This window comes from Dermacentor variabilis, chromosome 1 (genome assembly GCF_050947875.1).
Source record: "Dermacentor variabilis isolate Ectoservices chromosome 1, ASM5094787v1, whole genome shotgun sequence".
Taxonomy (NCBI): domain Eukaryota; kingdom Metazoa; phylum Arthropoda; class Arachnida; order Ixodida; family Ixodidae; genus Dermacentor; species Dermacentor variabilis.
In genome coordinates this window covers 277,197,197-277,341,375 of record NC_134568.1, presented here as the reverse complement: position 1 = coordinate 277,341,375, position 144,179 = coordinate 277,197,197, and the positions used below count along the sequence as shown (strand labels likewise).

Here is a 144,179-nt window from a genome sequence, read left to right as displayed (position 1 = left end):
AATACCGTTCCGGAAACCTCGCAGCGCTTCTTTCGTCCGCCTGAAGGACCCGCATATCCTTAGTGCCATTCAAATCGCCCGTTCCTAGCGAGGAGTGAGGACGTTGCATACGCCGTCGCCACCCTTTACTGCCGTCGGTAAGTAAAACGGCTCCCGACAGACGCCGCTATGGTTTTCTGCTCAAAACGCAAACGCGCGGTCATGGAGAAACCGAACCAAGACAGAGCATTGGATTCGCCGCTGCAGCGCTGCTCTTGGTCAAGTGGCGTGGACTGTTCGGGAATCCCGCGACGTCACAGAGATGCGGCATTCTCTGTTACTTGCAGTTCGTGATAGTTTCGCGAGCCAGAAAGACCAGCGCAGCACCGCGCGATAACGAAACTGCTGAAACGCGCAAGCGCGGGCGGCGTAGAGTGGAAAAACGAAACCTTTCGACCGCGGGCGTCGTTGTCAAGGGTTCATTTTTTTTTTTTCTGTAAAGTTAGAGAACTGGGAAAGCACACTTTTCTTTCATCTCATAATGCAGTAGAATAATCTTTTTTTTTTTTTATTACGAGTGGTTGAATACTATAGTAACAGAATTATAATGCCTTCGTCATCGGTCTATAGTACTTAAATATCTCGGGGAAGTTTCTAACCGCGTTCTGCATTTACACCACTTTCTCGATTACTAAAGCTCTGCTCGCGATAATATTGACGCCTTTGACGGGCTCGAACACTAATCTACCACTTTAGCTTTACTTAATACCTGCCTTTAGGGTCCCTTTAGTGTTGACACTTGAGTAAGCAGAGTGCACCGTTGTTATTTACTCTGTTTAGGTGAGCAACAGTCGCCCTGGTGATAAACCAGTAAGGTGTCGCCAATGCGTTCATTTTCACTGCTGCAGGCAACAGCAAGATAATGGCTTGCAACGCGCCGTCGATACAACTGTTTTGCCCAGGGGTTCGTGACCCCATAACCACAAGACCGCCCACCTTAATACCTTGTTTTTCGATAAAGTCTTTACTCATTCGCTGCTTAGCAAGACCGGTGTTTACATAAGATGTTCTCATTTGTGTGATGTCAGTGACTTCTCATGCAAAAGCGACCGTTCGAATTTTCGCCACCCGACAATTAAAGAAGGAGGTTTTGATAACATATACTTGTCGCAGTATCGTGAATTTAATGTTTAACGTCCGACAGAAAGGCTGCAAAACCAAAGGAACAAGTTATTAGCTATGATATATCAGTTCATCAGCTACAGTCAGCACTTGGATATTAAATTTACTATAGCAAATGCGTTTCGCAGGAAGCAGATAACGGTTATTTCAACTAGTCATGCTACGCAGGGATGACAGTACACAATATTTCCGTAAACGATTGCGTTCACTGGAGGATCTGACTTCCAAAAGAACAAGATTACTTCATAATTCAGCCGTTAAGAAGTGGTTTCTTGAGACCTCTCACAGCTACGCGAATCGAACGGTTTTTATAAAGACAGCATGCTCTCGGGTGTCCGCATTGGTCTCGAATGATGCGCCGATGTATTTATTTATTTGTTTATTCATTTATATATATTATTTCATATATACGTGAACCTCGGTTAGGGGTGGACATACCATCGAACATCCTACCGATTCTTGAGCGCAAGCATTTAGCGCAAGGTCGCACATCCGTAGGCGCGATGGACGACTCCTCAGCACCAGTGCCGTAACAACGCAAAAAAAAAAAAAAAGAATGACGACAGAGCGCCGCAGCAGGCCAGCAGCGCGGGCCCACGACGACGGCTCCATTTGGCGCCACCACCCGCGCGTGCCTGACAAGTGGCCGGGAAGGGGAGACGAAGCGGCGGGCGAGAAGCACGCACTGTGCGGGCGTTTAATGCGCGCTCCTTACGCGCGGCCAATGGTGCGAGGCGGAACTGTTTATTTTCCGGAGCCACGCTCGAAATGCACGCTCCTCTTTTCTTTTGTTGTGCTCGAGTGCGTACTTCGCGCTCAGAGATTGCCGTTCAGATCACGCCCTCCCCCCCCTCACCCCACCCCCACGCGGGCCGACAGGGGGCCCACGAAATCCACGACTGTAAACGCCGTGCGATATCTCCCGACTCTCCGCCGGCGCTGGAAGTCAACTCTTCGGAAAGATCGCGCGTCATACCCCAGACTGCTGTTGTTGCTGCTGCTGCTGCTGTCACTATACCGACGCACTTTGGTCCGCGCAGCGTTTTGTTGTTTGCTCAGACCGCCGCACGTGCAACAACGCTACTCCCAGAGAGGGAAGACGAGCTGAAATGTTTTTTCAGCGTGGAGAGTCGTGGAGAACGTCTCCGGCGTAAGCTTCGCTATTTGGCTGCGGTGCTCGCGTGTGTATGACGACTGTTCCCGAGTGAGAGGCCTGCGTGCTCCTCTCCAGCTCCCGCTCGGAACTTTTGTTGTGAAGGGATCGCGGTAAAGTCAACTGTAATACCAGTTCCCTGAAGCTCCGCAGTTATACTACATGCTAGATTTTGGACTTCTTTTCTCAAGATTAGAAGTATTGTTGAATGAAATAAAAGCTAGCAAAATACAAGTCATGCAACATTGCCGTCTGCAGATTACAAAATGAAGTTTCGCAGTAATAGGTCAACGCAATAAAAATTCGAGGACAGCTAAGCACTACTTATGAGTTGTGAATGCGAAATCATCCGTGTCCAATTGAATGCCGCCGAACGCTCCTTCCAGTCATGAACTCCTCGCGGGCAAGCGAGCGCGTTGAGACGCTTGGTGCGTCTTAATTTGGCCTTGCCGAGACGCAGTTAGAACGCAGGCCAGAGGTTGCGCAGACAAGGAAAGCGCGGATAAAACAGGTTTCCGAGCGCGAGAGCGAAAGTGAGGTGGCGTTGCGGCAATACCCTCTCCCGTGGCAGCAGGTGTTCCATTTCGTCCGCTCTGCTCTGTCGAGGCACGAGTCAGCAAGCGCGAGCCAGCATCACGAGCGCGCGAGGCGGGCTCGTGACTTGGCGTCGCAGCCAGTGGGAAGTTTCGCTGCTACAGACGCTGCCGGCTTTTTCGCTTAATGAACCATTTGATGCTTTCGCATCAATATTGTATAAATTCTTCTGCACGGCATAGCTTTGCTTGTGTGCGCAAACTTGGAAGTGCACTCATGACATCGGAAGATATCTTTCGGGAAAAAATCGCCTGAGCCATCACGTCCCACTTCGAGATAAAATACCACGATTTTTTTTTTTTTTCAGCAGAAACGAAGGTGGTCGAAAACGCACCTCGTACACTTGAGATAGAATTACCCATATATCACCAGACGCGTCCAGATACTACGTGTGCAAGATAAGCGACTGGAAAGAATGATTTGTCGCTATCTGAAAAGCCACGCTATAGAAAATTTCTGCAGTAATTTTTTTATTCATTGTATTGATTCCAACGCACGCGGTGCTATAGCCGATCTAGAAAGAGAAAAAAAAAGATAACGCAGATCGCACGCTATGTGAGAATCAATGGCATGCTAAGCATTGTTCATATCTTTCAAGCTCTGCTGATATTTTTCTCTAACCCTACACTGTAGAATAACGTTCATTCATAATCTAATAACGACACGACGCGTTGTTCTTGAGTCAGTGTTGATATCCGTTGACAGCGAATTTCCTGTCTTTGTCCCAACTAAGCTTCGTCGTTTCGTGCGGCTGCACCTCGCAGTCCAGCGCAGGCATCACAGCGAGACACGCGGCTGGGCGGGAACCTCGTCGTAAACATGTTTCTCGATTTTGTCGTGTATCACGAATACTGTTACACGTACAACGTGCAACGGCGGGCTTGTCCTTCTTGCCGCCGACAGTGGCCGATGCTAAAGGCGGTTCAGTGTCGGATACGTCTCGAAGCGTTAGCTGCCACTACAGAAGGATGGGGTAAAACAAGCGCTCTCTGTGACGCGACGCATGGGCCGAGAATCTTAAAGCGCTAGTCTTGTACGAGGGAAATACGGGTAAGGCTGTTACTCTCTCGAGCTACGCACGCCGTCTCTGGCCTAATTGGTACAGAGCATCGAGCGAGCTGCTGCGCCCTGGCGTACGCTATAGTTGAAACCCCACTCTCGGACACGTATATCTTTATTGTGCGATAGAGACTACCCGTGTGAACGCCAGGAATTCAAAGAAAACCCAGGAAGTGATCCCATAAATGCTTCGCATTAAAAGCCGCACTTGGACTCGGGGAATGGCTCGAGCATATTGCTGCCACGTGCAACGCTTCCCAAGTCGGTGGCGCCGATCGCGTTCGCCACTGAAACGGCCTCTATCCGCGCGTGCCTGTTCGTGGAGGGCGGGGTCGCCCGTGACGATGGCCTGCAGCTGGCCGCGCCGAGATCGACGCCAGGAACCCAGCGAGGCTGTCCCGACGCCGGCCACGGCGTGTGGCCGCGTCAAGTGCTCGCGGGTGGCGGGTCATCTGGAACGTCTCGCGGCCAAAGGTATAACGCGCGCCGGGCCCCGATAGCGCGGCCGCGTGCGCCCGCCTGGCCGCGGGACTGATGGGCACCAGGGCCCGTCCGAGCCGCGCCGCGTGGGGCTGCGGTGCGGGGCGACGCGCGACTCGGTCGTGATTTGCGGCGTGTTCGCCTCGCGCTGTACGATCATGCTCCTGTCGCGTACGCGTCGTGTAGTCCCCGACTCGCCCATTCGTCGCCTGCCGGGCGCGGTGGTGCGCTTTGCGCGGAGTCGGCGGGACGACGGCCGCCATCGCGTGGGACCGAGCGACGGCCTCGGCTTGCTGGCCATTGACCTCCTTGGACCGGACGTCGACGACACGTGTCGATAGCCGTGCACTCGCGCATCGTGCTGCCGTGACGTGCTTACGTATACAGAAGCACAGAAGCATCACGGTGTATGCGTCGGTACTGAATCGCAGTCAGTTGCGCGCAAAGTAACTACGTTGGGGGCGTATCCAATGGATACTCTTTGATCGCAGTAACAAGCTCTGTTCTTTAACTCTGCAACTCTTACATTCGGTGAAAAACGCCAACGCGCAAGATTTTCGGAGGGGGCTATGAAACGTAGTTATTTTTCGGCTACACCGTCTACAGGATCCCACAAGAAAAATTAAAGAAAGCATGAGATTAATTGCCTATAAGCCGCTAACAGCGGAGCATTTGGTTGCAGAATAACTGACATTGGGAGAAGCAATCTTTTAAACAACGAACTTAAATATACTGAGCCCTTTCCAGCCGTTTCGTCACGTGCGATTCGTGATGAATTCATTGTTCGAGGGGATTTAAATGTAACTTTTGGCTAAATGACCAAATTAACTGACGAAAGTTGTCGCGCATGAAGCAGCATGGTCATTGCCAACTACCGCAATAACTATCTCTTACCTGAAATTAGCGTATTAGCTCTGCTCCGTGCCTCTAAGTCTATGTGTTCATAATTTCGTGCGACTGTCGCTCTTTATTAGTTCCCCACGTAGATGGTTCAGCGATTCGGCGCCCGACAATATTTGTAGCTATGTAAAAATTCGATTTTTAAGCGAAGTAGCGTAAAATTTTCGAACTTTTATAATAAACGCCTTATAATGGTGTGGTAAAATTGCTATACCTATAACGGATATCTTTGAAAATATTAAACTATTATTTTTTAATATTTTTTTCAGCCCCGAAGGAACATTTGTTTCTGTAGGCAAACAGCTCCAAATTTTTCTGGCCGTTTTATATGCTATGGGCTTTGTTCTGAAATCAAAGAATAATTGTAGCTTTAAGCCTTGTACAGTAAAGAAAGTTTACATACCAAAGACCCAACTTCTAAGTCGGTTTCTTAGGCAAAGCTGTTAATAAAAAACGAAGTTATGGTGGCAACATATTTTATTTGTTTCAGTAGGTGTTACAAGCATTCAGAAACAATTCACTAAAATGTCTATACAGAATGTACAGCGGTGTGACACAAAATTTTCCTTTTGTCAGCAAAAGTGCTGTTTTAAGAAAACGTGATTTAAAGTTTTAATTTCCGACAAGTTGGCCTAGAACGCTCCTGGTACGTAGCCTTCATGATAATTTTCTTCGGATTAGCTTTTAATACCCTCTCTTTCACTCGCCTGGGTCTTCCTTCTTTTCTTACTTCTGACAGAGACCTAAAGACCTGCCTATCTTATCCTATCATAGTCCATCCTGCTCTGCGCAGCACCGCAAAACACACCTGGTGTAACACCAGGCGTCTCAAAAATGTTGTCTTTGGCATTGTTGCCATCACTGTGGCAATTTGTTACATCATAAACAGTCGCTTTTGCTATGGATGCTACAGGAAACTGGCGTTTTGCGGCCGCTACACCAAATCAAGTGTTCGCGCGAGAACTGTCGCGACTACTGTGACATCTTTGGGGCGTATACTTAACTATTGAGAACGAATGGCCTACAGGCATTGTATTTCTAAACAATTATACAAGTAAAGACACTTACACATTTTAAATCAAGAATAACAAAGCAAACGCCACAGGGCGTTGCCCAAAACTGCGTAGCGACCAATCGAAGCCACGGGGAGAGCCGTGTTTGGCGCCATCTTTAAATACCTTCCAGTGCACATCTGAGGATGCCACTCGGTGCAAACATTTGCCGTGGATTCTCGCATATTTTGGCGCTAAAATGCAAAAATATCCTTTTTAGTCGATTTTACGATCCATTCCCCCTTAAAGTGGCGGTTTGAGTACTTTAAAAGCTCGTTTTTTTTTGTTACGTACAATATTTTTTTAATAGCTAGTTTGCTTTATTTACTACTCTTATCCCGACGCTTATTCTCTATTAAACGTAACGAAAAACTGGACTTAGCACTATAGGCCTATTCAAGAGCAAGAAGTTAAATTTATAGTTTTCTGCTCTTGAATATACGAGCCACCGTGCCGTAATTCACAAAAGAGAGAAGAAAAATGAAAGGAAAGCGGAGTAAGGGGCGCAGTAAACAAAGGAGGCCGAGGAAGTTTAGCGTTGTTTAATTTTTCCTCGCCTGTAACCCTCTTTGTCCTGATTAAAGGAACAGGTCTCTCGCTTTTCTCTTGGCCTCGTAAGCTGCTACACGAAGTCGTGCTCCTGAGTTCGTATTAACAAGTATAAGATTGGAGTTTATTTTCTTTTCAGCGAAAACAGGGCCCCAAGCTTGGCAATGCTACAATCCTACCGGTATCTCAGACACCGGAGTTTCAGGGACGGGGTCACAGAGATGGGGGAAATAAATCAATAAGAAAGCCCCCCAGTGACAAACAGTTTTGATAAACGAACGGCACTGTGAATCCAAAGCCGAATCTCAGCCACACTGCGCCACATTCGAGCTGTGTGCACTTCCACTTGTCGTACCTCGGGGCTATAAACGAGATCATCTAAATCTCTGCATGCTTAACTTTCTGTCTCTATCTCTCTCTCTTATCGTGTGAAAGAGCTTTCAGAGCACAACTTGGGCGCATCCAAACATTCCCTTGAGAAACTGTGTGGAAGACGCCGTGCTCTGGAAGGTGGGCCAGTGTATTTATTTATTGTTTGGTATATGTAGATATTCTAAAGGGGACGCTAAAGAGAAATTGTAACTTATGCGGCATTGGCAAATTAGACTTCTAAAATTTTTATATAGCTCACGTGGGGCTTCGAGCTAATGCGAAAAACGAAAGATTGGCGGCGATGCCACAGTGAAAGCTTTCGCCGTGACATCAAAAATTTGGCAGCGTCTAACCGACACTAGCTATTTGTTCAAGAATAAAAAAAAACATTTTCCTAACGCACATGGACTAGTGAACATAGCCTGGCGACCTATCGGAGTTTCATACGGGAATCAGAGCCGAATGTGAGAAAATACTGCGAAATCTACGACGCCATAATGACGTATGACGTATTCGGTGTCGTGGCTTGGGCCGTAAATACGGAAGTTTGAAGGGTTTGCCTTCATTTTCTTCGATTATGAGTCACCATTTTCAGCGGAGAAAGTATACTGAGAGTGTTACTATATATAGTAACATATCACTATGCAGACATCACAGATAGCACGCGATTGCACCCCTTCATCGGTATTAGTTGAAGAAGCGGATATTGCTTACACAGGCGGATAACGATGGGCAAACGGTTAATTAACTGAACCTACTAATTACATCTGTGATTCATTATATTAGGACACATGCCGCAATTGCAGAATTTGACATGGAGTGACAAGATCGCGTCTACCTATCAGAAATCCAGAGAAAAAAAAGCCATCGACTTCGATGTGTGGGTTCCTAAATTGTGCAGTAAAATGTGTTGGTCGTTCAACACATGCTTCCCCAAAAAAACCTTCCTTAAGCCATTTGCTGAACAGAATTACGTCGAACACCCATGTATACAGTGTTATGCGGTTTATTTCGGGGACGAATAGTTATAAAGAGGGTCTGTAGATCCAGGAATCTTCTTGATATAAATGTGAGGCCATTTATTTCTGCAATCGCAGGATGTGGCCCAAACTTTACTGAAATTAGACGGGCAAACTTTTGTTAATTACATAATTGTGGAGTGTGGTTTTTCGCTTAAGTGACGTTAGCCTCATCATGTCATCTATACAGCTGAAGAGGCACAATAGCGCTATCTGCCACATGTGATTTCTTTTATCTGTATTGCCTTCAAAATATAAGCCAAGCCCCGTATATTGATTACCGAACGCTAGCATTTGATGCTATAGGAGCATAGCCACCGCGCTTTATGTTTACGCGTGTAGGTTTTCCTCCTTGCTACTTTTTCTCCCTTTTATCGTGCTCTGTGTAGTGCGTTATTCATCGGTAATCAGACCCTGAGCTGGCTTAGCATTAAACAAGTCTACCTTTCTACAGTGCTGCGATTTAATGAACACCAGAATATCCATGCCTCAGAAGCGCTTTTTTGTTGTTGTTGTTGTTGTTGTTGCTGCTGCTGCAGGTTTTTCTCATTACTATCGCTTTTCACTCTGTCCCGCCTGCTGCCGTTTGGTTTGCCCTGGCCATTAGGACTAGTCAAGTGACTGTTTCAGGTGACTTTTATCCAGATGCCATGGAATACTGTACCTTTGTGTTGGAAAATAAGGTTGTGACGTTGCGACGCATGTGATGGAGGCTAATGAATGCTGGACGACAGACGATTTTTCCCCTTTCAATACCGCAATCAACCTTCACACACTTTCCCGTCATGCATTTGTGAACAACTTGTGACAAGATATACCTTCTGCGCATTGATTGATTGATTGATTGATTGATTGATTGATTGATTGATTGATTGATTGATTGATTGATTGATTGATTGACTTCTGAAGCAACACGCAGTTATTTACATGAACGACATTGTAGTCGAAGGACACGGGATTAATTTTGTCCACAATTATTCTTCCTTTTGTGCACCTCTAACATCTGGAGTTCCACAAGGGTCTTTCCTTGCGCCTCTGCCCTTTCTTATCGTTATTAAAGACTTAGCAGACAGTGTTCAGTTTTCCTCTAATAAATTATTGGCTGACAATTGTGTAATCACAAAAGTACTAACCCTAATGACTTTCGTAAACTACAAAGTAACCTGGACAAAATTTCTTCGTGGTGTAATAAGTGGCGCATGAATCTCAGTATTAACAAATGCAAATATATGCATGTATCTCGTCATGTAAACACCAACACTAATGCGCTTTCTTATCATGAATGGTAACAGACTAGATTCTGTTGTCTCCTATAAGTATCTTGGGCTTTATATCACCAATAACCTTACATAGAACGTACACATCGACGACATAATTAACAATACCGATCGTGCTCTAACAATACCAATAGTAACTTTAAAAATGCACCGAGTACATAAACTAACCGTCTACAAGACGTTCTAAACTAGAGTATATATGCTTCGGCAATCGGGGACCCTTCTCAAGTTACTCTGATTTAAGTTATTGAAAGTGTTCGAAATTTGGCTGCACATCATCAACTCTCCAATGAATTCCTGAACCTAGTTCTTACGTTTAATTTCTACCAATTAGTAACGACACCTACTCGTGGCCCTAATATTCTCGATTTAGTCCTCGTGGCCCTATATATAACGTAAAACTATTCCAATATGTTTTTCTTCCAATCTCCTGACGTCAAATTTTCGTAACCGCCGACACAAGCATCGGGCGGTCATCCGCAGGGTTGTCTGAACAAACCAATCGAACGCTCTCCTCGTTCATAGGAGGTTACTTTTGTTTGCTTGAAAAACAAATAACATTGCCTACACTGAGCGGCTTGTCTTATCTAATTGGCTGACAAGAGGCGAGGAGCACACTCAACTGGAGAGGGATTCGATGGGACTGAGCCACTGCAGTGAAAGTCGATAACCGGATGAAGACGGTGGTACCGGCGTCTGCGATTGGCCCGCTTTCCCTTACTTAGCTTGCGGTGGCTGCGAAAATCGCGGCGGCATGCAACGGAAGCTTAAGAATGACGCTAAAACGGATCCTCATCTAAGAATAGTTGGCATAATGAGATCGTAAACGTGCCGAAAGTGCTCGAAAACGTTACACGGCCACGCGAAAAGTTTTACTATACGCAAATAAGCCCATGCTCGCCGGCAGGTGCGAGTAGCTAGTGCCTGAGCGATCGGTGGCAGCCATCTTTTATTCCTTTCGGAACGGAGCAGCCTGCGGCTATTCAGAAGAAAATTCAGTTTTGTTCGGCATATTAATGCATCTTTAACGCGTACACGTCACTTTGACGCGGTGAGTTTTTGCGGTTTTGTGGCGCCGCGTGACAGGCACGTGAAGTGGGTGCAGCCCTAAAGCTTTTGACCAATAGCCGAGGGCTAATGGCGAAAAGGCGTCGAATTAGAAATAACTATTTTTCTTTTGTTCGGTGAAATCATGCATAATCAGTGCGTACATGTCATAACAGATGGGGAGCTATCGCGGTTTTCGTGACATCGCGTGACAGACAGGTGAAGTGGGGAGGGTCCAAAAAAGTTTTTGACCAATCGCGGAGGGCTGATTGCAGAATCGGAATCGAAAAGTTTGCAATAGTTTTACATTGTAGCGCCCCTAGCTTCACATTCCGAACACGGTGAATCAGTCCAATCTATCACTGGTCTTAGCAATCACAACTTGCTTCTCTTTGATCTGTGCATTGAAATTCCCGTTCGTCCCCCCCCCCCCCTACCGTCAGCAAAATTCACCCGAGACTACGAAAAAACTTCCCAGGAACGAAGAACTTTCAAAATATTCAGAACACTTTATTGAATCTGCTTTATGTCGGACAGTTGAACAGAACTGGTTGTTGTTTAAAAATAAAATATTGAGCCTTGTTGAAGCACATGTTGAAGCACAAGCTATCTGCATTTTTACATCGTGTCATTTCGCCCCTTGTCGGACAACGTGCCGCTCACATCCGCAACTCCTATGACTTTCTAAAACAGTTCTAACCACCAGTCGGGGCAGCTGCCATGGATCTTAGAAGGTTGACGAAGCCAGACTTGTTGTTATTGTGCGACGAGTTGGGAGTTGAGGCGAACGAAAAGATGAGCAAGCCAGTTATCCAAAAGGCATGCAATTCAAGATAGTGGCAATGATGATGAAAGTATGAAGATTGCTTGGGAGGTGATACAAGAAACACGGGAGCGTGAGCGTCGGGAACGTGAGAGTGAGCGTGAGCGAGAACGGGAAAAGCACGAGGAAGAGATGGCGGAGCTACAGATTGAACTTCTGAAATCTCGTCCAGCGGCGGGCAGTGAAGGGGGACAATCGTAGCAGATCAAGCGAGGTCGAGCCATGTTGGATGGACCAGTGGATGAAATCGTACAAGGTTGGAGAGAACATTGCCTTATTCTTGGTTCATTTCGAGAGAACTTGTGAAAAGTGTAATTTCGCTCAGGACACCTGGTCACAGCGGTTGGTGACTTTGTTGCCTTGTGAGGCAGTGAACGTAGTCGCAAGATTAACGGCGAATGATGCGGAAGACTACGGGAGAGTAAAGGCAGCGCTGTTGAGGAGGTACCGAATTTCCCCGGAAGCATTTAGGCAGCGATTCAGAAAAGTGAGCAAACAGAGCGACGAGGGCTAATCGGAGTTTGCGTACGGTTTGAAAGAAACCTTGTTGAGTGGCTTAAGGGTGCCGAAGTCTACGAAAGTAGAGGCAAAATTATAGAGTGTATTTGTCTCGAACAATTCTACCACAGCATTCCACAGTCAGTAAGGTTTTGGGTGCAGGACAGAGATGCCGTAGACACGGTATACAAGGCGGCTCGGCTGGCTGATGAGTACGGGATGAGTACGTGAGTAGAACCTCGGACAACGGAGGAAGAAGAAAACAGTGTGACAGCAGAAGTGCCAATTAAAATGATCCCCGTAGAAAACTCGGCAAGTCAAAGCAAATGCGGCAAGTCGCACACGACGCGCCGTACTACAGATCGCACGGAAAATCGCGCCATGTGTCTCGCGCTTTAGACGTGGCCAATCACTTAGCGACTCAGATATTGCGGCCGGCGATGGCGAGGACGAACCTCAACAAAACCCTCGCATCGGCCACAATCAATGGTAAGACACAACAAATCGGCGTTGAACGTTGTAGCAGCGCAGTCAAGCTGATAGTGTGGGAAATATCCCGATGAACACGACAAAAACTGCAGTTGCAGCGACACGGAACGCGTCCCACTACGAGTACAACAGCTAGAACAAGCAACAACAGAGGAGAAGAGCACATGTAAGCCGCATGGCAGCCAACGAAAATTCGTGACGTAGCCGCATGACGTAGCGTTTTCTTGGCTATTTACAATCCCAGTTGATGTCAATGTCGCTAGATGCTCTGTTTTGTGGTTGGCTGGGCGCAAGTACTTTAAAATTGATTTTAAATAAGTTCTAAGCGATATTCGCCGCTGATATATTATAGACGATGTGTGTGTGACCAACTAAATCGATCTCACAAGTTATCTCGACTTCAAATTTTTGTGTCAGTGCTCCTTTAAGTTTCGGGCTTAAGAACACACCGTTTATCTTTTCCAAGCTGATGGATATTGTTTTGAAAGACCTACAAGATTACGCGATCCCCAACTTAGATGATGTCGCCATCTTTTCTAACAGCTGGAATGATCACATGGAGCACTTAAGGAAGGTGCTGGCACGTCTACGAGACGCGGGTTTCACGGTAAAGGCCGAAAAGTGTAACTTCGGGTGTTCGCAAATTACCTACCTAGGGCATCTGGTAGGACAAGGAAGGCGGCGGCCCACCGAACAAAAGATAGGGCTTATCAATAACTTTTCTGAACCGCGAACTAAGACGGATGTCAGAGCCTTTCTGGGGCTCGTGGGATATTACCAGCGGTATATTCCAAATTTCTCACAGGTAGCAAGCCCCCTGACAGCCACCCTCCGAAACGGAGAGCCCGAAAAAGTTCGATGGAATGAGACCAAAGAAAGCGCATTTCAGCACCTGAAAGAGGTTCTGAGGTCAGGACCAGTGTTTCGGACCCCCGATTATTCTAAGCAATTTGTCGTTCAGTGCAACGCCAGTGACAGAGGGTTGGGAGTCGTCCTCAGCCAGATGGGCGAAGACGCGGAGGAACATCCGGTACTGTAGCTAGCCGAAAATTAATGTGCAGAGAGGAGGCGTACAGCGCTTCCGAAAAAGAATGCGCCTGCTTAGTTTGGGCGGCCCAGAAATTATATTTTTATCTGTAGGGAGAGAAATTCACTTTCGAGACCGACCACTGTCCTCTGACCTAACTCAGACACATGTCCTCTAAGAACGGACGCTTACTCAGATGGAGTCTAATTTTCCAGGAATATAACTTCACCGTCCTTTACAAAAGGCGCAAGTTAAATGGGAACGTGGATGGTTTGAGCCGGTTTTTTCGGTAAACCGACTTATTACCTTCCTTCCTTTGACTAACGAGGTAGCAAGTGTTATTATGGGCTGGAAGTCATACTTGTAGTTTTAAAACATTGTTTGTGTATAGTTATAAAAGTTGTTTTCATTAATTGTTTAACTTCCTCCCGTTTCTTTTGCAACAAAAACATCACTATGGCCTTGTCGGCATTCGGGGAGATATGGAAAGCTGTGTAGAAAGGTGGTTGGAACTGCTTTATCAAAATTGTGAAGAGGAAAAAAAAAACAGGGTTGATTTTGACATAGTAATAGCCTGTCGAGTCAGGGGTGAAGAGCCTGCGCTTGCACGTAGTGTAGCGCTATATTGTTTCATTTGTTTTACGTACGTTCTCCAGGGCCCGGGACCCAGAAATTCGTCACACGAGGCTCGTCACCAGTACACTACATGTTCCACCAGCGTCCCTCATGGCCAGCGAATTGAGTTCACCGGCCATTCCGAACTACCGGGGCGAGGAGGAGATGTTTGATACGGACCCTTTTCCTGGCATCACTTAAGTTCCCCGACCACATCCAATCGCCATCGCATTCCAGTTATGGGGTGCCAGGGCACGTCTACCACGTTACCGGACCCGTCAGACAGGTTGGCGACCCCCACATCGTGCGCCGCACGTCGAGCTATTGTCCCCCCCCTCACCCCCTGCTTCACTCTTCCCGAAAGTGCAACGAGAGGCTGGGACGGTTCTAGGTAGCTGATCTTGGTCCCGAGCAAAGCTGTTATGCGGCTCTGGAAGGTCGTTCGAGAACAACCGGTCTCCTCCAGCTGAGCGCTTCCAAGCGAGGAGGCGGTGCCGGAGGCAAGTCAACCCTCAGACAATGGAGCCATTGGAGCGTCCCCATTGGCCGAATGTGACGGCACTTGCACGGGCGCCTACCATTGGAGGAAAATGACAACACCTGAGATGGCTCGACGATTGACCGAAAATGACGTGACCGTGAGAAACCGGAGGGGTTAAAAGCGAGAGACAGGGAGAAGAGTTCTTTTTTTTTTCCTCTTGCCACGGGCCGCAGCGTCCGATTTGCTGCCGACTGCGGATGACTTTATTTTCACAAATTTCACACAGTACGATCTAAAGGCACGTTCACACCGAAGGCGGAGCGGACAAGCGGACAAGCGGATCCGGCCAAGCGGCCGCGGATTTTCCGCTTTGCGGAAAATACGCGGCCGCTTGGCCGGATCGCGCCCGGACCGATTTTTTCCGCGCGGATAAGTTGGCCGCTTTGGCCGCAGCCAATCAGAACCCGACACTGCGGAAGCGCTGGTGAATGAATGTAAACGAATGTCTTTCTCTGGGCTTTTCGCTTCTGTTATTCAAAAGCGTCAAAACGGCAAGTTGGGCCACTTGGTTGGGATTCATAGTAAGGTTTGTTACAGCGCAACACAAGACAAGGACAAAAGAAGGTATAAAACGACGACACGGCGCCGTGTCGTCGCTTTATACCTTCTTTTTTCCTTGTCTTGTGTTGCGCTGTAACAAATCTTGAAAATCGACAAGACAAGTGACGAGTAAAATGCCAACGATCTCGTCTTCTTCGTCTGAGCTTATTTTGCAGAAGTAGATAGCGGACGGGAGCGCGCCGACCCACGAAGAAAAAATATCGAAAGTGCGCGCACAAACCCAAAGTGCCGCGAGATGGCGCCACATCCTTGAAATTGCTAAAGAAAAATCGAGATGCCCCTCCTTCCCGGCGGCGCGGATAGCCAGACAACGCGGCCGGTCTGAACAGGCGTGGGCACTCGCCGCCTCGCCGCTTTGAAAATCCGCTTGTCCGCTTAGACGCTCCGCTTTCGGTGTGAACGTGCCTACAAGGCACGTTCACACCGAAGGCGGAGCGGACAAGCGGATCCGGCCAAGCGGCCGCGGATTTTCCGCTTTGCGGAAAATACGCGGCCGCTTGACCGGATCGCGCCCGGACCGATTTTTTCCGCGCGGTCAAGTTGGCCGCTTTGGCCGCAGCCAATCAGAACCCGACACTGCGGAAGCGCTGGTGAAGGAATGTAAACGAATGTCTTTCTCTGGGCTTTTCGCTTCTGTTATTCAAAAGCGTCAAAACGGCAAGTTGGGCCAGTTGGTTGGGATTCATAGTAAGGTTTGTTACAGCACAACACAAGACAAGGACAAAAGAAGGTATAAAACGACGACATGGCGCCGTGTCGTCGCTTTATACCTTCTTTTGTCCTTGTTTTGTGTTGCGCTGTAACAAATCTTGAAAATCGACTAGACAAGTGACGAGTAAAATGCCAACGATCTCGTCTTATTCGTCTGAGCTTATTTTGCAGAAGTAGATAGCGGACGGGAGCGCGCCGACCCACGAAGAAAAAAATATCGAAAGTGCACGCACAAACCCAAAGTGCCTCGAGATGGCGCCACGTCCTTGAAATTGCTAAAGAAATTGCGAGATGCCCCGCCTTCCCGGCGGCACGGATAGCCAGACAACGCGGCCGGTCTGAACAGGCGCGGGCGCCGCCTCGCCGCTTTGAAAATCCGCTTGTCCGCTTAGACGCTCCGTTTTCGGTGTGAATGTGAGAGAAAATCTGAGGGCCTTTGCTCCTTGAATATGTGAGTCTGCCTAGGCACAACGGAGGAAGTTTCTTAACGCGTCTTGTATGCGTTTGTCCCCTAGGCATGCCGGTATTGCGGAGTGCGGTCCAGTTTGTTTACGCTCCGTCGCTGGCTGCCCACGCGGTGCGGCAGTGGGCACGGACGCCCCATTTGGTGATCGCTGTGTCTGAAGGGGGAAGGTTCCGACTGGTGCTGTATAAGTCGCGGGTCGATTTTTTAGTCGCGACGATAGATTGTATTTTTTTACAAGAACTGCTCCCGGATGGCACATGTAACAGGCAAACGGAGGCCTCAGGAGAGCACCTGAGGTTATATTAAAGCAGGCGGCGCAGAATCTCCGAGGCACCCAAGCGGTTCAAAGCTGGAAGCAGGGCAGCCTGTTTGTTGGGGCTGTGGAGGCCGAAGCGTGCCAGGGGGTGTTCGCATAAAAAATTGGCTGTCCGCTATCGCGGACAGCCGATCTTATACTTCCCTGGCACGCGCAGGCCTCTGCGAGCCCCGACCCACGGACCAGTCCGGGTTCTAGCTTTGATGTCCCCGTTGCCGCTTTGGTGTCCTGGAGGCGCCGCCAATAATGTGAAATAATGACACGTTCTTTTCATTAGTTAAAACATGATTGAATAAACATAATTGCGTCGAGCCGACAACTTGCGATCCTAAGTTCAGCACTAGCGCGTCCCGCGACTTCTGCTGGTACGCCTAGGGACAAACTCATACAACGCGCGCTAAGAAACTCCTCCGTAGTGCCTAGGCAGAGTCGTATATTCAAGGAGCAAAAGTCCCCACATTTCCTCTCTCGCACCCGCTCTTACTCGCGCATGCGCGCAAACGTCCGTCGTCTCCGCAAGTGCCACGCTCCGCTGTACCTGATAGCAATTGTAAATAGGCCGCCGGATCGCCCAAGCTAGAGAGGCGAAAGGCTTGCCGCGCGCCCTTTCCTCCTCGCCCGATGAAAAGGTCTATACACACGCTCTGAACCACGCCCCGACGTGGTGTGCCAGACAGCAGCAGCAGCAGCAGCGGGTAAGTCGAAGGAACAGGCAAAGAAAGATTCGCTTTAAAATGGAGGGAGGCCGGGCTCTAAAGCTATCTTAATTAACTGTGCCTTAATTAAGTGTGCCCTAATTAACACCAAAGGTGCTAGATTTGACTCTCGACCTTCACGATGTCAATTGAAATCCAACTTGGAGATGTGGCCAGTTCGCCCATATCTCCAAGTGTGTTCTACTCCAACCAAAGGTCGCGCGCTCGACCCCCACCGGATGGTCGTGGTTTCGAGTGCCTATAATTAACTATATTCTAATTAATTGTGCCTTAATTCACTTTGCCTTAACACCGCAGATCGTACGTTGGACTCTCACCAGAGGTCGGGTGTTCAACTCCCACCAAACGCCGTGGGTTTCAGTGCCTTAATTTACCTTATTTAATTAAATTCATCTTAATTATCACCGACGGTCGTGGGTTCAAATGCATTTCATTAACTTTGTCATAATGAACTGTACCTTAATTCACTTTGCCGTAATTAACATCAAAGGTCGTGGGTTCGACTCCCACCAATAGTCGAGGGTCCGACCCACAATTCTGGTGCCATTGAATTTTGGTGCCCTAACCTCGGACGGTCAGACCTTCGTCCCATGAGCCGTCTAAGGCTCTCACCTTAAAAAGTGATCTCTCTCTCCAGATATCAATAATGTAAATTTATTTTGACCGAAGCTGTCTTTTTCTCGAACGTGTGATTTCCGTTAGGTATATATGTATCTGGCCTTGCACAACACAGTTTAATCCCTGCATCAACCTTGGGATCGACCAAGGTGGTAATGAAACGGATAGTAAAGTTTCTTCGTCACAGCACGATAAATCAACAGATTACATTGATTTGGGCACAGTTCATACAGAACCAGTGGTGTGCCAACTATTTCTCGGTACTTTCGAAGTATACTTAGAAGAAATATAATCACCGTGCCCCACATAGTTTTCCGAGGATACCGGCGAAAAACAACTAAATGCCATGTATGACGCATAAAAACTAAGAGAAACTGCCAACTGTCGGCGTATTGAGCCTATGCGATGGCAGCTGGAAACCTTACAGACTGACACCACTAAATACTGCCAATCGAACTGTAAAATTGGAAGGCCGTTTTGACGATGCTAAGAACCAGTACAGACGCAATAATTCGCTGTTCTTTTCTATCCCAGATACTTACCCAAAAGAATCTTTCGCGAGTTCCGAAGAAATAGTCATTCGCCATTGCTCTGAGTACCTGAACTTCACATTAGATCCCCATTTAATTGAACGCGCACATAGACTGGGCAGACACACCTAAGGTCGAAGCCGTCCAATTATTGTTAAATTCAATTCCTTCAAAACTAAAGAAGCGATTTAACTAATGGTCGTAAAAATGCGCGGAGGCATCTTATCGCGTTTGCAAAAAACAAATCTATGCCTTATTCACTTCATTACAAAACATTGCACATCAACTCCAACCGATATGTCTTTGATGAGTCATCTCAAAGTGTCCAAGAAATAGCATAGCTATCACGCCGTCAAAAACTGCCTCACTGTGCTACACTTGCCGCGCGTCCAATTCCGTCATTTTCAGTTATCTACACTAACATACGAAGCATCCTTGCAAAACGTGATACTATATCAAATCTCGTCTCATCATCCGAAGGCAACGTGCTCATACTAACCGAAACATGGCTCTCAGATGACCTTCCTGATACTGAAATATTAGAGGACCTGCCTAACTTTGAACTAATCCGCAAAGATCGGCAAGGACGCAGAGGAGGAGGCGTCCTTATAGCTATAAAAAAAAAAAGAAATATCGTTTTCCACCATTGACATGAGCTCTGACTTAGAAATTTTATGGATCCTCTGTCGTGCCAAACCTGAACTACTACTTCTAGGTGTATGCTACCGCCCCCCCCCCCCCACCCCGGCAGTTCTGCAGATTTTCCCAGAATACTTAATAACATCCTAAGCCAACTAGTAAAAAAATACCCTAACGCGCACGTCCTGCTATTCGGGGATTTCAATTATCCGAACATTGATTGGTCTAACCCTCAAACAACTACCGGTCGCACTGAATCCAAAGAGTTCGTTAATGTTTGTCTGAATTATAACCTTTCTCAATTGGTAACTGAACCAACGCGTGTCGCACATAATGCCAACATTCTAGACCTAGTAATGTCTTCAAATCCTGAAACACTATCGTCTATTACTTACTGTAACGAAATAAGTGACCACAAAGTAATTCATGCTACATTCACCTTATTCCCGACCCCGCGCCATACTCATAAAAAAACAATCCGCCTTTACGATAAAGGCGGAATCGGGCAATAAAAGTTTGCCTTTGAACTACCGCCCCATTTCCATCAATTCGGTGCCCTGTAAGATCATGGAACATGTTATATACACCCATATTATTAACTTCCTTGATACTAACAATTTCTTTGACCAATCCCAGCACGGATTCCGCAAGGGACTAACTTGCGAAACACAACTGGCTATTTTTCTTCACGATCTACACTCAAATCTAGATATTAACATACAGACGCAATTTTCCTTGACTTTGCAAAAGCATTCGACAAAGTAGCTCACCAACGACTGCTCCTAAAGCTTTCACGATTAAACCTACATCCTGCAGTTTTAACATGGATAGAACAATTCCTCACTAATCGCATGCAGTCGGTGTACGTCAATAACAATACTTCTGAGTCCCTACCCGTAACGTCAGGCGACCCTCAGGGCTCGGTACTAGGCCCCCTCCTATTTTTAATATAAATTAATGATGTACCATTACACGTGTCGTGCAAAATCTGCATGTACGCTGATGACTGTCATTTACCGCTCAGTTACTAACGATAATGACCAAATCGCCTTTCAGGAGGACTTAAACAATATTCAAAATTGGTGTCAACGTTGATTAATGGTCCTAAGCCCTACTAAATGTAAAGCAATGTCGTTCTCCCGCCGTTCTAACCCATTGGTATTTCAATACGAAATCGCTAACGAACAAATTCAGTGTGTAAACAATTATAAGTACGTGGGTATTACCGTCTCAAATGATCTGGACTGGCGTGTGCATTTGACTAACGTTATCTCTTCAGCTAACAGATCACTTGGGTTCCTACGATGTCACTTGAAAAACGCACCTCAGCATGTGAAACTATTAGCTTATAAGACGCTAATACGACCCAAACTAGAATACGCTCAGCCATTTGGAGCCCTCGCCAGACTTTCTTCATTACCGCCCTTGCGTGGGTAAGAGCGCGTGCGATAGAAGAAATGTGGGGACTTTTGCTCCTTGAATATACGACTCTGCCTAGGCACTACGGAGGAGTTTTTAGCGCGTGTTGTATGCGTTTGTCCCTAGGCATGTCGGCAGAAGTCCCGGGGCGCGGTTGCGCTGAACTTAGCGTCGCAAGTTGGCGGTTCGACGTAATTATATTTATTCAACTGGAGTTTTTTTACTAATTGAAACAACGTGTCATTATTTCGCATTATTGGCGGCGCCTTCAGGACACCAAAGCGGCAACGGGGACACCAAAGCTAGAACTCGGACTGGTCCGTGGGTTAAGGCTCACCGAGGCCTGCGCGTGCCAGGGGCGTATAAGATCGGCTGTCCGCTATCGCGGATAGCCATTTTTTTATGCGAACACCCCCTGGCACGCTTCGGCCTCTGCGGCCCCAACCCACGGGCCGCCCTGCTTCCAGCTTTGATCCCCCCGCTACCCCTTGGGTGCCCCGGAGATCCTGCACCGCCTGCTTTATTATAACCTCAGGTGATCTCCTAAAGCCTCCGTTTGCCGGTTACATGTGCCCTCCTGGAGCAGTGCTTGTAAAAAATCCAATCTATCGTCGCGACGAAAAAAGTGACCCGCGACTTATAAAACTCCAGTCAGAACCTTGCCCCTTCAGATACAGCGATTACCAAATGGGGCGTCCGTGCCCACTGCCTCACTGCGCGGGCAGCCAGCGGCGGAGCGAAAACAAACTCGACCGCACTCCGCAATGCTGGCATGTCTAGGGGACAAACGCATACAGCACGTGCTAAGAAACCTCCTCCGTAGTGCCTAGGCAGAGTCACATATTAAAGCGAAAGCTTTATATATACTGGCCGCGAACTTGCGATTTCGCCGTGGCGGTGCTCCGAGGAGACGCATGACGTCACAACAAACGCCTCGCCGCGGATATTCCTCTCTCACTCTCTCGTTCCCTAGTCACTACTGCGCATGCGCCACTAGTAGCACCGAGCCACAGGTGTTCCGCCGCTGCGCAGCGCCGCGCCTTTCCGGCGCCGCCGTTTGATATGACGTCACACCGCGTTCCTCGTCGTTGCGATCGCCTCCGCTCGCTTCGCCAGCTGCGTCGTATGCCTGATAACATGTCGAAAGATTGAAAAGGAGAGCTCGACTGCGCCGCAACCATAGTTGAGGCGGCAGTATGGACGGCGACAATTCTGATAAGCAGGAGGAGGCCTGGAATCGACATCGGAACGAGATGAAGAGGAAACGAATCGCCCAGAAAACAGGCGAATAGCGCGCCGAACGGCTGGCTATACGCCGCAACATAGTTAGACAACCAGACTAACCTGGACTTGCAATCAAGATTAACCAAGGCTAACAATGCTATGCCTTAGCTTTCGCTAGGTATATCCTGGCATAGCCGAGCTAAGCCACTGCTAATTTTTTCAAGGAGCAAAGGCCCCCAGATTTGCTCTCTCGTACCCGCTCATACTCGCGCCTGCGCAGAAACGTCGAGCGCCGCGAAAAATGACCCGCCCCGCTGTACCAACTAGCAGTTAGCGTAAAAGGCGTTACGGTGGCGAGGCGTATTCTCAGAGCGGTTACGCCGCGCGGATGTTTGTCTTTGCGTCTCGGCCACATTAGCTTAGGTTAGCGTAAAATGCGTTATGATGGCGAGGCGTATTCTCACAGCGGTTACACCGTGAATATTATTGTCTTTTCGTCTCGGCCAAGTTTGGTTAGGTTAACGTGAGGTTACGTTAGATTATCGTAAGAGACGTTAAGGTAGCACGACGTATTCTCGAAGCGGTTACAGGGGCGTCGAGCGTCACCGGTGGCCTTTCAGCCACTGCGTTCTACTGCGGTTGCTAAGGCGCTCTGACTTGTCACCGGTGGCCTTTCAGCCACTGCGTTCTACCGCGGTTGCTAAGGCGCTCTGACTTCTAGCTAGATTTCCAATATTGGCCTCGAGCTCCACCACTGGAAAAGCTGGCGCCACCGTCGGCGTGACGTGCTAGGAGGGATCACGTGGACATAGCGGCCGCGTCGGCTGCTTCGGGCGCGCCGAAGCGAGCTGAAAACGAGAGTTTAAATTCCCTCGTACGCTGCGGTTCTCATTTAATGGCGAGATTTGCCCGCTTCGAGTGTCTCCTTTACAACGCTTGAAAGCACTACAATAGGTAGTGGCTGCCTTTGAAGGCGCACAACATGGTAGGCTACTGCTCGGTGCCGCAATGCCGAACGCACGCAACGGAGCACGGTGTCAGCCTTATTCACACGTAGCCGCAGGACAAGAAGCTGTGTGAAGCTTGGCTCGCGAAACATAAAACCGGCAAACAGTCATCGGCTACAACTCGGGTATGCAGCAAGCACAGACGCGAGGAAGATTTCTGCTACGGCGCCCCGTCTGCGATGTCCTGAAAACGCGCACTGCTCGAGTCCGCTGCCCGACTAATGTCATGACAGTTTGGTCTATGAACTTGTCGATGCTATAGATACTGGCAAGTTCAGTGGAGTGGAAAGGCAGCGGTAAGAAGCACATTTAAAAAAAGCATGGCATATGGTCATGTTTGTGTTATGAATTAATGCACTGGATTACAAAAAAGGAGCAGCGGGGAATTGCACGCTGAGAACACCGATGAACATACAGTGCGACGCAACTCGAGAAATAGTATTGAAAGGTCAAAGAATTTAGTAGAAAAAAAAAGATTGAATCGTCGCGACGGCACATCACAGTCCCCGCAGGCGTCGAAGTCTCTACAATGAAATTATTTTTGAACAGCTCTGATAGCGCCCACGCAACAATGGTTGCTTGTATACTGTCAAATGCTCATATTCTGCGGCCTAAAGCTCATGGCACGGTGCGAAAACGCGCGCGCGGAGAAAGCGAAACAGTGCGCGGACAAGCATGCAGACGCGCAGTCGGTCGCTGCGAATCTGCGCGATCGCTTCATTGAGGCTTCATTCTATTACGCTCCATTTAGTTATACAAACACTATAAGAACATATTTCAGATAGTTTGCTCTCAGCGTTTACCTACCTTTCACGCAAGAAGCCGGTTCGGGAGACTCCATCGCGGCGACCGCGCGCAGTGGCGTTCACTGTACGTATTCGGTAAAGAGATAGCGTCTGTAAACGATTGTGTGCTTTCAGTTTGCCCAAGATTATTATTTAGACAGTAAGAAACTTCTGTCGTTTCGAAAGTACTTACAGAAATGTCCGGGAGGGCTCGCGCGTGGTGTTTTCAGTGAGCGCTGACAGCAAAACCTATGAGGAGCGCGCCACGTGATCCCTCATACTACGCCAGCGAGGCGCTTCCGATAGATGGCGACTCCGTAACTCCTCGCCGCCAATATGCTGCCCGGCCTCTACTACGGTCCCTACTGCTCCCACGGAAACGTCTGTGATGCTTTCAGGGTACATCGCCGTAGAGAGAGAGAGAGAGAGAGAGAGATGAAGAGGAAAGGCAGGGAGGTTAACCAGATATCAGTCTCCGGTTTGCTACCCTTCACTGGGGATGGGAGATAGGGGTTAGAAAGATGACAGAGAGGAAAACGCCAAAACAAAACACGTACACATGGAGACACACACACAAAAGGCGTTCCAGTTAAAGACGATCGCGAAGGCCGGTAGATCGCAGTAAGCGCAATAGCCCTTGCACGGCCTTCTTCCGTGACGTTAGGTCACTTTTGTGGTGTAGAATTCTTTTTTCCGATAGCGGTTGGTCGTCCAGTTGGTCAAGTTCGTGGCGAAGGCATTCCCTCTGTGGACTGTACTGCGGGCAAGCGCACAAAATATGTTCAATTGATTCTTCATGGCCGCAGTGGTCACAGGTTGCGGTGTCGGTCATCCCTATGCGGAATGCATAGGCTTTGGTAAAGGCAACGCCCAACCAGAGTCGATACAAGAGCGTGGCGTCTCCACGGTGTAAGATTCGTCGGACGATCTCGCCGCTGCCACCATTTGTTAGAGTTGTCGAACGATCTACGAGCTGTAGGCCGATCTCACCGCTGCCATTCAGATGTAAGATTTGGCAGTCGTAGCTGTAGGAAGGAGCTTGACTCTTCGTCGGGACTTAGGAGAGCAGGATTTATTTACATGTTATTTACAGTTGAACATGAGATACATCGACAGTCTAGCGTGACTCCCAAATGGAGCCCGCAAGACGAGCATACAGCAAACAGCTTACGAGCACACAGCTCACGAGTACATTTCGAGCACGACGACGAGCACACACTAGCAGCCGACAATCGCTGCTTATATGCACTCCGCTCGACGTCATAGTTCGACGTCATTGCAGATGACCCGCCCTTTTGGAGGAGGCGGGCTCTCGACTTGGAGGAGGATTAGGGCTCACACACACGCACACACACACACACACACATGTTCACGGTTCGAAATCGACACCACACGAATTTCGTAGAACTCGGAGCCGTTCCGGGTAGCGCGCCCGGGTAGCACATTGTCTTGCGTCTTGGTCGGCGCGTGGGAAGGAGCCTTCGTCGGCTTTCCCGCGGCAACTCCCCCACCCGTAGCAGATCAGGTCCGCGCTGTCGTGTTGCGCACAAAGCCTGCTTCGTCGAACTCCTTCAGTCACAACGGCGACGAGGCTAGAGCGTAACGGTGGCGGTTTCAGCAGAAAGCCTGCTTCGTCAAACGCATCCTAGCTGAAGCGACGGAGAGTGGAGGATGCGCGAATTGTTCCCGACACAAAGTCGACTTAGTCACGCCGTGGCTAGAGGTTGGCGGCGGCGTTCGAAGATGAGGTTGCCACCGCTGGCGTAAATGGCTGGCAAACTTGCACTGCAGCTGGCCGTTCTTAACAACGGCGAAGCTGTGATGGCACTCGGATACTTAATGTCGGATCAAGGGAGTACAGTCGAGTATTTCTTAAATGTGGCTCATTCCATTGCGACGTGGTGCACTGCCGAGCAAGCAGGCGGAGCTTCCATGCTGCGTCAGTTCTAGAAAGTGGAATTGGTACGTGGTGCTCTTCAATATGGGCTGAGCGGGCAGCTTGATCGGCCCGTTCATTGCCGATAATCCCGCAGTGACTTGGAAGCCATTGGAAGGTTATTTCATGGCCTGCATCACTTATACCGCCGTAAGGCGCAAGAAAGCTATGATCCGCCAGGACTGACTTAGTACGAGCGCCGCAGGTGCGAGAGTGTCTGTCCGACACAGCGGGGCGGCAGTGCCCGCTGCCTCACCTATTTTACCACGCTGGCAGCCAGCGTCCGAGCGTAAACCACTCCGCAATGCCGGCACGCCTAGGGACAAACGCATACAACACACGCTAAGAAACCCAAAGCCCCCACATTTTCTCTCTTGCGCCCGCTCTTAGTCGCGCCTGCGCAAAAACGTCGGGCCGGCTCGTCGGATATCTGAGGGCGAGATGCGTAAATCCACGGCGAACACAAGCCATCAGCAGCCAAGGAAGAAATGTACGAAAACAGCGCTGCGTACGCTCACATACGTCTACCGGGCCTGCAGCACAGATTCAGTCTCCCAAGTTTATGCTGCCATCTGTCGCAGTTACATAGAAACAAGTGAGGCGGCCGACTTCATAATACTGGACTGTGCTCGTCTCTTTCCACGTTCAAACGAGGGGCACCACGCTACCGCAGGCCCTTAGATTCTCAACAAATGAGGGGTACTTCGATGCCTCTGGCGTGAAAATCACGAAAGCTCGGGGTGAAGGGCAACGGTGAACTGAGGCGCGCCACTACTTGAACGTGGTTCTAACATTCTAGCATCTATACCAGCGTGTGATCTGTTATCCATGTTTTTGAGTTACTGCTTTTTTTTTTTTATATACCGGTTAGGCTATAGGGCTATAGCATCCGTAGCATCCGTTTCATATGGAGCATCCACACATCATCATCATCGTCATGCGTGTGCAAGAACTAGAGTGCAAGAACGCAGCGATTCCTTGGGCGCTGATTTAGTTCATTCGTTGAACCTGAATGCACTCTTATATAGTGGTAGCTGTAGTAACACCAGTAGTGCCTCGCATTTTAGTTCTTTAAGCAAACATGTCTGCTATTCTTCATTTTCGAAATACGCTTCCGAGCAATAACGTAGCCAGAAAATGCTTTCGGGAGTGCGGGGTGCGTATCCTTCCGACGCGTATCCGGAAGCAGCGACCAAACCGAACGCCAAACCAGCACCCGACACTTCGACGTACGACCAGGCCACGTACTAGCCCAGAAATTTCGCGGTAGGCACGTGTCCGGTGTGCCCCCCGCCACCTCTTCCAAGCCCCAGTAGACAACGATGGAAGCTTTAAATTTGTGTACTGTACTAGGAATTCGGCTATTAAAATGTCAATCTGTAAAATCATTTCGAAGCACCAGTAAGAAGTATTCAAGACAGCAAACAAGTGTGCGATCCCTTCAGTCGCTTTAGCAATAACGCCTACAAAAATCGGGTCGTACAACGCCAGCCACCTTGCGCCTATGTGGGCAGAGGGCAGCGCCCAAACCGGGGGCCAGGGGGAGTCCAGGCGTCCAGCCACCCAGACTATCAAGCTATCTGACCGCGCCGCTCGGAGCACGCCGACTGACGCGTATCCGGAAGCAGCGACCAAACGGAACGCCAAACCAGCACCCGACACTTCGGCTACGCCGACTTTGCCCGCAGCAAGTCATGTGACCAGATAGCAGAAAAATACAAAGGAAAAGAAGCGTAGGGTAGGAAAGGAAAACTCAAGAGAGAGAGAGAGAGAGTATGACGCATGCGCAGAGGCAGTTTCAGGCAGACGGCTGCATAACCTCAATCCTCCTGTTTGTTACCGCGCGACGGAGCGGTTTTGTTTTTATATTACAGTTTCCGATCGCCCTACATAACCTGATTACATGAAAGCCAAAATTTGGAATACTGTGTCACGATATCGAGAAGACGACGACATCAGGGAAGGAACTGCGCGTCGCTCGCGTGGATTGGAGGTGAGGGTTTCTGGGATCTTGACCCATAATGGCGTCCAACCTCGTAGCAATAACTATATTGATATTGCTTATTTTTGCTTGAATGAGGCCGCGTAGTCCTGCTACGTTGCACTCAGCAACAAACACTCCCCGAACTTATGAGTGTTTGTTGTAATTGCTGTCCATGCTGTCTCGCTTCGTTTGTCATGAGAGTCCGTACAGGTCACATACAAGAAGTGGTAAGGTTTGCGTCTGCTCGAGTTGACCTGTGTTGTTATGTGTGTGACTTCGCTGTTCTTGACGTTCATCTAAGAATTCGCAGGCAGGATTTATGCAGTAACTTCGTTGTGAACGAACAGTTTTGCCTCGTGATGCGTGCTGTTACCTCCTTGTCTCAAAATAGGAATCGTGGCTGTGACGGGTCTGCCTTCTCTTTTCTGCTTGGTCGCTTGTGCATTTAGCTATCTGTTCTTCTGTTTCTTTTTTCTGCGTGTTTTTGGTGCGTTCCGCTATTTATGGTGGCTCTCCGAGCTCCTTTGGTTTAGTTGCCGCTGAACAATTGCATATACGAACCGTGAGCGGAGAAAAACAGCAAAACAGAAGCCGTGTTCGATATGCCCCTTTTACTCGATCTTCCGTCACGTTTTTTAATCTCGCGGTGTTGCTATCTGGGATAAGTGCTGAGTGTAGAAGCGTCTAGCGCGAAGATTGTCGCCGAAGAGTTTTTTCGATCACGTTCCATCTCACTTGTAAGCCGAGTCAAGAGAAGTGTGGTGACGCGTCGTGTTGCTCTGTTTTTACTCGGCTGTTGTCTTGGCGCACGTATGTACGTACAGGAAATGCAGCGATCGAACGTGTTTCTTATTACGTCTGTCGCCTTCGAGCTTCCCGTGGATGTTCGCCGTCCTGTTCTGTGCGCATATATCGTATCGCAGGGTTCTTGAACGGCGATGGCATGTTAAACAATCGGGGATAAGTCACTCTGCAACGAGGTCGAAAGTACGTGTACGGGACGGGGCTTTCTTTTAATGGTTCGTGTTATGTCAGAATATCAGGAGGGCAACAACCGTCCGCAATAAAGCGATACGGGGTGAAGAGCCCCGCAGCTGCACAGGCTGCACTGCTTGCTTCGGATGCTTTGGAGCGGCCTGGCACTGTTTACAGTCAAGAAACGTCAAGTTGAGGGCGTTGTTAACAAGCTCGTAAACGTCTCTTACGAGCGAGCTATCATTGCTTTTTATCTGAATTTTTTCTGGACTACTTCGAGTCTTTTAGCCTTAATGAAATACGACATTGCAGTATATTAAATGTAGCAAATACGTTACACCAGCGCCTGGTTGTACCAGGAGGTGCTTGTTGTACAGTTGCACTCGGATGAAAACTGCATGGCTGTTGACTTTTATGAAAGCAACCAAACAACTGTCAAAATCAAAATACCTTTCTTTTGCACTTTGCTGTTGCCCTAATGATAAGTATTATACATTCAGCTATGAATAATTACTTTAGCATGTTATGGCTATGTCTTCCAGGAAAGGTTGCATGGAAAAGAAAAGCAAATCATTAGCATTTACTCGCATTTTAGTGGTTAATTTGTTTCCTGTGGTATTGATCTTGATTTGGCTCCACGAGGACATAAAATGAAGTCGAACCAATGCTTTTGTTTGCTTTCTAGAATAATCTCGGACAGCATGTAAACTCTGGTCACACGGAGCACTTTCAATCGCGATCGAGCCCGATCGCGATCGAATTTCTCGATAGCGATTGGCTCACATTCGTAGCTTGCACAGAAACCACTAATGATAGGAGGTCCCCCTGGCATTTTCTCACTCTGGGACCTCCTGATGCTGTATATAATGTGTGAGCCCGTTTCTTGTACATGCAATAACAAACAATAAACTAAACTGTGACGCCGGTATTGAACATCTTGCTGTCATGTTATTTTCTTTGTTTAAATGACATTCGTTATTTAAATACATGCAGGCTACTCTCGCTTCATTGTAATGTGTATTCAGGCACAAAATTTATCAGGTTATGAGTCTATATGTCGAGCCTTGGAGTTAGTGTAAAATTTTTTTTCACTTATTCTTCAGCTTGTCAACTTAGCTTGCTGTTCTGTCTGTGAAGTTTGTTGAGAACAGGCCTATTTCAGGTTTGCACAGCTACTAGACAAGTTTAGGTTTTTCTTTGCATGCTTGGTCTAAACTTATGTCCTCAGTTTATGCGACAGCACTCTCGTGCAGCCACGGTTTCATAATGTTCAAGGGAAGAAAATATAGGAAATTAAGTGCACTTTGAAAAATTTATCTTGCAGCTAACGAATAACTTAGTGTGTTGAGAACTTCGGAAAGCATATGTGGAAATGCTGCGTGGTTTTACTTGTTGCATGCTCTCTTTCTCGTTTTTTTTTCCCCTTGTGTGTTGGTAGTAGCAACTGCCGATTTGCTTCCGGATAGTGTCATTGGCCGCATAAGGGACAACCGTGTAGTGTGGTGTGGCTTGTGTGGCAGTCTATTTTGTTTTCGTTGTTTGTCTTTTACCCATCATTGTAATCTTGTTTCTGGTGCCACATCATGTGCTTTGAGGAAGCCTCTTCTGATAAGGCTGGGGGCTATCTGTGGAGTCCTGTTTCTTTTATCCTTACCACTAAAGTGATGGAGACTGAGTGGTGATGGCTGGGATGCCACTGCTCATACTTGTGGTGCTTGAGTGGGCACAGCTGGGATCTTGTCAGTTGACCCAAGGCTTTTGGGTATTCTTGTTGGAGTTTGTCTGTCGCATTCTTTAGGACTTATTTGTTAGGAATTGCGCAGAAAGCTTGTGACCATGTGGATGAGCAACATTCTTGTGTGCAAGTATCAGCTGTAGAGCAAGGCATTAATTAAATTTTGATTGATGTGGTGAGATTCAATTGCCTGAACATACTCTTTCTTCTGTTGACTTGGGATTCATATTGAACTATTTCCAGTACCTTTGTGCATGAAGTTACATATATGTGCAAATTTAATATTTTATTTCATGCCGGTATACTTATGAATCAAAGCTACTTTACATATGGCATCAGTAACCAGTACTATGAGCACTTATTGTTTTTGCTATGAGAAGTGTTGTGTTAATACAACGATGAAACATGATCCTAGTTATGTATTGCTAGCTAAACACACAACTGTGAACAAGCATTGCTTCACAGTGGCTTTATGAGTGCACATGCTTTGTTTACACAAAATGGAACCTTCGATTGTTGAAACACTTCAGAAGATTTTTACAAATTTGTTAGTTTTAACCTGCCTTTGCCCAATTTTGTGGAATTGGAAATACTCATCCTAATAATTTTGGGGGGTTAGTTGCTAAATTTGGCACTGCTTCCATTTTACATGCACTTGCAGTTTTTCTTTTTCTACATATAATTCTACAGCTTTCTTTCTTCAGTTTCTAGTCAAGCTTTATGCTTCTCATGTTCTAGCTATTCAAAAGCCAGCACTGACCCACGTTTTAAGTGCCTCACTTTTACAACTTGTGTAGCGCTCAGTCAGCTGTGTAAACTCTCGTCTCATGGATGTGCCAAGACAGCTGTCCAATCTGAAAGTGCTTTGGCAATGTTAGCACAGGATGCCTCTTTCCCTCTCCTAGCCAGATAGGCTCCATCCTGTGGTATCTTACTCTTTGCCAAACTTTTGGTGAGCAAAGTACAAGTGAGGCCTGAGCATGCATGAGAGCGACCAGCTTCTAGTGCTGCCAGGAGTTCATTGTCACGGCAATGTCTTTGGTCTAGTGTTTATGTTTTCTGGTGGACCAGATAACGGTCGCTAGTAAATACGCCTGAGGTAGCCGCACTCGCCACTTCTGTTGCCAGGCGCACTGTTGGGTGATGCAGCCACAGATCGGAAGCTTGTTTACAGGCATGAGACCTCTTTGAGCAGCTTGACAGTCAGCCTGCTTATCTGTGCCTTTCTAGTGCATATTGTCCAGGAGAATAATTAGGGAAGTGAACCATTTATCAGCCTTGCTATACTGCCTGAATGTCTTTTGGCAGAGTTAATAGAGCAGTGTGACACTGCTGTAGCCAACATTGTATGCAGAAATAATTTAGGCAACTGTACGAATCTCCCAGTATAGTTTTTGCGGCGATTGTAAAAAAAAAAGATGATTGGCTATATTACAAGCCTCTCCATCATTCCTGACACTGCGAAGTGCAGTCCAGGAAATCTTTTTTTTATTTTTTTAAATACTGACCTGTAGGTATTCTCACTTGTAGATATCCCACTATTTGTGTAATGTGGCTTCAACATGGTTATGATAGAAGGGATAAATTTTGTTTGCAGAACTGTTTAATTAAGGTGTCATTAACTAGGTCATAGTAACCTTTACTCGCTTGGTGTATAGCCACTGTAATTTAGAAGTGCATACTCATTAGATGGAAGGAGTTTTACCAATGTGATTTGCTGTCTGGATTCGATAACTCATACTTGTAAACTTGCTTTTTGACATGCTATATGAAACATGCTCAAGACCACTCCAATTTAATTCACTGAGCATCTATTTTCTGAATGTGAATGTTGAGGCATATGTCAACACATTCAGGATGGCCTTAATATTTGTCATGTGTTCATCATGTTCAAGTACATTGTGCTGGTTTCCCCAGTCCGATACCTTTATTTTGTGAGTGCGCTCTTTAGAAATAATGTGGTGGTTGTTCACTGAATTTTTTTGCCTTTCTTCCTCTCGCCCCCCAACCCAACCCCCACCCCCTTTCTTTATTTCTCAGCAGTTTGAACCTCTCCAAATGTTGACATGGGCAAAATCACCAACCGCCCCCAGGCTGATACTAGTAACTTGCCATCTGGCTACATCTCAAAGGGTGAGCTTGTACTTCTTTATTTGCCAGTCATCTCAAGCCGCTTATTTCATTTGAGTAGCAATATAGGGCTGGGCATTTGGTGCAAACCATTTAAGCCCGAATAGCGGCTGTAGTAAACACTTGTTGCACAGAATTGTAGTGAGCAGTCAAGCAATGAGACAGGAATGAGAACTGTTAGAACTTGTGATAACTGCAGTGCATGCATAAGTCATTTATTTATTTATTTATTTATTTATTTATTTATTTATTTATACAAATTCCTACAGCACCCTCATGAGCATTATTTCAGGGGGTAAACAATGAAACAAGCACATCAAATACATAGCTACTACAATATACACAGCATCCTCTTGGCATATTATACAACAGTAATACCATATGATAATAAAACAAAGAAAAAGATCAATTCAGTAATTATCAGAGCAGCAAATATGTGATTGTGATAAAAAAAATAAATAATGAATATTGTTTTGCATGAAAACTTATGTATGCTACCAAGTCTTTTCTTGACCATTTAGGCTAAGTAGGTTGCACTTTTTATGCAACTACTGTGATTTTAGGTGCAATGGTAACATTCTATTTTGCATGCGTCTTGCTATTCTATTTTGTTTGCACAGCACATGAGCCAAATTTATATCTCGCAGTTTTTAAATGCTAAAACTAAAGCAGGTAACAGTTCTATCCAGATTCTTTTCCTTTTTATGCTTTGTCAGCAGTGCGATTGGTGCACAGCCCACTTTTTCACCAGGATCCTCATTAAATGACTGGATGAATGCCTGCAGTATTAAATTGCCACCATCACATGAGCAAATTTGCATTGAGCTCTGACCTGGTAAAAAATCTGAACACATGACTCAGCTTTCTTTGTGAACTGTGCACCTGCTGTATTGTCACAGTGGAGCAATGGCTGTAATGAGGCACAGCGTTTTGCTAAGGGAGCAAAATGGTGGCACCACACTGGCATGCTGTTGTGTTAACTCATGTGCTAGCTGTAGCAAATGACAGTAAGCGAGGGCGGCATTTATGCTGTAAACAAAGCTCTCTTTATGAACTTTTTTGCATAAAATAAGCAATTCATTGCCGAAAGAAAAAGTGTTGGCATCACACTTAAGCAGGAGCAGGATTGGTGATGTCTGGTTACTAGAAGGAAACACAAATCGATACACATATACAGAGATGGACAGACAAGACAAGCAAGTTTTTACAATGCTGTATTCAAATGCTTGTCCGGTCTGTCTTTCTCTATGTATGTGGGTCAATTTGCACCCCTCTTCTAATGGCCGTGTTTAACCAAGTAGCCCAACAAAAAATACTCCTACGATGTCTAGTTGCTTACAATTTGATCTTTCATTTAAACGATGAGGGATGGGTCTTGGTGTTGAGATTTGCTGTAAGCTGATTAGCTGCAGTGTTATTTTTCCTATTACATATGTTGAATTTTGATGACACCAAACTAGAATGCGTGAATGTAAACAAAAAAGTATTTTAATGCATGGTTTGCATCCACGTTCTAAGTATAAGAACTTTTGAACTTTTAGATGGAACTGAAGAACATGGGTGAAAAACATGGATGGAAAAAAAGTTGATTGTTTGGAGAACTGCTCTGAAGCTTAGAAGTTGACGAAGAAAACTAAGCTTGGAATTTATAATGTTACGTCACCAGCTGCAGCTGTCACATAGTTTATTCAACTAGAGATTACCACAGCTCAGTTACAGCAGATGGATATCTGCAAACATTTGTGATTACAAATCTTCAATAATAGCATGTGAGTGTTGTACTTACTCATTGTCACCTGCTACATCTACCCTTTACGGTGTACCATCATACAGCTTATTCTGCTATCATGTACGGGGGACACTTAGCTTGCATGTGGATGAAGTGCTGACCAGTTTGTGTTCCGATAGGAAAAAACTGAAGCTACGAAAGTCTGCTCTTCCCAATTGCTTGATATGCAATCCTGTAGACATGAAGCTTTTAGAATCCTATAGCATTCAGAATCTTCATTCTCTTCCAAGAGGCATGCAAAACAGTTTCTTTTACCCAGTTTTATTTGTTTGATTGTTTTCAGCTCTTAAGGTCCCTGCAATGTCAACACGGTGGGAAATATTGATTGTGAATGCGAAAGTCATGATTGCACATGAGAAAATGCATTGTTAGTGGAGACAGCGAGCAACATGTTGCACACAATGTAATGTCGCACTGGCCATTAGTGATCTGCCACGTTGCAACCTCTAGGTGCTGTACAGTCCCGATACATTCTCAGGATTCCTTACAGCAAGGGCCAAACTTGCCGGGTAGCATTAGGTAAAAAAAAATTAAAGTTAATGTAGAAGGCCTTGTCTTGCCTTCGGGCTGCGTTAGTAAAATCTTGTTGCCACCGACTAAAAGAAAGCTTTGCTAATCAGGTAACAAGACTAGCTTCGGTGGGATTCCCGGAACACATTATAGTCAGAGCGGCCGAAAAGGGAATAAAAATAGTAAAGAGTGTACAGCCCACAGATTCAAGGAACAGGCTTAGCACGAACAAAAAACGCCTTGCAGTTGTACCTTACGTGTACATTATTTTCCCCATGGGCTAAAGAATGCTGCCAGCCGGTATGCCGTTTAACTGGTTTTCAGCGCTCCTAACAAGGTGCAAAAACTGTGCCAAGCTATTTCCAATAAATTAGACAATAGGGTAAAAAAATGCAGCTGCGGTCTAAAAGACGATCAAAAATTCACAAAATGCAGAATAGGTGTTGTGTACCGGCTTCCATTGACCTGTGGCAACATGTACATAGGACAAACCGGTCGGTGCATAAACACCCGTCTAAAAGAACATGAACGTTCTCTTGGTAAAGAAAATCATTCGCACTTGTCGAACCACTGCAACCTATGTCATTGTGATCCGGTATTTTTTAACACTGACATTTTGTTTTCACATAAAAATAAACTAACACGTGAAATCACAGAAGCATTTCATATCAAAAAGTGCGCTAAAAGATGCATAAGCCAACCGTCGGTTGTAATCACTGAAAATGAATTCGCTTTTTTAAATACTGGTTGAACCTTCTTAATCTGTTTTTAATCTGTTTCTGTTTTACTGACCACTCTTGTTGCACATGCTCAGCGCTGATAGCTGGGGTATATATGTTCTATATCTTTCCGAAAATAAAATAGTTGTGAATAAGCGCTCGTGTGTCCCCCTTCACTGTGTCCTTGTCAATTGTGCACACAAAAATATTTTACTATGAATTCGTACCAACTAGCCCAACTATCAGTTCTGCTGTAGAAGGCTGTTTTCTTGGTCATTATGCTTGTTATTTCTTGCTCTGATGTGCTTTTAATCGCTGTTTTGAATTGTTATACATTCTGGAGGTAGTTCATAATTTTTCAAATGTGGTCTTGTGTGTGTGTGTGTGTGCGCAGGGTCTCTGGTGCAAATAGGACTAGCATCATCAGGTGTAAAGGAAGAGCACTATGGCCAGGTGTCCGAGCAGCCAGTGAATTACGATCCAGTATCGTCTTATCGAGATTTGCCATATTCGGAACTGAGTGAGCTTGCAAGTGCATTGTGTGAGCAGTCCCACAGGATGGAGTCTAATCTCAGTACACTGGACTGCACTTTGGACACAACCAACCAGCATGAGGATTCTGTGTCTTCTACTGTACGAGACATTGCTCAGGTTTGTGATACCTACCTGGAAAGCTTGTAATTACAGCTAGCAATCTGGATTTTGGGTTTGTTTGTATTAGACTATGTGTTGTATGTGCTAACAGACAGAGTGAAGTGTGTGTGTGTGCCTTCTTTGCTGTCCTCATCCTTTAATGCTTGTTTGTAAGCTGATAGCTTAGGTAAAGTAACTTGCATGCTGTGTTTTCGTCTTGTCATAGTACATTTCTCAAAGTGTGTTTGCAGTCTGGTGTAACACCTGGTAGCAGTGGCCCTTGTGGCACTAAACAACACACATTCATTCATCCATTCACATGGTAACATAATTCAAGCACACGTAGTGAAGTGCTGCATGAACACAGATAGCCTAACCAGCCTAGTGTGCAGCATATGGTCTTTTGCGATTGCACCTAGAGACTTTCACAAGGTTCTTTCTATTGCCAGGGACAGGAATTGACACGACACAACGAAGTGGTGGGAAATACCGCGCCATTTGCCCCAATGTGCATTCTATCATCAAGGCTACTTACTATGTGACACTACAAATAGGGATTGTAGGGAAAATTGCCCCAATGCTATGCCAAAATGCAGCATGTTAAATATGAGGAGCTGGTGCCAACCATGGGTAACACAAGTTCCTGCCCAGTAATTTGTCTAGCCTTAAGTCTCCTCATAATGAAGTGGCAGCATATGTAAATATACATACCTGGCGCCAGGATACTGTGATAAGCGAGGCGATGTCTCCTGGGAGAGGCACAGGCATTGCACTGCGCTCGTGTTGACCCCTGCTACTACTCCAAACTGGAGCAGATGGGGCGTGCAAATAAAAGTAAATAAAAAATGTTACATGTAGAATTTGCCCCATATGGCAAATCGGTTCTGCAGAATCCAGCAAGGTGGATGAGGTTGCACGAAAAAAGTTGCCATCCCCCCGACTGTAGCACAAAGCTAGAAGGAAACCCACATGGATATCTCGAAAAGAAAACTTCACAGTTGAAGAAAAATTCGTACTGGGTACGGGATTGAACATGGGACCAAATCCTGGCAATCTGACCTGTTTTACTCCCATGAAAAATGATACACCATAATGCAGAATCATACCTGCATTATATCTCTGCCTTATTTCAGTGCCACATGCTATGTACCATTGGCTTCCATTACTCTGAGATAGCCGTTGTTCTGAGCATACAGTTTGGACACTGCCTATTGAGGCATCATTACTTATCATCACCGCCTACAGCACCTGTACCTAGCAAATGTGAGAACCTCACGATCAGTGCAAGCAATTCGCCCAAAGTCGCTATAGCTCTTGCTAGTCAGCTCTCGCCCAGGAATGTATTTTGATATAAACAAAGCACCATAGCTATGAAGCTTTGTTTTTTTACAATTGCTTATCTTTCATGGCACACCTGAACGCTTTTTTCAATTAGTTGCCTGATCGCTAGGCTTATTTTTAAGGACCCAGCTAATGACGCGCGTGCACCATGGGAAGTTGATGGGCACTGCGTTTGTTTTTTTACTTATTTACTGAGGGTAGCTGGTTTTAACTTCGTTGCCAGCTTAAGCTTTTGGTGTAAGAAGTCAGTGGCTACCACCCACGGTGATAGCTGCAGGGTGTCTACCAGCAGGGAAAACCGGACTGGAAAAACCGGGAATTCTCAGGGATTTTGAGTAGTCTGGAAAAACTCAGAGAAAACTCAGGGAATTTGTGCCTCTATCAGCGAAAATTAGCTGTAATTTTATTGAAAGGGTAGAAAGTCGAGGTAATGCTGGCTCGAGTAACAGACAGGAATTGTAATGAATCGTCTTTGACGCCCTCTCGTCGGCTGGAGGAGTTGCCAGTGTACAATCAACGACCGACTTTCTGGATTCCCGATAACTTGGACGGCTTCGCGGCACCACCACGTACCACATAGAGTCAATGTATCAGAACGTCTGAAATTTCAGACGTAAGAACTCTTCGCCGTTCGATTTTCCGGAGGTTTTGCCGTGACCGCAGGTCCGAAACAACATTAATGAAAGGCACCACAGCTGCCAGTTTGATTACCTTGCAGCCTCGAACCGGCGCTCTCGCGCGCAGATCCGCTGGCAGCCGTAGCTACCACGGCGGCTATGCTAGGCCTAGGTGCTTCGACGTTCACGATGAAGCTTCTTGCCATTGGATGCTGTGTTTTTTATTGAAAGAATTCGCTGCTGGTCAGCAATGGCACGGGCTCCACCTTTGTGGTCCTCGCGATTGGCTTAGAAGCTTGGAAAGCACGATGCGTTACATAATGTCGGTTCCCGAAAGTCAGCTTTGCCTCCGTACACAAATGTTACTTGGTGAAGCATACGCAAAAGTATTGCAGTGAAGCATAACAAGCGTGTGAAGGGGCTATTGCCATGGCACACAGTATGTATTCCTTAATTATACATGCGTGCACCCGGTATTTCCTGTCGCAGTACAAGCACCGATATGCCTAATACGTGTACAGGCAGGCCTTCAGGGCGTTTTCAAATGTGCCTGTGGTGGTTTGAGCCCTTAAAGACAGTAAATGTCATGCATTTATTTCTTCCAACTGGCTAATTTGTCTGACGTTTTCGCAGCCCCTAGGTAGTTCGAAAAATGGGTCGTGGACTGTGCAACTGACCAAGATGCTTCAAATGGTCCTTGGGGCGAACGAGTGGCGGAAGGCGGACAAGAACAGAAATGACCTACGCATTGAGGAATAAACGGGAATGGAAGCTTGCTGCCGCCGTTTTGAAGGAGCTTGAGCTCAACAAATAAAGTTTTGGCTGATGCCGAGATGCAGGTGTCCCTTATCCAAACCAAAATAAGCTCTTAAAAGCAGTGAAACACAACACTCGGGCGTCGTGCGCGAGCTGAGAGTATGTCAGGACAGTTGAGGTTGACTTACAAGCTGTTGAGAGAGAATCTCAATTGTGACAGAGTTCGGGCTTCATTCTGCTGAGGTTGCTATCAGTTGATAGAATAGCTCATATTCGAAAATATTTGCTTCTATATGCATCTCCTTTTTATTCGTATGTGATAATGTCTAACCCCATTTGCAATTATTGAAGACATTTTATTTGCTGTGCATTTTACTAACCCTTCCCTTCTAGTCTCTTTCTGAATAACATAAACACTACTCTTTAGTATTCAAATTGGACTAAGTCATTTTTCTTTAAATTTCACATATGCTTACTTGAGAATGACAGCATCGGGCGATATGGTTTCAGCCCGTCTTGACATAAAACATAGATCTGCATCACTCAGGGAATTTTGCCAAGGCACTCAGGGAAAACCTGGAAAACTCAGGGAATTTGGAAATGCCAAATTGATAGACACCCTGTAGCTGGCATAACCACATGGTGGCTGTGCAACTGACCCATGAGGATATGGGAAGAGGCCATGGCTGCTTCGTGTGCAAAATCTAATAGAGGAAATGAGCAGAAAAGGTCCAAGTGGATGAGCAATAGGTTGCATGAGCATAGGATTCCCAAGCAAAACTTGGCCACCAGACTGCTTGTACTTAAGCCTGTGTGTCTGTGTATCTGTTTCTTTCTACATTCTCGTTCAGTCACGCTAATGCACTCTACCATGGGCACTAAGCCTCAAGGTGAAGACAGTGAAGCATGCACTTCCCAAAGTGCAGCAAGAAACCAAACAAAAAAACATTGTACTTCGACAAACCACCATGATAATGCCTCGAGCTAAAGTAGAGTAATGTGCAGAGTGATAGCCTGTTTTAAATATGCTAGTCTGTAAAAAAAGTTTTGGCCATGTTTGCATTGGGTGTGCAAAATCCTCATGCAAAAATGTGATATGATGTTTTACACAGGAAGTAATATTTCAGTGATAGGAGTGGTTATTCAACACATAATTCATGATACGCCTAACAACAAAAGTTGTTCAATCTGCCACCTGTTCCGACTGCCACTGTAGCACCTCAATTGTTTGAAATCAAATCTTCAAGCTTGTCTTTTACTATGCAGTAAAACCTCGTTAATTCAAATTTCATGGGACCGGAAGAAATGTCTGAGTTAACCAAATGTCGAATTATCGAGGGTCTCAAGAAAACAATAAACACGCTTTTATTCAACACGCTTTTATTTATTGAATGAATGAGCCAATCACGTTTCTAGTTTTGCACAAAAGCAGTACAGAAGCTGCAATTCTCGTCATCTTGTGGCTGATTAGCGCTCGCAGCACCAAAGGGCTCGCGACTTCCTTCACAGCACGACTGCGGCGCATCTCTTCATCCGAGACAGGTCTTTTACTACCGGGCGCACATCCTGATTACTTTGTCGCCAGTGAGCTGGTTGCTGTCCATCATGATGTAGCCGGTGCTATTCATCCTCAAAAGCTTGTCAAAATGAAAGCACTGTTTTCTGCCACCATTCGGACAAAACCGCGGCCGCTGTTAATGCGGTTATGGATGGCAGCTACGCACTCATAAAGGCACGTGGCTGATGAGTGCACCGAGTCAAAGCGAAACTATTCTTTGCCACAACCACCACGGGCGAAACCGCAGCCACTATCAACGCAATCATGTATGGCAACTACGCAGTCATGAAGGCAGGCGGCCAATGCAGTGCTTTGCATGATGGTAAACGCAAGAATAAAGACTTTAAAGGCACAAATAGGCACGAAGTTTTCTGGTGTTGCGGTCATTCACATGCGATTTCTACTGATGACTATGGCGATGCAGACTACCGGAATTTCTGCTCTTTTGTGTTGCACATTTGCGACGCTCTAGCATTTGCCGAGCTCCGAGAGGTGTCGGAATTAACGAGGGTCGAATTAACAAGTTTTTTACTGTATCACCAAATATATGTACCTCAAGTAATTTATTTTACCTGTATGTTAGCTTCAGTGGGTTGCTTAGAAAATACTGCATCACATTCTCATGATCAAAAGCGTTTTCTGTGATATTAAACAAACTACCTGCAATTATTTTCTCTAGCTGCTCTAATTATTTTCTCTAACTTACCTTTCTGGGGACTCTAGCATTGATCATTGCATTTATCAAAATAAACAAACAAATAAATAAATAATAGTTTTCGAAGCTTTCTGTGCTTCAAATGCATGATTTCCACCAAATTATCTGATGTGCCAAAGGTAAAACGCTTACTAGTTTCTCCTCACTTAGGTATCAGTACAGCCTGTAGTCTCACCTTATTTAACTTGAGTATGTACCAACTAGGTCTCTAAAATGTCTCCTCAAATTCTTACATTTCTTGAAGAGCATCCCATTTCCTTGGCAATTTGCACTAGTCAGTTTTTCGTGTTTTTGTCTTTTATTGTGCTTGTTATTTCTGCTGCTATTCTAGAGGTTTCGATGTGGTGAACATAATTTCAGTCTTCACCTGACGTAGTCGTCCACTAGAGAAATGCTACAAAGACCGTAGTACAAAGGTTCCCGCAGCCAATATGAAACATTGAAATATAATTATTATATATAGTGATGGAAAGGAGGTGAACTGCTAAATGGGATGCATGTGGGCCCAAAGTTAACTGTGTGATCAGAAATGAGCTAACAGAAACTGCAGCTCAGACAAGTATTATGTGTTTCTGATGATATTGGAACAAACTGCCCGGGCAACAGTTCAGGCCAAGATATTAGCATTATTCCTAAGTGGTTGAGCTTCATATATAGTTCATGTATGAAGCATTAATTTTTTTATTTATGTGAATAAATTGGTGAAATTTGGCATGCAGGTGTGATTTGTTATGTTGATATCATAACTGAAATTAGCTTTGTGCTATCTATTACAATTTTCGAGTTGCAACAATTGACAGCCTGTAATGGTCATCCTCAAATTAATTAATTACACACGAGCTTGCCAAGATTTTCACATCCGCATGTTCACAAAGGGCCATTTCGTGCAATAAAGCTATTGGTTTATTTTTTAAATGCGGAAATGAGCATAAAAATATTTTTTTAACTTTCCTATGCATATTGTCTTACTAATGAATTTTGCAAAAAAAACCATTATTAATTTTTTATGAGGCGCAGTTAAAAATTGACGTCTTTATTGCACTCGTCAATGTTTCAGGATCAAAGTGCAAAAGACAGAATGATTTTGTCTTCATTCGTTGTGAAATGGCACTGGGATGACTGAAAGCAACTGCACAAAGAATGAAAGTTGAGAAAACGGAGCTCTATGTTTCATTTGTTGTAAACATTTAAATCTTTACTTTGAGTACCAAAAACCCACCTGGGATGTAGTATTTTGCTTGTGAGGACACATTTTCTTTACATTTTGATGTAGTTCTTTGCGTTCTTGCAGCAGTTTCGTGCACCTTAGTTGCCTTTTTGTTCATCGTGCATCCATCCGTGGTGCAGAGGCAGATGACAGCGCATTCAAAACCTCCGCTCATGTCTCTCGTTGCGCAACCTCTTTGTTAGTGAGAGTTGGAGCTGAAATCTGCAGTTGAATATTTGACGCTAAAACTTCTGCTCCACCGATGTCGCGTTGCCATCACGACCACTCGCAGACGCACCGTCACCATCGCTCACGGACGTGCCTTCACCATCGTTAGCAGACGCACCTTCACCATCGCTAGCAGACGTGCCTTCAGCATCGCTTGCGGGCGCGCTTTCCCAGTCACCCATGTGCGCTGGTCGTGCCTCGTCAACAAGCTCGGCGGCATACGCTTCTACGAGTAGTTTTGTCCCTCTTTTCCACGCCTTTCGCGGTCTTCCGTACACGTGGGCCGTTCGAAACTTTATTCCTTTGGGGCTCATCACAGAAAAGGCGCGTAAGCTGCCACGATCAGAGTTTTAAAATACGGGCCCCAAATGTTTCGGGGCCCCAAAGAAATAGCGCCGAAGCCACTGCGCATGCACGAGATGCAAACTACGTTTGGGTTTTGCGTCAGGCACGCAATTTCACTTTAGCGGGAGCCCCACAAGATTTGCGTAAACAAACATGGCGGCACCCATAGCAGAAGTAGAAGTGATGGCTCTAACCTAGCAGCAAACTGGGTTCGATTCATGGTAACGCGTGAAGTTTGCAAGATAAGAGAAGTGACTGCGGTTATCGCTTTCTCTCAACTAGCTTGTGTTATGAAGATTAATTCATTAGATGCCGCCAATTCCGAATTTGATTGTGAATTTTATGGCTCGTAGGCCTAACACGGCTTAGCTTGGCTGGTGAAGGCACGTAAAATTGGTTACTCAAAACTAAGCGCAACTAATTGTTTGCTGCTTACAGAATAACCTCTAAATTTTAATTAAACACAAATGCACGAAAGTCGAAATTACTGTTGTTATCATAAAATGGTATTTAGTTATTTCTAATAGCTTTTCTTTGACGCCGTAGTAGTGCTGTCAGCGCAAGACGCTATCTGCAAGCACAAAGCCCTATTTTAAAGCTCTTCACTCCTGCGTGCCCCAACGCTAACGCCCGCCAAGCTCATTGGGGCCCCAAACTATTGGGGCCCCTATTTTAAAACTCTCTTATCATGTTGACCAGAATGCGCAGCAGAATGCGCGCGAGAGAGGTTCGTCAGCAATTCAAATCTACAACAGCCAATAGGAGCGTGCCCTGTGCCCCACGTGACTGCTGCGCCCAATCGCAATGCCGTCTTTGCCTTTTTTCGCTTGCGTGTGCTGCTTTATTTTTCTGTGGAGAAATGCATAGCTTCGGCTATCTTTAGCTCCGATCTCCTCTTTACGGTGATACCAAGATGGCGGTGCATCATCAGCGGACTACCACGCGGTGCGATATTTTCGCAATTTTTGATAGCACTCTAGGAAAGTGCTGTTTTCTCAATTTCTACAGCGTATTTTGTTATAATATTTCACCACGAGGTAAAAGTCTGTGGATAGCGAAAAACATAAATCAGGAAACCGAAAATTTTGTCTATTTGACCGCTTCAATCGCTGTGCCCCCCGTTAATCTGTTAACATTTAGTGCAGCTGAGAGCCCGTGTGCTCTTGCCAATGCTGTGAGTAGCATCTTCACACACCAACTGGATTTCCTTTGTGTCTTCATACTACTCTTGGGGGAATGCATCCATTTTGTTTGCGCATGCAAGAGTCTTGCCAATTCCTAGTGAAAAAAGTCACAGTTTCTGTCATACTAGGAGTGCAGGCATGATGTGTAACATGTTGGCTGCTCGGGTGTGCCTTTCAGGATAGCGGCAGTCTGCTGCACGAGCCCAATTCTATGCTGGTGCGCATGCTCCACATGACGGTGAAGGAGGAGCAGTCATGGCTGGGTGCACTGGGGGGCAGCCCTTGCTCTGGCAGCCCTTCATCCAGTCGTGCCAGTGCCAGCCCCCCGCCCGTGTCGCCATGCAGGGCCCTAGCGGGAGCCTCTCCTCTAGCTGTATCCGAGGAAGCCACGCTGGGAGATGCCCCACAACCATCCGAGACACCCTTAGCATCGCGCTCGGGTCCAGATTTTCACAACCTACAGACCGCTCTGCGCGCATTGATCAAGTGAGTTCACTGATTTGTGTGGGAAGATGTGCTGATACAGCAGTTTAAAGGGACACTAAAAAGAGAAATGCATACACTCTAGCCTGGCAGAGAATTCTTTCAAAACTACTTATTTGAATTTCTTATGAAAAAAATTTTGATAACAAACCAAGAACAATAAGGTCAGTCTTCACCTATTTAATTTTGTACCCAAACCAGCACCAATGACATCAGTTGGATGTCATAGGTTTCACTGCATTGTTACTTATTTTGACTGACTTCTAGAGTTGAGTCTGCTTATTTCTGCACACAGTGTGATCTTCCTGTATAGATAAACAATGAACTAATCTCAAGGAGGTGCTGTCAAAATGCATGACATCACAGGGAGCTGCTGTAAAAATTTCAAGGTGATTTTTGCCACTTGTCTTTCAGTTTCTCATTCCTTTTCGGCTTAGCAGTCTTGGTAAGACTGACCTAATTCGTGTCTAAAAAGTGTAATCTACAAATATAGCTTAACTTGGTATTTCTCTATAGTATTCCTCTAATGAAGTGCTGAATGTGCTTGCCTTTTCAGCTGTTTGGTTGTTGTGGCATTATAAATAATAAACTAGTGGCTTTAATGAAAGTAGAACTTTTGCACTAAGGCATTTTGTGGATGCAGATGTCCATGAATGAGTATTGAACCTGGATCCAAGTTATTTCTCATACTTAAGGCAGAGAGTTGGGCTAATTGTAATTTAGACAAAGATAGGTTCCAGTACGTAAGAAAAATGAAAAGAGGTGCAGAGACAAAAGGATGATAGAAAAGGTAGAGTGCTGTACATTTTTTGTCGTCCTTTTCTCTGTGCACCTCTTTTCATTTTTCTTAGGCGCTGGAACATGTCTTTATTTCTAGTACATTTTGCAAGTCATGAAGTAAAGGAGTCTTATCAGATACCTTATTAACATCAATTCCTTTGGTGCACAATTGCAGCCATAATCATGGCTGGAGGTGCCAGGTATTTATTTATTCATACTGTAGATCCCATCAGGGATCATAACAGGAAGGGCATACATAGTTATCTTGCAATGTAACAATAATAATTAGTGCAATATTAATATTACACATAATAGACATGCAATTAGCAAAGGGAAACAATATAGCAGGCAGAAAAATAACCTAATACATTGTAATAACGTTACAAAAAAATGAAGAAGTAAACAAAGAGGTAGAGAATTTACAAAGGGGACCAAAATGGTAGGCATAAATTACACAATAACACATAGCATTAAATTTAAGAGTAACAAGGGGTAATGAGGTAGTCTGTCAAATACCAATGGTGGTAGGCAATAATTACAACATGAAAAGAAGTAAAAAATTGCATAAATAAACAAGAGTACTCAGTAATGGCAAGTAATACAAGTTATAAAATTGAGGTATACACAAGAGGTATTAATCCATAAGATACGTTTAAGGTGTCGTTAAAGAAAGTGTGATTATATACACAATATGTATAATGAAATAAAATGGTACAGAAATAAATGGTGACACAGGTACGTCATAATTGTGAAGTACGTAATTAATTTTCGGCTAATGTCAAAAAAGTAGTTAAGGATGGGCTGTTTGTAATACTAGGGTCCAGCTTATTCCATTCACGTGTCATTAAAGGGAAAAACGAATGCTTATGGCTTTCTGTATCAAATGGGTGTTCGTTTAATGATAGTGAATGTTTGTCGGGTGAGTCGTGTTTGTGCTATAGATAAGTATTTGGAATTGTCTATTTTCAATTCATTATGAATTGAAAAGTTGATAGATAATTTTTAATCGTGCAAGCTTGGCTCGATTTTGTAAGGTCAGTATACCGGCCTGTTTTAGCAATTCTGTGGGTGAGTCTGTTAACCTTTGTTTGCTGTAAATATATCTTAGTGTCTTCCTTTGAATTGCTTCTAGTTTGTTAACGAGTTCTTTGGTGAAATGAAACCAAACAACGTTAGCATATTCTAATACAGATCTGACAAATGTGTTATATGCTAGTAGTTTTGTGTTTGGGGGTACTAGTCTAAGACATCTGTTTAGGAAAAACAACTTTTTTTGTGCAAGTCGAGGTAACGTTGTTAACATGGCGCTCCCACCTATAATCGTGTGTTAATGTTAAGCCAAGGTACTTGTGCTCCTTCATTTTGTTAAGTGTGGCGTTATTTATAGTGTAGTTAAATTCTGATGGGAGCTTTTTTCTCGTACTTGATAAAATAGCTGATTTCTTAATATTTTAAATCATTTGCCATTCGTTACACCATTTGTATACAAGTGACAAAGCGTCGTTCAAGGCCACATGGTCATTATAAGAATTGATTACCTGAGACAGAACACAATCGTCAGCAAAAAGTCTAACATTGACTGGAATATTAGAAGGCAGATCATTAATGTATATGAGAAATAAAACTGGAGCCAGAACACTTCCTCGTGGAACTCCGGATCTTACGCTAAATTTAATGGAACAGGCCTGGAGTGCGGCCTGATCCCTGTGACCAAAACCGGTAACGCACTCTCTCACCAGAGCAGGATTGGCCACCCTGGTGCAGCACTTGGCCACAACCTCCTGTATGAATAGAACAATCAAACCCAGCCCTCAGTCCCCAGCAGCCGCGAAGCAACTGACCACGGCGGCGGTCAGATATGTGACGCAGCAGAGGATGCTAAGAATCCCTGGCTCCGGAAAGGCCACCATTGGAATCTGAACCTGGCAACGTTTAACGTTAGAACGTTATCTAGTGAGGCGACTCTAGCAGTGTTATTGGAGGAATTAGAGGGTAGTAAATGGGATATAATAGGGCTCAGTGCAGTTAGGAGGACAAAAGAAGCATATACATTGCTAAAAAGCGGGCACGTACTGTGCTACCGGGGCTTAGCGGAGAGACGAGAACTCGGAGTCGGATTCCTGTTTAATAAGGATATAGCTGGTAACATACAGGAATTCAATAGCATTAACGAGAGGGTGGCAGGTCTTGTTGTGGTATAATAATAACTTAATAAGAGGTACAAATTAAAGGTAGTACAGGTCTACGCCCCTACATCCAGTCATGATGACCAGGAAGTCGAAAGCTTTTATGAAGACATGGAATCGGCAATGGGTAAAGTCAAAACAAAATACACTATACTGATGGGCGACTTCAATGCCAGGGTAGGCAAGAAGCAGGCTGGAGACAAGTCAGTGGGGGAATATGGCATAGGCTCTAGGAATAGCAGGGGAGAGTTATTAGTAGAGTTTGCAGAACAGAATAATATGCGGATAATGAATACCTTTTTCCGCAAGCGGGTTAGCCGAAAGTGGACATGGAGGAGCCCAAATGGTGAGACTAGAAATAAAAACGACTTCATACTCTGCGCTAACCCTGGCATCATACAAGATGTAGACGTGCTCGGCAAGGTGCGCTGCAGTGACCATAGGATGGTAAGAACTCGAATTAGCCTAGACTTGAGGAGGGAACGGAAGAAACTGGTACATAAGAAGCCAATCAATGAGTTAGCGGTAAGAGGGAAACTAGAGGAATTCTGGATCAAGCTACAGAACAGGTATTCGGCTTTAACTCAGGAAGAGGACCTTAGTGTTGAAGCAATGAACGACAATCTTATGGGCATCATTAAGGAGTGCGCAATAGAAGTCGGTGGTAACTCCGTTAGACAGGAGACCAGTAAGCTATCGCAGGAGCCGAAGATCTCATCAAGAAACGCCAATGTATGAAAGCCTCTAACCATACAGCTAGAATAGAACTGGCAGAACTTTCTAAGCTAATCAACAAGCGTAAGATAGCTGACATAAGAAACTATAATATGGATAGAATCAAACATGCTCTTAGGAACGGAGGAAGCCTAAAAGCAGTGAAGAAGAAACTAAGAATAAGCAAAAATCAGATGTATGCGTTAAGAGACAAAGCCGGCAATATCGTTACTATTATGGATGAGATAGTTCTAGTGGATGAGGAGTTCTATAGAGATTTATACAGTACCAGTAGCACCCACGACGATAACGTGAGAAAGACTAGTCTAGAGGAACTTGAAATCCCACAAGTAACGCCGGAAGAAGTAAAGAACTCCTTGCGAGCTATGCAAAGGGGGAAGGCAGCTGGGGAGGATCAGGTAACAGCAGATTTGTTGAAGGTTGGTGGGAACAGTGTCCTAGCAAGACTGGCCACCCTATATACACAATGCCTCATGACCTCGAATATACCGGAATCTTGGAAGAACGCTAACATAATCCTAATCCATAAGAAAGCGGACGCCAAAGACTTGAAAAATTATAGACCGATCAGCTTACTGTCCGTTGCCTACAAAGTATTTACTAAAGTAATTGCAAATAGAATCAGGAACACCTTGGACTTCTGTCAACCAAAGGTCCAGGGAGGATTTCATAAAGGCTACTCAACAATTGACCATATTCACACTATCAGTCAGGTGTTAGAGAAATGTGCGGAATATAACCAACCCTTATATATAGCTTTCATTGACTACGAAAAAGTGTTTGATTCAGTCGAAACCTCAGCAGTCATGGAGGCATTACGGAATCAGGGTGTAGATAAGCCATATGTAAAAATACTGGAAGATGTCTATAACGGCTCCACAGCCACCGTAGTCCTCCATAAAGAAAGCAACAAAATCCCAATAAAGAAAGGCGTCAGACAGGGAGATACGATCTCTCCAATGCTATTCACAGCATGTTTACAGGAGGCATTTAGAGACCTGGAGTGGGAAAGAATTGGGGATAAAAGTTAATGGAGAATACTTTAGCAACTTGCGATTCGCTGATGATGTTGCCTTGCTTAGTAACTCAGGAGACCAATTGCAATGCATGCTCATTGACCTGGAGAGGCAAAGCAGAAGGGTGGGTCTGAAAATTAATCTGCAGAAAACTAAAGTAATGTTTAACAGTCTCGGAAGAAAACAGCAGTTTACGATAGGTAGCGAGGCACTGGAAGTGGTAAGGGAATACATCTACTTAGGGCAGGTAGTGACCATGGATCCGGATCATGAGACTGAAATAACCAGAAGAATAAGAATGGGCTGGGGTGCGTTTGGCAGGCATTCTCAAATCATGAACAGCAGCTTGCCACTATCCCTCAAGAGAAAAGTGTATAACAGCTGTGTCTTACCAGTACTCACGTATGGGGCAGAAACCTGGAGGCTTACGAAAAGGGTTCTGCTTAAACTGAGGACGACGCAACGAGCTACGGAAAGAAGAATGATGGGTGTAATGTTAAGGGATAACAAAAGAGCAGATTGGGGTGAGGAAACAAACGCGGGTAAATGACATCTTAGTTGAAATCAAGAAAAAGAAATGGGGGGGGGGCATGGGCCGGACATGTAATGAGGAGTGAAGATAACCGATGGTCATTAATAATATTTGGGGTTTTACGTGCCAAAACCACTTTCTGATTATGAGGCACGCCGTAGTGGAGGACTCCGGAAATTTGGACCACCTGGGGTTCTTTAACGTGCACCTAAATCTAAGCACACGGGTGTTTTCGCATTTCGCCCCCATCGAAATGCGGCCGCCGTGGCCGGGATTCGATCCCGCGACCTCGTGCTCAGCAGCCCAACACCATAGCCACTGAGCAACCACGGCGGGTAACCGATGGTCATTAAGGGTTACGGACTGGATTCCAAGGGAAGGGAATCGTAGCAGGGGGCAGCAGAAAGTTAGGTGGGCGGATGACATTAAGACATTTGCAGGGACAACATGGCCACAATTAGTACATGACCGGGCTAATTGGAGAAGTATGGGAGAGGCCTTTGCCCTGCACTGGGCGTAAATAGGCTGATGATGATGCTGGTTAACTTCTACAAACAGTCCGGTTAGTAAGGTAGCCTTTGATCCAGTTCAGAATAGGGCCCTTTCCCAAGGTAAGTTCGAGTTTATAAATTAATTTGTTATGTGTTACGTGATCGAAGGCTTTTGAAAAATCTAGAAAGATTAGATCAATTTGTTTCTGCAGGTCAATACTTAACGATACATCATGGACAAGCTCAATTAGTTGTGTGACTATGGAAACTCCTTTGCGAAAACCATGCTGACAATCTGTTAGTATTTCTTCCTGTTCAAGGTGTTTGGTTATGTGCTTTAAGATAATGTGTTCTAGTAGTTTACAGACACTGCATGTTAGTGACATTGGCCTTTAGTTAGCGGGTTCTGTTTTACTTCCCGATTTATGAATTGATTTCACTTAGGTGTTTTCCAATCCTTAGGGAGGGTACCTGAGGAGATTGATTTGTTAAAAATTATTAATAAGTACTTGACCATCCACTCAGCGTATCTGCGAAGGAATGCATTTGGAATACTATCAGGTCCTGGTGATGTTTTTTTGGTCTAAGTTAAGTAGTAGGTTAAGTACGCCTGTTTCGATTAGTTTGAGTGGTTATAGAGGCTTATTTCTAGAGAAGCCTGCTTGTGGTAGTGTGCCGTTGTCCTCAGTAAAAACGGAGCAGAAGTAGTCATTAAGCAACTTAGCAGAGTTTCTGTTATCTTATTTGAGGCTTCGTTGTTGTTACAATTCTTTTTTGTTAATGTAGCTCCAGAACTTTGTGGGAACAGTTTTCAAAAAGTTTGTGAGTATATTAGTAAAGTAGAACTGTTTGGCCACCTTAATTTTTGATTTCATAAGTTGGATAGCTGCGCTGAGATTTCATGTGTAAATTTTAATGGGTTAGTTTTCAGCAATTTTCACATCCGGTTTACTTTACGTTTCGCATGTATAACGTCATGCGTTATCCATGGATTACGCCTAGTAAGTGTCTTTTTTCTAGTTGGTATGTAATTGGTTATACAATGACATAAAATGATGTTTGTAGCAGTTGCAACGAACGGGTGAATGTCTGATTTTCCCTTTATTCATTACTTCTCTCCACCTTGCGGGTTTCCGCAGAACTACTACGTCAAACTCTTGCCTTTGCTTCGTGTTGTCGACAAATTCGACTTCGCCCTGCCATCTGCTAGCCGCCTGGTTAGCTCAGATGGTAGAGCGGCTGCCCCGAAAAGGAAGTGGTCCCGGGTTCGAGTCCCGGGCCAGGATGAATTTTTCTTCAACTATGAAGCTTTTCTTTTGAGGAACCCGTATGGGTTTCCTTTGTAGCAGTTGCTACGAACGGGTGGATGTCTGATTTTCCCTTTATTCATTACTTCTCTCCACCTTGTGGGTTTCCGCAGAACTACTACGTTAAACTCTTGCCTTTGCTTCGTGTTGTCGACAAATTCGACTTCGCCCTGCCATCTGCTAGCCACCTGGTTAGCTCAGATGGTAGAGCGGCTGCCCCGGAAAGGCGGTGGTCCCGGATACGAGTCCCGGACCAGGACAAATTTTTCTTCAACTATGAGGCTTTCGAGGAACCCGTATGGGTTTCTTATGTAGCAGTTGCTACGAACGGGTTATTTGAATCCCACCGATGGCAACGGTTGTTGTGGTCGCACCGATGGTACGACCTGTTGGGAACTCGGCGCTGACGCCCGTGGTTGTACCTGGGTCGCAAGCCCCAAGGGTAGCGTTGGCCTGGCGGCCTGGGGTACAACTGGAAGCATCCGAAGGTCCCGGCAAAGCATGAGTCGACTGGTAAAAACAAAACAACTTGTTTATTTTAACATCGCAAAGAGTTGGCGGTCAGGTTGACCGAAGTAGAGAGACGGGAGAGCACTTTACTCAACAGAAGAAATCGGAGCCCTCTTTTTGGTGTCCGGGGGCAGCTGTTTTTATACTCTCGCAGTTGAGGGCAAGAAGGAACCCCTCAATAGACGAGCACGTGATTGTACAATGGGTTAAGGTGACGCATACTGTCGTAGCGCCGCTGGTCGGGCACAAAGACTGGGAGGAGAAGGTAACTTCTGCTCTCGTAGCGCCTCTGGTCGGGCACAATGACTGGAAGGAGAAGGTGACTTCTGCTCTCGTAGCGCCTCTGGTCGGGCACAATGACTGGGAGGAGAAGGTAATTTCTGCTCTCGTAGCGCCTCTGGTCGGGCACAATGACTGGAAGGAGAAGGTGACTTCTGCTCTCGTAGCGCCTCTGGTCGGGCACAATGGCACATACACTCACACACGCACATGAAGACACGTGGCATCGGAACATGCCTGGACGCGCTTGGCGGGGAGCGTAGCGGCGACGCCGAACGGGCCAAAATGTCTGCCGCTTTGTTGCAGTCGCGCCGGCTAAACCGCGCGTCGTAGGCGAAACGTAACAGACCGCCCCGCCGGGGGAAGGAGATCCCGATGGACAGGGGACTGCATCCGCTGTCCGGAGGGATGTCGCTCGATGATGCTCATAACCGAAGTCGGGCGTCCCTCGACGTTTCTTGAGCGCAGCGCACAGAGAAGGCCTCGTTCTCTCGTTCAGGTTCGCACGGGACACTGCAAAGTGACTTCGGGAGAGTTCACATGTCCTCACGAAGTGGTCTGCGTCCCGAAAACACCCTGGCCAATAGTACTCTTGCAAGAGACGGTCCTTAGTTTTCTTAACTCCTAGGTGTCCGGACCACGAACCCCCGTGCGACAAGCGCAACAGATCCTGACGATAGCATTGAGGAACGATCAGCTGATCGAACTCCACTCCTCTGCGGTCTAGATACTTCCGGTACAGGACTCCACCTCGTTCCACAAAACGCGCATTTTTCCTGGCGATACCTTCCTTGACATTGCAGCGTATGTTTTCTAGGCTACCATCCTTCTTTTGCTCGGCTATCAAAGCCGACCGGCTGACTTTTAGCAACCTATGAAGTCCGTCTGACGTAGGCGCGATGAGCAAATCAGTAGATAGCTCTTCTAACTTTCCCGTGTCGGGCGTTTCCTCTCCAGTATCTGGCGCCTTCAACGCTACAGACTCAATTTTATTCAGTTCGGGCGTGCTCTGAATATCAGCTTGCTGCGCCTCTGACCCTTTTTCGTTGTTTGATAACGTCGGCCCCGCAACTACCGCCTTTGCAGCGAGCTCCCGAACCTTCGATCTGGTTAAGGCCTGAACACTAGCTTCACCAAACAAAAGCCCCTTCTCGCGCAGGAGGTGATCGGACCTGTTTGAAAATAGGTACGGGTACTGGGGGGGCAGCATAGATGACACTGCGGCCTCCGTCTCAAGCGCTCCGAAAGGTCCTTCGATAAGCACTTTTGCTACCGGCAGACACACGCTATGAGCTTCCACGGCTTGCTTGATCCATGCGCACTCGCTCGTGAACATATGGGGTTCTACGTAAGACTGGTGAACTACATCCATCGTAGCTGCGGAATCGCGAAGCACTCGGCACTCTTTCCCATTCACGAGGAGGTCTCGCATGTAAGGCTCGAGAAGCTTCATGTTCTCGTCAGTGCTGCCTAATGAAAAAAACACAACTTTTGGTGTTGTTTCCGGACACTGCGCCGAAAAGTGACCCGGCTTCTGGCACGTATAACAAACGCGCGCTCGCCTCATCTCGAACCGCTTTCTGCGTTTGGCTGCCGCCGTCTCTTTACGTTTGGTCGGACTGCTTTCACTCGCATCCTCACTACGCGTGTCCCCCTTTAATCTCATGGGCGTGAACCTCGGCCTCTCAAACTTCGAGCCAAATTCACCCTTTTGACCGTCCTTAGCTCCGCGAGCTCGACGCATCACAAACTCCTCGGCTAGCTCAGCGGCTCTAGCCACCGTACTCACGTCTGGCCTATCCAAGACCCAGTACCGCACGTTCTCCGGTAACCGACTATAAAACTGTTCTAGCCCGAAACACTGCAGAACTTTATCGTGGTCACCGAACGCTTTCTCTTCTTTGAGCCACTCCTGCGTGTTTGACATAAGCCTGTACGCAAACTCTGTGTATGACTCACTTCTGCCTTTCTCATTTTCCCGAAACTTCCGACGGAACGCCTCCGCAGACAGCCGGTACTTTTTTAGAAGACTCGATTTCACTGTGTCGAAATCCTCTGCCTCCTCTCTATCCAAGCGAGCGACTACGTCGGCCGCCTCGCCGGGTAACAAAGTGAGCAAGCGCTGTGGCCACGTTTCCCGAGAGAACCCCTGCTTCTCGCACGTTCGCTCAAAGTTAACCAGGAACAAACCAATGTCCTCTCCAAGCTTAAACGGCCGCATCAGGTCAGTCATTTTGAACAATACGCGTTCTCCTGCACCGTGTGCCTGACTTCCATTACGAGCGCGTTCCATCTCTACCTCAAGACGCTTCATTTCCAAAGCGTGTTGACGGTCACGCTCTTGTTGCTCTCGCTCTTTCTGTTCTTTACGTTCACGCTCTTCTTTTTCTTTCTGTTCTTTACGTTCACGCTCTTCTTTTTCTTTCTGTTCTTTAAGTTCACGCTCTTCTTTTTCTTTTTGCTCTTTAAGTTCGCGCTCCTGTCTTTTTGCAGTCTCCCTCTCCTCAATGGTCTCAAGGCATTCCGACAGCTCGTCATCCTCAGCTTCTAACTCAAGAATAGCCTTTAGCAGTTCTGGTTTTCTGAGTTTGTCCGAGACATCCAGACCCAACTCTCTTGCAAGCTCCAACAATTTCGGTTTGCGCAACGACTTCAAATCCATGGCTGCTCTGAATGCTGCTTTCTCTACTGCCTATTATTGTCTTGCCGCAATCTAACCCGGCAGCAACGACAACCACAATTACCAGCTCTGTTTCTGTCACTAACAAAAGCCTGGCAAAGCTCAGAAGAAGAAAGTCCCGCACTCACCAAACCTCGCAGCCAAGAGTCCAGCGCAGTCGTTCCGCTGCAGGCAACCAGTCATCACACAGGGCTCGTTGCACTGCTCCCGGATCGTCGTTGAGCTGCTCAGCATACAGTCAACTGCATCTCTTCGCTGCTGGCCTCCGTTGTCGCGATCTCACCGCTGGCAGACAGTTATTTGAATCCCACCGATGGCAACGGTTGTTGTGGTCGCACCGATGGTACGACCTGTTGGGAACTCGGCGCTGACGCCCGTGGTTGTACCTGGGTCGCAAGCCCCAAGGGTAGCGTTGGCCTGGCGGCCTGGGGTACAACTGGAAGCATCCGAAGGTCCCGGCAAAGCATGAGTCGACTGGTAACAACAAAACAACTTGTTTATTTTAACATCGCAAAGAGTTGGCGGTCAGGTTGATCGAAGTAGAGAGACGGGAGAGCACTTTACTCAACAGAAGAAATCGGAGCCCTCTTTTTGGTGTCCGGGGGCAGCTGTTTTTATACTCTCGCAGTTGAGGGCAAGAAGGAACCCCTCAATAGACGAGCACGTGATTGTACAATGGGTTAAGGTGACGCATACTGTCGTAGCGCCGCTGGTCGGGCACAAAGACTGGGAGGAGAAGGTAACTTCTGCTCTCGTAGCGCCTCTGGTCGGGCACAATGACTGGAAGGAGAAGGTGACTTCTGCTCTCGTAGCGCCTCTGGTCGGGCACAATGACTGGGAGGAGAAGGTAACTTTTGCTCTCGTAGCGCCTCTGGTCGGGCACAATGACTGGAAGGAGAAGGTGACTTCTGCTCTCGTAGCGCCTCTGGTCGGGCACAATGGCACATACACTCACACACGCACATGAAGACACGTGGCATCGGAACATGCCTGGACGCGCTTGGCGGGGAGCGTAGCGGCGACGCCGAACGGGCCAAAATGTCTGCCGCTTTGTTGCAGTCGCGCCGGCTAAACCGCGCGTCGTAGGCGAAACGTAACAGGGTGGATGTCTGATTTTCCCATTTTTCATGACGTTAAATGCGAGCCACAATGTATTGATGTCTGTATTGCTGTTATGGGAAAGTTGCAAAAATGAGTGGTATTCATTAATCAGGTAATGAAGTATACTAGTGTTGTTAGCTTTACTATAGTCGGGGTAAACGATGATTTGCTGAGGGGTAACGCTGTCATGAAGGGGTATAGTGCAATAGGTGATTTTATGATCCAAAATACCATCTAGTAAGCCTAATCTAGTTTCATCATTTATGAAGTGATTGCTGAGGAATATTAGATCTAGTATGGAACAGCTGGATCCCTGTACACGTGTAGGTTCAGTTACAATTTGAGTAAGGTTGAACGATAACATAAAGTCAAGTAACACATCCGCACAGGGTGAATGATGCTGCATTGTTTCCCACTTCACTTCAGGAACGTTAAAATCACCTGCAATTATTAATATGGACCCTGATCCATATTGCTCAGTATATTCATGCAATCAGCGCATATTGTCGAGGCCGGAAGAAGGACTGCAATAGACGCAGCCTATGGCAACAGTGTGGGATGTGAAGCGCAGTTTACAAAAGATAGCCTCAACTCCCGCTACATCCGGTAACATTAAAAACAGGATTTCTTTCTTCACTAGAATGGCTACGCCACCGTCTCGTGTTGTCCGGTCTTTCCGGATGATAGCGTAGTTGGCAGGGGCTATCTCAACATCTTTAATATCAGCTGTTAGCCAGGTTTCTGTTAGTGTTAGAAAGCCAGGTTCATATGCAAGAATCAAGGCTTCAAGGGAATCCATTTTTTTTTTTTTTAATATGCTACACATGGTATAGTGCAGTGCAGGCATGTGTGGATCCCAGTTCCATTTCACAATTTAAAGGAGAAGCACTACTGGCACAAATCTGTCTCGTTTTTTATTTAAAGGGGCCCTGAACCACTTCTTATTGAATTCGAGAAATGCGTTGAAGTTAGACTATTTCAGAAATACTTTGCCACAAAAGTGCTTCAATGCATTCAGCAAAAGTGGAGTTATTGGCAGTCAAAGATTGCCTATGATCCCCTTCACAGTGCTCTCAGTCCTCCTTCAATGCCTTGCACTGGGAAGGCTACGGCAGAGCAGGGCATGCCCACCACGCTCTTCCTACTGAACATCACTGAGACGCATAGTTCAAATTTGATTGTGATTGTTCATGTAGATGCCACTGTTTCTGATTTTGGTGCTTCATCATCATCATCATCATCAGCCTAGTTACGCCCACTGCAGGGCAAAGGCCTCTCCCATACTTCTCCAACTACCCCGGTCATGTACTAATTGTGGCCATGTTGTCCCTGCAAACGTCTTAATATCATCCGCCCACCTAACTTTCTGCCGCCCCCTGCTACGCATCCCTTCCCTTGGAATCCAGTCCGTAACCCTTAGTGACCATCGGTTATCTTCCCTCCTCATTACATGTCCGGCCCATGCCCATTTCTTTTTCTTGATTTCAACTAAGATGTCGTTTACCCGCGTTTGTTGCCTCACCCAATCTGCTCTTTTCTTATCCCTTAACGTCACACCCATCATTCTTCTTTCCATAGCTCGTTGCGTCGTCCTCAATTTCAGCAGAACCCTTTTCGTAAGCCTCCAGGTTTCTGCCCCATATGTGAGTACTGGTAACACACAGCTGTTATACACTTTCCTTTTGAGGGATAGTGGCAACCTGCTGTTCATGATTTGAGAATGCCTGCCAAACGCACCCCAGCCCATTCTTATTCTTCTGGTTATTTCAGTCTCATGATCCGGATCCGTGGTCACTACCTGCGCTAAGTAGATGTATTGCCTTACCACTTCCAGTGCTTCGCTACCTATCGTAAACTGCTGTTCTCTTCCGAGCCTGTTAAACAATACTTTAGTTTTCTGCAGATTAATTTTACAACACACCAAATGAGGTTGTGCTCAGTGTTCTCAGTGAGTGAGCTCATCACAGCACCCTGCAGTATCTACACTACACAGCAGACCACACCTACATGCAACTGTAGTGCATATGTGCCGCATTGCTTGGTGCACGACAGAGCTGGAGTGCACACTCGCACTCATGTGCTCCAGTCTGGCCATGCGCCATGGTGTGGACCAGCTTTGTCCTGCACCAGCTTGACCGATAGATAGTAGCCACATTCAACTTGTGAATTTTGGAGCACTGTAGCTCAGCACTAAACAATGTCTGCCAAAGCGTCTAGCCAGGCAAAACCGTGCTGGAGGGAGCACGTGCTGGCAAACTTATGTGTGGCCTAACCGTAAGTTTTGCATGGTTCATGGTTAGTTGAGTGTTCTAAACTAATCGAAATTAACAACACCCAATGGCAACAACACCAATAAGCAGGGTGGCCAAAGTTTTAATTCCTACGCAGGCGGGCGCAGCTGAGCATCAGCAGACAGTAATTGGCTTCTTCTGGAAGTGCATAATTCTTATCAAAATTAAAAAGCAGATTTTCACATACTTGAGGCTGTTTATAAACTGCGTCAAAAAATATATACAGTAATGACGTAATTTTTTGCAGTCACCTTCGTCAGTAAAACTGCATGTATATAAAATGCTTGTTGGCCCTAAATTAGATTATGCATGCGCTATCTGGGTTCAAACCATAACTACAAATTTGTTGTGCCAGCTTGCTGGACTAATATCTACAGCGAATCTTTCATTCCAAAGACTAGCAAAGAATGGAACCTCCTTCCGGCTTCCATGGCCGCCATAACCAAGACCCACAGCTTTAAGACATCCATTCAGGAAGCCTTTCATCAACATTTTTTCTTTACTTGGTATAACTATTTTTGTTTTTTGTTGGTTTGTTTGTTATTTGTGCAAACATTTCTTATTTACGACTCCTTGTAATGCCCTCGGGCCTTGGAAGTATGCTAGATAAATAAATAAGTAAACAGCTATCAACCAGTAGCAGCAATCTATGGAAACCTTGCATATGATGACATATGCGAGCCACCGCCAGTTTCGAAGAGTGTGAGGAGAAGGCATCATTTAAAAAGAGTGTGTTTGAGAAATGTGACTTCATGCTCCGCTTAAGAGCTCCACGTGCCACGCACGAATGCTAAATTTGGCTGAGAACTTCACAGCAGCGTATGCTTATCTGCGGACTGCGTTCTTTTACCAAGTCGGAGGAGTGGTTCAGAACCCTTTAAAGGAGCACTGACACAAAATTTAGTGTCCCGATTTCTTGCTTTTGAAGTAGCTTTCAACGCTATAATGAAGCCTCAATTCCTCAAGAGCACCCCAAATTCTTAATTACAGCACCTTTTATTGATATGTTCTATGTTCCAAACATTTGCCAAGCGCAGCGTGGCTTCTGAGGTAAAAAAAGGACACTATTCTCGTCAACTAAAGGGGTGGTGGGGGTCACGTGCATTGGTGTAGCCGGGGGAGGGGTCGAACCCACCTTCTAAAACAAAGTTTTAGGAGGTGGGCACCGAAAGAGCAACATAGATGAAAGGGAAAGTCCGAAGAGGGAGGAGGGGGTTGTCATGCCACCATATGTAGAACTTAAGTTTATCCAGTTTGCCCACAAGTGCTGTCACTCCTATAGTAGTAGCGTTCCCTTGCCTTCTCACATCACCTTTTGCCTATCACCTCACCTCCCCACTTGTATGGGAACTGTGAGTGAAGAGTGGCAAGGCTGTTAAGCACACATTTCACGACTGCGTCCTACTTATTCTCAGCCTCCTCTCACCCTCTACTATTCTATCTAGCTTCCCTCTGAACTTGGGTATAGTAGCAAGGTAAGCGCTGTAATTTCTGCAGTGGTTTTGCGGGGGGTTACGGATAATTACAGCTGTCAAGAGGCTAATATGGCGATAGACGCCCAAGGAGCTCCAAAGGGCATTGTGCATATTCGACGTGGTGCAAAGGTCCAAGCAAGTTTCTCACATCTTCTTTTCCGGTGAATGTTGAAAACTGTGAGAGTGACTAACGGAAAAGAATGTTAAAAAGGGGAGGGGGTAATGGATACGAGGAGGGAGGGGGGATGTGCATAAAAGGCGTCAAGAACGAAGTCGACAGATAATTACGGACACAGGGAAAGCGTCTCGTCAATGCCTGATTGCTCAACACCAGACTGCCGTAGCCAGTCGCCTAGCTGAGGCTCATCTACCACGTGGTAACACGTGCTGCTTGCTGTGGAGAGCCCATCCTGACTAAACGTCTTGGCAATTTTCAGAATAGATGGGTGTCAGGAGACACAACGCTTTCAAATCTCTCTGAGCTACTGGTCCTTATTTTACTGCGAACAACGGATGCCATAATTTTCACAAAGGCTTCTAAACAGGAAGCAGCCCTGCTTGGGACTGTCTGCCTCATCAATTCCCAAGAATGATCAAACAACAATATGCATCGTGTGATGGCTACAATACCATGATAGCAAGTTAGTTCCAAACTTCTCTTCAAAAAAGTTGGACAGCAGGTCACCGAAAGTGAGTGAAACTTGCATCATATGATACTATCAAAGTTCTAGCGCAAAGCTTCGTTCCTTTATTTTTAAATCTAGAATAATGTAGCGCACCCACAATGCCGAAAGTGCAATTGAGTGATGGGAAACTTGCAAAATAGTGCCCGTCATCCCCTGTACATAGCCGTGGCCATACCAGTCACTAGAAGGTCTGGCTGGAAAACAACGGTGATCTCCACTGTTACTTGGGCTGCAACAAGTCTGGCCTGCAAACAAGAAGACACACGATAGTGTGCTGCCTTGTTTTTGTATGGCCCAATTTTTAGCGCTGTTTGTTTTTGCAAGTCATGTACCAGCTAGGTCATCAACATACATTATATAAATGCATCAATTCATAAACAAAATTTTCATTTTCTTTTAATATCACCATATTTAAAAATAGCACCGGGATAATTTGATGCGAAGTGGCTGCAAAACATGCATTCTCGTTAAAGCATTCTTTTGTTGGAGTTTGTCTTTGGGTGTTGTACAACTGACACATGCACGCATGCACGTATAAACACACACACACAGTGAGAGAGAGGAGGTGAGGAGGGGAAGAAGTGGTAGGTAGTTGTCGGCAGAACCCCCCCCCTCTTTCCCGAGATAAATTTCTAGGTACGCCACTGGTCACATGGTATCGCAAATGACTCACAAGCATGCCATTCAGCCCCATGGGGTTGTTGAAGGCCATACAATGACCCTGTCGCGGAAAGCTGCAAAATTGACCCTTATACTTGCACACTTGGAGCCTTAGGGGAACCCGCTCTCCTGCCTAGTCCCATCAAGTGCTGAATGGACTCAGCTTTCGGCAGCATGGTCATAGTGTGTTTGTGTGTTCGTATCAATGGTATCTGATACCACAGGGCTTCCGCCACATCAGGTTTCGTTGTGGTAATATGAGTAGTCTTCCTTTTCATGTCCAAAGCCATGCAGCACTAGGCACACGTCTTGAACTGGTTGAATTAAGGAAAGGTAATGCAATTAATTTATTGAGGCTCCATAGCATAATTACTGAGTTGACAGCTATTCAATAAAAAAAAACGAGACAAAAATTTTTTGTCAGTGCTTCTGTAACTCCTTAAGGGCATTTTCCCCTCAAAAAACTATTATAGTAGTTCATTTTTTAATCTCTTTACATATTATTGAGCAACCACAACCGTGCCACCATCGGCAATGTGGGTGGCTCATGATGTGACAGGTGTTAGAACTGTCTCCAACAGACGACGAAAATCCCGGCCACGGCGGCTGCATTTTGATGGGGGCGAAATAAAAAAAAATGCTTCTGTCCCGTGCTTTGGCGTCACGTTAAAGATCCCCTGGTGGTCAAAATTAATCCGGAGTCCCCCACTACAGTGTACATTATAAACATTGTGGTTTTGGCACATAAAACCTCAGAATTCAGTTCAACCGACGATAGAGGCTGTTGCTTATAATATGGATATTTAGGTTACGATGCCAATCAGTGCTGTCATGAGCATCATCATCATGGATGTCAGGTAGGTACTGGTTTGTAGGGAGTGACAATAGAGGATTTTGGAAAGATGTCAATGCAGCAGTATGCTTTAATAACATGGTTAGAGCACAAAAATATGTCTATATATAGTGTGGAAAATCTCATTTAATAAAAATGATGACGATAAATGTCTACCACCAGAGGTGTGCTTATTATATGCCAAAAAGTGACGATTACTCATGATGAGCTGAGATCGTGAGGATTCCTTAAGGAGTTAATGGTTAGCTACCGACTCCACCATATCTATAGCAGGAAGGCCAAATTTTTAATGAGCAACATATTAATTACGCCACCTTTTAATGCAACCAGTGTAAGCATGCACCAGGTGCAGCATGTCTTCAACCATAAAGTAGGCAGCATGTAACATTGTGGCAATCAGATATGGATGTCATGTAACATCATAAACCACTGATGTGCACATCATTCACCTTGCTACAGTCCACAACGTGACTGGAGACTGTGACTGACCGTTACTGTACCACTGAAAACTGAGTGTGTTGAGCCATGTGTGCTGCAACAGAACTGTCTCACTCAGTGGAATAAGAGCTGCAGAAAGTAAAGGGCCCATCCTACATTCCCAGAGAAGCAACGGGGGAGAATTGCCTTTTCCAGGCTTATCCCATGTTGAATGTGAATAAAGGAAGAATTGAGCAGCGATATCATTAAGAATTGTTAGCAAGTGATAAACAGTCACTGCAAAAAGACAAGTACGCATGTATATTCCTTTCAGTCAATCAATAAATCAATCTATCAATCAATCAATCACCCAATCGTTTGATTACCCAAGAAATTATCATTACAGTGCTTGCAATACCAAGCTATAGTCCTATGTGAAGCATGCACAAAGTGGAGCGGCACACTTGCTTCAAATTACTTAACATACTCCTGCTTAACTGTTAATTCAATAAAAGTGTCCTGGTGCACTTGTTAGAAACACAACACTTTCATTGATTTGCAACCGGAAAGTCACAGGTTCAAGGCTAATATGGAGACAAGGATTTTTTAAAATTCAGGCTCAGTAGCATTTTGCAATTATAAGCCTCGCTGATAAACCAAGGAAAGGTACTACACGAAGACCATTTCTAATCTGTAGAATTGCTACAACTATTAAAATATCATTATCCCTTTTAAAAGCCACAATATTAATTGCTCCCACAGTACAGTAAAACCTTGTTAATATGTAGTTGGCGGGGAACGTGAATCAGGTACGCACTAAGCGATGTACTAATAACCGACAATGACAGGCAAGCGTCTATAGACTTACTGGCCGGAAGCATGTGTTAATTCTCACTGAAACACATGCAGAGAAGTTTTATTTGCAAAGCAGGCAGCAAAAAAATCTTACTTTCACTTCCTGCCGTGGCGGCCTTGCAGCAGCAATGGCATCCTCACACTCAACAAGGCCATAAGCCATTTTCTTCTTCAAGTCCAACTTCTCTCTGAACGCCCTCATGATGGTCAATGCACTAGCCGTGTCAGCTACTAAAGGGCCATCCATCATGTCGTCATCCATGACGACGACGTGGAAGTGCTAGAAGCTATGGGAGCAGGAAACATGTCATGGCTACCATGTTTTGACGTCATGATTGGTGGTGACTGCAGTCCTGGAAAGGTCCATGCGTCGCAATTTCGCTATCTATGGTCTGCGCGCACAACATTTCACCGATTCCATGCTTGTATGCACCGAAAAGTGAAATAAATACAGTAGAACCTCATTCATATGTCCCCGTTACGTATGTTTTCTCAGCGCCAACATTCGCAATTGAAAACAAAAAATGACCCAATAGCGTTACAATAATTTTTTACCAGTTCGTACATACCTGGAAAATGATTTTCCGGCACCAGCATTCAGTACGTCGCCAAACTGGTGCTAGATACCGTGTAAACAAGAAAATGCGCGAGGCGCCCATGATCGAGAAGAGTATATGGCTGTCTGCCGCAGCAGCTTCACCGCTATACTCTCCCACTCCACGTGAAAACGCCAGCGCGCTCTCAGTTTCTCATTTCGGTACCAGCAAATCTTCTCCAGGGTCGTCGCACCCGGCATTCACAGTTATCATTGCCATTCCTATTGTGATAAGCATTGTTGCCTATCTTGTTTCACAGTGCCTGGTGCTGTCGGAAGCATAGCACAAGCTTTAGTAGGCGATAACCGAAACTCGCCGCCATTCCCTGCTGCAGTCTGGGATCTATACGTTTTCTGGCCGCTAGATTTGGTGTGAACAAGAAAGGGCGCCAGGCACGTGCGATCGAGAACAGCATATAACTGCCCATCAACAATGGTGCGCACAGTTTCTTATTCCAGTACCAGCAAATCTCTGCCCCGGGTTGCACGCTGCATTCAGTTTTACAGTGCGTGGTGCGTAGTGCCATTGATAGCTTACTGCACGCTTTTAGTAGGCAATAATCCATACGCGCCGCCGTTCCCTGCTGCTGGGGGTGAGATGTGGGCATCACGTTTCACTTCCTTCCGCAGCATCCTGCGTCACGCACAAGCTCGATTTCGTCTCTATTTCCCATCGCCCTCTTACAACACCACACAATAGGAAAACAACAAAATGTGTCTCAGGCCGCCAGAGCACCACCAGCTTGACGTGTGACGACGTCTTGTGCTGCAATGATCCACACGACGCTTCGCATTATGTAAGATGTCAATAATAGTTGAGTTTGTCACATTTTTTAGTTCAGATCGTACGTTTACCCGGTTAGTATGTTTTTCTTGCGCATTTTTTTCCCAAGAAATTATGAACAAGGTTTTACTGTACTAGTACTAACCGTTTGGCATACATTATGCGACTGCAGTGTAAGCAGTCAGCCAATACATTAGGTTCAATGGCAACAGAGCGGGGAATTCATTGTGACTATATTCAGACTCCATGCTCTGCAGTTTCGCTATCTATGCTCTGCGTGCACAACATTTTACCGATTCCACGTTTGTAAGCGCTGAAAAATGAAGTAAATACTATGTACTAGCTGTTTGGCATGCATTAAGCAGCTGTGTCTTAAGTGTTCAGCCAATATATTAGGTTAAATGGCAACAGGGCAAGGAATTCATCGTGACTGTATTTAAACTGGAATTACTTTTTAAGCGGGTACGTATTAACAAGAATTTAAACGAGATTGCAAATGTTTCTGCCTTTCTGTGATACCTAACATGTTGGCTTCGTTCCGAATTGGCATAAGTTGAATTGTTCTGCAGTGGCATGCAGAGCTTATGTCGATGGGTGGGATTTCTCTAGGGTTGTCGTCTTGAAGCTGAAATTCATTTGAAAGAGGGATAACTTTCTTCCCGCAGGGAGGTGACACAAGCCACACCCCAGGACCAGCATTGCAGTCCTGCTGGCATTTGTGGTGTTGCCAAGAGTCTCCTTTCGGCAGACTCTAGTTCGAACCGCTCTACGGGGATCTTTCCTCCACCTGTATCGATGGTGACCAAGGGTGGTATCGCAAGGAGAGTAAACCAGGTCAGTGTAATGTATGCAAGCTCTGATGCCTTAGGGCTGACAGCTTAAGTCTGGACCTCTGATGGTGTCATCCAATTGCTAGTAATGCACATTGCACAAAATAAAGTTTAAAGAGGTTTGTGCACAAATCTTGTAACTTAGCTGCTGCTAAGCTTATGTGCAGTGCATGGTTCATTTAATGCCGGTCATTTAGTTTTCTCTCAAAGTTCTGAGCTTACAAGTAAAACAGGTAAGAGTGGCTCAAGCATGCAAGTGCCCTTTTGTCATGGAAGAAACTTTAATAAAAAAAATGGAAAATAATGCCAAGGGATCTGCTGGATTGATGCTATGTGCCTTTCTATGTGATGATGTTCTTCTTGCACTTGAATTTCTTCCATGGCATTTGTGCTCCAGCTAGCCCAACATGAAATTCGACATGTATGCGTGTATGTGCATGCAAGTTTGCATGTAACTGAGATCTGCTGCTCTCATGTTGCTGCTCACACATGTTTGCCCATTGCCTTCTGCCTGCAACATGTGTCTTTAACTAATGTGGCTGCCACTGAAGGCACTTCGAGAGATGCTGCCTCACGTGAAGCACTATGCCTGAACACAGCTAGTCCTCTCTGTCATCTCTTTTTCTTTTGTGATGTGCAAAACTCCCTCATCACGTCTGACTGTGGCAAGTTACTGCTACTATTAGCATTTGTCTTCTCATTTCCCGCAACCACTTCTCCTGCTGAATAAATTACCACAGGATGTGGGTAGTCTACTGGAGATAAATAAACAACAATGCAAATCGCAGAATATATCCCTGCCCCTTTTTTTTTATTAAATGGCGGTTGCTTTGTATTCATGCAAGTATAGTACAGTCGACTTCCGTTAATTCAACCCTGACAGAACCGACAAAATTGGTCGAATTGAACAAGAAGCAGAAAAAAATGCTGAACACACTGCTGATTCATTTGGCAGTATTTCATTTGGCACCGCTTTCTTCAGACAGATCTTGTTGGGAAAAAAAGATGAATGGTAGAATTGGGTACATACTGTAATAATTCATTGTGAGCAGCAGAGCCAGATTAAGAAATTTTAGGCGTGGTAATAAATTTGCCTCAAAGCCCCACTGATGCTGATGATGATGACGACGATCATGGCAATCTGTTAAGAATCCAGATATTTTGACCATTCGCAGTTTTCCCTTCTGTTTTCAAGTTTATTCTCTGATAAAAGGTTGCATGTCTATGAACATACTTACATACAGTATCTTGCATCTCTATATATTGTTTATAACACAGCATTTGCACAGGTCCTTGAAACCCTTGAAATTCAAAAGTATGCTTTCAAGGCCCTTGAAAGACCTGGATTTCTTTTTTTTCCTTGGACGTCCTTGAATTTCTCGAGTAATACAATTTAAGATCACTTACGTTAACTGCTTTCTATGGCGGTTCAGCATGGATCTGGCAAACTTCCCATTGCAGAAACAATGTTATACCATTGTTTTATATAAATCTTTGTGTGTAGGTGTGTAGACACACACGCACACACACACAAGGTGTCTCATGTAGCTGGACAGAACAAAGGTAATGTTGTTTGCCGTCGCTTGGAAATACTCAAATTATTTTTCATTCTGCCTAATTAGATAATTAGTCTTAATCAATTAATCAACTTCTCATATATTTAGATGAAAAGTGTCGACGAGAAAATTGTAGAGCGACATGAAAAACTCCCGATACAGCTTTCTGTTGCTCAGTATGTGCTACATAAAAGTGTTTTTCCAAGCATGAAAGAAGCCCTCAAATACACGCAAAGTGCCTCGAGCGGCCAGTCGCGCAGCAATTTTGTCTGAAACCTGTATGAACTCTGTGACATTTCTGTTTTGAGAAACTTCTTTTCTTCTGTTAGGTTATCTAATGCTTAGTGTCTAACGGGCAAATCACTATAATTCAACTGTGAAGTTAGTCATGAATCCACGAAGGGCTCTATCTCCATCACTCAGGAAAGAGGTCCACATGTTGTAAAGCAACAAACATCTTAGTTAACATGGACACTTTAAAGGGACACTAAAGTGAAACAATAAATCAGTTAGGCTAACAAAGCATTGTTTGAAAACCCCGCAGGCAGTCATTTCAAAATAATAATTTGATTATTAGATGAGAAAATGAAGGTAGAAGTATCAGTATTTGAATTTCGCGCCGAAAACCCGACGCCGGTATGTTAGTGTGACGTCAGGGATTCCAAAGTGTGTTTTCACATTTGGGCCGCGTTTGCTGAGTAAAGGTCTCCGAAACTTGCTATGTGTAATATTTGGTTCCCTTAGAACACAATGTAGTCAATCTGTACCGCTATATAATTAAGCAGGCCTTAGAAGATGCCATCAAATTCCATGACGTCACAGCGACCAGGTGCAGGAACTTCAAGGAGGCGTCGTCACCCAGTTTTCGTTCTTGTGTTTTTTCTGGCTTACCAAGCATCTTATTGTGGTAAGAGTGGTGTTTTTAGTGTCGTAGAAAGATAATTTACTGATTCAGAAGAAATCATTTTTCTCTTTAGTATCCCTAGGGATTAAAGGGCCCCCCACCAGGCCCCATAGCAAATTTTGATTATATGCTGGAAGTTCTTACGTGTCCACTAGGGAGTGTTCTGCCGCAAAAATTTTTCAAATCGGCTCATTAATAGTCGAGATAGAAATATTTCAGAGCCGCGAACCCTAGATTTCCGCAGGCGGGCTCCACTGCCAAGCAAGATGCTCTCTCCACTCGCCCCATCTAGCCTTTGCAAGCGAAAGTCCTTCCCTGCGTTTTCCCATACCAGACCTCGAGGATCGTGTGACGCATACGTCACATTTCATACGCCTTCATTTTTTTTTCTCCTCGCTTTTTTTTCCTGCGCTACGCAATTTCGCTGACCGCGCCGCGCATGAGCTATTGTCTTGTTTGTGCAACTCACGATTTTACATGCTGCGCACAAGGAAACACGACTAGCGGCATAATTCAGTGCTACACGAATACTGGGTCAGAACAAGCGAATTGCAGAGTGTGATCATGTGCTGGAACACGGTAGAAAATGGCATAGCTTCGGTACCTGTGTGCATGACTGCACGATTGTGGGAACAAGCAGACGAAGCAGAAGTACATACATCTCTCTTGCTTCGGTGCGAAGTAAAACAAAAAACATGCGGACATTCCGTTTGTGTGTTTTATTATTTCTCTAAACTTCAATTCATCAATTCAAGCAACAGATCGCACAGATAACTGATGTTGTCTTGAATAATTCTCGAAGTCTCGTGTCACCACAAGCGATGTCACACTGCGGACACGATTACGTAGGCACAGGAGCCCGACTACGTCACGATCCTTCTTCGGGTGGATTCGCCGCGAGTGAAGAGGGAGACGGCGTTCGGATTGAAATTTCAGGCCTTTCCGCGGCGCGTAGCGATGTAATTCTTTGCAAACATGATCGTTGGCGCACATTGTATGCTCTGCACTTGTCAGCTCAAAATGGCCAGACCTGGTGTGGGGCCCTTTAAATTTCTCTTCATATGTGGCATACAATCTAGGCACATACCTGAAATCACATGTATGGTAGATCCATGTTCAGATATGATCCCGTTTCATACGATTTCCCGCCGTCAACGTTGGTGACCGAGAACACAAAAAATAAGCCAATACAGGTACACTTTTTTTGTTGGTTAATACGTTCCCGAAAAACACTATCTTTCAGCACCAACGTACAATAACTGTCATGTGCGCCAACTGCAATCGTATGATACATTTTCCAGCTGTTAGATCCGTGTGAACAAGAAAAGGCTGGAGGCATGTGTGATCGAGAATAAGATCCGCAAATCTTTTTCATTCACTTAATCATCCTTATTCACCCCCATCCCATACCCCTGTATTCCCTGAGGCATTTACCCTTGCACTAAAAAAAGAAAAGAACAACAAAAAAAACATTCGTTGCAACAACTCACTCGCAGTGCTCACCAGTGCGTCAAGTGAAAATGCCAGCACACACCTATGAATCTCCTAATGGATCAACACATGCCACACACACAGCTATCACCACCATCCCTGTCGCAATAAGCATCTTCATTTATCTGTTTGACAGCATGTGTGGCATAGTGCTGTTGGAAGCGTAGTGCACACTTTTAATAGGGAAAATCCCAAACACACCACTGGTCCCTCTCGCAGGCAATGCAAAGTGAACGTCATGCTTCGCGTTGGTGGCATCGTATTCCACCATCACCCACCAGCTCGATTTCATTTTCTTTTCCCTTTGCTGTCTTAAACCACGCAATAGGGAAACTACATTACGCGTTTCAGGAAGCTCGATCCCCATAATCTCAACACGCGTCGGCATCTGATGCCCCAACGATGCTTGCCAAGTGAACCTCCCGCCTTGAAAAGTGTCATGCTGAATGTCAACTCCTGGTCCAAGGCTGTGCAGGTTATCAAATACCTATATGTAGCACATCATTTGTAATGCCTTGGAGATTGATCTCCATGCTATTGCATATACAGGTGTAAATAATAACTGGCCAATATGAAGACAGTTCCACATCACTGAAAAAATAGTGTCAGACTGAAGGCTTGCTTATAAGCATGAAGAAAACAAGAACAATAAATAAATTAAACAAGATAAGCAGTGCTCCTTATGTGCTGACTTTTCAACAAAAATGTCAGTAGCCTAGGAAACAATATATTGTGCATAAATAATCATGCTGAGAAAGTAAAAACATTTTGAATTGTTGTTGCTTGGCTACGAGTTAAAATTTCTTACAATAAGGATATTTAATGTGGCTGGCAGTTGAACAAAGTGTGTCCTACAGGTGTTCTGACCTACCACGATGGTCGTGGCTTTTTCAGGTTGCCAAGCGGCCCACCCTGTACATGTCTTTCCCTAGTCGAAGCCGTCGAGGAGATGTAGAGCTGAAGATACTTTCTCAGCCTGAAGAACAGCACCGGGCTCGTTACCTCACAGAGGGCAGCCGTGGAGCTGTGAAGGATCGGACGGGCATGGGCTTCCCAACTGTCAAGGTTAGTGGCACTACTGATATATTGTTCATTGACTACTTTGCTGCCCCACATAGGTATTTAATTCTGTTCTGCATTGGGAGGCTTAAAATCATTAGCGGTCAATGTCATTAACCTTTAAACTTTCAAAATCATATACTTTCAGGAAAAAGTGTGCAGGACGTTCCCAAGATATCTGTTGTACCAAATTTCTTTCCCACATAGTAGCCATATTTGAAATGTATGTTGCACAAATTATTTAACTTTTATACAGTCAAACACCTTTATAATGAAAGTTGCTAGGCCCAAGCTTCCATTGCCCCCCCCCCTTTTTTTTTTGGAGCAAAAAATAAATGTGCTTTCCAGGAACTAAGCTTTCTATTTTTTTTCCCTCCTCTTCATTGTCATCTTGCTTTGCTATGTTGGAAGGCATATTTTTTTGCTGAACTTTGTGTGCCTGTGGAATAGGCCCTTTTATCCACATTGTGGCAGCACTGTGTTCAGGACCCTAGAAAACTTCCTGTCCTGCATTTTGACAGTCAAGTTAGCCAAGAAAAAAGTATTTTAGCGCACATTCTTGATATGTTGAGATCTAAAGAAAGATATAAATAATAATCAGAATAAAGAGAAGATATAAAGGGTTCAATAAATATATATGCTATTGTAACTTGTGTTGTTCCGGAGGGCTTAACTGGAAGTCTTCAGGGACCTCTGTTTGTCAGCATAAAAAGGGTCTATAACTTGAACTAGCGTACTGACTTCTGTCAAATGACCTCATGCGCTGTTGCAGCTGACTGGACTACAGGAGCAAGTGAAGTTACAAGTGTTCATTGGCACAGACCAAGGCAAAGTGCAGCCACATATGTTTTATCAGGCCAGCAGGGTGTGTGGTAAGAACTCAACACCATGCCAAGAACGTCGTCTCGATGGTACAACAGTTCTGGAAATCGACATGTTGCCATCAAAAGACATGACTGTTAGGTGAGCCCCAGTTATTTTTACATTGCAGTGTACTTTGGGCCCATCATTTTTCCTGGGGGGAGGGGGTGTTTTTTAAGTGTCCCCTAAGTGGACTGTCCATTTCAGTGCATGCTGAATAGATGAAGCTTGAGAGTCTGCGGCGGTGACGATCAGGGCCGGATTAAGAAAAATGGAGGCCCTGGGCTAATGTGCATGCAGGCCCCCTTTCCCGATACCGACACCCCCCCCCCCCCTGTCGCCTGCTACACTACTGGAAATATGCCATGTTTCATTTTAATTCCACCAAATTAAAAAGAATGAAATGCGATCAACGGGATTATTATTATTGTTATTATTATAAGGAAATCAACAAAACTTGCTTGAATCATGTGCTGTTGTAAACACCAACACATATGTTCACTTTGTGATTAATCTGCATTCTGTTTTCAGCAAAAGCTAGGCTTTAAGGAAAAGTTTAGTGCTCTCAACACGAACAAGAATGTAGAAAAGACAACACAGCTCATATGTTGATCCTTCTGAAACTAGGATTTGTTTGCATCACTAAGTTTAATCCCATGAGGAGACGCATGGTTGTATCCAAAACATTCTTTATTAAAATTCAAGCACCAGACTGCAGTAATCGTTATACACGTTACTCTATAAATATGCAATAGATATATACAATACTTAAGGCAATACAAACACCATAAAAATGCACTAGAATACAGATGAAAATTACCAACTGTAATTACAAAACATTATTTGAAAATATTTTCGTTAAAGGTAAGACAAGCAAGGACGACACCAAATAAACGTGGCACTATCAAAAACAACAAAATTACAGCTCTTTATAAGCATGCTAAATATCACATGAATAAAAAACAAGAGACGAACAATGAAGATTTGCATATCTTGAATTACACTGCTCAGCGTTTCATTGGCAACGTGTAGGCTGGAAGGCGACACAACGAACTTATTGGAACTATTCATGTATAGCGCAAACAGTCCTCTTTTAAAATGGCATCTTTTGGGCCTTCGCTTTGGCGAAATCAGATATAGTCTGTTCGAAGGATAGATCACGGAGGAGGTCAGTTTCAATGCACATGATAGCAAGCGAGTTCACCTTGTCGTCAAGGAGACTCGAACGAAGGCGATTTTTTATCAGCGACAACTTGGAAAACGATCGTTCGGTTTCGCAGTTTGCCACGGGTATGCCTAAGTACATTCGCAAAGCAATAGAAAGGTTCGGAAACACATCAATAAGCTTTCTTTCGTGCAGCAACTTCATTATTCCCAGGGGACTCATGTCCTGACACACAGAGTTGTGCAGAAAGTTCGCGAACTGAACGATTTCAGCGGAAAATGCTGGCTCCAAATCATTTGTGTAGGTTTTCACCAACTTCTCAGCCTGCTGTGCCCGAGAGGCCTCGCTCCCAACTTCTGTCAGAAATTTTAAGAATCTGAACCTTTCTCAGAGTTCAGTGTAGGCAGCCTTTCGCACTCACAGAGCAGAGCCTAGACTGTCAAGTATAACATTGTAGGTCTCTGCGATAAACTTTTTTCTACCTTGTAGCGCACTGTCGCTTTTTCCGTCCGGGTGCTTACTCAAAACGATGCGTTTGCCCTCATCCTGATAACATTGATTGGTACTTGGCGTGCGTGCTCTCTCTTCGAGGGTGTCAAAGAAAGGTCGCAAAGAATTAACAAAGCCTTCTAGAGAGCTCAGCAGCTCTACAGCGGTTGAAATGTCTAGCCCTGGTTTCTGAAGTGCTATGCTCATTTTGTCAAAGCGCTCCAAGATGTCACTCCAGAAAATCGCCATGAATGCAGTCTCTAGTTTTGTAATTTTCTTGAAGAGAGTGCGCTTCGTTCCTAGTGTCGCCGTTTTCTTCCTCGTTCTTTGATATAGCTTCAAGGCAACACAAGACTGCATTGAAATTTTTCAGAATGGCCTTAAATGATTCAGCGTGTCTTGACCACCTGCTCTCAGAGAGATTTTTCAGAACAAGCTGCTAGCCAGTTCCGACCATTCTGTCCAAAATATACCTCCATCGCTTAGTGAGGCAGCAAAGAACACACACATAGTCTCTGAATTACAGTGAAAAATTTGACTGCCTCAAGGCAGCTGTCAATGCTACACGCGCCAACTATGTTCAGTGAATGACCAGCACACAGGACTTAGACTGCCAATTCGTTCAGGTGTTTGATTTGAGCTTGCAGTCCTTTGTATTTTCCTGACATATTACTCGCGTTATCATAAGCTTGGCACCTACAATCATCAATTGAGATGCCATTCGTTGTCACGAGGGACATCACGGTATAGAAAAGATACAAGCCGGTATGCGATTCAATTGGAACAAATCCAAGAAAGGGTTCGCACACTTTCCCATTTAAATAGAATCGTAAAACAACTGACAGCTGATCAACGTGAGTAAGGTCTGGAGTCGAATCAACAATTAAAGAGAAGTATTTTGCGCGTTTCACTTCGTCAACGAGACGTTCCTTGACAGCCTTTGCCATATGCTCGATAAATTCATCACAAATGGTTTTTGACAGATACGATTGGTGACTTTTTCCTTTGTTCCCGTAGCGTTTGGTGTGCTCCTCTAGAAATGGATCAAACTTGGCAATGACCTCAAGCACTCCCATATAATTGCCATTCCTCGGTGAACCAAAAATCTCCTCACTGCCCCTAAACGCTAGGTTGCGCTCAGCTAGAAGCTTAACTACAACGACTACGCACTTCAGCACCTCTGTCCAGTAAGCGGTCTCAGTGTCAAGATGCTTAACCAGGTCCTTGTCAATTGTGCTGCTCGAGTTAGAGCGGGTGAGCCATGCTGCCACATAGTTCCGGTGCTCGACGCTATTTTCATGTGCGCAAACCTTTTCTTCTGCTCTTTTCCAATCAGAAAAGCCGTGCGTGGTGAAAGCACTAGGGTTGCTTGAAATCGAAAATAGCTTGCACATGAAACAGTAAACGGAACCTTTGAACTCCGAGTACGTTAACCATTGTCGCTCGTACGCCTCCCCATTTACAGCCTTTCGCACGAAAAGATGAGGTGACATATAGCGTTTCTGAGTTTTGTATTGCCTTTCGGAAGACAGAAAATTTTCTGCCCGATTTTGATTATACAGTGGCCCTTTCCCAATGCATACACTCCGAAAGCTGTCAGTAATAATGTCCGGCCACTTGGCAGGGTCACTTCGGAGAATCTTGCAACGTACCTCTTGCTGCAGGGGTGTCTGTACTTCTCTGTTGCCGCAAAGAGAAGCCGTCTTGTCCTCTCGAGGCACACTTTGTGGGTGGGAACATGATTATTTGAAGCCAAACTAACAGTAAACAAGTGAGTCGGTTCTTGGAGTGTTGTTTCCTGGCGCTCGTCAGTAGAAGGAAGCTCATCGGGTAGGTTTGGCACCTGTCGATCAGCAATAGTAGAAATTGGGCATGGCGGACCAGATACCTGGAGCTCTGTAGCAGGGGCCCGGCCGAGTAGCATAGACGTAGCTGACTAAGGAACAGAACAGGGCTCGGTTAGCGTCGGTTGCTCAGAAATATGGACGACCATGGTTGGCACCGTTTTCACAGGATCCAGACAACCAAGATCGCCAGATCGCCAAAAGATCGCCAGCTCTGCCGCCGACTCGACGAACAGAAAACGCCTGCAGAAGGCCACCTATGTGGATGTAGAGGACGCGCTGCTTAAAACTACATGGAGCAGGACGTGTATAACACAGATGAACCTGTGTTATTTTATCAGATGCTGCCGGACAAGACGCATGCCATGAAAGACGACTCATGTGGCTGGTGGCAAGCACAGTAAAAGTGCGGGTTACAGTACCTCTGTGCACTAATATGGATGGCAGTGACCGGCGTGTGCCCTTTGTAATCGGAAAGTCAAAGAAGCTGCGTTGCTTTTGGAGGTTTGTACCTGTGGACTACAGCGCAATACTAAGGCGTGGATGACGCGCAGTTCATTATTCACAGAGTGGCTGGGCGAGTTTGACCGCGACATGCAGAGGCAAAGAAAGAGCATGCTGCTCGTGCTCGACAACTGCTCAGCGCACAATGTGTGAACTTCTCTGACAGCAGTTACTTTACTTTTCCTGCCGCCCAATACCACTTTGAAAGTGCAGCTGATTGATTTGGGCATAATATGTGTATTTAAAGGGACACTAAAGCGAAACAATAAATCAGTTTAGACTAATGAAGCATTGTTTGAGAACCCTGCAGGCAGTCATTTAAAAAAAAATTGTTTGTTTATTAGATGAGAAATGAAGGGTCCAAGTATCAGTATTTGAATTTCGCGCCGAAACCCCAGCGCCGGTACGTGAGCGTGACGTCAGGGATTCCAAAGTATGTTTTCGCATTTGGGCCGCGTTGGCTGAATAAAGATTTTCGAAACTTGCCATGTTCAATATTTGGTTCCTTTAGAACACAATGCAGTCCATCCATACCGCTATATATAGTTACTAGGCCCTAGAAGATGCCATCAAAATCCAAGACGTCACAGCCCCCTGGTGCGGGAACTTAAGTAGGCGTCGCCACCCGTATTTCGTTCTTGCGCTTTTTCTGGCTTACCAAACGTCTTATCGTTGTAAGAGTGATGTTTTTGGTGTTGTATAACGGTAATTTACTGATGCAGAAGAAATCATTTTTTCACTTTAGTGTCCCTTTAAGGCATCGTATAGGCGCGGCATTGTCTGACGCTTGCTCATCGCTGTTGACCGCCCGGCTGCCAACTTGCCGCTTCAAGTTTCACTGTATTCAGCCGTTGAGATGGCGAAGACGGCCTGGGCAGAGACGACGGTTGCTTGCATGCGGAACTGTTTCTTCAAGGCCAGCTTCATCGACTCAGTGCCTGATGCCAAGCCTGATGCTTCCGAAGATGATTGGTCTGGCGACGATTTGTAGCAGCGCGTCGTCGACTCCGACAAGGGGGCCTACGACACTGATTGGGATGCCTATTTCTGCTGATGAAGACGCTGATTTTACGGAACCGTTCATGGATGAGGGCATCGCTAAGTGCGGGTGGAGAGCAACGCGGAGGAATGGGATGACGATGAAACTTCGGAGCCAGCACCCATAAGCGTGCCTGTAGCAATGGACCACATAGGGAGCCTCACGCAACTTGCCTATGCCAAGGGCCTCAGTGAAGAGCACGCTTCTTCTTTAAATAAACTGGAGACCGCCCTCATCAGATCTGCACTGCAAAAACAGATGAGCATCATGAACTTCTTTGCAAATAAATAAATTTTGTGTTTTGACTAAACACTTTTTTTTTCTTTTTAAGCTGTCGTCCACTTACTACGAACTTTGGGGTATAACGAACAGAGGCCGCACAATGCTCAGGTTCGTTATAAGTGGGCTCGACTTCAGGATTTCTGCTGATCACTATGGTGATGCGGACTCTGCCGCTTCATTTCGTTTGGGTGCTAGCACCATTTTTTGCTGTTTTATGTCGCACATTTACAGCATTCCGCACTCGCCGAGCTCCAACATTTGTCCGATTTAACCGATGTGCAGCCAAATACGTCCAAATTGATGAGAGTTTGATTGCATTGACCCTTTCGCTGTCACGGACGTACCGGTTTGTCTTCGTGCTTCCCCCCCACAGTGTCACTGACGTACCGGTACATTCTCTATCGTGCGTTCAAAATTTCGCGCCTGAGCGCAAAGCTGGTGCTCCTGGACTGGTCTCCCCGCAGGGGGCGTCTGCGTAAGCAGGCGTTTGGTGTGTTGCGACACCACATACCCGACCACACGAGGGTTGGACCCTCCCGCGTGTAGTCATGCGTGGCTTAGCCGTGTCTGGGGAAAGGGAGATCCTGGAGGTTGAGCGGATGCTGGGTGTCTGGACCTTTAAGGCCCCCCGGCGGAGGCAACATACCTCTTTGGCCTCTGCCTCACATAGACGGCACCTCCAGACTGACCCACCTGGAGTAAATTGGCAGTCGCCTTTTCCTGTCCCTCTATTCAATCTTTTGCTTTCCCTCTCGCTGTCTCTTCTTTCCTGTCTTCTTATCACTTCTTCTCACTTCCGAATTTCAAGGCGGCAAGGATTAACCATGTGGGCGTGGCCTTCCTTGGTCATGGTTATATGGTTATAGCAGTTCTGTATGGCTAGTGGTTTTTAAAACACTCCCATGTTGGGCTCCATGGTGGGCGGGCAGCTTAGCTGCCGAACGTATATGTAATTTCATGAATAGAACCCCCTCTTCAGCAAAACCTGATCGGAGGCCGAAAAGGCACCGGACTGAGGTAATGAACTTCAGTAAACCTAGTGATAGCTTTAAAAAAATTTTTGTCATCACGTCTGAAACTGAACGAAAAATTCAAGACATGTCCCCTTTCCTCATCACCAAGGCACTTAACGAGTGCATTGCTGAGACCTACAAAGCAAAGAAAATGAATTCTGGAGAGGCCGGGGCTGGGTATTTAACCCTTTAGGGTAGATTTTTTTCACCATATGCGTCCACCCAGGGTCGATCATTTATTATTGCAGATGTAAATTCTTCAGAAGGACCTATTTCGAAAAAAAATTCAGCGAAATTTTTCTAGGGTGGACAGTAAAGTGAGAAAAAAATATTTTGGGTTGGTATATATGTACTGTTTATTCATGAGTAACAATGAAGAAACCAAATAAACTTATAAGAATTAAAAATCTGATGCATTGTTATACACATGGTTCAAGGCTTAGAAAATGCGCACACGAGAATATTTCGCAAGTCTCAAATGTTCCTACTCTTACACTAATATTTACGTCCATAGCCTAATCGAACTGCGTAAGTGAGCGCACTCAAGAAAACTGTGTGGTTGTGTGCCCATCAAAAAGCAAAACGTGACAAACTTCCGCTAATCTTCATCTTATCACCAGCGAGAGGCAAAGAATCAGGAGGAGGATTCTGTGTTTGTTGACGCTGCATGGATTAATGGTAAAAATGCTTATTCGGTGAGGGTGGTAGATGGCAAAGGGAGCGTTAGAAATGCCGCTTCCATTTATACCAAAGATCCGGAAGTTGCCGAACAGGTGGCTATTGCTCTAGCGCTAATTGATTCGAGAAGAGTTGTGGTGTTTAGTGACTCGCGATTTGCGATTAAAGCCTTCTCGGGACTTGTTGCGGAACCGGCTAACAGACTGCTGCAGGGTAAGGATATCACTTCGCATACAGTTACTTGGTTCCCGGCGCATATAGGGAGAGTGAAGGGAGCCCCGCGTAACCTCAACGAGGTGGTGCACAGGGAGGCACGAGGATTAGTGTGCTGTGTACTCCCTGAAGGGGCTGGATCTCCCACTCCTGAGTACAAGGACAAACTGTTAACCTACAACGAAATCACCAAGCACTATTACTTAGGGCGCAAGGCATTCCCCCTGCCACATTCTAAATTAAATAGGCCACAGGCGGATACATTAAGGCTTCTGCAGACACGAACGTACCCTAACCCGGTTGTCATGAATAAAATTAATCCGGACTGCGGGGTTTCAGTCTATTGTAGTAAGTGTGGGGGTTTGCTCGATTTAAAACAGATGCTTTGGCGCTGCTTGGCATTTGCCGGTGATGGTTCTCGAAGTGAACAGTGGTGGCAGCAGATGCTGCACTGTGAAGTGCTGGCGGACCAACTCGGGGCTGTCCAGAGGGCCCGTGTGACGGCAGAGGGGCTCGGCCTCTCTGTACCGACGTGGGAGCGGCCTGCATCAGTCCCAAACTGATCCCTCAGGACCTTAATAAAGTTCTTCATACCATACCATACCAACCAGAAGCAATTAGTTTTCGAGGGTCTAAAAAAAAGAATGCATGCATGGCGGCACCCTTCGCGTGTGCGAAGGATGCTGCCGTGCATGCGCGCAGTAAGCCTTGTGAACAATAAACGAGCGAGTAACAGGCGGTCGCCCTTTGAGCGATTAGTAACAAGACGGCCATCAGTTTTGTGAGTGCAAGAAGCCGAAACCGTCCAAGGAACAAAACCCAAACTAATCGCCGCCTGCCCGCGCACACGCCAATGCGCGAGTGGTTGTGTATAGATGCGCCGGAGCAGACAAACCATGCAATGAAAACCGAGAGAGGGAGGCGGGAGAAAAAAAATTTCCTGTATTCCTGCATAATGGCAGCACACGCCAGTAAATAAAGAGTTAGAAAATTGGTGCGCTTTTTAAATGCATAGACAGCGCCATAAATATATGGCGTAAACCATTTCGGACTTGTTAGCGGCGTCGTATATGTACGTCATTGACCATGAAAGGGTTAAGAATGCGCTATGGCAAGTGATAGAAAGTGGCTCTACTTTGTGGCACAAAAATAATACACATTCATGGCATCTTTACAGGAAGCAGAGGTTCCTTTGATGCCTACAGTTTCTCTCTAGATGCTTTCTTTGTTGAGCCAAGGCCGCTCTTGAGAGAACCATGCTGTGCAAATGCACAGCATGGTTGTTTGTGTGTGCTTGTGTTTGTGCTTCAGCGTTAAAGAAGGAATGTATTTTTAATTGTTCTGTACTGGCTTTCTTTTTCAGCTGTGACTGTGTAGGAATCTTGAAGGAACGCAATGTTGATGTGGAGAAGCGCTTGGTTCGTTATGGCGGTACACGCAACAAGAAACGCAGCACAAAGTGTCGCCTGGTGTTCCGTGTTGTGCTGCCTGCACAGCGAGGACAGGACACCGGGGGCTTACCTTCAGAGATTCTACAAGTTGCTTCAGCTCCCATTTTGTGCAGTAAGTGGAATTTCATGCCTAGCCTTCTTTTTTTTAGTAAATATTACAGTGAAACCTCATTATAATGAAATCTCATCTGACATGAAGATATCTTTGTTATATCTCATATTTGTTATAAGCATATATTCGATGTCAGCGAGAAAAAGAAATGTGATCATGTTTATGCAAAAAAACCACAAGTGCGGTGCCTTTGGACCAGTACAAATGTGTACTCGTCATTGACATAGGCAGTGGGGGGCAACCCTCTGAGATTCTCTCACGAAGCAGACCCCCCCCCCCCCCCCCTTTATCACGCAACAGAAAGTTTCAGCTAGGGGGCTCCGAAAAAGCAACATGGATTAAAGCGAAAGCTTTTTCTTTCTTTTTAATATGAAAGTAAGGGGAGGGGGGTTCTCATGGGGGCAATTCCCTCTCCCACACACAGAACATTGTGACCCCACTCATGGTGCAGCTCTCCCTCATTCCAGATCATGCTAATCAAAACTTTTGAGGGGGAATCAGCGCTAAAAATTCCACACAATGATAAAGATGAGGACGAGCGCGTGCATAACACTTGGGGGCATTGTTACTCCCTACCAGGCCTTCGTGTCGTCGAAGAGCTGGTAATTTCTGGTACTTGACCGAATCGTCGACCATGGTGCGTGGAAGAAAAGCATTCTAAAAATAATGCGACTTGCTTGTCTAGGACAGCTATAATAAGCACCCCCCCCCCCCCCTCCTTTTCAAAGCCAAGCTTTCTTTGCCTCTTCATTCGACTTTCCCTCTGGTGCTGCTGCTGTTGCTTTCTGGCACACCACGTCGGGGGATGGTTCAGAGGGTGTGTGTACAACAGGAGTCCGGAAGAGAGAAAAGGCAATGCGAGAAACTTGTTTGAACCTTTGCACCACATCGAATGTGCACACTGCCCTCTGAAGCTCTCTGGGCGTCGCTACGTTAGCCTCTTGACAGCTGTAATTATCCGTGAACCCCCCCACACACACACACACACACACAAAAGCTTTGCAGCAGTGCTTACCTTTCTGCTAACGTGCAACTATCCAGAGGGGAAGTATGTAGTGTCACGTTGTAGTGACGGTCAAGAACACGCACAGTAGCAAAACTGTGTATGGTGAAACTAACTCTTTATTGGGTGAACCTGTGCCCAGAAAAACGGGCTACAGTCAAAGCACAATGATAGCGGCGAATGAAGTCGGCGATTGTTGAAAATCTGATCTGCGGGGCAAGTGCATTGGCTTTTATACATGAGTCATCAAAGGTTCCAGAATAATCGCTGGCGCCCGTGTGTCTTCCAGAAAGTACTATACTCAGGGTGTCTACCAACCGGGAAAACCGCCAAACCGGGAAAACTCAGGGAAAACTCAGGGAATTGCTTCTATCAAGAAAAATTAGCTGTAACTTTATTGAAAGGGAGCGAAAGTCGTATTAATGCTGGCTCCAGTAACAGAGGAATCGCAACGAATCGTCATTGACGCCGTGTCATCGGCATGGGGTATTATTGCCAGAGTAGTTAACGACCGATTTTCTAGACGCCCGATTTTTCGGACATGCCCGATAATTCGCACAGCTTTGCGGCACCATCACGTACTCCATATAGACCGTTTTTTCGTAGGCACCGCCATATTGTGAACGCAGTGGCGCCACCTATGAGCAGCGCCATACTGGCTTGGGTGAAAGCGGTCTTTTGCATGGCAGGTAAACGCTCTTTGGTAGGCTCTGGCGTTTGTTTTCGCGGTCGTGCGGTCTGTTTAGTATGACGTGCGTCTTCTACGTGGTAAACAGTTCTTTGAGACGTGCTGAAGTGGTTTAAAGCGTCATGGCTGGAATTGATGCTGGCGTTGAGGTGGACGGAACACGCAGTGCGATGTGTACGTGCATATTTGAGTCAATTGTGTATTTCTGAATGTTCCAATCACTAATGTGACATTATTGCAGTATTATCCTCTATTTCTAAGCTGCAGTTTAGGAGCCATGAAACATACGCGACGATCGTAACAGTGTGGGTACCATTCTGCTACGATAGGAGCTGTGCTGGACAAGCGTTCAAACTGTTCGCTGCAGGTTACATTGTGTGACTACTTGGTTGGATGGATGAGGTTTCCACCCATGAATAAAATAGTTTTGGATAGTAATAGCATACCTTACAGTCTGAATTAAGCTTGTCCAGCAAAACAACCGTTTACGAACTGCGCGAGCGTCCTAAGGAGTAGTAGGTGCTGGATTACAGATATATTTGTTCTATATAGCGCATGTTCGAAGCATACGGAATCAGCGGTTATATATTTATAAACGTCGTGCGCCGTTAGCCCATTTTCTCTTGCTCTTTAGAGAAAGAGGATGATAACCGAATTTTGTTTTTCGGTTGTGTTCGTTCAGTTCTCTATGACGCACTCACACGCATTACGAAAATTTTGCGCCCAAAAAATAGCCATAGCATTCTTTTTATGCGAACCCTCTCATATATTATGGCTGTATACAGGCCAAAAAGGCAATGCCGAAGCACACAGCTTATATATGTATCGTGCTGGCTCACCAACCGCAGTGATCTCTGTTGAGCAGCACCATGGGCCTCATGCAGCAAGGCTAGTGTAGACGTATGGTTATTTCAAGCATTCTAGACTTCAAATGCGTGAGAACGATGCCAGTGTATCACAAATATTTGATAGCGCCTGCCGCTCAGATTTTTCGTGGTTTCCTTAGGTTGGCCGTGCGCGAGCATGCGCTCTTATGTTTTATGTTTTACTCCCTGTGCCAATTGATCAGACAGTGATCTGATTTACCATTTAATGCTGGTAATACAGAAACGCCGGTTTTCTTTGTTGAATTAAAATCGATATAAGCAAAATAGTAAACAACACATACACGCGCCGCGACTGATAAAGCGCGTACACCGCGGCTGCTATGCGCGTCACATTTTTGCGCCCCCAAGACATAGTTCTGCCTACAGTAGTTACCGATGCACCGAAAGGCTTCCCTGACGACCCTATATGAACGAACATGGCGTAAATTTCACAAAGTAAGATCTAAAACATCTCAAAATCATTCCGCAGCACGCGACAGCAATACTTTCAAGCAGCGCCGCGCCGGATCGCCCAAGCCAGAGAGGAGGAAAGGCTCTCCGCGCGCCTATCCTCCTCGCCCGATGAAACGGTCTATAGTCAATGAATATTGCCCTGACTGCAGGTCTGAAATGGCATTAATCAAAGCCACCACGGCCGCCATTTTGATTATCTCGCCGCCTCTAACCGGCACTCTCGCACGCAGATCCGCTGGCAGTCGTAGCCGCCACCACGGCAACGTTAGGCCTAGCTGCTTCTACGTTCGTTTTTAAGCTTCTTGCCGTGCGGTGCCGTGTTTTTCATTGAAAGAATTCGCCGCTGTCAGCAATGGCGCCGACTCTGCCTTTGTAATTCTCGTGATTGGCTTCGAAGCTCGCAGAGCACAGCGCGTTGCGTAATGCCAGTTTCCGAAAGTTAGCTTAGCCTCAGTACAGCAGTGTTAAGCGGTGAAGCATAACAAGCGTGGGAAGGGGCAATAGTCACGGGACACAGTATGTATCCCTTAATTAATTATACACGCGTGCACCCCCGTCCCCTGTCACAGTACAAGCATCAATATGCCTAACAGGTGTATTGGCAGGCCATAAGAGCTTTTTTGGATGTGCCTGTGGCAATTTTAGCCCTTAAGGGCAGTTAAACACATGCATTCATTTTTGCGGACTGCCCGATTTTTCGGGTGTTTTTGCGGCCCCCAGGGAGTCCGAAAAATCGGACGTTGACTGTACAACTGACCAAGAGGATGCTTCAAATGATCCATGGGGTGAACGCGTGGCAGAAAGAGTATGAGAACAGAAAGGATCGACGCACTGAGGAATTACTGGGAAAGGAAGCGTGCCACCGCCTCTTTGAAGGAGCTTGAGCTCAAAAAACAAAGTGTTGGCTGACGCCAAGATGCAGGTGTCCCCCATCCAAACAAAAATAAACTCTTTAAGGCAGTGAAACCCAACACTGAGATGTTGTGTACGGGCCGAGAGTATGTCAGGACAGTTGAGGTTGACTTCCCAGCTGCTGAGAGAGAATCTTAGTTGTGACAAAGTAGGCCTCATACTGATGAGCTTGCTATCAGTTGATAGAAATAGCTCAAATTCAAGAATATTTACTTATCTATGCATCTCCTTTTTATTCGTATTTGAAGATGTTAGACTCAATTTGGAATGGGTTTTACCATTTTTTTTCACTGTGCATTTTACTAACACCTTCCTTCTGTTTTCTTTTTACATAAAATAGATATAACTCCTTACTATTCAAACATTTCTAAATACTAAAAATATTCAAATGTTCAAAAAATATTCAAAATAATAATATTCAAAAAAGTCATTTTTTGTTTCAACATGCTTACTAGAGAGTGACAGCATCGGGTAACATGGTGTCAGCCTGTCTTGACATACAACAAAGTTCTGGCTCATTCAGGGAATTTTGCAAACATGCTCAGGGAAAGCCTGGAAAACTCGCGGAATTTGCAAATGTCAACTTGGTAGGCACCCTGTTTACAATTCGCATCGCACATACAATCAAATTACACAAAGTTAGGCGACGACAGATAGAGCTAGCAATAACATTAGAAAATCTTCCTATACATGCGCCTGGTGCTGGGCGATAACGTTTAACCTTTGTTAGCCGATGAAAAAGTGGTCACCTAAGAAAGATAAACAGGTACACATGTCAATGACCCCCTCATAAGAAATCATCGTCCTGATGCTACAAACAAACAGGAAAGCAAAAACAAAACCACACATAATAAAGAAAAAACAACAACAAAATCACTAAGAAACTAAGTCCCTAAGTTCGTCAGCGGGCGTAGAAAGGCTTAAGACGCACCACGTGGATGACTTAAAGGACTCCTGAAACGGTTCAGACAAATTTTGTAGACGCGTAGGGTACAACTAAAGTTAATCATTCGCACCACAATTTCTGTGAAGCTTCTCATATTAAGAGAGCTATGAACAATTACTAGTTATCCTCCTCCATAGCCATGCATTTTCTCCTCAACTTATTCGCTGCGTGATTGGGGCTACGCTTCGCCTTCACTGGCTCTGCGTCATGATGGCACGTTGTGTCGTCTACTTTCGGTTCTCTATGAGCGAGCACGCGAAGCCTCTCCAACCTCTCCGGCAGCTGCTTGGCAGTTGACCCCAAGCGAGAGCTGTCGAAGCAGCGTGCGTTGCGAGCATTCTGTCGTAGTGCCGACTGCGTCTGGTATTCCGGTAACCACAGGCGATCTGGACGTTTCGACCGATGAGTGGAGGCTGCACCGTGCAGATTGTTCATATTTGCGCTTCTGCTCATCTCGTGAAACGGCACGGTCAAGCGGTCAAGCCCGTCCCCTCGCTTGCGTTTACCCGAATACTGGAATCGCGAAAAGCTATTGTGATAGTAATCCTCTGGTGTAAAGTGGCGGCTGTAAACATGCAAATCCTGCCGCCGATCGGATACTCATACTCCGTTGCACTGCAGCCACTCTGCTCGTCTACTGCCTTGCAGAGGGACACGTTTTCGCAGCTTGACATATTGCCAGTCGCTACGTTTGCAGTCCACAACACAACAAAGGCGATTCATGGTGCTCACGGAAAGACAGACCAACACTGAACGCGGAGCACTCGTCAATACGGAGCACGTTGTAACACAAGCAGACGACACTTGCTGTGTGCCGGAAGTGTTTAAGTGTACTGAGAAATTGTTCACGTGCATTCTCTTTCTCTTACTTTCTTTTTATAGAAACAAATTAACTAACATTCCAACTGTCACCAACAACGTTTGTTCACGATCAAGTTGGAAAAATTATCTGTGATGCGCCCTAGGCAGCCAGTCGGATAGCTCACCCTACTGACGTCATTAGGGCAATTTAGGTCAAATGGGTAGGGTGGCTGAAAATTCAGCCGAGCAGTGTGCTGCAATCGGCAATGATATACATTTTTAAAACGTTATAATAAATTACATGCTTTATACGGAGTAGTTACATGTGTCAATTAATGATCAGAAGGACCTACTCTAATGACTCAGTATGTTTGTACAAAATCATCAAAATCGTTTCAGGGTCCCTTTAAGGTTGTGCGGCGCTGCTGTGATTGCGAAGTGATGTCTGACACGACCTCATAGTCCAGTGTGCCAATGCGTCGGATGATCTTGTAGGGTCCAAAATAATGGTGTAACAGTTTCTTGCTAAGTTATTTTCGGTGTATCAGGAGTCCAGACCCAAACATGGTCGCCGGGCTGGTATTCCATGTATCGTCGTCGAAGATTTTAGTGCTGGCTGTCGGTCCTCTGCTGGTTATTAATGCGCAGGCGGGCGAGCTGTTGGGCTTCCTTAGTGCACTGGAGATAGGTGGTGACGTCGAGATTCTCTTCGTCGGTGACGTGCGGCAGCATGGCTTTGAGAGTCATCACCAAGTTTCATCCGTAAACCAGGTTGAGCGGTGTGATTTGCGTTGTTTCTTGCATCACCGTGTTGTAAGCGTGGGTTACGTATGGCAGGACGGCATCCAATGTCTTGTGCTCGACGTCAACGTACATTGCAAGCATGTTGGCGAGGGTCTTGTTCAGTCGCTCCGTGATGCCATTCGTCTGTGGGTGGTAGGCATTCGTCCTCCTTTGGCTTGCCTGGCAGTATTGCAAAATGACTTGGGTGAGCTCTGCAGTGAAGGTCGCTCCTCTGTGGGTGGTAAGGACTTCTGGGGCACCATGTTGCACCAGGATGTTCTCGATGAAGAATTTAGCAACTTCGCCCGCACTACCTTTAGGCAGAGCTTTCGTTTCAGGTAAGGTAGCCAGTAGCCACAAAGATCTATTTATTTCCAGATGTTGACGTCGGAAAGGGTACCGAGAAATCCATCCCTATCTGCTGAAATAGTCAGCAAGGAGGCTCAGCCGGCTGTAGCAATCCCGCTGGCCTTGTAGGCAGTGTATTGCGTTGCTGACAGTCTTGGCATGTCCCGACGTAATGGGTGACGTTGGCGGTCAGGCGCGGCCAGTATTACCTTTCCTGTATCCTTGATAGCATCTGGGAGAATCCGAGGTGCCCCGTGGTCAGATCCCCATGTAGGGCATGCAGTACTTCTGGACACAATGCTGAGGGAACAAAAAGGTAGGGAAAACACGGGGAAGGCGGCAGATGGAAATTTAAGACGATGAGCAAAACGAAAACAAGGTAAAAGCAGGAGCCAACGTTTCAACAAGTGGACTTGTCTTCTTCAAGGCGACATATGCTTTCCTCACCACAGTATATATAGGTGGGGTTCTAAAGGGGAGAGGGTGTAAGGCGGGTGGGTGCGGCAACGAGCGAAAGTGTGTTAGCTTGTTGAATTGAGAATAAAGGAGTGCTGTGCACAAGGCCCGGGACCCGGCCGTCTGTCAATCATGTGTCAACGCCTGCGTGTTAGCCGGCGTGTCAATGGCATCTGACACGCCAGCTGGTGAAAAAAAAAGGAGATAAAAAAAAACGTTAAGAAACCAAACTAAGTGTTGCCTGTAGATTGAAATTTAGCATAGCTAATAGAGTCTAAAGCTCCCTTTGAAGCGTTTATGCCTATTGGTTCCAATGTCTTGAACTTATGGATAAGGTATGATTCTCTGTATTTTCTTTCTTGTTCAGAACGGAAATTTGACTAAGATGTAAAGTTTAAGTTCATCAAAGTTATGACCTGGTTGGTTGAAATGCTCGGCGACGGCTTTGGGAAGCTTCCTAGCTTCCCAAATATTTACAGCAGAAATATTACAGCACGTGCTGCGTCTCATTGGCGAGAACGTCTATTAGTGGCGAGAACTTGGAGTGGCGCCCTCTTGCGAGTGACGTCACGGCCAGGACTCCGCTCGCTCTGGCTTGCTCGGCTGCTGCGCGCGCTCGTTCCCTTCGTGCATGCTTGGGGCATGAGTTGCTCCAGCCGTACTTATTGAAGAATATGTCTGCTTCTTTCTGCTGCCATGCCTGAACTATAGTTCCTTCTAAAGCGCGTGAGTCGGGAAAATTTGCAGCTTGGATATCACAAGTTATGTAGCGTTGAAGGGGTCTACTGATTTTGCAATGCATATATGCGCCGTGTCTGTCCATAAATTTTTCATCAAAAGAATGTCTGTAAATCCAACACGCGAAGTTGTGTATGATGCTTCGCTGAACATTTAACATTCCCTTAGTACTTAGCTGTGAGAGACATTGCATTTTATGTGGAAGAAGAACCTTCGTATTTGATGTCTACATGTTATCCATGTTAGAAAGACACTGCCCAGCGAAGCTGTCATCATTATTATTACTCTGGTGAGGTGTCTAGTCAAATAATTTATTAATGCATAAAAAATAAGAAGCGTGCACTTCGTATGACAAATTTGCTGCTACTTTCGCCGCTCTCTGAAACAGGCCCCAATAAAACGAATTTCTCATGGCTGCTAACACGACGGCGCATCATGTAGAGTATTTAGATAGTTAATTCATAAATACCATAGTAGCAATCACCTGAAAGAAAAGTTTCGTGGTTAAGATCGAGAGCCAATCAATTGCAAGTGATAAGATGTTCCATGGTGGCCTTCAGTGTCTTTTATGGACAATATAGCATGCCCCTCATGCAACGGAAGCAAGCGATTGTCGTTATGGTGAGGCACATATTGTTGGCGAAACCCATCAGTTCACTACAACTTGAATTGAAGCCATGAAGCAGTTTTTTACAGCACCAATTGCAATGACTAAAGTATACTCCAGGTACTACAGTGCAGCTTAGGCTGCCTAGAAAAGCAGAATTCAAGCACCTTCTGCATAACCATGTCTCGATACAGCATTGTTTAATTATACAAACTGAAAACTATTCGCTTCGTCAGTACATTAAAGAGAACCTCGCAAACGTTCATAAGGAAGGCACCACAAGCCTTACATATTTCATTTGATTTTTTATCCTCTACTGGCGAATTATGATATCTTCAATATGTCTCATACTACTAATGAATGATGCTTCGGCTTCTTTCTAGCTGCAGCCATACGGTCCAAAAGGCATATTTCAAGAAAAAATTTGGCGTGAGCAGCCTGTGTCAGTTCACCAAACATGTATATTCCTCAAGCAACAAACACCAGTAAATTACACAAGTGAGTTGGACGTGTAGCACGGAAAAGGGAATATCTATTAGTACATTCCTTTTCGTATTCTGTTTACAGCTGTAAGCCTCAATTAGTTTTACTTCAAATTACCATCACTTAAAGTACACACATGAAGAACCGCCTAATTTTGAGAAGCAGTTAAAGAAGCAAGTGGTGCTGGTAGACGCGGTAAGTCCTCGTGTTACTGCCGAGCATTTCTGTGAAGAAATGCAAAAGTTTGATATTATACTATGAACTACTCATCCTGAGCAAGCCTGTTTTAGCGGGTTAAAATCAAGGTAACTCTTGTAGAAGCCACATATAGCCTGTGTTTGCGACATACCTGTTGCACCGCGGCAGGTATAGTATAATAACTGGATTCTTCGATGCTATGTTTTGGCATTTGTCGATCCGCGCATGAAAAACCCTCAATGGGCTAGTCTGCACTCCTTCGGCTGGCACTGTAGCGCTGACTTTCAGAGCTGCATTGTCATCTAAGAAATAAGCTCTTAGAATAAATTTTCGCGAACGAGTTAAAATATAATTGCGGCACGACCGCCATAAGTATACAAGCAGAGGGAACGAGAGCGAACAAACAAAAACACTGCAGTAGGCGCCCAGACACCGCCTAAACTGCAGCAGGCGACAGGCGCGAATACGTGCCCCGATGTCACACGAGCGGTACTCGCAGCGCCCCTGTAGTTCGAAGCATTGATGCGGCCAACATAACCGGACGCGACCAACACGGCCTGACGTGCCTTACGTCAAGATGGCTCTTGCTCCGTCCGTGTGTTCGTCGCGCCGACTGTCAATGTATGGTGCGGGGAAAAAAAGGTGCCCACGCAGCTTCATGATAGTCGCAGGCAGCCGTTCAAAGTGGTGCTCAGGTTTGGGATTGTTCTGCGCATGCTCCGAAGAGAATAATAGAAGTTTAGAGCAGATAGCATTTTAGCTGGCGCAGCGCAAGCACCGTAGCATGACTGGGCGCACGCGACGCTCGCCGCATGAACTAGAGCTGTGCTCTAAAATGCACTTTCAAAACGCATCACAACCTGCTGTGACGTTGGTCTCCGTTGTACTTTCGCAGATGCACCGCCTGCACGCTGCTGAGTTCCACTGTACGCATAAGTGGCATCCAAACATGTATCCCAGCGATGCTTTCCTTTGAGTAATAGCCACGAATCTCAAAGGCTATGCTCTTTGGTACTGCAAGCGCCGATAAACGTCACGGCCACCGTGTTTGACATTACCTGGTGGGACTTCTCGACAGGACACCTCGTAGATAAAGAGTATAGCCTCAACGATGTAACATGAAAAAAAGAAAAAAAAGACGCAGTTTTGCCCAACAGGCAAAGCATTGATTGCGATAGCAAATTAGCACACAACTGTATGAAGTAAGGATAGTTCTTTTATCGGCCATATAAACTTGTTAACATTCGCTTGCTAACTAAAATGCTGAGCATGGTGTCAGCACACACAGGAAACGTGAACACATCATGCCTGATGACTATGGACTCTCGCTGTTAAAATGCTGCCATGAGGAAGTGCAGCAGTAGCAGCTAGTGAAGTGACATTCGTGCTGTCTATCGCTTCAGCGCAAAGTGAGCGCCGGGAATGCACAGCATGCACAAAGCCACGAGCCGCCAACACAACTAGACTCTGCCTCCAATGCAGATCGCTCTCAAAATATGGCCGCCCGACAGCGCGACTGCACGTAGCCTCCATGTGCAGCCGGAGAAAACGCAACCTTCCCTCCCTCCCACCCACCCACCCACCCACCCACCCACCCACCTACCTGGCGCCTCGTGCGTGAGAGAAGATGGTGCGCTTCCGCTTCACATTCGTCTCTCTTGCGCGGGCCAGATTGAGCCGCGACCGACGGCTCCCCTCCCATGCTTTCACTCGCACATGCAGCGCAGGGAGCGTGGAGACGGTGTTCTCGCCCTTGGACTTTCACGGAACCTCTTGGTTAAGCCGATGGCAAAAATGCGTTTGGAGTGTCCATATTATTGCTATTGCAATAAATAAATAAATAAATAAACACGCGGCGCCTCATCCGCGTTTTTATCTTGAAGGTCTTGAGAGAGGGAGAGAAACGACCTGCAACAGACGGCTGCAGATGGAAAGAGCAAAGCTTCGCTGCAACGATCGTCACCACGGGCTCTCGCGCGCAAGCACTTTCCCCATCCAGGATGGCACCGAGTTCGAATTATCGGTGGCGGTGCGGATTTCAGTGTGAATTAGCGTGATGCGTTACATATTGCTTTCAATACATTGTTGGATGGACCGCAGCGGCAACTTTGAACTATCCGAAATTTCGAATTAACGAGTTGTGAATTAATGAGCTTTTACTGAAGAACTATAGACTGACATACTCTTAAAAAATTTAGCACGTATAGAATCGTAACCAGGAGACGCACTGTTACATAATGAATCAATTAGTTGAGCAACACCTGGTACATCAACAAAGACAGTATGCATAAAAGTCAACGTGGTACAGATCTGGTAGCTATACATTTGAAACGGCAGAAGCTTTTAACATATGCATCGTTTAATGTTGCAGCACATAAGTAGTAAGGAACACTATCACCATTGTGGCTTTCAAGCGCAATGAATGAGCCGCATGCTGGATTTATGAGACGGCAAAATTTTCTAACATTGTCCTTCAGCAGAAGTGGAAGAATTATTGACATGAAGATAGTCTTAGCGGATTTGAGCGCTTGTACATAAACCTCATAGGCTAAGGTAGGCGGCCCACCTAGAGTTAATCTGCGAGAATTTAGCTAAACAATAAAAACATTTCTTCTTGTTAGATAAACGCTTAAGGTTAGGATTATACCAAGGGGCACGTGGCTTAGTCGCAATGCTCCACTTAGGGATGTATTTATCTGTTAGTCGGTGTTAGTCGGGACTTTGTTTTTAAACAGATCCCAGTTAGCTTCAACGGATCGGTTATCAAGACCTTCTAAGAAGTAGTCGAGAAAAGTGGCTAGATCGCTATTAATGGCCTGAAAGTTAGCTTGGTTGTAGTCTAGTATAATTTTGCTTACCTTCCGAGTTTTAGGATGCGGTGTGTTTAGGTGAAAATTGATTAGAACGTGACCACCGATTCCTGGTAAATGAACAGTCTCAGATACGAAGTCTGGATTAGTTGTTAATACTAAATCAAGGGTGTTTGCACCATTAAGGGATACTCTGGTTGCATCTGTTATTAGCTGAGTTAGTGAGAATAAAGAACAGATGTCCAAAGATTCCTGAGCCTGGGCAGAATGCAGTGACAGATGCGGTAGTTGAGAGTCCCATATAATATTTTGAAAATTAGTCTCCTGTCAAAAAAAGAGGCTGTCGCAGTGCTGTCGCAAGCCGTTTAAGGTGATCGTCAAAATTCCTGGCAAAGACGACGACATCATCTAAGTAGACGAGACAGGTCTGCCACTTCCACCTGCTAACGCTGTGTCCATCACGCAGTGGAACTTTGCAGGTGCCAAACACAGTCTGAATGGCATGACCTTGAACCCAAAGAGGCCTTCCGGCATAATGAAGGCAGTCTTCTCACAGTCCCTCTCGTCGACTTCTGTTTGCCAGTAGCCAATATTGAGACCTATCGAAAAGAAGTACTTAGCGTTGCAGAGCCGATTCAATGCGTCGTCTATGCGTGGGAGGCGGTATTTAGTAGAACTTGGCTATATCGAACTCGCAAAAGAATGCCTATCAGTTCGATATAGAGCATAATTCGATATAAGCCTGCTAAATAATTGGATGTCATAAAAGCACATACCGTTTATAAAATCACTTTATTGATGAAACTAGCTTATTTTTGTATGAAATAAGCCTGCGTTTTCTTCTGCTTGGGCAATTTCGCTGTGGCTATGGTGTTGGGCTGCTGAGCACGAGGTCGCGGGATCGAATCCCGGCCACGGCGGCCGCATTTCGATGGGGGCGAAATGTGAAAACACCCGTGTGCTTAGATTTAGGCGCACGTTAAAGAACCCCAGGTGGTCAAAATTTCCGGAGTCCTCCACTACGGCGTGCCTCATAATCAGAAAGTGGTTTTGGCACGTAAAACCCCAAATATTATTATTATTATGGGCAATTTCGCTGCATGCGACGCGCGCACTTCTCCACATTGTCTAAGGAGTTGGAGCAGCTAAGGCCGCAACCTTCTGCATTCGCGCAGAAGCGCCGGACTAGTGCGAGCGCACCAATTACTTAGGATGTGGGCAAAGGACTGTCGTTGCTTTCCTCATTGTGCCCACTTTCACTTGTGCTCATTACAATGTCGGCAATGTAGTCTTCATTTTCGGGCACTCCCGTGGTAGTGACACCATCATTTGCGCTCACAAACTCGTCCACCCTTGATTCGTCAACAGCTTCCGGACATTGCGTCATAGGGTCTTTGGTCAGAACATTGTTTACTTCCAGGCTTCATTGGGATGGCAGCGTGTCATTGTTATGTCGTCGAGGTGCCGGCAGTGGAGGACTTTTCTCATTTCGGCGAACAGCAACCGCACCTCCATCGGTTCCCGCTTTTAGTTTTCGGGATAGGGGCTGATGGATCGGCCCCAGGCTGGGCCAGCGTATGGTCAGCGCTGCGGCGACAGGTAGCACCCTGGTGACAGTGAACGGGACGGTCGTTGAGGGCTCCACTGAGTGGCGGCAAGGTAGTCGACAATATCACATGGCCATTCACCCTGCTGTGTGCGCGGTACATTGACGGTGAACTTTTTGAAGAGTGCAAGTGCAAGGAAGCTAAGAAACTGCCACAACAAACAGGTGGAAAGGCAGGCAGGTGAATGGCCTCGAAGTCCACACAGAAACAGAAATGTGGGAATGTTGGGGGTCGCCACGCCGTTCAACAACCCAGTGAATGTTGAAGAGTGTGACAGTGACTAACGAAAATAAATTTTAAGAAGGGGAGGGGGGTAATGGATACGAGGAGGGAGGGGGGGGGGATGTGCTTAAAAGGCATGAAGAACAAAGTTGACAGATAACTATGGACATAAGGAGAACGTTTCGTCACTGCCCGATCACTCAACACCAGACTGCCGGGGCCAGTTGCCTAACTGAGGCTCCCCTACTCTTTCGTAACACGTGCTGCAAAGAGCCCATCCTAACTAAACATCTCGGCAGTTTTCAGAATGGTCTGGTGTCAGAAGACATGATGCTTTCAAATTCCTCAAAGCTACTGGCCCTTATTTTACTGCGAACTACGGATGCCATTATTTTCACAAAGGCTTCTAGACGGGAAGCAGCCTTGCTTCGGATTGTCTGCCTCATCAATTCCCAAGTGTGATCAAATAGTATTATGCGTCGCATGATAGCTATAATACCATGATTGCAAGTTACTTCCAAACATCTCTTAAAACAAGTCGGACAGCAGGTCACCGAAAGTGAGTGAAACTTGCATCGTATGATACTATCAAGGTTCTAGCGCAAAGCTTCATTCCTTAATTTTTAAATCTAGAATAATGTAGCACGTCCACAACGCCGAAAGTGCAATTGAGGGATAGGAAACTTGCAAAATAGTGCCTGCCTTCTCCTGTACGTAGCCGTGGCCATGCCACTCACTAGAAGGTCTGGCTGGAAAACAACTATGATCTCCACCACCTGGGCTGCAACAAGTCTGGCCTGCAAACCAGAAGACACACCATAGTGTGCTGCCTTGTTTTTGTGTGCTCCCATTTTTAGCGCTGTTCGTTTTTGCAAGTTACCTGGGCTGCAACAAGTCTGGCCTGCAAACCAGAAGACACACCATAGTGTGCTGCCTTGTTTTTGTGTGCTCCCATTTTTAGCGCTGTTCGTTTTTGCAAGTCATGTACTAGCTAAGTCATCAACGTACATTATATAAGTGCATCAATTTGTAAACGCAAAAACAGTTTTGTTTTAATATCATCGTTTTTAAATAGTATAGCATAGGGATGATAAATTTGATGCGAAGTCGCTGCATGCCTCAGCTATGAAAAAGAATCAAAAACTTTTGTCAGAAGTTAAAAAAAGGGTTGTTTCAGCAACACAAAAACGTGCATCCTCGTTGTTAAAGCGTTCTTGTCTAGGGAGTGCTAGGAGTTTGTCTTTGCGTCGTGTGCAACCTCCACACATATCTATAAGAGGGAGAGAGGTAAAGGAGGGGAAGGAGTGGTAGTTGTCGGCGGAAATGTCCCCTGAAATAAATTTCTGGCTACACCACTAGTACTGGTACAAATGGTCACTGACAAATTTTGATGGCCTGTCTGCAGCTTGCTGTGCCTATGCATAGCACAGCAACAATAAATTACATTTGTTTAGTTCTGTCGCTAATACATGACCGTATGATGACGAGATTGGCACATTACCTTGCCGGCTGTGGTCCAGCCAAGCCACTGGCCAAAAGTGCGTGTTCGTTTCAAATGGGCGGTTGCTCTTGCTGAGCACAGTTGCTGACTGATTTTTCAGACGTGGACGGGGTCGCGCGCGTATCCACACTTCACTGCTGTGGCCATCAATAGCCTGTGCGTGTGATCTCGCACTCAAATGCCAATGAGGTGTATGAACATATTGATGATGCACTTTCCATAACGACATGTCGCCAGCCTTCTTCCCTAGTCATCGGCGCATTTTCACCGTAGCCACGCACAGAGATGGTTAGGCCTGGGCTTCTAGGCCCAATTCAGCTTCATTAGGAATTGGCAAACAGTACTACTGTTTAGTGCCAAGTCGACGTGGTGGCAACTTTGTTCACTGCCGCCATATTTGTAACCACCTCACGCGCGAATTTCTAAAAAATTGAGTGGCATGCTGTATGGCATCGGAAATTTCAATCGCCATTAACATTGGTTCTAGGGATAGGTGGCAGTGCTGCTTGGAACACTAAATAAAAATTCAGGTTTGAAAAACAATGTGTTAGGTTCTAGGGATAGGTGGCAGTGCTGCTTGGAACACTAAATAAAAATTCAGGTTTGAAAAACAATGTGTTAGAAACATTGGTCAGTGACTGTTGGTGTATTTGAAGTTTTTCCTACAATGATACCTATTCTGAGCCATATGCGAACAAAAATTTGCTTCATGATAAGCGATCCTGTGTCAAGGCCTGCATTTTCAGTTTCATTACAGCAGGAGAATATATACAGTTAAACCTCGATATAATGAAGTCACAGCATTTTCCTTCTTTATATCGTGATTTCGTAATATTAAAATTCGATCTCTTGTGCAAATAAATACCGTCACCAATGGACTTTTCTTATGTGGAAGGGGCCTCAGAATTTTCCGATTTTTCTGGCAACCAGAAAAGGCAAACTTGAATGAGGAAAAAAAAACTTTGCAGAATTTCAGAGTTTGCGATGAAGGATACGGTTTCATGCCGTGTCGACAATATCTTCACATTGGCGGTACAAAACGAAGACAACCACACTTTCGCATCCACTATGCCCCACGGCTGATAGTGTCACCTGCAGTGGGACAATGCTACCACGAAAAGCACCGGCAGTGGAGAGCGAATGCTTCATCTAGGCACACGTGGCAGATTACCTCTAAAACAGGGTACGCATATCCGCTCAGCCACGCTGAAAGTGATGCACAGCCTCGAATTAAAAAAATAGATGCATACCAACCCTGCGCAGTCCCACCCTTATGCACACATGTTCACGTTACGAGTTCGCTCCTCTCCCTCCTCCCCCCATTTCTTCTTGCTAGCAGGGGAAGACTGTGCTCATCAAGATACCACCCTTCTCTGCTCACCCTTGCATGCTTTCACTCGCATCTAAAGCATACAGCTTGCTGGTCACATTATGATCTTATGACAGTTGGACTTTATACGAAAGACGATGCTCCTTTGGCAGCTCATGGCTTGTTCTCAAGCAGCCACATGTAATTCTACCATTTGACCATCCATGTCCCTGGAAGTTTCCATTTATTGTCTAGGTATTCCTTTGCGGAGGCAGTGAAGTTTTGTTATATTGAAATCGTGTATAAACACACTTCGTTGTATTGAGGTTCAATATATATATGGTGTGGATTCTATGCACAAGTTAAAAAAGTTATTCTTCATTATATGGAGAATTTCATTATATTGAAGTTTGTTATATAAAGGTTTAGCTCCACTGAAATTGAGCTTGGCCAACCAAGTTTTATATTTACTTTTTAATATCCAGTAATTTGTATCCATGTTCATTATATCGAGGTTCGACTGTGTTTTAATTTATTTTTTAACTTTGTTTGGTCCTGGTGTAGGTTTCTACATTTTATTACTTTGCTTGCAGGGTTTTCTCTCAAAGCTGAATTGCAACCAGTGCTTTGCTGTAAGCCATAATGTCACTGACTCTTTCACAAATTAGGTGTATAATACACCCTTTATAATATATGGGCCTGTTTGGAAGATGGATTTGGTTTCTTGACACTATGTTTGAACCTGGAAAAACACATTTTATATGAAACACAACATTCAGTTAACTAGGCTGACCGGTGCAGCACAGTATAAAAGCATTACTTGATGCACAAATAATTCGTAAAATTTTTCAAATTGCTGCGCAAGTAGCAATGCACAGTGTGTCTTATGTGTCTCTCAGTTGCTTAGTGTTTCATGTGCCCAAGCGGTTTTCAATCTCGCCTCCCATTAGAGAGTTCTAACTTCTCTGCAAAGTTCTTACCGTTTACCAGGTTGCCGGAGAGATGTACGGAAGCAACAACAGTGGTAACAACATATTGTAACACTTCAGCTTACCGCAATGCTTTAGATACGTTTTCGTGTTATGTGAGTGTCCTTGCCATAAAAAAATTAAAACGCAATGTGTTTATGATTATGCCATTGCCAAAAATTTACACCAGCAGTGAAGTAGAATACACTTCGTTACTACACACAGTAATAATTCTGTGTTTGTCTGGTTGAGTTATGCGGCACCAGGTGGTGCCATTAACCTGGCCACTCATGTTTATGTCTCCAGTAACCTGGTAATCTACAAATGGTAAGAAGTTTGCTGACAAACTAAATCTCTTTATTCATTCACCACATCTGGCCTTGTTGACTCTGCAGCATTTACTTCATTCAACGGCTGTCTAGAAGTGCATGTAAGATAAACTTGCTTTTTACAAAATATGTAGTGTTTTGTTGAATCCTAAATAAGGCAGGTGTCAGTATTTGTGTGGGTGTGTGCGTGGGTGTGGGTGCGCGTGCGTGCATTTTCTGCCAGGAAAATAGGACAGGCTTCAGATTTATGGTACCACCGAATGATCCCTTTCAGTCAAAGTGATTGCTGCTTTCTTCAATTACAGTAAAACTTCGTTATAACAAAGTTTAAGGGGGGGTCATAATTACTTCGTTATAACCATTAGTTAATTATAGCCACTGTCCATTTCTATCCACAATTAGCAAGCAAGAGAGGATGTACTCACCACCAAATCTCGCAGCAGCCCGCCACGCAAAAAAGAAAACAGCCGTCACATGGGGAAAAAAAAACAAGCGAAAAAAAGACAGCAAGGAATTGCTACTTTATTCACGCCGAACGGCTCATCACTGATCGATCAACAGCACACCAGCTGGTGGCTCACTTCGCAGAACGAAAGTCCTTGATAGATTTTTGCCGCGTCTTCTTCAGGCGAATGATGGTTTTTTCAGCTGCAGCCGCTGTTTTGAGTCTGTCCTCGCCGTCATTGTGAGCACCAAAGAAGCGGCGCAGCAGGTATGCCGCATCCAGCGCTTGTGTGGGTGTCGGTACATCGGGTTCGCCAATATTAGGCTCCGGGCTGTCGTCGACACATTCATCACTGTCGTCGTTAGGCATCCCCCTCACCGCACGCATAATTTCCGCTTCTGTTAGCTCTTCCATCGTCACCGCGTCAGTATCGGCACTGTCGTACATGCAGAAGGTGTCGCAGTTGAGTACAACGCCGGCATCAAGGAGAGCGTCCCACGACGCTAGGGCTTGATCGCCCGCAGCACCCTCATTGGCGGCAGCACCGAGAGCTTCGCTGTATAACCGCCGCTGCTGATGCCAAATGAGGCATGCCGGAAGCAATTGGCGATTGTGCTTGCCAGTACAGCTATCCAAGCAGCCTGTAGCAGCTCGATCGCCATGTACAAGTCGATTGTGGACTCGCGCTTCATGCTCATATTAAGCAGAATCCGGTCGGTCATGCGCTTGCAATAGCCTGACTTAACGTTCATGATAACTCCTTGGTCGAGGGGTTGCACATTTGCAGTGCAGTTTGGCGGCAAGAAATGTAGCTAGATGTTTTTGAGCACAGCGGCAGTATGGTGGGCCGCACAGTTGTCCAGTACGAGGCATATCTTCCAGTTCAGCATGCCCAGCCACTCGTCCCACTCCCGCAACCATTGTGCGAAAATTTATCTCGTCATCCAAGCCTTACGGTTGGACACATAACTCACTTGGAACTTTCGTTTGCCTTTGAAGCATCGGGGTGACGCACTTTTGCTGACCACGAGGGCCGGTACCTTTTCCGACCCATCCATGTTGGCATAAAGCAACACGGTTACGCGGACCTTGCTCTGCTTACCGCCCTGGCAGCGTTCACCTTTGAGGGTCAAGGTTTTTTGCAGCAGCATCTGGTAGAACAGGGCTGTCTCATCCGCGTTGAACAAATCCTTGGCACTGTATTTTTCTAGCAGCTATCCAACGTTTGTCTCTGCCCACACCACTGCAGCTTCGTGGTTGACAGACTATGCTTCCCCGTTGACAGTCCTGCCGACGAGGTCGTTGCGCTCCTTGAAACGCTGCAGCCAGCCGACACTCGCCACAAAATCGTCGGGCCCCATGATGCACGCGAATTCCCTCGCTTTGCACTGCAACAGTGCCCCACTCACAGGAGCGCCACTTGCTCTTGCATGCAAAAACTACTTGAAGACCGCCTTTTCTACAGCTTCGAAAGCGGGGGCTCGCAGCTTCTTTCTGTCGCCTTTTACGCCACGTGCGATAGCACTGGTGACAGCTCCTTTGCTGCTCAAAATCGTCGACAGCGTGCTCAACGCTACGCCGAAATCTTCGGCCACTTCTTTCTTCTTCACGCTGGACTCTACGGCTTTCAGCATAGCCACCTTCTACTCGACTGGTATCGTTCTGCGCTTCCATTTGTGGCAACATCCTTTGTGGCAATGGGAACTCGCACGAACGAACCAATAGAAACACTTAAATTGTTGATGCACACGGTGGCAACGACGAGCAACAACAAAACCATAGTCGGTGCCACCCCACGCACGCAGCGGAAGAGCGGGCGGCCGGCTTCGGAAACTCCGCCGCTTCGGTGGCAAAGGTAATTGGCTCCATCCATCAGGAGGGTGAGAAAGTAAATCTGCTTCCATTGCACAACCTCCTAGATAGGTGCACCCGCGTGCGCCGATCCAGGAGGCCGTGCTCTTTCACCCCTCTTCTCAACTCCTCTCTCCTTGCCCTCCCTCGCAACTCCCTCACCTTCAATTGTGTTAGCGTGCGCCCCCCAGTTCGGGGCCAGCTTAGCCCGCTGCATGAAGTTATGTTTCGTTATCTGCTGTTATCGGGAAGCGTGCGCTGGCTGTGCTGCTGGGACCGACGTGGGCAGTTTTAGTCAGTTTTGTGATCTTCGATAGCTGTGTGCTTGTGCACCGCAATGTTTCACCGGTTTCCTGACTCGCACTGCTCGTGCATCGTGGAGTGATGCATGAATACCTCAAGAACAAGCCCTACAAGGTTCTTCCGGGTGCCTAAAGGCAACAGGTGAGCACGCAGAGCCAGTGACATCAGAAGGCGCATGTACACGAACACGGCCCTATGTATATGTGTGCTTCATGAGTTTCCGGACGTGGTTGCACCTTGATTGTCCTACACTTCCCTCTTACCAGTAGAGAAAGCTAGATCTTCCTCCTCATTATCACCTGGTCTATGACTTGTGTTTTTCTGTGCCAAGTCTAATTCTCCAACTTCAGTAACTCGCCCAGCCTTCTATTCCGGTCGCTGTGCTTTTCCTGTGTGTCACCGTTCTACAAACTTACTAACAGCTGAAAAATTACCTCAGTAATTGCCATTGGGAAAACCACCTGAACAACCTTCATGTGTAGGCATGATAAGCTTTCTTTTTTTCTTGAAAGCATGAGCATTGCAAGTGTCCTATATGCAGATTTTTGCGGTTCATGTTTATTACACAAAGGAGTGCCCAGTAGGTATGACGTAGTTAGTGCCTTATGACGTAATAAACGAGTTTTGCGCCAAAACCACACCACAAGAAAGGAGAAAACACGAGCGCTTTCTTGTGTGTGTGGTTTTGGCGCAAAACTCCTTTATTATGTCGGATAACCAACTAGCCCAGCAGTTCACTCTCCATAAGCGAAGTAATTTTACTGCTAAGATTGCATTCGTGGTGAAAGAAAAGTCGTGGTGTTGGCTTAATTTACCTGGTCTTTGATTGAGGAATAGGCCTTTCTGCGAATGTTTTTTATGTGCTGTTGCAAAAGCTGACTACCTTCTGCTCCCCCTTGCCACCGTTACTCTAGTTAAGGCCAAGTTCTTGTTTTTTTTTTTTTTTTTTGTATGGCTATCGGTAAAACAATCTTAGCATCTTATTCTATTTTTTAGGTATTTGCGTGTCATTGTTTTTGCCATTACCAGTGAATTTTCCTTTTCTTTAGTTGTCATGATTATGTCATACACGTCTTCCAGTTTTGTGCAGTATCTCAGTGAGTATATCAGAAGCTCTCAGTGCACGTATCAGAAGCTCTTGTACACTTTAGTTTTTAGGACATTGCATAAAATTCTTTTTTATATATGTGTACATGAAACGGCCTTCTCATTTTCTTGAGTTTCTTTTTATTATTATTATTATTTCACTGTCTTTGAACTTCTGTGTTGTTTAGTAGTCATGTACATGTCATGTATTTTTCATTTTTGTTCATTTTCTGAGCATGTATCATATCAAATTATGCAAAAATCTTTGTTTTTGGAAACAGTAGTCAATAAAATGAGGCCAGAAATCTGTTGTGTTGGAAGTGGAATTTATATATGTTCTGGCATATGCTGGCATACTCACAGTATGGACAAGACTGCGTGCATGCAAACACGTAAAGAACCCACGGAGCATCATGCCCCAGTTCACAATGCCAGTGTATGGCCTAGCGCGCGCGCGCGATAAGAAAAAAAAAAAATGCGGCACGGACAGGCAAGAAAAAAGCAAAAGTAAAAGTGCGCAGGGCATGGCGAAGGGTGGAAAGGGAGCGGAGCAGGTTGTCATAAGAAAAACAAAAGGAAAAAAAAACCCAGAGCGCTAAGGTGAGGAGGCGCCGCACGGCTGCTGTTCCTGTTTCCATGACAATGTAAACAACCATGTGCGCCGCCATTTTACCATAGTATCGCCCTCCTGCTAGGGCTGTAACTGAAGGGGACCTTGGCGCTAGCGTCGAAAGAGCATCTGCTTAAAAACAACCAATGGCAGCCGTGCAAAAATTCACCCCTGGGCGGGCGAGTCCACCAGTTCCATGGGAAAGGGGAGATCAGGAGACGCGCACGGGAGACACGAACGTCGCGTGCTATAAGACATTGACCTGACGGGTACCAAAATAGTCGGCAAATGCTCGTTGTGGAAAAAAGAAATTGCGAACGATTACGTTACTTCCTAATGCGAAATTTGAGCACAGCTCTTCAGCTGTTTCGGTTTTTCTATATACTGAGGCAAATAATTCGAGCGGGACATGTATGTACAGTTACAACTTCTTATTCTTCAATTCTTCAAGAAACACTCCACTCCCAGTTCTTGATTGTCATGAAGGTACTTTGTGGTTGGAAAAATAAAGGGATATATGCTAGACTTGCTGCACCAATGCTTGGTTCGGCGTAGCACACCTCTGGATTCTGGCGGTGACGGTGCTGGGCCTCTGCTCGGGCAGCTCGTTTAGCAGCAGCGGCAGACGAAGGACTTCCACTGGTTGCCTCGCTCATGGCTCAGAAAGAGCTGGCTGAGAATAAACTACTTATATAGGCAGATGGATATAATATGAACCGTCTGTGAGCCTTGGACAATCCGTCTGGTGCGGAACATTTCGCACCAGCTGCCACAAATGGAGCGTAGCTTGGTGCAGCTGCCTCGTTTATCAGGAGGTTGTGGGAGGCAGCGCGTAGGTGCATAGGAACGTTGCACGGCGAAGAGATGGCAGCGACTGACTGATGCCGCTAACGCTGCTAGCGAGTCAACTGAAGGTGGCTTTGCGTTTCGGCTTGGGATGAGCGCACCGGGATCTGCTGATACCGAGCCAGTGCTTCGGCAACCGGAGAACACCGCACATGATCGCCGCCATGGAGGAGAAACTGGACGGAAGGGGTACACACAGTGGCGAACGGTGGCAGCTATGCGTTTCGACTTGGGTAGCAGCACATCATCGAGATCAGCCGCCACCGAGCTGCGGCGCTCTGATTGCCACCACACATGGGTGTCATTGGAGGAGGAGCAAAAAGATCAAGGCTCGCACCGTGCGCGAGAGATGGCGCCAGGAGCGCTCGCAGCTAGAGCAGCGCACTGGCCCTGGCTACAGAGCTGGTTATGGCAAGGCATGACGGTGCCGTGAAACACAGGAACGGGCACCAAAGAGCTGCGCTCTAAAGAAAGGTTCGTTATACCCATTGCGAGGAAATTTTAGCTTCGTTAAAACTAGGTTTTCAGTACATGGGCATCTATTGGAATTTTAAGGGGAATGACAATTAGTTCATTATATCCCGTTTTGTTATAACGAGGTTTTACTGTATACTTAATACTAAAACATGAGACCATTTGAGAATCGCTCATCCAATCTTAATTAGCCAACTAGCACTGTATGCTGGTTAGCTGCCATTTGGTGTTGGAAATGGTTGTGTGAGAGAAAAGTGATTGATTACTGTGTGCTTTTTTTAACAGCCCAGCCTCCTGGTATCCCAGAAATATCAAAGAAGTCGTTGTCTGAGTGTTCAGTCAAGGGAGATGTGGAGTTGTTCATTATTGGAAAAAATTTTCTCAAAGATACAAAAGTGTTGTTCAAGGAGCCTGCTTCTGGTGAGTATCACTTGATATTATATTTCAAGTAGTAACATTGGTTATTGTCTAACGTTTCTAGCTTCTTGCATATGTTATTAAAGCGCAATATTTTTTGGTTGCATGAAGGATTTGTATTGCTTCATAAATACAAGTACTGATAATCCGTGTCATCAATATGCTACTAATGCTCTTGTTTGCTGTGCATTCAATGCAACTGCTTTCTACTTGCAGATAATTTGGGAGACTGTGAGCCAAACTATGTTTGGGAAAAATGTGTTGTTCCAGAAAAGGAATATTTGCAGCCGGTAAGTGGGCGAATGTAATAGAGAATGTTAGCCCTGCTATTAGCAAAGCTAACAGCAGAGCTAGATGTTATAGCATCTTGGAATGTATCCACTGGCAGCAATGATCTGTGAAACAAAATACAAGTCTTGCATTCTTGTCTGAGCTGCTACACACACAGCTTGGGCAGAGCTACCTTCAGATAATTCAGCTTTAAATAATTAAATTACTCGAAATAATTGACTGGATTAGGTAAATAGAAGTCTGGTTAACAAACAGGAATTAGTCGATCCCGGATATATGCAACTCGAATATATCGAATGCTTGTCTATATCAAACATTTGTAAAATCCCCTTGAAAATCCCATAGCGGCGTACTATGCGTACATGGAACTCCCGTTCACTGCCACATTTTATACATCGAATGCTGTGCCACACCATGCCACATCCCAGCAAGTGTGCTTCTTCTAACAGAGACACAACTAATGCTGACAAATCTGAAACTGCACTGTTTTAGGCGATGCTGTCAAACAAGAGATTGAATCTGGAGGGCAGTACTTGCAATGAAGGAAATATGAGCAGGGTGCTGTCAATTTTGTTTGCTGCACATATAGATGGTTCGTGCAAAGTGCGGTAGTTCGTTATGGGCAATAGCAGATCTGCACTCTGCTTCAAGGATGCATAAAGCCTCTCAGTCCAATACCTATTTCACAAGACAGCGTGGATCACTCAATCTTTTCACTGAGTGGTGCCGGGCATGGGATGCTGAACTGGAGGTGCTGTACCGCCAGCTCTGTCTTGTTGGAGACAAAGGCTTTGCAGATCTGCACTCTGCTTCAAGAATGCATAAAGCCTCTCAGTTCAATACCTATTTCACAAGACAGCGTGGATGACTCAATCTTTTCACTGAGTGGTGCCGGGCATGGGATGCTGAACTGGAGGTGCTGTACCGCCAGCTCTGTCTTGTTGGAGACAAAGGCTTTCCACGAGCAGCATTTTGGAATTCTGAAAGTGGCCAAAACGAATCCGACCCCAAACTCCACTTGGACGAATCTTTACATTACAGTTTGAATTTAACATAACCACAGCATGCCACATCCGTACTTTGCAGAAAGCCCCCCATTGCAGCCACAACATGCAAGACTCGTCACTACGCGAGACGGGTCCGTGCTGAACAAGTTTCATTCGGGCACTTACAGTTACATGGGAGAGGTAATAGCCTTGGATGTTCTGCAAGCTGAAAAATCCTTTCAAAAGTAACAGCATATGTATAGTGTCAGCAGTCACCGACCCAGGGGCCATGGGGGAAGGGCTGAGAAGGAAGGGACGTACTGGCCATAAGAAGACGTGCAGACTTTTAGGGTGGCCGAGAAGCAAGGATGACTGGTTGCAACAGGAAGCCAGTTCCAAAACCCAACACAACAGTCCGCCTCGCTCATTGGCCACATATGACAGTCAGCCATTTAAACGCCTTATTGTTGGTATTGTAGCAGGCATACGGCCGGGCACGTTCACGCGTGATTCACAGTACAAGTGCGCTGATTGCGGCACAGCATGTATCCATACAGGTTAGTTCACTTCCGCGGTGCGTTCATTTCTGCCTTATCTTAAATAAATATCAGTAACAAGCCCTTCGACATGTGCGAGGCACATCGCAGTCTAATGTCCTGGCAGCGCGGGCTTTTAGGATTAACATTGCAAAGACCGTTCTGCAATGGGAGTGCCTTGCAGCATTAGTGACCAAGGAATAATACAACTTTTTCACATTCAACACGGCCTTTAAGAAAGAAATTAGGTTCCTGCTTTTCACTGTCTTGGGAAACTGTCAGAGACATGCAGAGATTTTTTCAGATAGGCATATTTTATATTTCGAAGTATTGATATATCGAACTATTGAACATTGAACAATCCCCTTCGAGTTTGATACAGTTAAAGGGACTGACAACTGGCCAGAATGTGTTGTGAGACGTTGATAGAAATGAAATGAGCATGCATTATAGTGATTGAATCTAGCACACTGTTCGCGATGTAAGTAGGAATTATAATTTTAAATTGGCAAAGAAACTCTCAAAAACCAGTAAGTGGTAACGCCAGGCGGTGAAATCTTTGTACTTGAGATGTATGCTATGAGATTACTGCACGTAAGTCAACTATTATTAAGTACAGAATAATTATTGCTCGAAATTGCAGTTGGTATATTATTAGAGAACCAGGCTTTGTTCAATGCTTCGATAATCAAAATCGCACACACAGATACAGCAACACGCTGAACTGCGTATTGCGTGTGAAAGGGTCATTTCGTTTTCAATCCGATTGGTTTTGTTTTTACTGGTTAAATACAAAAGCAGTTGGACTGGAAGCCACGAAAACACATAGCTTTATTCCAGAAATACTTTAACACTTCGGAAACATGAATTGCAAGAACATAGACTTGATAAAAAAAATATACTTCTCAAAGCTAAGGCCACACTTGTCTGCCTCCCATTACTGCCGGCGTATAATCGCTATCGCGCTCACCTATCACCGTTTTCAGGATGCTCCCAGTGAACGACTACATCATCGCCGCAGATAGAAAAATTCTGATAAAATATGTTCCACGGCATTTTCCGCGTTACCACTTCATGATTAGACACGCTGCCCAGTAAGCTTTCCATTGCACTAAAAAAAATGGGTACTGTGAAAATTGGTTGTCAGTCCCTTTAAACCTCAATATAATGAAGTCAGTAAAATCTGCAATTTGCTTCGTTATATCAAAATTTCGTTCTAGTATTGAAATTCGACCTTTTATGCAAATAAGTACTGTCGCCGAACAATTTTTCTTGCATGGAAAACGGCCACAGAATTTTCCAAATTATTGGGCAATCAGAAAAAGTAAATTCAAATGAGAAAATTCATTTTGATAAGTTTGGGAGTCGGCGAGGAATGATATGGTTTCATGCCGTGTACGTCACCGCTATCTTCTCAGTGGCATGAATTAAGCGAACCCAGCCATGCTTTCACGTGCGCTCCACTCCACGGCTGATAATGTCACCTGCATTGGGCCGGACGACACTATCAGAAAAAGCACCAGCAGCGGGGAGCGAATGCTTCGTTTGCCTCTCGCTCCAACAGGTCACCGAAACTCAAGATTACGCAACCTCCAATACTAAACGTGCGATAAGTCAGGATACATGGTGCCATGCCGTCTTGGCCCGCCCACTCTTTGCATACACAGCAGATTGCCTCTAAAGCAAGATGTACGGCTGCATATGGGCTCCGCCACGCTTACAGCCATGTGCAGCCACGGCTGAGATGCACGCCAACTTACTCCCCGCCCCCTCGCTCACGCTCGATTGCATTACCTCGAGCTTGCTCCCCTCCCCCTCTTTCCCTTTGCTCACGCAGAAATGCGGCACTTGTGAAGCCACCATCTTTCTTCTCCGGGGATGGAAATGCTGTGCCAATTACGCCATCTTGCTCCAAACCATCAAGCTGTGGCAACCTGTGCCAAAACACTTAATTTTGAATGATGTTGCCAAATTTAGCATGATGGGCACATTCAGTTGCAACCACACAGCCATAGGCATGTGTTGGCTAGTGCTTGGCCCTGCAATCCAAACCTAAGCAGTCCATTTCAGCGTCTGCATCTTTGAGTGTGGTGTGTATGGTGGCATAATAGACGATAAGCAATGCGAGAACAAGGTAAAAACGGGAGCCAACGTTTCGACAAGTGGACTTGTCTTTTTCAAGGCGACAAATGCTTTCTCGGCACAGTATATATATAGGTAGGGTTCTTATAAAGGGGAGAGGGGGTAAGACAGGTGGGTGAGGCAATGACCGAATGTAGTTTTAGTGGCGAGGGTGTAGAATTGAGAATAAAGGGGTGCTATGCACACGGCAGTGTGTCAGCCGGCATGTGAGCGGCTGTGTACACCGCACCCTTCTATTATCTCCTTCACTGGAGGTCAGCGGGCTATCATCTCTCTGAAAAATATAATAGAAAGAGTGGCAGAAAACAGTGCTCGTGAGAAATAAAAAGAAAAAAAAGAACATTACTGAAATAGAATAAATATATAAATATAAGAAAAAAAAAGAGAAAGAAAGAGCAGGGAAGAAAATACACTAAGCAACCAAATGCAAATAACTAAGTATTGTTGCCTATAGCTTGAAATTTAGCATAGTGAATAGGTTCTAAAGCTGCCTTTGAAATGTTTTTGCCTATTGGTTGCAGTGTCTTGAACTTATGGATAAGGTATGAATCTCTGTATTTTCTTTCTCGTTCAGAACGGTAATTTGAGTGTAAGATGTGAAGTTTAAGTTCACCAAAGTTATGACCTGGTTGGTTGAAATGCTTGGCAATGGCTTCGGGAAGCTTTTTAGTTGTGTCCGTGCGATGTCAGTTTAACTCGATGTTCATTGATAGTGCTGTTTCACTGATATATTGTTTCTTATAGAAGGAACATTCAAGCATATACAGTCGAACCCACTTATCACAATATTCAAGTGCCACGAAAATTCCTTTGTTATAACCGATAATTGTTATAACCGGGTTGCATGAAAAAATCCAAATAGGGGGATGGCAGAGCTGATATGAGAAAATTTTGTAGGCAGGGAGGCCAGTGCCTCTCCCCACCACCTTCCTCCACCCAGCTGCTCATTGTGCTGACTTGTTTAACGGCTTCCCGGGCACTCCGATCACGTGTAACAAGCCGCAGTTGTTGGCGTTAAAGAATGGCACTGCTATAGCAACTACAGAGAGGTGCCATGGGTGGAAAGCAATATGCGAGCACCGTCGAGGCATCACTTTGGTGGCCCCAAAAGGGGCCTTTTAAAAATATCGAGAAGATGGCCGCGGCAGCCTGTCAGCTTGAGAAATCCAGAAGAAACGTTGAGCAGAGATCACCACAAGTATCTCACCACGTACTTCTCACTGGTTTGCATGAGAACAGCCTATGTCCATCAGCCACGCATGCTTTACGCGAAGCTTGCCGAAATCCTTCGCCAAGGCATCCAAGCGCTTCACGTAGTGCAGCGGAAGGTTCCTCGCAAAAACGAAGCCTTGGAGGGGACTTGATCATGCCGGGCCTTCTGTGAGGACACCGTTGAGACAGCCTGCCCTACCGCGTCATCGCTGCCGTTGTCACTCTCGCTATCCGATGCAAGCATGCTCACAATGATCATCTCATCAGTTAGAAGCACTTAGTTTCCAAATCTATAGCCGTGCGCTTTCTTTTCAGCGGCAACGTCATGCATTGCCTGTGATGAGCTGGCGGATCAGCCATCTTCAGTTTCGGCGGCGGTATTTAGACAATCCACGTCGACTTATTATTTGCCTTTAGTGTCCCTTTAACATAAGTGGGCGCTGTTCATGGAAAGCCTTCAGTTGTTTTTTTCTTGGCCACATTTAGTTCGCACACCCAGTACCTATTTAATGGTGGTTTCTGAGAAACCTGTATGGGATTCCTTTGTAGCTTCATGCTACAGTCAGATGGAAGACAATTTTTCCCTGTCAAGAATGTTGCTCTCCTTGTGGGTTTCCGCAGAACTGATCTACCTTAACATAATAGTGTTCTGCAAAGTCAAATAAGGAACACCCTTCCTTCATATGCCTATATTTCACTCATATTGACCTTTACCAAGCTGCTCCAAAACATGTATTTACTGCTCCAAGATGGACAATTCATGCTCCAAACTTGCTTCAAAGTGCCAAATTTGCTGCTCCCAGAGCTGCTCCAAAACTTCCTTGGCCGCTTCCATGCTTTTTCTCTCACCCTCGCACACTTTCACTCCCACCTAAAGCACACAGTGCATGGAGCGTGATAGAACCTTATCGCACTTGGACTTCATACGGAATATGATACAGCTCCACTTCTTGTCGCATGGCGTGCGAGTTGAGAGGTGCATGTGCAAATAGCCACTTGGAATTCAATCATTTGACCATATGTGTCCGCGGAAGTTTCCATTTATTGTTTCAACATTCCTTTGCAGCAGCAGTGAAATTTTGTTATATTAAAATGGCACACAAACACACTTTTTTATATTGAGATACTAAATATATGGTGTTCTATGGACAAGAGGTTATGCAAAGTTAAATACTTCGTTATATCGAGAATTTAATTATATTGAAGTTTGGTATACCGAGGTTTAATTGTATATCCATGATCAACTGTACTGATTAGCAGATTACTATGTTTAATGCCAGATAAATCCCCTCTTTTGCTAATGGAAGATTGGCAGGCCAGGAAGCAACAAAGGTGGGAAAGATGGTTAATGATGTCACCTTGGTATTCCTGAAAAAGCTGGCTCTACTTTCACATATGGTAAAAGCAAGTGACCAGCAATAGTTCTTTCTTTATTGACTGTTTAAACTAAACCTTGCGTACGAAGGTGTAGTTTTTCTACAGATGAGTGGCCACAGTCTGAAAAGGTGAAATCTAGGACACCACAAGGTTATCTTATTGCTGCTGTAGTTTAAGATAATAATAAAATAATAAAACTATTGCTACCGATAACAGCACTTTGTCCCATCACTCTTGTCAGTCTTTAAGCACACTGGTGCACTGTATATGGATTACACACTAGGCCCAATCACATGTCTTGGTTGTAGTTTAGGCACAAGTGCAATTACAAAAGTAGGCACCACCTCTATTGCATTTTTCCTGGGTTAAAGGAAAAATTGTCATCCCCCCGATTTTAGCATGAAGCTACAAAGGAAACCCATATGGGTTTCTCAGAAAGAAAGCTTCGCAGTTGAGGAAAAATTAGTCCTGGTCTAGGATTTGAACCCAGCACCAACGCCTTTCCGGGGCACTCGCTCTACCATCTGAGCTAAGCAGGATGCTAGCAGATGGCAGCGCAAGAGCAAATTAATATACAACTTGAAGCACAGGGACTCTGAATATGGAAAATCAGTTCTGTGGAATCTGACAAGGTGGAAGATGGGTTGTGAAAGGAAAAATTGTCATCCACCCGGTTATAGCACAAAGCTACAAAGTAAATCCATATGGATTTCTCAGAAAGGAAGCTTTGCAGTTGAGATAAAATTCTAGCTTCGTGCTACAATCAGGCGGATGACAATTCTATTTCTTTTTTTTCATTAACCTTCCTCCACCTTGCAGGATTTCGCAGAACTGATTTGCCAATTTTCGTTGATAAAAAAGTTTTTTTTTATTGGACAAACACAAAAGGAGTTGCAAAATAGTAATGTATTACATTTGATGTCCCTCAAGAAAGTGACAAGGAAACAGAAATATTAAGGTGATTTAATACTCTTCATTGCAGAGAGCCAGCATCTGGCAGTGGTGGGGGAGAAGTTTTGGTCACTGTGGCAATTTGTTCAAGCATGGCTGTGCATGCAGTGACATAATTGTGCCATTTTTTGTGCAGACTCATCTGATTTGCCGAGTGCCCGCCTACAGAAACCAGGATGTGGGGCACCTCGTGGTGGTGCATTTGGTGGTGACCAGTGGGGGAAGGGCCAGTGAGCCCCACCCATTCACCTATATGCCCCTGGCAGGTAGGCCTTGGACCTCCATTTTCGTGGGGATTGGCGAAGGCATGCCCCCAGCGCAGCAGTGGGATGGCATTGCCACATAGGTCTCTGCTGTGTTGTACGTGGTTGGGTTGGGCATCTCTTTGTGCCGTGAATACATAGGGGGGGCAGCAGTCTGGCTTGATCTCCACAATAAAAATAGGCCGATTTATCAGGAAGACTTCTAAATATATATATATATATATATATTTGTTTTTCATTCCATCACCACCTTTTGGTTGGTGGAGGCTGTCAGAACCAAATTTTGTAGCTTTAGCCTACAGTTTAATTATTTCTTGTGAATTTGCAGTCAGAATGCACCAGACAATAATGCTTGAGTTCCCACAAACTTAGGCATAATATATTGTCTTACTGAATGGCAGTGAGGCTTGGGGTTTGTAGCTTTTACATGTCTTTGAAGTCGTTTTCTTCCAGAAGCAAAAGTGAGCTGCCTTTGAGTTCTGCTAAAGCATCAAGGCACTGGGAATAATCATATCTTATGCCTTATTAGACTTGTACAGTACTAGCTAAGTTCAAAAGCATTACGAAAACTAGGTAAGGAATCATGGCCGAAAAAACAGAAAGCTAAGTACATGTTTCTCATATTTTAAAGGTTCCTTACATGCCAGCTTGGTTAAGTGGCAAAATTTGTAAAAGTTGAACGCCTAGTATGCTTTTGAATGTTTGTGTGCATGTGTATTGTGCTAGTACTTTATAATCGAACATTTCTTGCCTTCAGTGGCAGTTGTCACGTAAAACCCCAGAATTCAGTTCCTTCAGTGGCAACTGCAGTTTATTTTTTAAGAAGCCATGTGGCATGTGCACAGAAAACTTGAAAAGGGCAGTTATACCAAAGGAATGATTGTGCATCCATATTCAATTGTACCAGGTCTGATTGATGGCTTATGTTTCTAAAGAAATGCTTTGATTATTCCACTCTAGGAGCAGTGTTATACTAATCTGACATTTTTTTTTAGTTGTATAAAAACATTAGGCACAAAGTGAAGTAGTGCTAGTACATACACTTTATGTTCAACTGAACAAGAATGTGGTATTAGCAATCAGCATCACTGGAAGAGGTCAATGACCCGACTGCTGTTCCTAAAATGAAGTGTGAGGTTTGGGTATCATAGTTTTGCATGAACTTTTAAACATAAACAAAGTGTAGATAAATCGGCTCATTTCATTCTGCCAGCTTTAGGAGAAAATAATAATTTTCATAGGAAAATACATACACATACTTGTAGTCCCAAACACTTTCAGCTTTGATTGCATAAACATCACGTTTAACTTTAGGCTGCAAATAGATTTTGAGCTTTGAAAGTTAAGCACTTAAGGTAGGTGAACCTCGTGTTTTACTGTAGTCACCTGCTTTCAATCATTTTTCGAAGATACACCTGTTGCTGCCTCTGAAGCATCATAGGCTTACCAGCAGTTGCTCTCTGCCTCTCTGTGTTTTTATATTTTTTTCCTCTCTGTTTTCATGTATAGACACACACAGGTACACATCAGGCTGGCATTGTAGGCAAACAAATGTGTGACCTGTTGTTTTGTTAAATTGATGTGCCTTTGTTGCTGTGGGACAGCATGTTGAAGGTCTGGTTCTGCTGTAGACAGCTTTTCTCCAGCTCCAGAGGGGCAGCAACTTTCTGCTCTTCTGTGCAGTTCGGAGAATTGTAGCTTCTTCTTGTTTTTGTTTTTCTTGAGTTTTTTTTTTTACTTTGTACTCTTTGCTCCTATGTTTGGTGTGCCTGATGGTATGCTGAGGTGTGCGCATGTGCCCATTGCGTGAGTGTGAGAGTGCAAGGTGTGCAGCTGTGCAGGGCCCAGGCAGTGTCCCTTCCTTCCTGCTCATGTGCTGTTGGCGCAGGGCAGCTCCTCTTCCTAGCACTGTCTTCTTTCTTGGTGCCTGTTGTCTCATTCTCTGAAGCTGGTGTGGCTGCTGATGAATGTGTGGTAGTGTGTGCGCCAGGGCAACACTTTCAGATTGAAAGCTACTTACCTGGTCAAGGAAGAAAAGGCTGAATAAAGCAGTCTTGTCACTTAAAGGAAAAAAAACATAGGGAAAAGAGACAACAGCATGTGAGAGTGCATGCAACATTTGGTTATAATTGGCTTATTGCAGAGACCATTATTGTTTGAAGCCCTTGTTGAAGTCAAGCTGAAGCCTTGTGGAGCCTTTCACTCTGAAATGAGCACAATGTGTGAATCTGTTTAGGTGCTTCAAAAATGGCTTTAATCTACTTTGCCATTGTTTTCCATGTGCAGTGTCATGCACTGTATTCTTTGGGGCATAAGTAACTCAGTTGACCTAGTTTTTGTGTATTTGTTCTTTCGGTTACTTTGCAGTTAATTTTGGGCAGCTTTGCTTCTGTTTTTCCTCCCCTTGCTGGTACAGGTTGTGGGGAAGGGATTGGAATAGTGAGGCCTAGTAGCTCACATGTAGTTGGTATGGTTTAGAGATGGGGTTAGTTTCTGAACATTGGCAAGATTCATGCTTGCTTGGCTGCACGTGGATAAATTTTGATCTGCTATACTAGTATGGTGGCAAGAAAAAAGGGGGAGGAGGATAAAAAAATTGGACACTCGGAAACTCTGGTTTATCAGAGGTAGCTTGCTATCTTACCTTTAGGAACATGCAGTTTATGGTAATAATGTTTTTACATTTGGCTTCCAAACCCAATGCAGTCAGTGAAAAATGCTATCTTGCACTGTTGCCTTTATGTTTTCGGAAGCTTGCTGCAGTTTTGCAGTATTATGTGGATCATTCATCATATTGGTGCTAGAATTTATTCTAGCCCAAGAAAAACTATGTCCTGAATAGTACCTTGCTCATGATGCAGCACAATTTTAGGGAAGGACAAACCACTTTTGAAGCACATGTCTGAATGTGGTGTGCGTGTGGCATGGGTGTGTGTGTGTGCGTGTGTGCAAGTTAACTGGGTAGTTGGATTGGCTTGCCATTATTTGAACTAGCACTGCAAATGTTTACCATCTTCACTGCAGCAATGCCTCAGGTGCAGAAAGCATAGGAAATGTTGCCCATTAGCAAATCTTGCATAAGAATGTGAGCGACTCTTATGCTCAAAGGAAAGAAAGATGACCGAAGCACATTGTCTGCTCCTTGCTCCACACCTGGATTGCAGTAAAGATGTGGTCATTTGCAGCATTTTTCACACGCCGAACAAGTACAAAAGGGCCAAGGTTTCCAAGATTGAAATTCAAAAGCAAGGAGGGGTCAGTGTGAACTCGGTGCTGAACATCACAGGGCTGTTTCTGGAGGCCAGCCTTCAGCATGCTTGACCCTAGTGTGAGCGTGCCATGTTTTTGATATGTGCTTCATTGAACTGACGAGTTGCGAAAAAAAAAAAAAAAATGTGGCACTGGAGAGCGAGAGAAAACTGTTGTGTTGTTCCTCCCCATTTCTCAGACTGCAGGTTAAAGGAATGAGCGCCCTCCCTGGGGTTATCGGTGTGTTGTGCAAAGGGTGTGATCGCTCACACCTTCCCTGCCTGGGCGGCTCCTCCTCCTCCTACACTCTCTCTGCCATGACAGAGGTTTTTCTCGACACTTTTTGCATATACCCATTAAGCGTTTGCATTGACTGTGCCTTTATGCATTTGGACATTCACATAAGCTGCAGTGACAGCACAGAGTAACTGCAACTGTGCACTGCGTCTTAGGCACCACTGGCTGCCCAGCCTGCCTGTAGCCTTTCTTACCATTGACAGCCTTTTTAAGCTTGCGTTTCTTTAGTGCTGCCAGCACTGCTGTGGGTGGGACTGTGAGTACCATTATTTTACTTCGAGCTGGGAATAGCTGCAGGTATGGGAGCAGAGTGAGATAAATAAATGTGCATGCTTGTGTAAATTTTTGTTCAGCTGTACTTTATCTATTACTCTTTATCTGCGACGACTGAGCAGAGCATGCAGCAATAATAAGGCTGTCCAACATCAAAATTTTGAAATATTCAAACCTTTAGCAGAAGAATGATCCTAACTGCCTAAATTTTAATACCACTTAGAGCTCCAGCTTTTCATAAACGACACCCTTTGCTGTTAACTCATGCATGTGGTAAGTACAACATTTTGCCAGCTCGTTCACTCAGCGAAGCCCCACACTCATTTCTTCCTGGGTGTTCTTGTGTAAATTTCTTTTTGTGTGTGTTATGTTTGTGACTAGTTATGCACAAGTGCCTACTCTTCTTGTAGTTGTCATTCATTAAATATACTGCCTCAAGTCCCACCCGTGTACAGCACTAAATTAATCATCAATTTCAGTCATGCATAAGAACAAAACTGAGCACATTTGATACATGTGTACACTGCCATACCCCGCATTGTCACTTCAGTGGTCTGTTCAACTTTACAAGTGTTTTAGTGCTTGCAACACCACCTGCCTCTTTAGTAAAAGTGTTGACTTTGTACCTCAATCTTCAGCACATCATATGCCACATTGTTTAACACTTCTTGGTCCAATGATTCCTGTAGGAGCTACAACGCTTTACAACAAATATCCGGCATGGAGAAAGACAAACGGCACAACCAATCGTAGAAATTTGAGCGTCAGGTACTCTAATTACATAACTTGTCAATTTGGTGCCACAGTTTAAAGGGGTTCTCCTCAATATTTGGCAGATGTCCATGCGTCACATAAACCTGAGGTTAGGCTTCTGTGCAGTATTTTAGGAGCATGCTATCTACGGCACACCACTTGCATGGGGTGGCACAAGAATGGTCTTCAAACATTTTGTGGCCATAATTCACCCCATTATGATAGTGAACTAACAATTTCAAAGAACCATACGCTGCCTTCAATACCTTGATTTGTTTGTGAGAAAAGCCTTTACTTTGATATGTTGACAACACTGCACTAAGATTATTTTTTTGTATTACTTCTTTTTTTAGGGTGGGGGGGGGGGGGGGTCTTCTCTCGTTCAGGTGCACTAAATGGTCTTCTCTCGTTCAGATGCACTAAATATAAATTGCTCACTTCAATGATAAAATTGAGACCAGAAAGTGTTAAAAGTTCTTGCAGACAATGCTAGTAGTGCTGCATGTCCTAAGCTCATTTTTCATTGGTCCTGTTTCATGTCAGCATTAGCCATTTAGGAAAAGAATCAAATTACTTTCTGTATGTTATTGAAGGGTAGTGCATGTCATTTTCTATCACCCTTAATGTTCAAAGGAACTCCGCATGACTTCAAATTGCTAAGTGTAGCTGTTGAGCCAAACGAGAACAAGGTGAAAGCGGGAGCCAACGTTTCGACAAGTGGACTTGTCTTTTTCAAGACGACATATGCCTTCTTCAGCACAGTATATATAGGTAGGGTCCTTCTAAAATGGAGAGGGAGTAAGGCGGCGGGTGGGTGAGGCAACGACCAAGTCTGTTAGCAGCAAGGGTGTAGAATTGAAAAGAAAGGTGTGCTATTCAACGTCAGTGAAGGAATGTGAGGTAGCGCCGTGTGCCAGCTGATTGATGTACATGTGTGTGTCTTCCCCCCGTCATCATTATCCAGGCCCCTTCCACAAAAAAGCACATGGGCGGCTGACATATGGCACTACCTCATATTCCTCCACCGACATTGAATAGCACACCTTTCTTTTCAATTCTCGCTGCTAACACAGCTTCGGTCGTTGCCTTGTCCACCCACCTTACCCTCTCTCCCCTTTATAACCCTTCCTATATGTACTGTGCTGAGGAAAGTACACATTGCCTTGAAAAAGACAAGTCCACTTGTCGAAACATTGGCTGCCATTTTTACCTTATTCTCAGTTTGCTCATTGTCTTGAATTTCCATCTCCTGCCTTCCAAGTGTAGCTGTGTTACACAACATTTAGGAGCCTCTTTAGGTTTAAGGGTACAGATAGCTATTTGAATGTCTGTGTTAAATATCTTACAGAACTTCCAGCTTTACTTTTGACACCATTATTGTACAAGAAAAGCATGTGATTTAAGGATAGATGTGAAAAGTAGTCTTCAGTGGCACCAGTTCATAAACACCATTTTGCATTTAAAAAAATATTTTGCATAATGTACTAGTCTAGTGAAAGGCAGTAAATTCTTACTGCCAGCATTGCAAAGTCATATTATGTATAAACCTGAAAACCTTGTGATCTAGCCTTGTTTTTGTTTGTAAGTGACTTGGTTTAAATTGTCAGACGTCTGCGAGTTTGGCTTATTCTTTGCAATCTGCATTACAACTTGGAAGTACATGCTTTTCTGATGTTTCCTTTTTGCAAATGCTACATGGCATTTTTTTTTTCTTTTATGTGTTTTTTCTGTTACCCTGTGAAAGTGACTTTTGTTAACTCTTGTTGCAATGCCTCTTTACAGGTGGCTTGGTTGGTGCTGGTTGACAAACTGACTGCCACGTATATGTCATTTATGGAGTGCCTACTTAGGCTTACTACACTTCCTCTGGGGCACATGCTGGGTGGGAAGGGGATTTGGTGTCGCAGGCTTTGGTGCAGTGTGACTGAGTTCACCTCGGGGACGAGCAGTCTGAAATAATTGGCGTGTCACAGGACCATTTGCCTTGTGCCTGGTCCCTTCACCCCATGCTCTCTGGCTGTATTGTCATGCAGAATGTGCCTGGTGCCTGTCTCCTCCCCGATTTCTTGAGAGTGACACACAGCCGTGTTAAGCGTGACTTTGTGTGGCTCCTGAGACTGTGTGCTTGACTGGTGTGCAAGGTGGTGTGTGAATGTTATACGCCAGGTTGTTGTGATTTCTTTATATATTTTTTTCTCCTCTCTGTCTCTCTCTTGCCAGGTGCTTTTAAGGATTTGAATGTTGAATAACGAAGTCTGTCTGGGCGCTTGGTATGCACTTGGCATGCACTGAGAGTACTATCTTACATTGTAGCAGAATGTTCAAAAATTGATTGAAGACGCATTTCTGCAAACAGTTGCTTTACTTGCTAATGTGTCAACCCTTTTGCGTAAGGCTGAAGTCTTTACAACTTTGGCAGGATTATGTAAATGTACTGAGTTTTGCTGCACCGTAAAAAGCCCACGTCGTAAATTTTAAGTTCTGTAATTTTGAAAATGAGACTTGAACATCAAGGTGGCCAATGTACCAGAAAGGTCATGGAATTGTAACAAATTTTTGTTCCCATACTATTTGGCATAAAGAGTCCATGTATGCTTCAAATGCGTGGCTACACAGGAAGCAAATTCAGTCATTTCCGCATTCACTTCATTCCTTACATGATAGTTTATAGATAGTTTATATCATTTTGCTGATCCATCATAATCATCACATGGCCAGAGCACTGTGCTTGTAAACTTATGGTCATTCATTCACCACCTTATTGCTGTGTGCACATTTCACGGTGTGGAATGCACAAAACACCAAACTTACATAGTTCAGCCTACATTAGTAAATGTTATCTGTGGGCAAAACCAGGTGCTGCACACTTTTCTGATGTTGATACACTACATGTTCTTTCGTATGCGAGATTACTGCTCTAATATTTTTGCTCATGCTTTCATGAGAAACATGGGTAACGTTATGGGAAACTCATTGTGGGTAGATTAGTGTTTCCATAATCTCGATAGGGTACAATAATTTTCTTTTTTTTCATTTAGAACATACTGCAGTCCAATGACCAAGCAAGGGTAGCATAATACAAGGAAAACTAACAAGTAAATTCAAACAATATACAAAAATAGGGGTAGTGAAGACATGGTTCAGTAGTAGAGCATACCATAGTAACTACTATATACAGTGAAGTCATGCAACACAGCAAAGCACAAGTATCATACATTCATATGCAATGTGATATTGGCAGCCATCATAGTTTGAATACTGTGGTAATGAACAAAAAGATACATAATTTCAACAAAATTTCATCAATGAACAGTTACTTGTTGGTTGCAGAGTGCATTCATTGTCAATGATCACTGCATTTTCTCAAGCACCATCCATTGTCTTCAGTGTCGTATACCCATAGACATATTGTAGTGCCTCAAACATTGCGATAGCTGCTACTGTGACACTTATGTTTTGGTAAAGTGTCCCATTATGAAATGATAGAGGAGTGCAGATAATTATGGTAAAGAAAATGCTGAATATTACGGATATTTATTTAAGAAAAAAAAACACTGTTTTTGTTTATTGTTGCTACACAACTGAGAACACATACGATGCAGCCTAGCAAACTTGCTCATGACTAGCATAGTCATTAAACATTGATTTCCAGAGCAATGTTTATTTATTTGAGGGTGGCTTGTGTTGTCAGAATATTTAGGCCTATTAATAAGCTCAGGTTTGAATGTTGGACAGTGACTGGTTTGGTAATAGTAGTTTTAGTTATTACAGTTGGCTATGATTTATTTTATTATGTTGGTATGTCTAGAACACGATCAATTTTCTTGCTTGCCAATACAACCTTGTACCATGACTGGTCAATGATGACAGCTGGTAGATATTGTGATGTGGACATTTTACTGTGTGCAAAAGTTTAATGGCATAGTGGTAGCAGCTTCAATCTTGGCCTGTAGATTTCTAGTGCAGTGTTTTTTTCTTGACATAATGAAATCTCAGTGCATGGCTTGTGCAGAACGAATGAGCGCATGAATGAATGTGCTTGGCTCTGAGTGGCTGGTTGATGAGCATGAACGTGCGTGTGGGCGTGCCTGAGTGCAGATGTGATGGCTCAAAGGTTGCGGCACACTTACTGTGATTTCAAGCTGCCACCATGCTGAGGACAAGGGGAACATAACAAAGAGCTTTGTCAGTGAATTGTGTAAAAAGTGCTGCTGCACACTTTAGTATGCCCCTCATACCTTTGACATGGTGGCAGGGGACATGTTTGATGTTATCTCTCATTGGGTAGCCTTTAAATCTATCGGATTTTAATGTGCTGTTCTTTCTTCCATTAATCTTTTTTTTTCTGTCTCCTATTTTTTTGCCATTTGGCTTTGCTTTTAATTTTTCTGTCCAGTTCGGAGGTAGTGTGTAACCGGTCTCTGTTTAATTGTAGGCGGAGGCCAAATATCTGCAGGACCATTGAGTGCCACAAAGGCGAAACCAAATGCTAATGCTGCAACTGGTAAGTATATGAATGGCGGCGCATTGCCTTAATTGTAGCATTAAATAACTTTCTCTTCATTTCTGCATCCCTTTGAAGATGGAGTGAACCAACAAACACACATTTCCATCATGGTATTTTCAGAGTGGTCTAGAATCAAGTGTAATGTAATGTAACCATATTTATTAGTCTTCAAGAGGTGTATGTTTTGACTAGACATGTGGAAAATGCATTTTTGAGGTTCAGTTCATTAATGGGTTCAGTTGTGACCAGGTACAGACGTAGAACTTCGTAGTGTGACATCTTCTTTTGAGATCTGCAGCCTACACCAGTTTCGCAATGTTGAGGAGCAAATACTTTCTAATTGTTACTTGTACTTCATCGCTTCCTGTACAAAGAGCGTTGCAAGGCCTCGTCTGGACAAGGCCCACAGGAGTATAGGAGAGAAAATGGAAATGTCACCGGTCTTTAAAATAAAGATAGCATGGGGCCTGCATTGGTCCAAGAGCTAATAACAACTCAACAACCAACGTGTAATTCTTGGAAGAAGAGGAAGAAGGTTTTTTTTGGCATGTATCAAGCTCCTAAAAACTATGCAAAGCAAAAATTGACACAAAGCCAAGGTCTATAACCGATCTCGCCTAGATATTGAAACTATCAATTAGTCAACCTTGGATGAGATCAAATTTTAAAGAAACTTGTACCAGCTGCAGCTGTGAGAAATACACTCCATATTTAATAGAGTATTTAAAGTTCCTTTAACGGTTTGATCATTTTTGCAAGTTTTCTGCAATTCAAGTGTGCTCCTGCATAGTCATCCACAACTGCGTAATACATATACCTGTAATTCACATACGTGACAACTTTTGATCATCAAATTACAAGCACATGTTTCTTTGAATAATTGAGGTTTGTTTAGGCATACTTGGCCTAAACAAAAGCATGTATGATTTTTTTGCAAGAGTTCCTGAACTACACATGACAGAAATTTTGTTGTTTACTAGCACTTCTAAAGAGACACCTTGCACAAAACTCCCCCTTCCCCCTAAAAAAAAATATTGACAGTCAAGTAGTTGTTTTTCATGAACTAAGCTCTTACTCTGTGCTAATTTCTGCACTGTCCCATCATTTCTCACTCTGCCTTTGAAGCACTCTTAGTCTTCTCAGGCAGCCGCCGTGGTGGTGTAGTGGCTAAAGCATTGCGCTGCTAAGCCCTAGGGCAGGAGATTTAACCCGTTGAGGGCCAGTCATCATCATTTCATCATTTATTGTCCCTTAAGGACCCCTTTCAGGGTTGGAATGCATCATGTAACCGCACAAAAACAAGGGACAAAGAAGGAACACACAAGACAGGCGCGGATTTGCTTTTGCCCCCCCCCCCCCCCCCTATGTAATACCCTTTCAGGGTATTACATAGGGGGGGGGGGCAAAAGCATCAAGAAACACTATGGTCATTATTATACAATGGTTAACCCATTTGTACAAAGGCAAACAAAACTCAGTATACATACTAGTAGACGATGGGCAAGAAAAATGAAAAAACAAAATAAGGTACGAATTGGAAGTAAAAATGGCAACACAACCGGCAATAAAAAAAAAAAGTTAGACGTTAGAGTAACTGCATAGTAGTGGTAGGTTAAAGGCTTAAAAAACATGACAATAGGTGTCTAAATTTATCTGGATTACTTTCATTTATTATGCTGTTGGGTAGTGCGTTCCACAAGTCAATAGCAGTAGGTAAGAAAGAGTTGTTGAAGGCATTAGAGGAACCATGGAGACGTTGTAGACATAAATATACGGCGCCATGAAAAAGTCCAAAATGGTCAATGGCGTATATTTACAGCGCCATCTGTACGTTTAAGACCTGCTATGTGGGAATACAGGGAATTTTTTTCTCATGCATCTATATACTATCACTCGCGCATTGGCGCGTGCGGGCGCGCGGGCATCGGTTTGTGTTTTGTTCTGCAGGTGGTTTCGGCTTCTTGCACTCGCAAAACTGATGGCTGTCTCGTTACTTATTGCTCAAAGGACGACCGCCTGTTTCTCTCGCTCGTTTAATGCTCACAGGTGTGCGCATACGAAGTATGCTGCCATGCATGTGTTTTCTTTACTTTTTTTTTTTTTTAGACTCGCGAAAACTAATTGCCTCTGGTTGGCGATAAGATGAAGATTAGCGGAAGTTTGTCACACATTTTGCTTTTCTGATGGGCACACAACCACAGTTTTCTTGAGTGCGATCGCCTACGCGGTTCGATTACGCTATGGACGTAAATATTAGTGTAAGAGCAGGGACATTTTACATTTGTGAAATATTGTCGTGTGTGCATCTTCTAAGACTTATGTGTATAACAATGCATCAAAGCTTTAATTCTTATAAGTTTACTTCCTTTTTTTTTTGTTATTCATGAATAAACAGTACATATTGCCACTAGGTGTCACGAGCCAGCGCTGAAAAAGAAGTTGGGACTGGAACGCGCGCTCAGCAAGAGACGGGCGCTGGCGTAAAAGAAGTAGAAGCTGAGGACGCCGGCTTGAATTTATTGCACACCGTCTTGTACAACTGTCTGCCTCGCCGACGCCAGGCACATCTTACATTGTCTTTTTCGTGACAACATATACCAACACAACATATTTTTTTTTCTCACTTTACAGTCGCCCTAGAAAAATTATGGTAAATTTTTTTCGAAATAGGTCCTTCAAACGAATTGGAATCTGCAATAAAAAATTCGACCCTGGGTCCATATGGTCCATATGAGTGTTTCAGGTCCATACGAGTGTTTGTGCAATCCTACATACCTGCTCATCCTTATATTCTGTAGAATCCGTGTATTCTTGTCTACCGTTTCCGTGTAAGGGCCACATCGCTGAATTTATCTCTGCCGTATTAACTCATACATTGAACAGAGTCACACAATGAATGCACTCTAACTTTGCTCTTGAAAATTAGGATATTTTTCCTCCTTGTAATAAACACGCCTTCAGCTTTGGTCCCATGCAGTTGCATTAACTAACAGCTGTGCTTTAGTTTCCCAGTTCACTCGCTCTGGCTTGTGATAGAGCATGCCACTGAGAGCCATCTCCTAGTGGAAAAATTAATGCTTTCCGCTGCAGTGCTAGTGCAACAGCCAATCAAAATGAACTGTAGACAGTCGTGCAGCTCGAAGCGAGCGAAACAGTGCACCGTATATTATCCCACTTTTTAAAGAGACACTTTGTTTGCCTACCTCTCCGCAATGTAGCATGTTGTCAGAGTGGGGGTTTTTGATCAAAGACGGTGGTTGTCTCGCCGAGTAGAAGCTGTCGCTTGTGAAAATACGACCACTTTTACATGGTTTTGCATCTTTAGGCACTGGAAGCATTGGTGTACACTGCCAGTGGCAATTATAATGCTGTGCCAGGCTATCTTGGCACAGTGTCGGGGATGCTTTCGGCTGTCTACATTGTAACCTCCAGTGGCAAGTCATGCGAAACCTCATGGAGGTGATAGTTTCACCAAAAGTGATCGCTCAAAAATAGTGCCCATAAATAAAACTTGTCTGTGATCTGCAAGATATGGCACAGTGGCCAATGATCTTTACAGGGCGTGTTTGTCGCCAAATGCCACTGTGCATTTCTTATTGTGATGCACCATTTTGTTTTGCCAGCTCATTAAAACTTTGTTTACACCTAGTCACACAGCGTGTGGGATATACACGATAATTGTTTTTTTCCTATTTTGAAGGCAGCTATTTTGTGAGTGTTGTCTGTTGCTTTCTTTTTCACCTGTCTTGTATGTCGCTGTGGGTGACAGGCTGTGAATTCAGTTAACAGTTAGTTTTAAGTCAAAGGCCTTGGAGTATGCAGTGGAGCATTGTAACTGGGCTGCTAGAAGGCATTTCGGTGTTGACAAAGTCCACATGTGCTACTGGTGGAAACAGCTCAACAAGCTGCTCACCAAAATTTGGATATGTCGCACCTTCCAACATTTTTTTAGATAATTATCCACGCTTTAGATGCAACTGTCTTACCTAAGCATATACCTAGTCATTCACAGCCGTGTGGCCCTTGCTATACTGTACATATGTACTATCGGCTCTGTGCATAGGAGGTTATTATGCAGCATCTCAGGCTTCTTTCCAGTCCCTTCATTGTTTCTGCAGTAGATAGTCTGTTAGAAAGAAGCTCGTTAACTAAGCATCAGAATCATAAAATTAGTGTTCCTGTGCTCCGCAGTTTGTCCCATCATGCTTTACCCTCGTGCTTGTTTTTTTTGTGCTGTCTGCGCCACTTTCTGCAGACAGCATGTACGCTCCAGAGCTAAGCCAAGATATTAGTCGCTTAGTGCTATACCCACTTTGCTTGTGCAATGTATAAAAAATATGGCATTCTGTACATGACATTATTTATAATGTGTTTTATTGGGTATCATGGCATGCCATCCAAGCAATATCGGCTTTTGCTATGTGTGCAGCGTCAGGCCTGGAATTGAAGCCACAGCCTTTTGGAAGTTCACAGGGAGCACAGCTTCCTACCATTATTCAGATTCCACTACTGACGGGGACGTCGCCACGGGCACAGCGTCACCCTGTTCAAACACTTGTCATCCCAACTACAACTATCGCCTTGTCACCTGCATCAGCTTCTGTCCCAGGTTGGTAGTGAAAGGAATGGTCCTCATGTGTACAACAAATGGCATAGTAACCTTCTGGTGTCCTTGTGCAAGAAGATGAATGCAAAATGCAGACAAAGCAGTACTTCATCTATTTCTGATTTGCTTGTTTCTTCATGTTGATTTATGTTCCTTGTACATCCGGGCCTTTAGTGTACTTGGAGCTTTAGCTCAGCCTTTTCTTTTTTACTGCACGAGCAGTAATGCCCTAGGAGACAACTTGAGCATCGGTAATGTTACACTGTAGTGCAAGATGAGATTTTGCATGGGTAAAGTAGAGGAATTGAAGATAAAAAAAGATTTGCAAGATATTATGAGTGTGAGGTAATTTGATTAGCATAGTCAAATTCCTGAAAATTACTTAATTCAAGGCCAAGTGAGGTGTGGCTACTTAGCATGACAGGTAGCAGGTGTATTTTGCTTGCTCTTCAATGAAACAAGTAAAAACAGTCCTAATACTACTTTAACTGCTTTGCGCAGCAAGTGACTTATGGATGCCAAAATGTGTCTTAAGTCTGTGTCTTAACTTTTTTTAAAGTCCTGTATCATATAGTCAAGTAAAAGCTATGTTGAAAAATGTGGAAGATGCTACACAGTAAGCAGAATGTGACTTCATTTTAGGGATCCCTCAATGCTGCGACATCTCAAGATGCCTTGAACTGGATTCTGCTTTTACATTTTTGCATTTGTGTACATTAGACCTCCTGGGCTCACGGTGTGGCAATTGGTCTTATCTGGCAGCTGTCTACAAAAGGCAATAAGCCACTTGTGACACCTCAGTTTGTTAGCCGAGTCGAGTTTCAATAAAAAAAATATTTTTATAAAAGTTTTGGCAGTCCATTGGGGTCTGCAAAAATTTTTGTTCATTACTTTTAGATATATATGAACATGAGACAGATTAAGGTTTCTTTATGTTCATAGTGCCATCACGTGATCCTTTTGCAGGATTCACTTCAAAATCAAACTACTCTGTGTAGCTGTCTTGTTCAAAACAAATTTTGGTAAGAAATGCCGTCTGGTTTGCAGCACTTCGTGTTCTTAGTATATAATATATGTGCTAAAGTGTATGGTCAGCATCCTGCTGTATTATGTTGTCGAGGGTGACCACCACGGTTGCAAATTTTTGTTGAAACAGAACTAGCCACCTGCTACCATTAGCCTGGGGCCAACCTTTGTGGCATCTGGAAGCTTTATAATGGGCCCTGAATTTTCTTTCTAAAATTACCTGCATGCAATGCAAATCTAACAAGTTTGCTGTACACAGCACTTTATCGTGGTGCATCAATGCCAGTGATCTCTAAATGATATATTTGCCAATATCCGTGATAAAGGAGGCTCCTGTAAAATAATATTCCTTTGCTTAGTTATGTAGCAGCATCCATTTATTTCAGTTATTATAAAAACAATAGGGGATCAGCCAGCCACAGCTGCTGAACAATGTCAAACTGGTGTGCAACATAATGAACATATAAAGGGGTTCTGAACCACTTTTTATTGAAGTTGAGAAATGCATTTGACAGTAAAACAGACTGTCACAGAAATACTTTTCCGCCAAAAGTACTTCAATGCATTCAGCAGAAGTGGGTTATTGGCAACCTAAAATTGCACGTGATCACCTTCACGATGCTCCCGCTACTTCTTCAATTCCTTGCACTGTGAAGGCTACGGTGGAGCAGGGCGTGCCTGCAATGCTTGACCTACTAAACATCAGCGTGGCGCGCAGTTCAAATTTGATTTTGGATGTTCCACTACTTCCAGTTTTGGCACCTACAATACACCAAACTCGGAGGCTATCCCTCAGCTTACGGTTCACGGTGTCTCATCCCCTTGCTGTGCTACGGTGTACTAGATAGCTATGTGCAGCTATTCTCAAACCGAGTGACATGAGCAGCACATTTCCTTTCGCACTTGTCTCTTCATTCGCACAATTTCCAAGGGTCGAACAAACTTCATGTTCGCTCGTGTAAGTGTGAGCCTCACACACGTCGACTAAGATGCATGCCGCACTCCGGGCTCACGTTGAAAGCTTTCCTAACATAACGAGCTTCGACCATGATGGTGACACACCTTGCGGGTGTGCAACTCGGGAAGAAGACGGCCTATTCATCAAATGTTGGCGCTCGGGCCTTGAGTCACGTCACCCACAGATACCACTCGGAGCACGCTGTTGTCCTGAGCCAGCCACAGGCGCTCGGTGAGCACATTCGTCGCGGCACCTTGCGATGGCCGCGGTATCCACACTACGCTGCAGACACAGCTAAATTTAACAGTAGTGGCTAGCCTCTTCGCTTCCGCCCATTTGCTGCTCCACCACACCTGGTGTTCCACATTGTAAGAAAATTGCTCTAAAATCTGCTACAGACATCGTATTTACAAGATGTCTGATTTATTTTGTTCCCAGAAGGCTTGTGTGTCAGATGCAATAAGAAAAAAACTAGAAAGTGAACATAATAAAAGTTTAAAACGAGCAGAAATGCGCAGTGCACTTTTGCATATTTTTTTACTCTGCAAACGCCTCTTGGGCTTTTGATCTTTGCACTCAAGAACTAAGCATAGCATCAAATGGCACTGCTTCATACAGTTTTCGGTTGTATGTGCTGAAAAAAAATGAGCACACTCGGAAGCCTGTAAGCTTTCTTCTTTTTTTTTCTTTTCTTTCGTTTTTTTTTTAAATCTGGCACTCTGATTGCAACGGCTACAACAACAGTGCGGAGTCTGACGAGCAGGAATCTTTACATCATTTTACAAACCACTTGTGCTGAAACTGAAAGTGTAAACAAATATGTTCATCTAGTGTGCAAAATCCAAAACAATCATAAAATAGCCCACAATCTGCTGCCATCTATGAAAAATAGCCAGGAACAGCCATTAGTTGAGCGGCTAGCAAGTCACCAGCTGTGAAAGTGAGTGGGTTAACAATGAGCAGCTATAACTAGAGTGCGTGCTTGCGCTCATGTACTTCAGTCTGGCCATGCTATGTGCTGCGGACCAGCATGACCAACAGATAGTAGCTGCATCCAAATTGCGCATTTGGCGCAATAGCTCAATACAAAGCAAAGTCTGCCAAGACGTCTAGCCAGGAGCGTCCAGGGATGAGCATGTGCTAGCAAGTGTACGTCTGGTCTTATCTTAAGTTTCACGTGGATCGAGGCTAGTTAAGTGTTCAAAACTAATAGAAATGAGCAATATTCGACAGCTATGACACTGATAAGCAATGTGGCCAGAGTTTTTATTCCTATGCAGGCAGGTGCGGGCGAGAATTAGCAGATGATGGTCGGCGACACTACAATAGTCACATTTCTAGAAGTACATAATTCCCATCGCAATTCGAAATGCAGATTTTTGCTTACTTCATCCTGTTTATTAAACTGCGTCAATAGAGATACACAGTAACAGTAAGAAGAAGCACACTGATCCAAACACCTTTCTTGATTGATGTCAGCTCTTGGCCAATAGCAGCTGCATGTGGGAATCTCCTGTATGAGAAAATATAGCAGCCCAAAAAGAGTGAGGAAAAGGCTTCGTTAAAGAGAGAGTGTTCATGAAAAAGGTTACTTCGCAATCTGTTTGCAAGCGCCACATGCCGCGCACGACTGCAAAATTCGGCTGAGATATTCACAGCAGTGTATGCTATCCACGGACTGCGTTTTTTCACCAAGCCCAAGGGGTGGTTCAGGACCCCTTTAAGGGGAAACTGAAGGCTATAATGATTACTTTCCCCCTTTGGGAATATTGTTTATCCACCAAGGAAAGATGCTTCATTAGTAGATAGAATTGCTGTTGGCAGGCATTTCTTTCTCAATTTCTCTTGCATAAAAACTACAGCAGCAATAAAGTTATTGCTGTGATGTCCATATTCTGAAGACATTTTGTGAGTATTTTGTCATGAAATATGAGAAGGTCTAACCTTTGTTGCTTAGTCGCAAATGCAATTGTACTCCCAGCTTTGAAGGTAGTGAGGTTCCACTCGCAGGAATGAATTGCATCATATCTTTTGAGACATGTGGTTCATGACTGATGAGTTGATGCTGCTAGGTAGTTTTTTTTTTATGCTACAGTGTGGCATTTCAGTTAACAGTCGTGTTGTTTTTATCTGCCTTGTACCTGTGTTTAATAATATATCATGAGAAGTACTCTATGTTGCCACTTGCAAAGTGTGAGTTTGAAAGCATCTAGAAAATAAACAAATTAATTATGTGAAAACCTACAATGTGGAAGAAAATTTAAGAAAGAAGTTTGTAACCTCCTGAAAGTGGCACGAAGCCACAAGAAAGCACATGCAGGTTCCACAGAAAGATGTTAGTTAAAAGGAGGAAAAACAAAGGTAGCTGCTAACTTTCCTTTTCTAGCATTTAAAGCATGCTACAAGACTTCCTTGAATTCTTTCAGAGTCTCAGTCCAAGCCAGGAAACTGCAGTGGAGCAGCAGCTGCAGCACCTAACAACATCCAGTTTGTAGTGGTGCAGCAGCCAGCACAGCCAACCCAGCCACAGACACAACAGCAACAGCAGCAGCAGCAGCCACAGCAACAGCAGTCGCAGCAACAGCAGCAGCCAGCAGCACCTGCCACATTGAGTCTTGTAGTTTCATCAGCTCCTCAGCAGACACTGCTGAAGGCTGTTGCTGAAGACATAAGCCTAGCTGAGTCATGTCACCTCAAGCGCAAGATCTCTCATGCTCCTGAAGGGGCCCCAGACAAGTGTGCTGCTAACTATGAATTGTCCGGAGAGGAGCCCTTGAAAGCCTCGGATGAGCAGCAGCTGGGAAACCTCGGTCTGTTCTACACAGACCAGAGCATGCTACCTCCTTGCAGTGTCGACCAGCTCATGGGAGTGACAGCAGAGACAGGCACACCTGCTCACACAGTCGCTGCCTCAGCCACCTTTGAGTGCGAGAGCCAATGGAGTGCTCTGACTACAGCCCACCAAAACCAGACTGAGAATGCTGCCAAGCCGCTGTGGGGACAGATGAACTGCGAGTCAGCTTCAACGGAGCCAGACCTTGAGGGGCGGCCTCCCGAGATGCAGCCCTTGGACAACACTACAGCATCCTTTGCAGATGAACAGCAGTTCAAAAAACAGAAGGTGAAGGATGTTCCAGTTCTGTCTTTGTCAAGCTGGCCTGCCAGTAGCCTGGAGCAGCAAGTCCAGAGCATGGACTTCACCTGCGCAGGAGTCAAGACAGAGGTCACCTCCAGCTGGCCAGACTCACTGAATGGTATGCTGACCCAGTCTGAGCCCAAGGTGCCTGTAGTGTTTGGTGACAAAGTGATCATGGACCCAGGCCCTGTGGGTGTTAGCACAGCACCAAGTGCTCAGTTCTCAGTGACAGGTACTTTTGATAGCAACCCTCAGTGCCAGGACAATATGGCAGCTGCTGGTGCATTTGGCCTGACTTCTTTTGAGGCAGCAGCACAGCCAGTCAGCCAGCCGCAAACCCTTGTTGTGGAGCCTAGCTTGGGTGTCTCCAGGGATCAAGCCCCCCAGTCAGCTCAGCAAGCACAAACCCAAGCTCAAGGGCCAAACATGGACCACATCTCGGCAATGTCGATGCTTCCAGAGTCTGAGCTACTACGCATGATCAACCCCAATGCTTTTGACAATGGTATGGCAGGCTCTTTCTTTTTTTCTTTAATGGAAGGAGTGATATGGTTTGGGGCAAATAAGGCTGTTGAAACCAAAGCGCACCCAAAAAACGAAGCATTCAACCTGAGACCTCAGCCATTTCCTTGTGTACATTGTAAACTGTATGTTCTTTATTGCTAGATCATAAAAGTGGCCGATGAAAATTAATTTTTATGTATTTTGAAATTTGTGAGTGATACTTTGGTTTTTAATTTTGGTATTGCAGTGGCCACAACTTAATGCATTTATTGTCATTTATTTGTTATGGTGTTTTATGGTCTTGTATAAAAAAAAACAGCTGCAACATTTTTTAGCTGTTTGGCACACTACTGAAAATTTCAGCTGTTGGGAAAAAGGGTTACTTTTTAATTAAGGGACTTTATGCTTGGATTACATTTTCAATAGCCTGGCAAGGGAACAAGAATTCAGGATCACCAGTCAGCCTCTAGAGTCTGTAGAGGAGTACATTAATCTAGGTCAATTACTCACAGGGGACCCTGATCATGGGAAGAAAATTTATAGAATAAAAATAGCTTCGAGTGCATACAGTAGGCACTACCGAATTCTGACTGGGAGCTTACCACTCGTTTAAAAGAAAAGTGTATGATCATGGCATTCTACCAGTGATAACATGTGGGGCAGAAACTTTGAGGTTAACAAAGAAGCTTGAGAACTAGTTAAGGACCGTGCAAAGCACAGTGGAACAAAAAATGTTTGAGGTAACAAGAGAGGGAAAAGAGCGGTGTAGATCAGAGCGCAAACAAAGATGGTGAATATTCTAGTTGATTTAAAAGAAAGAAATGAAGTTGGGCAGGCCGTGTAATGCGTATGGCAGATAACCAGTGGACCATTAGAGTTGTGGAATGGATGCCAAGGGGAGGGAAGCACAGTCAAGGACTGCAGAAAATGGATATGGGGTGATGAAATTGGGACATTTGCAGCTTCAAGTTGAAATCAGCTAGTGCAAGACGGGTAATTGGAGATTGCAAGGAGAGGCCTTCATTTTTTGGTAAAGTAATAAAGAAAAAGCTGGTGATGATTGGATTATTCGTGAAGTAATTACTGGCCATTCATTGATTTTACCTCAATTTCTAGGTACAGTATAAAACTGGGTTGAGCAAGTTGTAATATTGTCCTATGGTAATGTTGATCATGGTGATAATTTGAATTTACTAAGAACTACCAGTAAGAAGGGGTAAATATGCTCATGCAAGTGAGTGTTGGGATGCTTCTTAGTGTTTGTTGTGGCATCGTGCCTCAGCTGTAGTGTTTTTGTAGACTTGTAGTTGCAGTATCAGTTTGTTATTGCACAATTTCATCACTACTTTCTTTCTCTCTCTCTCTGAAGGAATAAGATGTGTTTCAGTTCGCTGGATATTACACAGGAGCCAAAAATATGATACGCTCATAAAGGATACGCACATCAAATTTCTGTTGTCTTCCATAAACTACATAGTGTGCACATATGCAATCGCTGATTATCAACAACAGTGCAGAGTCTGCTACAGTGTAATAATTAATGGAATATTGGGGCCATTTATGATGTGCTTCCGATTTCTCTAAAACCTAGAATCAAAAGTACAGTGATGTCATTATCCATTTGGTGGCAAATTTTCTTTTATGAATGATCCATTGTGAGAAGCTTTCATTATTGCACTATCAGCAGTTCATTTGCTAAATTTTGTTGACTGTTTCCGTCAATTTTTTTATGTTTTTGAGTTGCAGATGAGCATAGCCACAGAAGCACTTTATACGATGCTTATGGGGCTTGACAAGCTTGACATTTGTTGAGACAGAAGTCGAAAGTGCTTTTGTTTTCTTTCATGTGATGTATCATTCCTGGTAGCGTGAGGAAAGGAAAATTGTAGAGGCACCAGTGGCAAAGTGTTATCGTCTAGCTGCGCCCATGTGAGAGAGGGTACCAGAGGCTCAAACTCTACCCTAGAATCATCAGTACTAAGTTTAAATACCGAACACGACTCACTAGAGCTTTCGGGGTCTAATTGTTCACTTGAGGTGAAGAAACATCCAGAAGCACCACAATTCCAGCATTTAAAAGCTGCACCCACCTATCTCTATGCCGCCATTTTCAAAACTGAGGGTAGCCAGGCTTCCACTCCATTTCTGCCAAGCAAGCCCACAGAATATCAGTTTTCTAGGAAGCTGGTACCATCTAGTAGCGCAACATTCACGCCAAAATGATAAAAACAATTTCCACTCGTCTGTGACATTCAACAGGCAAATGGAAATCCCTGGACAAGTGAGACTTGTTTTTGCATGGAAAGAGTTAACAGTAGATCTGCCACAGCCTTTTTGCAGAAAATTGACATGGTGTGGATTTAGGCTTGTTGGTGATACACTACTAACACATATTGCAGAAACAGTAAGAAGGAATGACATGGATATGCTGTTTCCATGTCACTGACCTTTTTGCTTCAGCATTGTATGTACATATGCACACACAACATTGTATAGGCACTGTTCAGCATTCATAATGTCACATATGAGTTAGGGGTTTCATCAACTGATCAAAAGTATTTCATAGAAAATGAACTTGTTAAAAAATAAGGCAAGTATTGCTGTCATTCCAAGTAAAAAAAAAAAGATAAGACAAAATTTCATTTGTCAAAATTATCTTTTTCTAACTACAGCTGTTATTAGGCATTGTTGCTGTTTTTCCTAAGTGATATTGGTTTCAGTATGCAAAGGTGAAATATTCATTTGCATAGCTTCTACAAAACTGCCCTTTTCAAAATTTCATTTGGCTAGATAACATTGAAAACCAGCTTCCAACAGCTTGAACGCACCTAATGTCAGTGAATAAAAAGCTAAAGCACCTCTGTTAATTGTGGGCACATAGCTGCACAGATTACTCCTTGTATAGTGCCATTGATCTATGTGCTTGGATGGTAAACAAGGTTGCTGTGATCTAATTGTCCCAACTTCAAAGATTTGATATAGCTAACAAAAAACTCTGTGGAATACTAGTGTCCATGCAAGTATGAACCCTTCATATGGATTATTAATCCATTCCAGTTATTTCTCTGGAAGCATGCATTATGGCATGCAGTGGTGAACACTTAAGGGACACAAGAAGGCATACATTGTATCATTCTGTACTGTTAAGATTACATTTACAGAATTGTAACACCTCCTTTATATATACAAAGAGACAGGAAGGGCCACACAATTCTTCCAGAGTTCAAATCTCTTATGGAATAAAGTTATTTATGTAGAGAAACAGATGTATTTATTAAAATCTTAGATACAGCATCCACTCTTGACTGGAGCCATCCATAGACGGAGGGGTGAGGGAGTTTGGTTTATAAGGATATGGGTTTATAAAAATAAGTAGAAATTCTACACTGTGCCAGCAATCTCAAAGTTCATGATTAGCTAAGCACTACCACCTGCTTTGAATCAACAGGGCCACACAGAAAGGTTGTCACAGTCCCTCTAATAGCGCAGTAAAACATGGTGTGAAGAAATCCACTATGAGCCAAACTCCATTCTCTTTCACATTAAAATGCAGCATAACTAACCTTTTTTTTTTTTTGTCCGTGATTGGACACTATAAATGGGACATCATAAGTCATGAAAGCTGTTTTTTTGTTTTTTTTTCCCACGCCAATCCTGTCGGTTGTGGTTCATGTCATCTGTATTCATGTCAACTTCCGAGTTACAAAAGCTCTGTTCTCAGTAAAGTTGATGCTTTAAAAATTTGGGACATGAATCTATCACTTGGCTTTGACTTCAATTTTTGCCTTTAATGTTGCTTTAAAGCTTCAATTTCAGCCATGTGGCTACCTGAGAGGTGCATGCTTTGAAGTGCATTTGTGCTACCAAGGCCTTTGGTACATAATGGTGTGGTATCTTTGACTTTGCATGTAATTTTTTTTTTCAGCTACAGGATTTAATCAGTATTGGTATTTTTTTTCCTTCTTAGCAGAGTTTTACTATATGCGGAGTTATTATAATGCAGTTCTACTTCATATACAAGAAGGAGCTTCTTTTATCAAATTGTATGTTGAACATTGAATGTTTTAACATATCAACACATAGAACCGCTGGTTGCATGTACCTGTCACTGTATTAAATGCACGTTTTCAGCAGTAACAGCAATGGTAGCTGCGAAGTGGTGTAACAGCATGCTAAACTACTCTTGTAGAACTAGAAAAACAAACAAATCTGAAAAACTGACTTTGGGGAGATCTAGTAAAACTTATCTACTAGTCCCAAAGAAGGTTTATGGCTTACCAGAACAAATATGAATGACTGTGCAATCATCAAAGTGAGGATATCTCAAATGCAGTGAGCAGATTAATAATAATAGTAATAATAATAAGAAGAAGAATACAAAGATTCTTAACAGTGCTTTCGTGCATGGTGATCAGGACATGAAAACATATCTAAAAAGTATTCAGAAACATTGCCATGCATCAGTAAAAATGCAATTTTGTATAATGTGAAGCCTGAAGAAAGTGATTAAGTGCAGTGTATTACAAAAAGAGTTAGGCCAGTCAGCAATTGTTGATAATGCTTGGCTGGTCTTATCTTTTTTTTTTTTTTTGCAATAGTCTGTCCACTGAAATTTTTTGCAAGTGCAGCATACACGGCTGCAGAGTTAACTGGTTAATTAATAAGTGGGCAAGCAATAACAGAAGCAGAGGAAACAAGAAAAAAATATCTGCCAGATTGAGGCTCGATACTGATTGAACAAAACTTCTTTATTTGCTACAAAAGGTGATGGCCTCCACTCTTAACAAGTACCCTTTCTTGTGTCGAGCAGTGCCAGTAAAACTAGTCTTTTGCATCATCTTTTGTTTCTCTGCAGTGTGAAGAACATCTGACTCAACAGTGGAGGCACTTGGACATTGTCAGCATGTAGCATTTTGCTTCATCTCGCTGTCTTCTGAACATCACTTCGTGTGACTGCAACCCTGCAGACCTTGCATGAAGGTGCAGGGCTGTTAAGCAGTACTACTTAGGTGCATGATGGGTATGTAGTCCGGTATATAGACACAATGCGCTGCTCATGAGAGGCAGAGGTTATATTATCACCTTTGTAAGGTGAACATTGTGGATAGAATATGATTACAATCGTTATTTCGAGCAGCAGAAATCGTGATAACCTCACCTGCCTAGCATCGGAATGTCTTGGTTCTTGCCATCTGGAGTGCTAACAGGACACAAGCATAACAAATCAAGTTTTTGTGAAATCAGTTTCTTACATTTCTTATATATGTGTGTTTTTCGTTCATGAAAATTGCATTGCACAGTGTGCTGTGTTTGCAACATATCTTCACAACAGACATACCTGTTTTTAACATCATGGGTCATTTCAGTATAAACACAGCCGAAAGTGGGCACAGCTGAAACAAGGTGGGCTACATGGCTCACCTGGTCCATTGTAAATTATTGCCGTTTTTGACATAGCTTTCTGCAATTTTGGAGTCGCTGGTGCATGCCTCGTGCCAATCTCACAAGACAATGTCAGCTCCTGAGTTGATAGTAGCCCTGCTGTTCCCAGCTAAAAGCACTGGCTACAGGGTAGCGCAGTTGTGTCACGCAAAGCAAAAATTTTGCTCTTTCGCAGTTTAGTTGTGTGGTGTTTGCATTTTGAGCTTGTGCAGCTAGCAGTGACACACCAATAGTCGAAAACGCAAATTGTTACCACACTCTGTCTGCTCTTCAGTTCCCTGATATAATAGGTAAATGAGTTTTTGCTGCATGGTCCTGCATATTTACCGCAGTTTGTGTTTGTCATGCCCTGTCGTGAGAATGTGTGTAGTACTGTTATTATCCGTATAGTATATATACATATATGTATGAACACACATGCATAACACATATATAAATGTGGCATGCATGAGTGGACTGGCGCATTATTCTCGTACAAAATGCCGAGGGCTGACAGAGAGCGTACAAACCGCATTTTTTAATCTGACGCGGCACATTTCTAACAGTTTATACAGCAGTGTTAAATTCCGGTTTGTAATATACAAACCTGGTTACTAGATAGTATGTAATGTTCTTATTACTGCCTGCTTTGCAGGCTCTCTCTCTGTTAGGTGTGTGCCAGCTTAGTCACTTAGGGAGAAAAATGCTGTGTTGGTTGGCCCTTCGCTGAAATTTTTCTGCTGCCAGGCTCACTTTGTTAGCTTTTTAAAATGAAGCATTGTTATTTATCTCTCAGACACCTCAAAGTTAAGGAATGACATGGTGTGTGCTAATTTTGTTGCCACTCCTTAATTTCTGTGTGTGTTTGCAAACCGCAGGTTTTCTCACTGATCTGCTGCACTTTGCTCAAGGGCAGTTTTCCTGATATCTTCCGTTGTAGGGAGCTTATTTCCACGCGTCTCATTTTTAGGAGACTTGCCGTTTTCCCATGTGACATGCACCAAGCTTCATGATAAGTACAACTGTTCATTTTATGTGGGTGAAAGCAGATGGATGTTTCACTTTTTTCTTTTTTTGCCCTATGGTGCTTTAGTACCTTTGGAATTGTAACAGGTAATGGTTGCTTATACTTTATTGAGATTAACTGGCTCTCACTGGTGCGGTTATAAGCTTAGTTATAGAAACAGCTGATGGCATAATTTCTGTAAGATTGCGCAAAGTGACCACAATTTTAGGCCTTTGCACGCTTTCTGCAGTCTCTATAAGCTGTGGAAAGAATAATTATGCCTATGGTATGCATACTAACCATACTGAAGTACCATTTACAAATATTTTGTGCTTTCACACATTTGAAAATGAACTATTTATTTGTGGATAGTGAATATTGATCCATGTCACATGGGGCGTCCACTGTGTGTGTGTTTTGAAGTATTGTCATATTAATTTGCATGACAAAGTAACCAATGGATTCGCAGTTTCTAGATTGTGCAGTGCTGTTATGTAGTGCAAAACAAAAAATGTCATTAGCTTCTAAGGTGTGCAAGTTTCATGGGTGACAGATTTATTTTACCTATGGCTGCATTTTAATTATAGCGACCCCTGAAGAAGAAATATAATTGGTAAGCATTCAGTACATTTTTATATAATATAGTGCTTACACAGAAAACATTTATTCTCAAATCTGAGGAAGCTTCCATCACATGCAGAAATTTCTGCCAGCTTGGTATAGTACAACTGATGTATTGTTTGCCAAGTACACACCTGTATTCAGCAGTCTTATGTGTAATGCAGTAAGGCATGCATGGCCCACAAAAGAAGCACTCATTATATAAATAGTGAAGCACTTCTGGTACTGTCATAATGGTTACTTTTAATAGCTACATCAATTTACCGTTTACTGAAAAGAAAGCAAACATTTTTAATCGTTTTACACTTTCTTTTCAGAATTAAAAACAAAAAAGGTGGTAACTTTTATTTTTCTGTTAAATTAATACTGTATGCAACACACTTCTGACCAGGTTGTATGTTTTTCAAGCTAATCGTAAACATACTGTCTTATATATTCCCATGGGTCTAAATGCTTTGATGTGTGCAGCCACAGTTGTTTGTGAGCTGGCCACTGTGTCATAGGTCCAATGGATGTAATCAGGTGTACACTTTGGCAACTGCCAGACATTTATCAGCGTTGTTGTTGCTGTACTTGCATTCAGAAGCACTGTGTATGATGTCACTTGTGCAATAATCTGTACTGTATATATAAAATGGTTAAGTGAACATGTGTTTGAGTCCTTTCTAGTTCTCACTTTTTTAGCTGAAGTGCAAGATGACGTGTGGCACAACATGTGAACGTGTGCGTTTTTGTTACTGCCTTGCATGTTACTCTCTACTTTCATTAAACCAGCTGGTGTTGCTTGCTCAAACCACACATCAGACTACATATTTCGATTCTCTCTCTCTCCATCCATATTTTTCTCACAAGTGTCATGCACACCTAATCATTGAACATGGTAATAATAATGCTAAAACATACATGTCCTGTCACCAGACAATGCTGTTCTTGATACATCATTATTCCTGTATGTAAGGCTGTGCACAATTTCATTTAAAGGATAACCTGCCCCTTTTCAACTTTTTTGAGATGCCTGCTTTCTCTCCCATCTTTAATGATGATACATGAAGCATCATGACTGTTGACCACACTTCTTTACGATTGCACATCTATAATCACTTCCTCTAGCAATGCAAAAATGTCCTTAACAGAGCAATACTGTTCAATGTGACTGGTAAATGAATGTTATAAATGTCTAGTAGAGTGGTTTGCTGGGCCAGTTTGTGCATGGTGAACGTATAAAGGGTTCCAGCAAGTACGGATGCGAGCACAAGCAAGAAGAAACGGACAGGACAGCGCTGTCTTGTCCGTTTCTTACTTGTGCTGGCGTCCGTACTTGCCGGAACGCCTTATACGTTATAAATGTCCATCTCAAAAACATAAGGGACTTCAGTTTTGCATCTAGGTCTTAAAGGGCCCCTCACCAGTCCTCATAGCAAGCTTAGGTTATATGCTGGAAGTTGTTACATGCCCTCTAAGGACCGTTCAGCAATTATTAGCCGAGAGAGAAATGTTGCAGTGCCATGAACCCATGATTTCAGGAGGCGAGTGCCACTGCCAAGAGAGACACTGTCTCCACTTGCCTCATCTAGCCTCTGCAAGCAAAATTCCTTCCCTGCGTTCTCCCATACTGGACCTCAAGGATCATGTGATGCATACGTCATGGGCCCGCACTTCATTTTTTTTTCCCCCTCACTTTTTGCTGCGCGGTGCACGTCCGCTGACGGTGTTGCATGCGAGCTGTTGTGTTTATCTCGTTTCACATGGTGCACGATTGTGCATGTTGTGCTCAAGAACACCTAACTAGCAGTATAAGCCAGTGCTACACAAACACTGAGGCAGACACAAGCTGATCACAGAGCATGATCGCGTGCGGGAACACGGTAGAAAATGGCATAGTTTCAGTGTCAGCGCACGCGACTGCGCAATGTGGGAACAAGCAAACGAAACGGAGGTACAGCTCTCTTGCTGCAGTGCATACTAAAACAAATACATGCAGGCATTCAGCTTATGTTTTATTATTTCTCTAAACCTTAATTCGTCTATTGATGCAACATATTACACAAATTCTTGAAGTCACAAGTCACTAAGAGCAATTTCGCAGCAAATGCTCATGTACGTAGGTGCTCTAGCACATATACGTCATTCTCCGGCTTGGAGCATGGCGCCTGCAAGGAGAAGGGCAAACGGCGTTCGGTTTGAAATTTCAGGTCTTTCCGTGGTGTATAGTGATGTAATACTTAGCAGACATGGTCGTTAGCGAGCATTGTATGTACAGCGGTTGTCAGCTCGAAATGGCCAGACCTGGTGAGGGGCTTTTTAAGCAATAGGCTGCCCCTCCCATAGCTACAAACCTCTTATCACTAAAATTTGGCATTTTCTCTGTCCTTGTTCATCTGCTAGCTCCAGTGCCTGTTGGCACAAAAGTTTAAGCAAACTTCAATTGGTTATATTTTTGCTCATGGTTGAATGAAATGCTGGTCACAATTGAGAGCAGTCTGTTGACTACCGTTGGTAGCAGTAGTTGTGTACACTACTTGTTATTGGTCCAAGTATGCCACTAGCTGCAGTAAGACCCGACTAAACAACACGGAGAAGTCTGTTTGTAGAAACAGCGCTTGTTTTTAAACTGCCTGTGTCCTTCGTTCTTTGTGCACCAGCTCGTCCAGATTTCAGTTCTGCAAGAGAGCTCGCATCACTTATGTGGTAGTGTGGAACTACTACTACTACATCTACTGGTGTAGAACAGTGCCAGTGTTGTTATTATGTAGCTGGGAGTGACTTTGTAGGCATTACACTTAGATATCACAGCTTCCAATGCACGAAAAAGGACAAAAAAATGGCAGAGGAGGGCTGCAAAGGTGTAGCAGGGGAAACATTTAATGCTAGTAACTCCATTCATACCAGGCACATTTAAAAGAAAAATATTTGCTGGAATACATTTGTGAAAGAGTGGCATTTTAATACCGAAGACATTCCACACCTTTATTAACCCTGTAAGTGCCATGCTCGAGTTAAGCCATGCAACTATTTCCACTCCTTTCCTTTCCCGAGATAATTCACGATTGTGGATGTGTGCTGGTCATGACATTTGTATAGAAGTATATCAAAGTAAAATTTCGTGGTTAGCTTTTATTTGTGTGCAACAGGTGGTGTGAGGAAGCTTACGAATTGGTGTTGCTCAGATAGCATGCATCTCTCGAATTCCAGTACTATAGCAAATAGGCGCAAGAAGCTCGCACGGTTTTTCAGTTATTTCTAAATTCAAGAACTAACTTCATGTGAACTCTCAAGAACCAGTTCTTAAAATAATGTGCATACATTTTTTTCTTACTAATATACTAATTATCTTAATTTAAAATTATTGTTAGCATTATTGTTTTTGTTTTACTACTATTACAAAAAAATTCAAAATGTCCAGCAACTAACTCAAGGCCAGCAAATACGATTTGCTTTTAAAGTCTGCTAATGTATTACTTCCAACAGAAATTGAATTTGATTCATCTTGGAAAAACCTGGCACACAGTGGGCAGGAATGCCCAGCATTCAAAGCTTTAATATGTGTTGGTGCCATCTACCTAATTATTGCACCCAATTTACATATGTATTTCTCGTTTTACTTTTAAGTTTAACCTGCCTATAAACAGTTGCTTCTATCAAAAGTTTGCAAATGCATATGTTTAATGCCATACAGGATGTTATTCCTAGCTGCACAAAAAATATTCATAGGAGCAATATAAATCACGGTGGAGTTATGTTTACCATTTGAGTATCCAGAATGGTAGCCTCTTGAAATGGAGTAATGTGCACACTTATTTGCATAATTATTGAAGTTGCATTAATTATTGATCTTACGCAGCTAATGTATTCAAGCAGTTTGAAGCCTGTCCTGATCATTATCTAGCTAAATAAAATTTTCAATGAACAAGCGTATGTTACTCATTAAGAGACTGAATCTAGACAGTCAGTCAGTAAACATCTCACTGATTTATGTTCCTCTATTTTTAAATGTTTGATGCAGCTAGAAAAAACATGCCGTATAGAAACGCTTCCCTGTACTAAAGCAATTGTGAACTGGTGTTGAGACTGTATGTAATGTGTGTGAGTAGAAGCTACATGTTGTGCTCAATACGCATCCCTGAGGTACTCCGTTTTCCTGAATAAATACGCTGGACAGCACCGTTCCTAAACGCACTTGGAATGTTCGATCACGAAATCAGCTAGACATTTAAGCATTCTGCCGCGGATCCCTAAATCCGCTAAATCCCTTAAAATACCGAACCTCCATGTTGTGTCGTACGCCTTTTCAAGATCAAAGAAAACTGTGAGACAATATTGCTTGTGTAGAAAGGCCACACGTATCTCGTGTTCTAACCGAACTAGATGATCTGTTGTAGAGCAGCCTTTCTTGTATCCACACTGATCATTATCGAGCAGGTTCTCAGTTTCGAGGACGTATGCCAATCTTATGTTTATAATGGATTCATAGGACTTGGCAAGACAGCTTGTGAGTGCTATAGGTCAGTAGCTGGTAGCTGTTGTAGGATGCTTTCCAGCTTTCAAGAAAGGGATTATAATGGCTTTTTTCCACTCATTCGGCATTTTTCCTGTTTCCCAGATTATGTTAAAAAAGCGGAGCAATGTTTTAACTGCTTTTGAAGATAGGTGTGTGAGCATTGTGTAATGTATTCTGTCCGGACCTGGCGCTGTTTTTTTGCCAGTAGTGAGTACTCTGTTCATTTCCAGAAGTGTTAAGGGGGCATTATATGGTTTCTCGGAACTTCCTGCTGTCGGAAGCTTTTGCTTTTCTGCTGATTGTTTATACTATTGAAATTCAGTGGAGTAGTTTAGTGAGCTTGATATGTTATGGAAATGCTGCCTAATATGTCTGCTTGTTCTTTTAAATTCGTTTGTGTACCTAGAGGTGAGAGTATGGGGATCGTATAAGGAGCGTACTCGCTTCTAAACTTACGAAGCTGATCCCACATACTTTTGGATGTTATTGAGCTATTGATGGAGGATACATACGTTTGCCAAGACTGTCTTTCGGCTTGCCTACGTGTGTACCTGGCTTTCACCTTTGCTTTTTTGAAATACAGGAGGTTATCTTGTGTTGGATATCGCCGAAAGATACCCCATGCTTTGTTTTGTGCTTTTTTAGTTTGAGTACATTCATTCGTCCACCAGGGTTTTAGTTTTTTCCTTAAGAAGCCGGAGGATTGCAGGATCGTCTGTTCTGCTGCAGCAAGTATGGAGGCAATAATCTTTTCATTCATTTCGTCTATTTTTTGATCATCTGATATGTGATCAAGACTGGCCTTCTCACTGAAGAGAGGCCAGTCTGCTAGATGGAGTTTCCAACGGGGTGGTCTTAATGGTGCTGTAGGGAAAGGAAATGTTTTTTTTAATAACGCCGGGCATATGATCACTACCATAAGGATTGTTAATAACACTCCATTTAAAATCAATCAACAGAGATGGAGTGCACAGCGCCAGATCAAGACAGCTTGTGGTGAAAATGAACTCGCTCAATAATGTAATTCCATCCTCTATAATGCATTCACTATATGTGGATGATCTTCAAATTGCATGTCGTGCATCGAACATGGCAACCTGCGAACGACAAATTCAAATTACATTAAACAAACTAACGCAGTGGGCATCTGAAAGCGGCTTTCGCTTCTCAAGTGGAAAAACTACAAGTGTTATCTTTACAAAAAAAAGTGGCCTACAAGCAGATACGATCCTCAAACTACAGGATGCCACACTACCAATAAAACAAGA

The 144,179-nt window shown here is 44.6% G+C and overlaps 1 protein-coding gene across 4 annotated transcripts; it reads left to right on the top strand.

Moving 5' to 3' along the window:
• The first annotated feature begins 27,355 nt into the window (after positions 1 to 27,355).
• LOC142565267 (uncharacterized) lies at positions 27,356 to 139,223 on the top strand. 4 transcript variants are annotated; one of them, XM_075676250.1, is made up of 16 exons: positions 27,356 to 27,577; positions 32,319 to 32,411; positions 33,950 to 34,177; positions 35,821 to 36,077; positions 44,189 to 44,496; positions 65,392 to 65,560; positions 70,402 to 70,572; positions 71,339 to 71,529; positions 80,018 to 80,217; positions 104,167 to 104,301; positions 104,515 to 104,588; positions 111,930 to 112,059; positions 121,064 to 121,132; positions 125,565 to 125,744; positions 130,152 to 131,366; positions 136,221 to 139,223. In XM_075676250.1, the coding sequence occupies exons 4-16, from the start codon at positions 35,985 to 35,987 to the stop codon at positions 136,223 to 136,225; spliced, it is 2,940 nt and encodes a 979-aa protein (XP_075532365.1). In that variant the 5' UTR covers positions 27,356 to 27,577; positions 32,319 to 32,411; positions 33,950 to 34,177; positions 35,821 to 35,984; the 3' UTR covers positions 136,226 to 139,223. The 4 variants fall into 4 exon arrangements, with proteins under 4 accessions (XP_075532365.1, XP_075532363.1, XP_075532362.1 ...); XM_075676248.1 differs by lacking the exon at positions 33,950 to 34,177 and having other exon boundaries at positions 32,322 to 32,411; XM_075676247.1 differs by lacking the exon at positions 33,950 to 34,177.
• Positions 139,224 to 144,179: the final 4,956 nt, after the last annotated feature.

What these genes read in the sequence shown, in the direction of transcription:
- LOC142565267 (XM_075676248.1), top strand. Translation starts at nt 32,345, where the DNA reads ATGGGCAAAATCACCAACCGCCCCCAGGCTGATACTAGTAACTTGCCA. An exon ending in TGGGCTTCCCAACTGTCAAG is followed by an intron (nt 70,573 to 71,338) that starts GTTAGTGGCACT and finishes GCGCTGTTGCAG; the next exon opens with CTGACTGGACTACAGGAGCA. An exon ending in CACCTATATGCCCCTGGCAG is followed by an intron (nt 112,060 to 121,063) that starts GTAGGCCTTGGA and finishes GTTTAATTGTAG; the next exon opens with GCGGAGGCCAAATATCTGCA.